Here is a 130574-nt window from a genome sequence, read left to right on the forward strand (position 1 = left end):
ATCCCGGGGATAGAAGACGGCATTGTTCGTGCGGTGTGCCGGTCCATTTAATTGTTATTTAATTAGTCATTGTTGCGGCCGTCTGGTCCCGACCGATGGATCCACGGTTCAAGCTATCGAGATCAAGGCGTTCTCGACCTCCCGGGCCGCGCAAACCGTGTAAGAGCTTCGGGAACTTCTTGCAGATCGATCTCGATCCTCGATCGAGAATCGATCATTCGTGATGGACACGAGCGATCCACGGATCGTGAACAACCGCGTGGGGGGGGGGGGTCGATTCTTTTTTATGGGAATCATTCTGTGATATCGCTTTAGGTTGGTGAAACAATCGCGATCGAGACACGTTTGTGAGAAAAGTGAACGCTGATAAACGAATGGGAAATCAATTTTCAAATGATGAAATTGACATTTTTACGAAAACATCGACTAACTCAGCGGTTCCCAACTTGGGGTACGTGCTGGGTGCTTTAAAAAGACGCGAAAGACATAGAAATACAGTAAAGGCTCCATGAGAGTTAAATAGGAAGTTCCTCGTGAGAGTTTCGACTTCATCCCCACCAGTGAGGTGGGGGGAGCCCGTGGAACCTGTCAAGCTCTTAATTTATTGCCTCTCCCACTTTTGTTACCAAGGCTCAGGCTTCAACAATAATTATCACAAGGGACGTGTTCTCATCTTCGACTACCACGCGGTTTTTTTTCACCCTAAACCACACAGAGAAAGGGAGAGAGCAGTTTTTATTACAGTCTTTTGTCCTCCTAAACTTTCCTTATAAGGAACTTCCCTCCCATCCACGATAACTGTTCCTGCCGAGCATTTCGTGTGAAGCTTTTCACGGAGCACCACACACACGGGAACAAAAGACGGCTGTAGGAAATAAAATACAAACGCAAACACATAGAAGACACACAGATATATGTACATGGAAACAAGAATTCTCATCGTGTTCGATCGTCCGCGAGGGCGGTCTGCCGCGAGTGTGTTGCGATACCCTCTCCTCCTCAGAGCCCCAAAGAGGAATTCCCGTGGAAGATATGTGTGTAACTATTTCGCTGGAGGGTTCGGGTGTGGTCGATCGTAGGATAATGGCCGAGCGCGAGGAGACGAAACAGAGGAGATACGTACAACGAGAGGGAAGCAGCTCGGTGTGGTTCTTCGTTCTCGAGATCGATTGCCCAAAGGCGAGACGAGTTCGCGGAGTTCCTATATTCCGCAACGGATAGCGAAGCGGGAAGAACCGGACGGAATTGTATCTTATAGTGGCAAGGCATCTCTCGACGGTATTTTTCTGTCTTTTCGCCGAGGCCAGAAAGATCGAGTTCGCCACCCACGGTGGGCCCCTAAATCCACCATTCATTTTCAATAGTACTATATTGTACAGTAAACTGGCGATAATTGTCTGTATTTGGGCTCCAGAGGTGAACAGTTGTAGGAACGGGTAATTACACTGTTCAAGAAATTTTAACTTTTTTCGCCGCCGCGTGTTTTGCTGAACTATTTCAGCAGAGTTGAACAGTATTATCGATAGATATACGATATTATTCGACCAATTATTATCTACAGAAGGCGACAGAGAGCGCGTCTGTATTAATGCGTGTGAGCAGATGGTATTCCTATCGGTATTTACCCAGCGCGCAGTTATCGCGACTCTATTCTATCTTCGAATTCTGTGACCTAATAAATTAGTGAAGTTAATAACTGGGGAGTTCTGAAGAACACAAGCATAAGTTTAAGGATTTTTTTATTTAAACAAACGGTATTACTACTATTTACTATTTTCTTGCGACAACACGAGGAACGCTGACTTCAAGCAATCGAATGCAGACATACTACATAGTACAAAGGGTTCAACTTCGAGCTCGCTGTTCCATTACGGCTTTCTATTATGGCAACGTTCGCTCTCCAAGTGCACATCTTGGAACAATATGTCTGTACTTCTGCTCAGCGTCTAGCATCCATTCACTGTGAAGTTTCAGAACAAACAATCCAATCTGCCGGTAGAATTAATCCCTCGGGGTACGGGCACGGGGTCACTGAAAACCCTACGGGCACTAAAACGAGAACCATGGAACGATTCACGAAAAATCTTTGTCTTCGTATTTCCATTTTCCAACTTCCGCTGTCATGTATACACGCGTGAAGTAAAGCATTCCCTCATGCTGTTGAAATAATTCTAAAGGATAGAAAATAATATATTTTCACATATTTAAATCTGTTAAAGTTCAAATAAGATTACAATAATTTTAAAAAAATTTGCTGTGTTATTTGTACAAAAAAAAGTAGTGTGCATAATTATGCACATCCTTTTTCGATAGCTATATACTGACATATGAAATAAATGATGCAAGTGGCTAATTCCATTCTTTCTTAATATTATATAGACACCAAAAATACGATTTTCAAAATATTTGTAGTAATTACGTTAAATTCGGAAAAACCCTATACCATATAAACTTCTCCATATACTGACTTAATCATTGTGTTAGTGTGTTATTTGTCCCAGGACCCAATTTCTTAGATTATGTTGAGAAATGTTCTCAGCATTAAAAATGCAACACCAAGTAAAAACAAATCGATTGTACGTAGTCTTAAAAATATATATAAAGCATACATACATAATAATGCACACACGAAGTTTCAAGGAGTCAGATTTTTTTCAACTGAATCTCTCCGTTTCTTCAAATATTAAATCATCCACATGTAATTGCGTCGCCTAGTATCTAGGGCAGCGATTACAGAAAGCGATATTATTACAGTTATTACTAAGAACTTCGTAGATACGTGATCGGTCGCTTATGTCTTACCAATCGAGACGTCATCGTCAAAATAAAACCTACTCTAGAAATTGCCCCAGTATCGTTCCCCTATTACCCGAGCGCAGCACACGCGCCAATTAGTCGAAGAGGGCTGGACAGGAGGGGGATTAATAAACCACACACACGAGACGCAGAAAAGTCGAGCTTAGGGAACGGTTACACTTTCATATCGCGAGAGAGAAAGTAATTAACAGTCCAGAGGATAATCGAATCGGACGTGATATGACTGATACCATTTACAACGGTGTCCGTTGGTATTCACGTCCGTTTTTTGCCGTTCTTGTATAAACCAGACGTGGACGATATGGAACGCCCAAGGAAAAGCTACATAATACTCTGGTCCCGGCTACCGTTATCCCTTTATTTCAATGCCGTGGCCCCGTAACGTTCCGTTTCGACGCTTTGCGATCCTTCGTCTAACACGCGGCCTCGCGTGACGTTCATCCACGCAACCACTGTGAACACACAGGCATACGCAGACACCAATCTTCTTCTTCCCTTCGACTCCTTCTTGCACAAGTTCTCAGGACCATTATCCTATGATCAACCACCGCATCGTCAGGCCCCTACGGCGATACAATATCTATCCACGTGTATATCCACCTTTAGGATTTTTCTGGCGAATACTGTGGTTTCAAATCACAGAGAAACATGGTATCAACTCTAGAGTGTATATGTGACCTGGACTACGAAAAGATGTGGTTAACCCTCCAGTGAGAGTACTGGAAGGGAAAAAACAGTATCATCGTGGGTCCCACGGACCCAACACGTACCCTCAAACAATTTAAAAATGGTTTCAGAGCCTTAAATATATTTTTATAAATGTGGAAAATTTAAAGCAACATTGTAACAAGTTCTAATATTAATTATATATTTATTAACACTAGAACTATCTTAGAAGAAAAAACTTTTGAGAATTTATAAATTGATTAATTTCTTCACTTTCATATATTAATAAAAGGTGCAGAAGATATGAGACAATGTATTATCATGACAGTTTAATCGTCGTTGTAAGAGCGTATTGACAAATCATTTCTGCTTGGTAGTTCCAGTGTTAAATGAAGAAAAAATCACAGAAAAATTGCTCTCGTTGATTGTATTTTGGGGAAAAGTGGCGTAGGAGAAGGGCTTCTTACCACTTGGTAAACTTACTTCAAACACTGAAATAAAGGTTAAATCGAATGTTAATTTAACGGATACACAGTTTCCCAAGTATTGCCGTCGTCGAAGCAGAAGAATAATCAGACATTTCCACTTGCTCTTGGAAGCAAATGGTTTAGACACACGCGCTGATAGCCTACAAGGCAAAAAGCCGATTCCGCGGCGGTGCAAAAGTCAGCAAAACGATCGTCGAGTCGGCGCCTGTAGCCGGGCAAGAACGCAAAGAGAGCTCGTTATCTTTTCTTCGAAACGGCTCCGTGCTAAACACCCGGCTCTACATAATTGAATGGCCGGCTCTATTCAGGACTCAACGATCGGGATATCATCGGCGTGTTGTGTGGCTCTGTGGTATGTTTTTTGCACCGTTCGTTTGCATTTCCCCTCCAATTCTCGACGATGGTGCCAGATATACTTATAGTACTTATATTATACACACGACATCTTGTAGGCTAAAAAAAAATAGGTCAATTACCATTTTTCCCAGGGAAGTACAGTTTTTGTACTTCAAATTCAATTTCTTGCAACCTGCATTCAACCTTTTGCAGATGAAATTCACCCTTTTGCAAATCAAATTCAATCTTCTCTAGATGAAATCCCCCCCTTTGAAAATCAAATTCAACCTACTGCGATAAAAAGGGGAAATTTCATTTGCAGGAAATTGAACTTTATTTGCAAAAGGATAAATTTTGTCTTGAGAAAGTTGAATTTGATTTGTGCAAAGGTGAATTTCATCTGCAAAAGGATAAATATCTATCATCTGCACAAGGTTGAGCTTGACTAGCAAAAGTGTGAATTTCATCTGCAAAAGGGTAAATTTCTTTTGCGAATGGACGAATGTAGGTTGCAAAAAAATTGAATTTGGAGTGCAAAAACTGTACTTCCTTGGGAAAAATTTCTCCTAAATACATTTTTGAAGAAATTTCTTTCTTCATTGGCTTTCTCTTTATTTCAATTAGTATAAACAACTGCTAAATTGAACTGATTGAAGTTCTTGAGAAACTCTGATCATAATGACCCAATCGTCGTCGTCCGAGGGTTCATCCGTGGCGAAAGGAACGCGCATTTCGTACAGCTCGGTATTCGCGCTGCCTCGAAGAAGCAATAACGCCGTCCGTTTGTGTGCTCAGCTGCCTCCGCCGTAACGGCAACTGCGTAGGTGGATATAATGAATGGACGTATCAGATTTGTAAACATTTGACATGCGCCCGAGCGATCCGTATCGCGGCTCGCCGCGTCCAGTTAAACGAATGAATTGATCCGCTGTGGTTGCAACAGAGACGAAGCCGCCATGTGTTGCGAAATATACGAAAGTTTCCACTTCCTTTCCTTAATTTTTTGGCGGGAAATCGAAGAGTATAACTATGATTTGGTTTCCTGGGGCAAAATTATTCTATGAGAACTACCCATATGCTTCGAACAGTGGTCCAAAATCAAAATTTAGTAGCTCAAATGGTGGAAGAAAAATTTCTTTGATCTTCTAAAAAAAGCTTCCATTGACTTATTGTTAAGCATGGAAAATTTCTTCCATTCGTTTCGAGTCATATAGACCCGAGGAAAACAGCTGAGTTAAATAAAATGAAACGAATAGGACCAGAACTCGTGAAACAGTCGAAGAAACCGCCTCTCAAGTAGAATACAACTCGTCGCGCATCAGACGTATTTCAAGCGTATTTCGCCCATATTTTCGACAATTAATATCGCAATTTCGTCAATTTTTATTCTCGTCTTAGTTTCACATCCTGCACAAGTGTCTCACTAAAGAACGAATTTCCGATAATGGAACGTTGGATTAACCATTACAAGACAGGCAAGTTTTCTCACGACTTCTTGAGAATTCTTTCATGAATTATTTCCATAATAATATTTTCCAGTTAGAACTATTAGAAATTTGTTGCTGTCATGCTACGAAAAATAGGCGACCCCTCAGGACCCTAGAATTAAACTTCCCATCCTCTAAAGATTAAGCGACATTTAGATAAATTGTGTGTAAACCATTCGAATTTTACCGTATTTAATAATAGATACAGCAAGCGAACGAGGATTATTTTCCGGGCGACGGAACACGAGGCGGTAACTCGATCTATAAATTTTCAGCAGGGAAACTAGAATCCACGATAAATCATTTTCTAGCGGCAGGGAACAACTAACGGTAATTGGGTCTAGTCGCTGCATAAGCACTACTTGGTCCAGAGAGGCGGTGATATTAATGATCGACGTATAACAAAGACCCACGGTTGTACATTTTGTAGTATCGTACAGGTAGTCGAGTGTACATTATGTACCTATATACATACCTCGAGCCCGTTTTCCTCCTACGGACACTTTCTTCTTCTGCCTGAAAACTGGCCAGGCGAGAGGGAAACATACCTGTCCGGGATATCTCTTTAAGCCCGTTTACACGTTCGAATAATTCGCTGAAACTGACTTGTGCATTCACATTTGCGCGAAACACAAATCGTTGCGTCTAAACGGAAGCTTAGATGTTCAAATAACACTGTTCAACAAATTGTACCTATTTTTCCTACTTACATTTTTTATAATATAATTTTTCCTATATAATTATAGGCGTTTGTAATAGATCTAGAAATCTAACGCCCCTGGTAAAAACTTACAATTAATTCTTTATATGTATAATAGAGTAACTGTGCAAAGTAGATTGTCAGTTTGCGGAAATTATTCGACACGTGTAAATGGGCCTTTACGTGGACATACAATGGTCCCTAACACTAGAACTACCAAAGCAGTTAAAAGGACTAATTAATACATTCTTATATTGATGAATTAGTGTTACAACAATGCATTTTCTCAGATCATTCGAAACTTTTATTGTATATTACTAAAAGTTTGTCATCTTTATCGATCCGATAGAAATAGTCGTACGTTTGTTGTCGGTCGTTCTGATGTTAATAGCCGGTGATTTTGCTCGAACCGAGACAAATTTCGTAATTACAACTGGCCGATGTAATCAAGTTCATTATTTGCTCTAGAATCCAAGTCAATTCCAGTACAGTAGAACTTCGATTTACGCCGGTGATTATGAAAGTGGTGTGAGTCGTGATCCTTTCGTTTTGAACATTTTTTAATAATATTGAAATATACGATCGATGTAACGTGAAATAAAAGAAAAGCTGGGATTTTGTTTGGCTTTTTGATTTACAAACCACTTTCATAATCACCAGGACATATTGATCTAAACTCGATTTATTGGAAATGAAATTTTAAGTTTATGTCCGATACACTGAACTCCTGCTGAGCTCCTGTTATCTGAACTACTGCCGAGCGCCACTCCAGGTTATACGAACATGACGTTACATGAACATACTGACTCGTTCTGTACATTAAATACAGCCATTAAATGGTACGAAGCACGACCAGTGATCAAATACATCTGATTCGGAATGTGTAAAATATGTCGAAGGAACTATCATTTATAAAGTCTTTAAATTGAGTATACTTAATTCTTTTTATGATCAATTAGAAATAAAATCATGTTTAGCGTTCATCAACATATGAGGTAATATTAACTGTTTTATAACAAAATGTATCAATCTATAAGAAATATTTTAAAGTAAGAAAATAATCGAATTATGCATCTCATAAGAGTGTCACCTTCTTTATGGGATGTAATTTCCCGAGTTGATTAGACATGTCTTATTAGGTAGGAGCAGTGCCTTGCATTGAAATAAAAAAAAAATGCATCGTCCACTGCAGAAATCGGACATTACTTCTTTGCCAACACAATACTCGATCCCATTCACTAATTACGACTGTTAGTTCCAGACGATGCACTTACGTGCGTGCGTGTGTTTTGTCCGCGAGGCGCGATTAATAATTTCACCTGTAATTCCCCACGGAATGACTTTCGTTGCCGCGTCTGGCCGCGTGTCTGCGATCTCAGACCACGTGGAACGAATAGAATTGTGGGAAAAAAATGCGGCAGAAATTCTTCGGACACGCGGGGCGTTTAGGGATTGGGTTCCGCGTGAGATATGATCGGTAATTATAAAATCGTTCGAGGAATACTGGGAATTCGTGTTCCGCGAGATTAAAAGGACTGTTCGTTCCGTCGGTGAATTTTTTTCCGTGTTTATAACAGGGTTGGGCATATTTTGTTTGAAATAAGATAACAAATAATCGTTTCAAGTAATACATTATTTCAAATAATTTACTATTTTCATTTTCAAATAACATAAAGGAAATTAATTTTATTTTGTGTTTAATTTGAAAGTGTTTAAATTGAAGTTAAATAAAATAACAAATAGTTTGACATAAGAGGTAATTGAACTGAATTAATCATTGAATTTACAATATGTAGATTTTTATAATCCTGGTGAAACATAATCTAAGAATCCACAAGATTATTTTATTAGAAAAAAATTGGGCATGTATCGATACCTTGTCAACTTAATGGCGTCCAGGCGTTCAAAGTCAGAAGTACAAAAGAGTTTTTCGTCGATCATCTGAGGACACTCTAACGGAGTAAAATTGTAAAATGTTGACACTTTTGGTACGATAGTGCACACAAATGTACGCTCGTGGTAAATGGAGCGGTGAAGTGATTATATAACGCGTTAGTTATGCATTGTGCGTTATGAACAGTGGAGTAATTTTATTTTTTTTTGGGGAGGAAGAGTAGAGGACAGAGATTGATTGGCAGAAGCGTCGTTAAAGACAACTGAAGGCACCGCGAGTGCGTGGGATAGGTCTGAACCCATGAGAATGAGGGCGGCGTTGGATCTGCTTTACCTCATTTTTGAGGTTAGTCGCGTCTCGAGAACGAGCTCTGTGCACGAGATGAGACGATGGAATATAACGGAAGTCATCATCGTGCATGGAGAAATTGGAACAGGGTTAGAGGTCCGGAATACGAATTTCATGGTATCGGATCGAGTCATAAATAAATTCCTATTCCCCTCCATCAAGAACAACAATTCGAAAAGTTGTCATTTTAAAATGATTCGCCACCATTCGAATCGTACTGCTAAGATTTTCGAAATTCGAACTGTCTAACTGAAACAAAATCACAGACTAGAGTATTCAAGAATAAAATGAAACGAAATATGAAATAAAAAATGGAATCGCTGAAATTTAAGAAATCGTCGTATCCAATAAACGCGGCAAAAATTCAAATTTCAGACAAATGCTTTTTCTAACCATCTTTATAGGCGTCGATAAAATATTAGAAAACTAGGTTCCAATAGAAAGAAAATATTTTCGCCAACCTCGTGAAATAAGTAGTACAAAGATAATTGTATTATTTCACTACTTTGTTCTTAACCTCTTAGCTGTGAATGACGAGTATACTCGTTCATGAAGAAACGACCATTTTTGTTATATAAAATTTCTGTAAAAACTAAAACATATTTGTAAATTTTAGACATTTTAGGGATAACTAATTACCACGTTGATTATACATTTGTCATCTTGATCATTACCAATTCACCGTTATTATCGTTGTTGCACGTTAAACAAATTAAGTACAAGCAACGAGAACGCGCATAGTCGCGCAACAATACGGAAGGCCCAGCAAGCATCGTCTGATGGAAAGTGAAAACGTTACCGACTCCCGTTTTCGCTGGATCGCTTGTCATAGGCGCGTATGGGAACCATGACAAGTACGACACATCGATAATGATCCACGGCGCCTATAATTAGCCTCCGTGGTCGCGGGCACGTCGATTAATCGCAGCCGGCGTCGAAGAAATGATCGTAGAACCGACACGACGCGCTGCCGTGGCCCGAACCGATGCGCCTGGCGCGCGTAAAGCCAGATCCAGACACGTGCAACGCGTATTGCAGAACACTCTTGAAAGTAGTGATGTATAAAACTCGAATCTTCGAAGCTATAAAGCAGAAATGGGTAAATTCATAATCTAGATAAAAAGTTTCGAATAACGAATAAAAGATGAAAAAAATATTTCGTCATTTTTCATTGATCGAACGTGGCAATTCCAATTTTTATAATAAAATATTTCTTCTTGAAAGAGTAGACACTTCGTAAATAATTATTTAATCTCATGAACTGTTTAATGGTCAGCATGACGATCTTAAATATTGCTGTTTCTGATCTTGTATTATTCGAATAAAATTGTGCCCATCTCTGCTATAAAGCTTAGCCTTAACATTTTAATCGTCGTTGTAAGAGTGTATTAACAAGTCAAGGCTCGAGACTTTTATGTTTAACACGTCACTGTCGACCGTGTTCTGCTGGTTTTGTTCTCAGCGCCAAAGAGTGATTGCCTATTATGATTGCCAATATGATTATATATATGTATATTGTGAAAAATTATCATGCGTAATACATTAATCTTGCTGCCGGTCATCTATAAACTTCAGCAATGTTTTATTTCGTCTATCATTCAATGGTTATTTTGTTTCATTTTTCATTTCCCTTTCTTAGTGTCAGTCTCTCAGGAATTTTGCTATGGCACAATTTGTATAATGATTTGAACCAATGATTTTATTAAAATTACCCATACAATAAATAATATGATATCAGAAAAAGAAAATTCTACAAAAAGTGTCAAGATTTTGTGAATTTACAAAAACCACGCTTTTCTAGACATTTTTGTATTATTCCCCCTTACAGCTTTAAAAAACTTGAGTTTCGTGTAATATTAATTGGTTATCAGTAAGTTGAAAACACAATGAAATATGCGACTCACACTGATTCTCATCGTTCTTTCCCCCTGACGTTTGGCATTTCATTAGTGCATCGAGCAGACAACAGACTGCGGTTAATGCCTGAAAATTTATAAAAACTGGACTCTTATCGTTTTTCCCCTGGACACCTCACATAGAATCATTCGGTCGATTGTACCAAAATTTTCGGGAGAAAATTCTTGAGTGTCTCAAATGAAAATTCTATTTTGTTCGTGCTCGTTGTTGCACGTGTCTGGACCTGGCTTAATGATCGTCGTGCACGCGCGCCTTCGGCTCCCTGCAATTAATAATGCACGCGGTGGCCCCGCGTGTTCACGATTCCCGTGATATTTTAAAGATCTCTCGCCGCCGATGAACTCCGACCCTCGCGCAAAAGTGCAAGCTTTCTTCTTCTTCCTTCCGTGACACTTATTATTCTCCCGACGGTGCACGATGATAAACTAATGACTCCCCTCGTTTCCGTGTTCGACGGCTCCTCTCTCCACTACCGGTTTCCGTGCCACCGTCGTTGATAGAAGAAAAAAGGGAGAAGAAATAGAAGCTTCTTTAACTTCTTGGAATCGCGTCCTTGTCATCTCGGTACCGCCTGAACTGACAAGGACTCGTGCGTGTCGTCCGTTGCACCTTAGCTTCCGTCCTGGGTAGGGGAGGATTGGTTGACTAATTTTGAATATGTCTGATTATAACAAATGAACCATTCATATTTTGTTGATTTGTTTTTATCGAATGAATAATGATTGTAGGGGATAATTCTGATGATTCTAAACGATGGAATCCTTGAGATTACCGAACGTTGCACCATATCCTCATTTTGGTCCCTCTCGTCACGTCCGATACGCAACATATCCTGGCTGGTGTTAGCTCTGCTTCACAACCGGTAGTCACACTCGACTGCAGTTGACATCCTTTGCCTCGTGGACACGTGTGTTTCCACTGGATATTCCTCGATTTTACTGTTTTGCTCGTCGACGACTCACCGAGACCTGGTCCCAAGCACCGATGACATTTTCTATCCTAGAATCGGCTGCGCGAAACCGTTTCATTTCGCGGACCATTTCTCTCGCTAACGACTTGGGGTCTCTGCACGATACACGGCCGATCGATCATATCCGTGTATTCTTTTCGTTTTTTTTTTTTTGAGAAACTCTCGGCCTTATAGTTTTCTGATTAGAATCCTGGGACGCAGGACGAACAGGTATTCCAGCAGCCTCGACCTTCGCGTGAGCCAACGATATAAAGTTCATCGCGTTTTTCTACCATTGAAAACAAAAAAATCTCTCCCGAGCAACAGCAGCAGCACAATGTCGGACGAAGTCAATTTTATGGTAATACCCGGGCAATTAGTGGCTAACATCGTGGCGTGTATTACCAGACGATTTATAATACGCGCGGCCGCGGTACCGCTACGTTTGCCTATCGCCGATCAAAAGACCCAGTTCCATAACTCAACAAGCAGTAACGACCGAATTGAGGCTGGCTCACACGCGATCCTTCGCTCTCTACCGTGTATGTACGCCTCCCTCTCGCAGGATTGATACGACGATTCTTCTTGGCCGATTTATAGGCGTGAGAATCGATCGACGTCGTCGGCACTGGACGAACAATAAACGAGTTCGCGACCCTCGGAGTTGTTGTTTAATACGACCGAACAGGTGGCTGCGTGTGACAACAACTCGGTGTGTAATTTTGTTTTTCTTTTTCGTTCTTGATGTATTGTAACGTCTTATCAACATGAATTATATATACGGTTTCGTTATTGTTTATGCTCTTTGACGAGTTTCCAGTGAACGAGTCTGATAGGTTTCGATGTAGAATTGAATAGAAGTGTTTGTACCAGATAAGCTGGGATTCAGTGCCATACTGAATCGTTGGTTCTGGATAACGAGTTAAATACTATTAGAGGTGATGGTTTAGACATGGACTAGCACTTGAGGACTTATTGTCAAACCTGTTGAAGATTGTTAAGATGTAACACAGCGGTGTATTTTAAACATGTTTGCTTTATGATATAGAGTTAACACAAGCTTCTTTTATTTTTGAGTTGTAGGTTCACACTGTTCCCGATATGGTGAAGCACTACTTACACATAACTAGCACATATTTAGACCCTAACCTGTATTTGGACCACTACATCTGATCTAATTCAAATAAACTTATTCAGGATGATCCATCATATACATGTCCCTTTGTGAAATGACAAACACTCTATTATTATTTCACCGTAACAGTCGAGACACCATTCTTAGCTCCCTGAAAACGATGTCATCTCCTTTACAGACTCAGTCCTCGATCTATTCAAGAGAATCGGCTCCAATAAACTAGATTTCTATAAGTAGGTACCTGGTAGCTAACTTGACATGTTATATACAACACCTAGTAAACCTAAAGGCAATAATAGGTAAATTTTCAATTTTTAATTTTCAAAGAAACACCGTTCTTAGCTCCCCGAAAACGATGTCACCTCCTTTTCAGTCCTCGATCTATTCAAGGGGATCGGCTCCAATAAACGAGACTTCTAGAAGTACCTGGTACCTAAATTAAGATGTTACACACAACACCCTGTAGGCCTAAAAACAAAAATAAATAAATTTGAAATATTTAATTTCATTTTTCTAAGCCTACAAAATAGTGTATACACCCCCAATTCACATCTCTAGAGCCATTGTTATCAGCAGTGTGCTTCACACAATCCCTTAGACAAAACATTGACGCAGTTTCCCCTGGGTCCTTCAAAACAGGCTTCGATCGACCCCATCGAACTACCCTCTATCTCTATCTCTCTATCTCGTTATTTCAATAATGTTCACGTACGATGCAATTTATACTGTCGAGCGGCATTATCCCCGACGGTGACCCGAGCCCGCTAGCGGGTTCGGGCGCAATTGACATCCTTTAGTCGAGAATGCATCGCGGCGTCATCCTCGTCATCGTCCGCCGTTTTACCGTTGCTTGTCATTATGGAGATACAAAGAGGGCCCCGGGTATACATATAACCGTGCGCTGGTATCCCCCCTTGTGACCTCGGACACACAGGCTGCCTTCCAGAATTTTTTCGACGCGCCATAGACACATGTGTACGAACACACAGACACGGAGGTTCAGCCAGCCAGAACCTGGATTCGCACGTTCCTCTCGTCTCGGGACGAACCGAACAGGTTTCTAAGCTGTGGAAGTATCGATGATGCTGCGAAAATCGTATACGATCCGAAACGTGAAAACCTTTTCTCTCTCCTGGGTATAACGACTGTTTCCGTCTGAGATTGATGGGTAAAGGGGGTGACTGCACATGTCCCTGGTTTAACCGGGTTAGCATCGTCAGTTCGCCGAACTTGTTCGTCGTTTTTGCGGTGGGAATAGGATTTAACACGATTTTCTGTATTTTAACCATCGGATGACCACAGTCTCTAGGTCGATTTTTCATCCAGAAGTTCCGAAACATCACGTGCCTATTTCAGTTTACAGAGGTTAATTGATAAGGGGAATGCAAGACATTCGAGTCCACCGATTTAGTTCAGAGTTTGAATGAACTATTTTTATGAAAATACTCCAGTATGTATTTTCGATACTCGATGTATATTTTGAGATATTCATGATTGTATACAATATAACTAATTGTATTACAAATATATTTTCACGAAAGGTCTTTATTTGCTCCTAAGGATTTCCATTTATTTATGACATACAAGGTCTGGCCGAATAATATGCAAAAGTGTGCGCCACGTGATTTCTTATAAAAAAAATACGAAAAAAACATCGTATAAAATTTTGTCATTCTCAGCTTAGCTTTCGAGAAATTCGAATTTGAATATTAATTAGAAACGCGTGTATCGTCACGGTAGTAAGTAGAAACAGAATGCAGTAACCAGACACGCCAGCGAAGTCCTATTCAACTAAACATCATATCCAGAAAATATTCAAAGTCGATTTTCTCGAAACTAAGCCAATAATGAGAAAATTTTATTCTATATTTTTTTCTTATTTTTTTCATAAGTATCTTTTTTCAGAAGGAAAGTTTCAAAAGACATATTACTCGACCAGATTCTGTATAGGATATATACATTATATATTACATATAATTGTATAGAAATACAAAAATGATACTTGTCACTATATACAAGAATGGTGTTTAATATAAAAACAGGAAGAACCCAGTACAGAAAAACATGTATTTCCTAGTTGTAGAATATAAATCCTTACGATCGAAGATCCATTTCCTTTTTACAGTACATCGTTCACTTTCACTTCTTCGAGTGTTCTTGCACTTGATTTCGCGTAACACGTAAATTAACAGCATGATTTCCTTGACTTTAGTAATCCAGCTTATCGTTAACTATACTCAATTGTCTACCTGCTTGATCCTACTGATTACGTAACAGACATTCCGCGACACGAACTGAAGGTCAAGCAAACCTTGACCATTCAATCTCCAGCATCGACGCCATCGAAACGAAAATTATTTCCCCTTTTTTTTTTAAATTCAATAAGTTCGAATTTCGAATCACGAGAACTGAGGCATCATTTTTTCACGTACGTTTTCTTTTTCTTTTTACGCAACAGACTTCTTGTCCTTGTTTTTTCTCACCTTTAGTGTCGTTGGAAACGTGAAAATCCAGAGGATCGTCGATTCCCATTAGCGAACAGACGCAAACGACGTTCGAACGAGCTAGTTTGCGCTAATCGTTCGCGGTTGTTCGTGAATTAGGGACAATTTTACAACTATCCGGTCGAACCTGTAAATTTTCCTGCTAAACGATCGCCGCCACGGGATCGTTTCTGTCGTAGACGTGTATCTATCCACAGTGAATAAAATTTTGTTGGTCCAATTTTACTATAAATGGTACCAACTCCTAAAATTTAGTTAAAAGGTATTAAAAAATACTTTCTAAAATCCTACCTTTTTAAGTCCTCATAAAAACTACCCTAAGATGCGAATTAATAATTCGACAACGAAGACCGGTATTTTACAATTATCGACTTCATAGATTTAATGGCTGCTTTCCCGTTGTGTGGGTATCGTTAACGAGGGGAGGGTCCAGTCGGCGTGGCACTGTTGCCCGCAAAAGCGTTAAGGATAAATAAAACGGCACATGAAATGAAAGTAAATGCATAATGCATGTAGTAAGAGTAACGATAACTCCGCGTGCGCGCGCTCTATTTCACCGACGAGGACGATTATTTTAAACGCAATCAGAGGCAATTTCGCGTCGGGAAGAGGAAAAGTGGAGAATTTTGCCCGTTGGAAAACGAGTCCACGAGGTTCTGGGCCCTTTTTCACGATTGGTTTGATATTGTTTGGGACATTTTACAAGTCACAAGCTACATGTTGAAAAATTGTCGATTGTGACTTAACCCATTGAGGGATACTGACACATATGTGTACGTTTAGTTTTTCTTTCGTTCAAAATACAATAAATATTATTATGAATAAATACTTACTTGGAATTTCCGTAAGAAAAAAAAGCATAACCAACCAATTTATTGTCATTAATATTCATATTATAGATTCAGTAACATCAAAGAGTAGAACTGCAAAAACTTAAGGATGGTGGGTGTAAATTTGGATAAAAATGGACTTTTTTCAAAAAAAAATTCTTCATCGCCACACTACAAGACGTCAAAAACCATACAACTTTCTTTCCATATCTTGTACAATTTCGTAAATATTCACGATAATATGGAAACATTATTTTTGAGGAGTGTGTTCTCACCCCTAAAAAAAGAAAAACTAATTTTGTTACTAACGTTGCTTGACTTACATTTCTGCAAAGTTTACAAATCCCTGTACGGTCGCTAATCATGCTGATGTGATAATAAATAAACTAATCTAAAAAAATTTTCTTCGATTTTTCGACTCGCTAAACGTCCTCCTTGTTAGTCAAATCGTCCAAGGAGAACACGTATGGTAAGACGGGGTGTCGGTTAGTGAAAAAGCAAAACCCAAGGTTGAATTTTACTGTCGTGTAGAAGATGCAACACCGGAAAGCAGTAAATCCGCATTAATTGAAAAGTTCCTGGAAGGATGGTGGCAGATAGCACCCGACAAGTGCAAATTAGTCCGCGAGAAGGCCGCCGCGTAATAAATAGGAATTCCTCTGGCAGTTTCTCTCGCGGCGATGCTAAACGACGGCCGATAGGTGCGAAATATATTTTCATGGACCAAGGTGCGAGACGTGTCGTTTTACGACGGTCTCGGGCGTTGTCCCGGAAACGAGAGTACGATGACACCTGTCATTAAATTATTTTAAATTATTAGAACTATTAGAAATTGATTTGTGCCTCCTGGTTTGAAGAAGTAATCGATGCAAATATTCTTTACGGGATAGACTCGATGTCGATATTATTATTATCAGTTTCACTTAATGGAGAATTTACTCGACCTAAAAAAAAACAACAATTACACAAGACAGGCGATTATTTAATGTAACGTCAGTAGTATCCTTAATTCAAATCAGAGATGGGCAAATTCGTTATCTAAATAAAAAATTTCGAATAACGAATAAAAGATAAAAAAAAAAATACTTCGCTATTTTTAATAGCATCACCGTGAAAATTTCAATGTTTACAATAACATAATACTTTCTTCTCTAATGAGTAGACACTTGGCAAACAATTATTTCACTTCATTAACCCCTTGCCCTATGATTCCCTTGATGTCTGTAGTCTCCAGAATTACTTTATCATCAACAATTTCCTAGAAACAAAAGGAATTCCTGTACCCATTGCAATTGTACATTTACTCTAAGACATTTGTCCGGTATTGTATACACCTGCCTGTGTTCGCCGCGGTGTCATCGAGAATAGGGAAAAAGAAAGGTCGGTTTCGATCGAAGACAAGAGATCGAGGTAGTGTGTATACCATAAGGGGGTGTCCATAAGGAAGCGAAGGAACGAGGTGGGAGCCTCGTGTTCTCCGCGGCTGTTCTCTCGTATATGTACGACCGGTAATGGACGAATGGGCAGCTGCTGGCAAGGGTTTAACGCGCTGGCCTGGGTGGTCCACCGATGGATACGTATTCACGAGAGTTATATGTGCTCGCGGGCCCCGGTCTACGTATTCATAACCTTATCCACGCTCTCCGCAGAAAATAATCCCGCGCCGTGCGCTATTCATTATGTATACACGGTATACGGGGTGGACCAAACAGGAATTACCGCCACACCTTCCCTATCCCTCCAGAACCATGTGAGTAAGGAACAAAATTTTCGATACGAAACGGGCAATTATATAGTGATAACTAGGCTGCGGATTTTTATGCAAAATAACATTTTCTAACGTAATTTATAAAGACAGGAGCAAACGTGGAAATTTATTTTTCGTCCTAAGTATCTTATTGGGTTCAAAGTAAAATAGAAAAATCATTGGATCCGATGAAAGCTTTGTTTTTTTATTGCATTTCACAAGGCTCTATGAACTATAAATGCAGAAAATCCGCAGTCTACAACACGAAGTACAATAAATCGCATTGTTCATAGGTCCCTTTATACCGAAAAAACATTTTCCTTTCAAATACATTTCTTTCTCATTTTCATGGTTCTCTTTCATTTTCACGGTAAATATTCAAGGCGGTAATTCTTATTCGATCCACCGTGTATATTCCTGGCGGTGCATCGAAGCACGGGACCGCATGCGGTGCGCAAAACTTTTACCCCCGTTCAACCGTCACGTCGAAAAGGAACGCGTACTTCGTGTCTTCTCTTCGACTTCGCAATAACAAACGTTCCCGCCGGGTGAATCGATGAATGCCAGATAGAAGACCGTGAGAAGCCGTTGATTTAATAAATCACGAACGATTTTTTCCATCCCCCTCCCACCCCTCCTAAGTAAGACAAACAGGGACGCGTCTTTCACGAGTAAACTACTGCACAAATTTACACCAAGAGGATATCTCGGAGTTCTTTTACTTTTTTTTCTATTTACTCTGTTACTGGAGCACAGACTGTGTTTCGTGCGAGAAAGTGAAGTAAAAGAGAGAGAGAGAGATCGGGAATTCGAACGTGTGGAGGCTTCTTGTTTGGAAGTCCCCGCGAGTGTTGTGATTCTGTTGCAGAGTTGGACAGCATTTTATTCGAATAATACGGTAGTTGAGAAGCAGCTGTATCTAAGGGCGTGAGCCTAAGCTTTAACAGTTTATGAGATTAATTAATTGTTCGCCAAATGTCGAATCATTCGAGAAGTATTATTTTATTATAAAAATTGGAATTTTAACATTTACAGGATTAAAAATGACGAAATACTTTTTTTTATCTTTTTTTTTATTCCTGCCTTTCCTTATGTCAATTCGACACATTTTTCTCCTAAAAAATTTCGGATCGAAACTTCGAGGGGTGGTTTCATCCCTTAAAGTCGCCTCTCAGCCGATAAAAAAAAATACGTGTTCTTTATTTTTTACTGCTTAACAAACATACGAAGTTTCATGAAAATCGGAGGTGGACACTTTCGTGCCTCCCCTTGTAAGTCTTGCAGTCTCCTTGTTAGCTGATATACCCCTGTGTTACAATACATCAGGGCGAACAGAATTGGGTCACAGAGGGTAGCTTTATAACGTTATTGTTGGAACAGATGCATATTTAAACCGTGGCCGCCGTGTTGTCGTGATTTATTAAATCGAACATGATAACGTACGTACGACACGCCAGTTTATACCGCATTCATCGATTCAACGTGACTTCATTGTAAGCACCACGGGGGCCTACAATGACGTCGAAATCGTCGCGGAACCAATGTATCCCACCGCGTTCCCGTGAAAAAGTTGCACGCCGCGTGCTGATCGTGCCAGCCGAGTTGCATGGGAATAGCAACCGAGCTCGGTTGTATCAACTTGAATGTAAAGTTTTCTCGTTTTTATTTTTCTTTGTTGTTAGATACGATGGTAATAAGGCGTATGAATTGAATCATCAGCATCTATTGCTATTGGCTGCCCAAAAATATTATTGATGCATCATGTATACCAAAATTTATAACTACTGTCTATAACTTATAACGTAACTCTGTTAGCAACGACTATCGGCAACAGACGAGATGAAAATTTTGTGGAACACAGCTGTTGTTAATAAACGATTTTAATATTTTAAATGGTAAAATTAATATCGCAATATAATTTAAAACACGGTGAAAAGCCTTAACACGTTGACTTCCACAGTGGAAAAGGCAGTACCTAGCCAGACACACTTTATTTCGTATTTTAAGTCATAAATCTTTGAAAATATATGCGATTGATTAATAGAGATTGCTCGTCTTGTTTTAAATTATACTGTGATATTAATCTTATGTCAAAATTTTTTAGAGGTATTTAAATGATCCAGCATGTTTGCAATGTTTCAACTACGAGTTATCTCGTAGCTGGCAGTCAACGTGTTAAAAAATTAAATTAAATGTGTCCGACTACGTATGGCCTTTTCCACTGTGACAGCCAACAGCCTCAGTTTCCCAGCTTAGTTTGTGCCTCTCGGTGTCAAATCGACATAGTGGGTAAAGAATTAATGTAACGAAGAGATAAACAGTGAAATTCTCAAATTTTTCCGGCATTTTTCTGAATCCAAGATGACGGAAAAACCTGCAAGTTTGTATCAATCGTGCAAATAGGCCTCTGGAAGGATCACATGAATGCTTCTGCAATCGATCGATCGATCGACAGATCTAGATGGTCAATGGTCAGGGACGCGCGAAGTTCGAGACGGAGAGTCGGGCATGACTGACGGCAAGTTAATGAGGATCCGTCATGATGTAAAGACACGCCGGTGACTCACGCCGCAGGAAGTCTACCCGGCCGCCGCGAACCGAGAGACCGGATGTCTTCCGTTCTTTAAATTGGCACGAGGTGAAACGGTGTCAGTGACATCAGCGACACCGCCGCCACGTCCTCTTGCGCTGCGTTAAATTTTAGCGGCCGCGGAACAATCAACGACGCGACGAAAACTCAGGACTAGGGTAGAAATCCCAATTACTGCCACCTTAAGATGGTAGCGTAACTTTATTTAATCATTTATGGGTTGTTTAAGGGAAAAATCATCTTAGTTTGCAACATAATATTATTTAACATTTTTTTCTCCAAAATCAAATAGTTTTATACTTTAGAAAACAACAAATATTCCTTTAAATCGTAACTCCGAAATTTTTAACGTTTTCTTTCTTCATGGTTGTATCTCCAAATACTAACGACAATTAAAAATTTATGTCGATAATAAGATAAAATTTTGTTAAAAATTGTATTATATTGTCTCTGATTATTTCACTACTTTCTGCTTCTATAATATATTCTTAAACTTCGTAAACTTTAAACTCAATTTTCTCAGTTTAAAACTAGTGGAGATAAAACAATTACTGTTAATAACTTCGTTTTTATGTAATTCCAAATTAATAGTAAAATTTTTCCTAAACAATTCTTTATATGTTACGTTTTTATTAAGTAAAATAAATAATGTGGTAGTAATTGTAACATTTACCCTACCCAATTTATTATGTTGGACTTGGTTGAGTAATGTCGCTTAACAATCTCGTAATAGAGCCTAATAGAGTCACGACACGCGAGAGTCGGATTTCGAAGCTTTTTTAACCCACGTTTCGTAAATCAATCGTCGCCTTGAATTCGCGTGGGCGCCAAGACAACCGGTCGACGATCACCTGAACAATGTGTTTTTACCGTCACCGATTACCCGGTTTCGTGAGACAAATTCGATCGGTCATAGTTCCCCCCAACGCCCTTCAATTCACGCGTTCAGCACGTAACTCGCGCGAGATCCGATCGGCCGATTATCACGTGCGTGCGTAAAGGAAGAATATGCAGAAAACAATCTAGTGTCATGATAAATTTTAAATTTTAAAGGACGGAACGAGATCGGCGGAACAGCGTTATACGCGCCAGGAAAACGCGGACGCACCGCGATGAATCACCGCCGAAGGAAGTCCTTTGAGCTCTGTTTTTTTCCCTCCTCTCCCCCTTCTTTGGTTCCGTGATTTTTTCATCGAACAGCCGCGGCGAACTGGCACAAGGTGAAACGACGGGAATTAAACGACCGTACGAGCAAAAAAAAAAAAATGAAACATAACGGAACAATATTGCTCGGCACGGATCGCGTGTGTGTCCCCCTACGATGTGTATACACGGATCCATGTTTTTCTACCCATTCACGATCGGTACCAGGGCGGTTACGACGTCGGAGAAAAGTTTCGATCGTTTTCTCGAGATCGCCGCAGCGCGATAATGAAATATGATGAACGACTCCTCCTTAATTGAATAGTGAGAAAGTTACCATTATTGTTCTGTTTAAGAACACACCTGTAACACTACTGTTCTTCTCGACTCGTGTCCACGGAGAAATTGAAACTGAACGAGGTATTATTGGACATGTTTCAAGATCAAGATGAGTGTTTAGCTGTAGGAAGGATTCGTGTTGGGAGAGTTGCCTGACAATAAACTCGCTTAAGTAAAAAATAATAAGACATTGCATCGATGTTATATAAACTTTTGCCTTTAATTTAGGCAAAAAGGAAAGGGAAAGATTTATATATTATTGTATGGAATATCTTATTATTTTTAATAAGACATTAGATAGAAGTATGCATATATACATTAAAATTATATACATATATATGTATAAATTTAAGCCTTCTAATTCTACGTTTATCTCGAGAAATTTGGAAAATTATGGGTAGCCCTAAGTTTTTGGCCAGGAATTATAGAAATTAGTGTTATTCCGTTAACAGTAACTGTATAGATCACCGAGGTTAATCGATCGAAAATCATTCATATCCGTTCTTTAAAATGAACTTGAATATTTTACAGACTCTACAATAATCAAGCAACTTTTCCACCAACGAAACGAAATTCCTCTTCTGTAAAAAGAACCTAAACTTGTTCGACGAAAAGTTTGTCCAACATCCAGAATAATACTGAAATATCTCTAATACTGAAATGTATCACTGAATTCCAACCAACTGGATAGAAACAACAGAGGAAAAGTCCTCCTCACCCCTCAGTTGGAGAAGAAAATTTCCAGTTCTCTTTCCGAAAACACTCCAGTTTTCTTCAGACGGAACTGTAACGCTATATTATAGGAATCGTCTGGGATCGACCTGTGTCTTGGTACGCAGCCAAAGGAGCGGGATTTACCTCGTTGATTCCTTCCAGGCTCCCGCAATTCGATTGCGACCGTAATTGCCGTGGCTTTCGTGCCAAATTTACGGGCCAGCTCCGTTTTTCGCGAAACCGGGGCGTCACGGAAGGTTTAGGACTGATGTATGTGAACCCTGGCACGTTTGGAAGGAACCGATGCAATATTCAACGGCCGCCCCGATCCTCACGCGATCACAATATTTCGCATGATAGGTTATGGGGCGATGCTAATGTGACGGCTATGTAATAAAGCAATTTTTGGGAATTTTTTAAAGAAAAACTATTTAACTTATCAATTTGTATATGTGTGGCTATAGCCCGTACCAGAATAATTTAAAAAATTTGAGAAATAAAAAAATGCCTTCCCAAACAGAAGGTTTAATTTATTTGCATAAAAATGGCTGGTTTTTTAACCCGCAACACTTATGAAAACTTATGCAAACGCGGACCTTTATGCAAAATAATGTTTCTCGAAGCGATTCATAAAGGCAGTTGTGAAGGTTGGATTTTCTTCAGTGTCTTATAGATTTTATCATGATTAAGACAGAAAATATATTAGATCCAACGTTAAATTTACCATTTAAAATCTCCTCTCACAACGATCCAGGTTTCTCAAATTTTCAAGAACGACGCAGAAACACCCGTCACTGTCGAGACACACCAATTATACACACACGTTCCGAATGACCATCCCGCGTGTGTCGGTTCGTTCCTCATTTCCTGCGGCTCATACTGTGCGTCACGTTTCACTTTATTGTATCAACAACTACCGTGTCTGGTCGCCTAATTGATTTACACCCTCCCCTTCCCTTGGTCATCAGCGGCCTCGAGGATTCTCATCCACGAAAATCCACGTGGCCGCTGGGGATACGTCCCGAGAAAGGGCCGCAGAGGTGAAAGTGGGCGGGAGACAAGACGTGTTGTCAGAAAGAATTATGTTAGGAGGGAACGCTTGATTGCATCAAGCTTTGGATCACAAATTGGCGAAAGAAGTTTCTCCCTCGTAGAGACAGCTTCTTCTGGCCTGGGTCGTCATTTTGTCGGAATTTCGCCGTCGAGTTTCACACATTTGATATAGACAGTCGAATCCGAAAAAAAAAAAAGAAGGCATCGAGAAAGACTAATTTTTATACAGTGTGTTAACAAAAATATATGACACTTTCATAGAGTGGATTCTACACACTGAACATTAAATATTTCACAATCTAATGCTGTCTGAAACAAATATCATTACTTCAGAATTCCTCGTTCTCTAGATTTCTATCACTGTGGTAAACCTCATTAAAAAGTTAGTGTTACCTACACCTGGAGGTCTCTCCTAGCCTTCGAACAGTCATCGAGGATTTACTGAACACCACATTCAGAATGAACAACTCGAACGAGAACAACAGAAGGGAAAGTAGATGACGCCAGAAATGTAACGTATTCTCTTGTTCTTTCCAGGACCCGTGATGCCACCGACGTCGCCGCCCCCGACTCGTCGGAATCGTTAGCAGCAGGCCGAAAAAAATGGCCTCGATCTTGGGAGACGGAACGGGCCCCGGGGGCACGGGACCCTCCCGATGCCTTTTGCTTCTACAAAGGTCCCTGGCGATTCAGCTGACCAGGGGCCCGCCCCCTCAAGTTCTGAACGCCAGCCAACGGGAGAGCCCCAAGGAGCATCCGGCAGACGAGATGTGGATGTACGATAAAGGTTACAATTTGTTTCAGGTGAGTCAAGATTAGTAGAATTATATAGGTTAGCGCCAGAGGTACCTCGTGTACCTGCTTCCCCTTCTAATTTTTATTTCGCACTGTGTGCCTTCGTAACGACAAAGAAGCTCAGACTTTTGTCTCTGAATGAATTGAAGAAAAATGTCGGATGATGGTGGGGGGAAAATGGTATAGACTTCAGAATTCCAAGCTCTATCACTGTGCTAAACCTCGTTAAAAAGTCAGCGTTACAGCTGGGGACCTGTCACTGCCGAGGAGCCTTCGAACGCTCATCGAGGATTTACTGTTCTTCCTCGACGGAGAGTCGTGATGATACTTTTCCATTTAAAACATTACCGTTTTGGAATCAGAAAACCTTAGTGGATCATTTATCGGTACACCTACTCTTTTAAATGTACCATGATTTTACTGGGATATCTTAACAGAAAGCAGTTTCATACACGTTCCCGTATACCAAATTCATTGACGATTGACTATCGCGATTTCGATCGCGAAAAAAGTTTAATTACAACGCATGCCCATTGCCGTAACTAGGTAGGGGCCAGGGTGGGCCTGCCCCCCTCCCTTCAGAAATTATTGAAATATGTAAAAGAAAACAGTTGGTAAAATCTTATGTTATAAAAAGTAAATACCTGAGAAGAAATGCGCCAATGCACATCCCCGTATCATTGTCTCGCATATTATCCGATGGGGGACAAGGGTAATATTGAACGTAATTCTTGGAAACGGACAGTAGACGACACGGTGAACAACGCCGAAGCGATGGAACGTGTCCCTTCGTCGAGGCGCTCGCTCGTTTTTACAACTCAGCGTTTTTGATGTACAAGATTGGCGTTGATTGGATGCACCGTTACACACCAGAATGAGACAATATGAATTACGAGCAATTTTGCGAGGCAACCTTGTTCCCCCCGCGGGAAGGGGGAGGGGAGTTAGGACGAAGTAACGAGTTAAGTGGCGGATGTTCCACGGTCGACGACGGCTCTTCGACGTGTCGCCGATCCTTTCTTCCTTCCGTTAGGTTTTTTTCCCCCGTTCCGCGAGAGTCGTTGGTTTGACGCACAGACGAGTATGGTTTAATGTGTTTCACGTCGAAAATCGCGATTCATCGTTAGAAGGCTCTCATTAGTGAACTGTAATTGTTTTACTAACCAGAAGGAAGTAATTAATTTTAAACGTACCTTTTGGTATTCACGATTATCTACAGCTTTGAAAGTCCGTGGGTTTATAGAGTGATACGAGACAGGAATGACCGTATGTTTCATTCGTGTCCTATCGCTCTTTAAGGGTGTAAAAACGAACCTCGAAGTCGAAGGGTCTCTTAAAATACAAACGACAGGAAGAAGTATTTCCAATAAATGTTTAATGGCAGAGTAAGCGTTATAAACTTGTACTAAGAAGATCTTAAAAAATTGTTTAAAAAATGTTTTCATCGTGCATGTTAAGTGGGTGATAGCCCTCGAAGCTGAGGGATGAAATATGGGCCACTACGAACGCTATGGACAATAATATTGTGGTTAGAACCTTACAATCTAATCCATCTTATCCATTATCACTCACAATCTTGTTTCTAAAGCTTTCCACGCGTAACACTGCTTACACTAATCTTAAATTTAACAAACCCTAGAAAATGAACAAAAGGAAAAAACAATAAGTCATAGTGCCATAAACACTAAAGTATTCCACGCATACACAACCTGTTCGTAAAAAGTATGCAAGTTGTTCAATGTTTCCTTGTGAGTAGTAAATGTCAAGTTTTTCATTTCCAAAGAATATCCAAAATTGCTGTCCACTAGAAAATTATCGATCTAGTGTACCAAAGGCTTTCCTCACTTTTCCCAATGAATCAGTTCCTTGAGTTAGCCAGCTCACACTTTCCGTCAAAGGAAATAGAATTGGAGCACGTCTTTCAACGAGACAGAGTGCCCTTCAGTTTCAATAAACTCTCTCTCTCTCTTTCATTTGGGGCGTGTAGCACCCTCCGGGGAAGGGAAAGTTAACAACCAGGGTTCACGACGGCCACCGGCTCGCCGAAAAAGACACGAGTGGCAAGTGTAGCTTCCACCACCGAGATAGGGCGTCAGCCGAATCGCAAACAATGGCGTTCTCGTGGAACCGGAAACTCTGATAGCCACTTTTATTATACCTGTGATCCTCTGACTTCTCTTTAACACCTGCCCCTTGGAGATCAATCTCTCGACCGGGTCGAGGAACCTCGGTGTTGTGTCCCATCATTGATTTCAGGAATTTGGGGTCGAGGGAACATAAGTAGAGGAACAATGGGTGGCCCTGGACACTTTTAAATGAAACCCAAAAACAATTATTCAGGATGTCTCATTTCAGAGATATTCGAGTGGGTCGATTTAAATGGAATGCATCAAATAGATACAATTTGATTTCTTTATATCTTATTTCTTTTGAAGTACAACGTGGTATTGAAATAAAACATGCAATGACCTTGAAAAAATTCTTGACTTGAAAATAAGATATAAATTATCCATCCGATACGTCCTATAAAATGCTACATAATTCATTAAAACGTTTTCTGATACAACCAACAGGTAACGACTTCTTTTGGATAATAGTTCTTGATGACTCATCCTATATAACAAGGCGAATTCTTTTATCATACAAAAATTTAGTATTGTACTGACAGCGAAGGTGTGCTGACCATTGAATAGTCCGCTTGGCGCAGAACCTCTATCCGTCCGTTGTCCCTAATTTTAATTCAGAAACACACGAGGCCAAAAGTCATAAAGATTCCGTTATGTGCCGAGTGGAGTGGCAAATTCCGAATTGATATTCAAGAAATGACCACACACGGTAATTGCCAAATCGGCTCTCGTGAAGGATAATACAACCGTCAAGGACCATCGGTCTGACGCAACACTCCAAAGGACCCAATTTCTCTGCACGCTAACTCGGTCAAGGATATACCGTCGCGAACTTCCACGAAACAGGTACACCTAATGTAATCTTGTTCGATCTAAAATCCTTCGAATTACAAACAGGTCAACCACAGTTCACACCGAGTGACGTCACGCGAAAAGATTTGCATGTTCTTACGGTTGAGAAAGAAATTGCAAAAGACACGAAAAGATATTCTCGGAGAGAATTAATGAATCGTACGAACGAAAAGATTGTTTAGAAGAATGTAAGGAAACCTGTGGATTCACGCTATTTAAACCATCGGGGACAATAAAGACTATAGAGATGTATTATGGATTTTACTTTCTTATCACTATTTATCATTAGTTTTTACTTTCTTAACTCTAGTTATCACCAGTTTCACTTTCTTATCACTAGTTATCACTAGTTTTTACTTTCTTAACTCTAGTTATCACTAGTTTTTACTTTCTTATCACTAGTCTTACTTCGTGATCACTAGTTAATAATGCGCGGTGTCTTCATGTCAGGCATTGAACCGGCCAAGAACTTTGTCGGAATCGTACGTTTCACCGGCCCACGGTTCAACAGGGCTGATTTCATATGCGACTCGTACACCGGAATGCGATCCAAAGCGCGTCTCGCATGTATAATGGACCGTTGCGGCGCTGTTACGTAACGTTCGTGTACCATAGGTTTGTTCTTCACGCGAATGGTACATCGTCGGTAGCTAGAAATCGTCCATACACCCGTTAGAATTTTGATATTTACGAGCCGTGACAATAAAGTTTCGAGAATAATTAATCTAAAATCCCTTCGTTTCCCAAATTCACAAACTCGTTTCAGCTGATGAAAAGATCGAGAGAAACGTGGCAGAAATTCAAATTTCGCAGATGAATGCTTTTTCGAAAAATCTTGACGAGTTCCTATTTCACCGAACGAACCACCGGTTAACGGATCTATTATATCGGGAAAATCCGTAAACAACACAACGGTACGTCCCAATGATCTGGGCGTTTTATCGTTCGACTGTTCGTGTTTTCTTACCGGAAGTGCGGGATTGCAGATATCCGATGAATTTGCATAGATCGATAACGAACGAACGCGCGCACATGTCCCGTAATTAAGTCGCCAGGACCGCTGAACACGTTGTTACGCCATTCCTTTTTTGCGACTAGATCACTGATTTCGAAACCCACGGTCCCATGAAGACATTGCGGGCTGATTTCCAAGCGTTTCCACGATTTCTACCCGCGACCGACGACAAGTAAAATGGATTCAATAAATTCACTGGTGAGATCGGAGGGGGAAAAACTATCGCCTGGAAAATAGGTAATTGGAAAAACGGTAACCAATTAACGGACCGTGTCTATTTCGGACGTCTGATCTTTATTAGAATTTATAACGATTTGCACGAAGCGTCGAGAAATTTTGCCGTAGAATCGCAGTCGGTTGGATAGTCGTCACAACGAGTTTCGAATAATCCTTTTGCGTCGACTTAAAAGAGTCCTTAATGGACGAAGAGGAATTCGCAATTTATGGTACTTAGTAGCTTTACGATATCTCCGAACTGATCGTGAAGAAAATAAAAGAACAAAATATTCGTTCGTTTACAGAAGAGAAAATGAATTAATTTCTAATGTATCGATCATTTCCTGCAACAATAACGTAATTCATAATTTGCAGTTTTTGAGACGTTATCATAAGCGTCACACTAGCATAGCCCCTTAAAGGGTTAAGGCTACGTTTCGAAGAGGACACTTTATCCCCCCTCCATCGTTCCCCACCGACCGCAATATTTATATTAATCGAAGATTTTATCTCTTATTTACGATCCATTTCCGCGTAAGGCTGACCGGTAACGCCGGGGGTAACACGATTCCGCGGTGCATCCAGCGATGCGCACCAGGCCACGGTGCCCACTCCCGAGATCGTGTTTCACGTTGAAGAGGAAAATGTATCGCGAATATGGCGCGCTCCTGGCATAATATCCGCAATAAAACGATCCGAGGTTTCACTCCCAGAACCCAGCCGGAATGGAGTCGAGTACGCGCGTTGTTTATGCGCCCCGGAAATACAATGTGTTTGTAATCTGTGTTGAGAAACACGTACACGCAATGTTTATTTTGAATCTTTATGCACTGAGAGGAACAATTACGTCGCGGTGAAAACTTTCACAGTGCACCACCGTGAATTGTTTCAACACCTCACAAATCTATTTTTTGCCCGAAGCCTCGGCAACAAAACTAGGGAACAACAAAGTTTGCGTTTGACAGGTTCCACGCCCCTTCCCCCCTCCAGTGATAGGGATGAAGTAGAAACTCTCACGAGGAACTTCCTATTCGACTCTCATGGAACCTTTACTATATTTAGAAATAAGGACAATTATAACTTTGCCCCTCCATATTACAGTAAATCCTCGATGAGTGTTCGAAAGCTCCTCGGCATTAAGAAGGAAAAGGCCTCAGGTGTAACGCTGACGTTTTAATGAGGTTCATCACAGTGATAGAGCCTATAATTTTGAAGCCAATGGTATTTGTTTCAATCGAATATGCCCATTAATTTATGAAATATTTAATGTTCAGTGATGCCCTCGAACATTTATCGCGGATTTACTGTAATATCTTCTCCACAAAATATTCAAAACTTCGATACAACAATGAAATACAATAACAAAAGAATTCACCATAAACAGTTTTCAATCTATTTCACGTTTCCAGTGCCTCTCGGTACGGTTCGCCAAGCAGAGTCGCGTTTTAGTAAAATGTACGTATCGGAGACCGCGGGCGAGGGGGCAACGCTGTGTGTCGGCGCTTTCACTCCGCCTGGACAGGTTTAATTTCATACCCGATCATTTCGCAGATATTGCTAATTATAATACGCTCCCGTTTTGTTTTCGTTTTAATAAGCATTTCGAACGGGGTACCCGGTGAATTCGTCTCTTTACGAAACGGAAACTGCTTTCCTTTCGCATATGTACAAATCCGTTTCGTACGATTGTCCCCCTCCCGAAATGTTCGGCGGCCAGGTGCGGCAATTAAGCAGAATTTACGAGCAAAACCGTAATTAGTTTCGTGGACCGTATATGTGTCTATGTGTACAGGAGCGCGTCCGACAAACTGTCGATAATATTCTGAAGAGAACGGGGAGGGGAGGGAAGGCTTTTAATCGGGGAATGGAAGTCGAGGAACGAGTTCGGAGCCGCCGCTAGACGGCTTGATCTCTCTGGTTCGATCACGATGGTATCTTGAAGTCAATTGTGGCGAACGACAATTAACCGTGGCAATAAATAAACTGGCTGGCCGCCGCTGTATTGCGAAACGATAACGGCTGCGCGAGTAACAGCGGTTTTCCTACGACGTTTCTAATTAGCCTGACGTTTATAGCGCGTTGATCCGATCCACCGACACTGTGCCCCCCCCCCTTCATAGATTACGCTACTCAATCGAGCAAACGGGACACACGTTCCACGGAATTTTCACGTGGGTTCCAGCAGTGAGCAATCACAAATTGATTACCTGGATAAAGAGTTTTCAATAACGAGTACAAGATAAAAGTGTACTTTGTATATTTTTAAACGATTGAACGTGGAAATTTGATTTTTTATAATAGGAGGGATCAGGGACAGACGTAAGAATTTTTCTTTTTGAGTCTGTAAGTAGATGATTATTTCCACAAATGTAACGGAAAATAACGTTCAGTTTGGTTATTAAGAGTGTCGCGAAGTAATCAGTCCCGGATCATTCATCTATAAGAGGATGAATGATCTGCAGATTAAAGGGTTAAGAGCACGAATTGATTGCCCGGTGAAATACCGGAGATTGGAATTCTCGGATCATTTTAATGGACCTACGGGTATTGAAGACGGTGGGATATTCTTTGGATATATTAACTATCTGTCGTGATTCGTTTAAAATATTGATACTTTCGTAATCCGAACGTTCTCATTAAGCGTGCTTTGTATGTTGGCAGTATATAATGTTTACGGAGGTAGAATTCATTAATTCTCGTGTACCATTAAAGTAATTTAATAATGTATGTTCGTCCTCGAATAAACCGAAGCTAAAATTAATATTACGATAGAGAAACATTTACAGTTAGACAAATCACATTGAATTCGGTAATCACGGTTGATTATAAACTATCCGAATAATCATTAATCGCACATGAATACAACCTCATACTTCCGCGCCACACTGGTGTAATTCTCCCTCTCCATCGTCCCTCTGCATTCATAACCTCACTCGAACAGGTCCCCCCTCGAACAGGTTGCAACAATCAAAAGCGTAACCAGAGGAACATCTTGATAAACCGATAATTTCCCCAAGAATGGAGCTCGTTAGGATCGGAACACACAACCGTACCCTACCCCGGTTCCCGGCGACGATCGCGGAAATACTTATTCCTTGTAACCGGTGGAACAAGCTATTCGCCCGGCGAAACGCGTGTATGACGTCCCGCCGGTTGTTAAAAACACGAAGGATGCGCGCGCACGCGCACGTGCACGCCACCTAGCCGGAACGCGGCAGTTGCCCCCTCCCCTCCACCTAGCGGGCAAAGTCGTAAAGATGAGCCGTAGTGTACCACACATATACACGAGTTCCTCGTTTTCCGCGCGCGGAGAACATTCGTGCGGACGCGAAACGCCGTGAAATATGCATGAAGATAAGGGGGACGCCCGTTCCGAAGGAACTCCTTCGGCCGTTTACGGTGGATTACCGAGGAGAGAACGACTCGCCGGCGGCGGTTTAGGATCCGTTCAGGCTGATACGCCGTGAACTCCCCCCTCCTATAACCTCTTCGGGACCGGTACCGTCAGTTTGAGCAACAATGCCCTACCTCCTTCTCGCTGCTTCGGGTAATATAATGGTGCATATGTACGCGGCCGACGGTTTCCGCGCTCTTTGTGTGCTGGTAAGAAAATATCGGGTGGAAAAGATTAAGGAGAGAATAATAAGGCTTCGATTTTCGTTAGGATGGAACCTAACCTTTACAGACTCCTCTCGATTATCGTCTGGCTTGTTCTACGCGATTATTGTCCAGGCGTCATCCCCACCACTGAGGAAGGGGGCGGACAGTTCGCTTTCGTTGGCGAGGCTAGGGCTTTGGACACAAAACGAATTCACGGGAGTCTAAAGCATTTCTCCCTGTACGATTATTGTCTTGGCGCGGACCTGACTTCGGGACGATAATCAAGAGCTGTCTGTATCTCGATGTGTTACGGTACCATATTCAAATTGATTCGACTGTTTTATGAAAAAAGCGTTAGATACCTAGTGATTTGACAGGGTATAATGAAAAGTTGGAATAACCATTCGCGTATTGATTGTTCCACTTGTTATAAATGTAACAAAACTCTTGGATGAAGGAAGTAAATTTCTGCATCAATCCCCGTTTCTATGAGTTATCCTCCACGGATATGGATTTGCTTAATCGTCAGTTAGTCTCCGTCGCTTATACGATCCAACGTCTCGTAAAGTATTAATTAGCAATGACGCGGGACAGGAAGACTAATGGCAAGGTCGTTATCAAGCTTCTATTTAAACGGCAGACAGCCAATGAAAAACGCCTTTTATGAAATTAAGTGGACACATGTGGATACGTCGCGAAACCAGCAGTCATTTGCAAAACGAGGTCAAATAGAACCTGCACACTTGTATCCGTTTATGATGTTGTATCTAAGTGTTAAATTCATTCCATCGAGCTACTTCACGCGCACGTAGGAGATACAATACGTGTAATATTTATCAATAATAGTTCCACAAGAAGAAAATCACATATCCGGAAAGACGAAAAATCAACGCAAAACGGATAAGGAAGTACCACAGTTAGCTTTTATGCTCGGTTCGCGTCGGTTGGTCGGAAAAAAGAAGGAAACGTTACCAGGTATCGAACGGAATATTCTAGGAGGCGACGATAATAAACGCATATCCCGACACTTCCTAAGCCCCGGACAGCCAGCGGGCCTGAAAGAAATGCAAATTGCCACGTTCCCATCGAGTTACCGTTATTACGCTTCGTCGTATTGCCGCGGAGACACAACTGGCGCCCCCCGCAGACGTCGAATATAGATACAGGGAGAAATACGGGACAGTTAAAATGGAGATATTTACGACAGAACTTTTGCTAATGAAACGAATGATTAACAATTAAATAAGCAGAGTCTTTTTCACAAAAACAAAAAAATAGAGACACAAATGCACTTCACACTTTCTGCACTGAATTCTTGAGCGGCCAGGACATTTTAGGAACTTGCAGCGACTTGGAGGTCCAACATTACGCGAAGGCAAAAATGGTCAATGGAATCGTACTGTATTTCTTGAGCAGGTTCGAAATATCAGCGTAGAAACTTCATGTACACAAATGTGACCACCAGGTCTGAAAGGGTTAAGTGGTTAATTCGGGCATTGAAAGGGTTAAACGAACCCGTTATTACGATACGTTGACCACGTCACCTTGAGGATGGCCGATGCAGCAATCGGGCCTGCACGGACACTTTCCATCCGCATCGCGATTTCTGCCTACCGCCGCGGCGTGGCGCGGCCGCAAAAACACCATGCTTTGCGGCCGCGGCCTTCTCCCGTCCCATAACCGCAGTGTAAACCAAGGCTATATACCAGTTTGTTGCGTTCACTTCTTTGGAACGGAAAACCGGCCGAGACCGATATTTGATTACAAGCATTTTCTATCGGGCATGCCCGTCGAGCCGTTTAGAACACGATACTTCACCGCGACGTAGATGACAGGGGATCGTCCGGATTCACTTGGAAATCTCGATGGAAACTGCGTGGTTACCGTCAACTGTATTTCGAGTGGAATCTGAAGGCGATATTTTCTCTTCGAAGGATTTATCATAGGGACTTCATCGTGAAGAAGACACAATTAGGAGGTAGCTGCATTCGGACATTAACCGTGATTGGAAAAAATGTTCTAGTCAACTGCTCGAATAGGTCGACTGGCTATGAGCTTGTTAGCCTCAATGTATATTTTGAGTGGAATCTGAAAGTGGATGGTCTGGCGATATTTTGCTTTCGAAGGATTTATCATAAGGATTTTACCATGAAGAAGACACAATTATGTAAGTGGTAACTGCATTCGGACATTAACCGTGATTGGAAAAAATGTTCTAGTCAACTGGTGGATAGTCTGGCGCTATTTTGCCTTCGAAGGATTTACGATAAGGACGTAGGTTGTGTGCGGTCCTGAAAGGGGGGAGACTAAACAGCCCTGATCTCATGCGATGGCTCAGGACCACGTTTGATCCTTCAGCTATCGGCTGTCGTAGGTTTGCTTAAGAACAGATGAGAGAAAGTGCGAAACGGCAAGTAGCCCCCTGTTGGGTTACCTTAAAAATAAAGACACAGTTCCTGAAGGATGCTGACCACAAAATAGGGAAGGCAAGAGGGTGTATTCTAGTGAGAAGACTGTGATAAACCGTACGACACTTACCCCAGAATCTCAGAGGAATACAGGTTCTTACTAAAAATCGAAGCATCGGTAGAAAGTTTCCAACATGCGCGAGCAGAACATGAGGAAACACGACTATATGTACGTTCTCAATGAGAAAATACATATCTGTCGATGGAACGTCTGCTGGGAACTCCGTGAAAGTAGTATCGAATAGTGGTTTCAGTATTTGTGGTGATTATCATGTAGTATTACACCGTGGGTATAACGACACGCAGTGTTGACGATCGAAAAATGAAGACACGTTAACGGACTGTTGTTTTAAATGTCGGGTGGGTATCGATTGGACGATGGAAACCGGAAACTGCGAAGTGAAAAATAGTTCGTGAGAACTCTAGGCACTAGAAAAGGTTGGCTGACTTCAGCTGCTTTGGAGCAAAGATAGATCACGTACACATTGTGCAGTCGTTATGCATCGAAGACCTTTCTCAGCTTGCAAATGTGGTGATATCGATGATTTTGGTTCGAGATGTTTGGAAATGATCGTCAACTGTATGGATTTCCACTGTTGTTAAAGAGTTTAAATAATCGAAAAACATCAGTTGAGCAAGATTTAGGGTAAATGTGTGTAAGGGTGTCCAAGAACATTCGAGTAGAAGAATTGATGGATTGGTAGACCCCAGAAGAGCGTAGGTTTGAATAATTTCGTCAGCCCATTGGCTACACCACGCATACGTGTCCAAAAAATGCTGGCCCCGAAAACTTACTCGATCGAAGGTGGTTAGATAATTCTACAGACAGAGGCTGCCCCACCCACGTACACCTTTCAGAGAAACGAAATCCGTAGGGAAACTGTTATTGAACCACCCAACGACGTTTCAACCAGCAAGCCGATTTTTGGGCCCGATATTTGAAAGAATCACCCGGCATCCTATAGTGGGAACGATTATTTCGTTGTGGATTAGATCTCATACATCCTAGATAACGGTGTGCATCATTCCAAAGATCAAGGATTAGACCCATCCAACAACGGAATAAAAAGCGCAGCTTCCCCTGTGTAAGTGGCAGCAAATCTCTTCGTCAAACATCCAATTCCCGAGCACATTAATCACCTCGCTCGCCCGTTCCGAGTGCGCGGTTGTTAATACGACGCGTTTCGTGCTCGTAATTCACTGCTCTAGAATGCTACGTATACAAGGTGAGCCATTTGAAATGATACACGCAATAGTCTCCTAAATTATTTGCCATAGATGAAAGTTTCAGGGAAAGCTTACTTGGATTCGAGAGGGGCATCTTGTGCTGGTCACAAATTTTATCTAGGTGGACGTATCCTCAAGATTTCAAGGTGACCTTCCTTTTTTTTAAATGACCTTAAATGACCTTGGAACACTAACGATATGAAAGAGTCGATTTATTCGTCATGAAACGAGCTACACGTCCATCTGAATAAAAACATATAGTTCTATTAAAAAAAGCACACAAAGGTCACCTTGAAATCTCGAAGGCACGTCCACCTACATAAGATTTGTGACCACCACAAAATCTCCCCCATGAAATTAAGTAACCTTTACTTCAAACATTATTTTCCCATAACAAATAGTTTAGGGGGTCACTGCATCACTTCAAATGGGTCACCCTCTATAACATACACACACATCGGCGTAACATCCGTTGGCAAAGACTCGACATCTCCGATGGCCCGACCCGTTACACAGTCCAAGTGAAAGAACGAGAAGAAACAGGAAGAGAAGGAGAGACCTCTCCGCATAATCAGATATTAATTAGGAAAAAAGGCGGTCGCGGAGGGACTGTTAAGCGATCAGGTGTATTACATTGAAGCGCGGTTTCCTATTAAGATTGCGCACGCCTGTGCGCCAACGGGGCCGCGCGGCGTATCGGTCCATCGAACGATCTGCCCTGCCCGGTTCTATCCGTGGCGCGCGCGCGGCCGCGTAAAGCAAACTCCTCGTGTTTCTCGGCCCTGTTTATTTCAATAACCGGCCGCGAGAGCGATCCGGCGGAACGCTCGTGAAAAAAAAAAGACACATCGACGAGTTCCTACGGTATGTATATGTGTATCAGTGGTGGTGGGTGATCAAACCTTTCAAAACATGTTCAAACATCGGTTGTAAAACTGTTCAGACTGAGTGAGATTCGTCGCAAAACTGTTCAGACTGACAAGGGAAGGCACGGAAGTGTCCCTCCGATTTTTATGAAACTTCGTATGTCTGTTGAGCAGTCAAAAATAAGGGATACGTATTTTTTTTTATCCACTGAGACGCGAGTTTAAAGGGTGAAACCACCCCTTGAAGTTTCGACCCGAAAGTACTACTTCGAAAACTAGAAGAGGTACATGAAAACTTCTAATGGACGAGGTTTGCGGATTTTTGTGTAGAATAATATGGTGCTAACAAGTTGTCCTAAATATAATTTGTTTCTAACAAAAAAATTTTGGATCTCGAACTGAACATTAAATATTTCATAAACTAATGGCCATATGCTTCTAAACCTCGTTAAAAAATCAGCGTTACTCCTGGGGGCCGAAGAGTCTTCGAACACTCATCGAAGATTTACTGTAATGGCTCGAGAGTTTGGAGTTTGCTTACGTACTCAGGACTGTTTGCAAACTTCAAAGGAGCTTCAGTTCAAACATCTCGATCTGAACTGTGTTGAGACTCCTCTTTGAATCTTTGAAACAGTCCATGTTCGCGAACCCACAGTAAATTATATACGATTATTAAAGGAGATCCCCCCACGACCCCCCTCGTTCACTTCGTAAATCAGCGGTTACGCAGCCTGGCACACATCGCGAACGACCAGGACTTTTATCCTGGTCGCGAGAGAGGGCTCGTTTATCCAGGGGGATGCCCATTCACCGTCGCGTCTTTCTTTATTTGTTTGCCAATTTAATTGGAAAAAAGTCGACCAACCATCGCCTCCTCCCCTTCATCCCCCGTTCACTCTATACCCTCGACTCGGCCCCCACTCGCCAGCTTCGAGGTCCCTTGGTTTCAAGTTTTACGATGCGCATAGAACGACGGTGGCCGGGAACCTCATTGGCGTCCTATATCGGGGTGCACTCTTTATTGCACAGAGCTTGGTAATTCGAATTTATTATTCAGGTCGAAAGTCGATTGATGGAGCTTGACCGAAGAGTCGAATAGAGATTATTAATGTTCTTGCACGGATATTTATGAATTCTTTTTTAACACTAAACTTACCACGACCGGTCAAAATGACCGGTTTTGGCGTACTAATTCCTACCTCTCTAAATGGTTCGGTAGGTTTTGTGTTAAAAAACCTTATCCAGGTGTAAATGATGTAAATTTCGAACACGTATAGCACAGATCGAAATAAACAAATGAATGTTAGGCTGAACTTCACTTTCCTGGGCCAAAAATGATTGACTTTTTTTTATGAAGTTTTGAACTTACATAAACTTTCGTAGTCTGTTAATGAATTATCGATCATATGAGAATGACGACTACTTCTGCCAGACCTGATCGACGAAACGACAGAAATTGCAGCAACAGTCGACGCCTATGTTGGACACCCGGGCACGTAGTTACACTCGGTTAGATCCCCCGACCCTGTGTTGCGCGTGCGGGCGCGCTGCGCACTCGCGGTATTAGCATATAAATTATGTTATCGTGATTTATGTTCGCAAGCCGCGTGCCTACACTGGCATCGTGGGGGGGTGCGCTGATTAAAATTCGAGCGAACGAGATCCAGATCTGGAAGTCTATTGGACGGCGACAATACGCCGGTAAATGGATCAATTTTCCGTTCGAGTTTCCCTTTTTTCCTTCCCCCAAAGAAAAACTGGCCGACCTTGGTCGATCGAGTGGGGAAAACCTGCATACTTCCACGTCGATCTTAATAACTCTGATCTGTGTTCTTGCATGTCTCCCTATACCTCATCGGCTCCATTCATAGCTCCCTGCACTGAGAGTGATCGATAAACGAAGATCCTCGATTCTCAGTGAATTTCAGACCATTAACTTTTAAAAAAAAAAACTTTATAAAGTTTTTAAGCAGACCCAATTTTTATTGTAATAATATTGCTGATATACGTATATTATATAATAATAAATAATGTAAGGAAACTACCATATGTATTCAATCTGTCTGTAGTCGCTAAATAAATAAATAATAAACAAATATAAAATTCGTAACTTTGCACTTTTTTCGTGATCTGACACCTTCGAAACCCAGGTAAGAACGTGTGCAAAGTTTTGAAATTCGAAACTTTCTTGGGTTTCGAGAAACCCATCCCTAGTGTCGATACTCCGGGTATTAATAGGTACATATCGATACCGAGTATCGATACAATTCAAATATGTCTCCATCACTTCGGCCGGCCGTGTGTGCCTCAATGCCTCGAGAGCGCCGTGAGACTCTAAAAAGGATAAGCATGCCCGCCGAGACAGAGAGTAAGAGCACGGCTAAGCATATTGCATAATAATTAGCGGGCAGCCAACGACCGTACATACCCTGCAAAGAGCGAATTGCCGCAAGTTCATTGCCAGCAACGATACAGCAATATGAACGTTAAACGTGCTCCAAGAACAGCGGACCTGATTAGCAACGCTATTGCAAAGTTATCCACCTCCACCAACCATCTCCCTTTTTCTCTGTCTCCCTCCCACCCGACCACATTTAACTGACTCGAACGATCCAGAGTGTAATTTCTACGACTCCCCATCCCCCTCCCCGTTTTTCCTGTTTTTTTTTCTCTTTGTTTTCTTTACTCTTGTTGCCTCTCGAACCCGGTGTTATCGTAAGTAATGGTTGCCCAGGAGGAACGGACCGATCGACTTTACGTACTGTTTACACGATCCCCGACCGCGTCGTTTTATGCGCCGCCGCCATTCCACCAACACGTTTTTGCCCCTTGATGAATTTACGCGACAGCCGTTCAACGTTTTTTACGACTGTTTATACCTGTTCTTTCTCGAGCTATTTCGGGTATTATACGGTGTGTATATTGATGAAGACAAGAATGTCTGCTAATGTAGGGATAAAGAGGAGCGAGAGGAATCTTTAGGATAGAAGAATTTAGATGAACCGTGGGAAAACTAACGGTAATAGAGTTCTTAATGTTGAGGGTTTTGCGTGTAAACCGTGTGAAATTATTTTATTATTATTTCAGCTAGCCTCGTCAGGGAGTCTAATGACTCACTGACGCCGGCCAGTGAAAGCCTCGAATCTCCAGTGCAGTGGACTCTCGATAACTTGCCGCTCGATAACTTTCCTCAGAGGCCTACAGTAAATCCTCGATGAGTGTTTACTAATATGCTACATACAGAAACACTAATGTTAAAAAAAATTGAATAACACTTCGAATGTAATAACGGTAAACGTGTGTCATGGAGAATTTTGCATGAATTTTCGATCTAGTCGATTGAAAACTGTGCAGCAGTGTTCGTAGAACTTACGAGAGTGAATGAAAATCGTGTTCGGTTCAATTTCAAGAACAAACTTTCCGCGCTGAAGATCAAACCGAGACGTTTCTATCCCAGCATTCCCGCCCAGTTCTTTCCACTCTCCAGACACTTCCCTTTCGATTAAGCGAACATAACAGTCCCTCGAGATTTCGATTTCATTGTGTTTCGCGGTTTTGGCGCCGTCTGAAAAGAAAAGAAAAAACAAAATACCAAAGGCGTAGAAAGTGTTTCTACGCTCCGATGGTGGTCCCGTTAACCGCAGGAATACGTTGACGTTCGAGCTGCAATGATCGTATTTAAGGTTGTTCGTACCCGAGTCTCTAGTCGATAAAGCATTATATTAATAATTGGTATTAAACACCCGTTAATGCATTTTGATAATAACCATCCAATAACCTACATATCCTAGACTTTATTGTCGAATATTTTTCTGGAATGTTCGGCATGGTACAAGATTTAGTTCATTATCAGAAATCTCAGGATTTATACTTTCAGTATCTAGTTTTTAGAAAATATTATACTTCCGATAAGAAATCGTAAGACTACCATAAGAGCTGTGTTGAAAATTCGATTTTCGACAAGCTCTTTCTTATTTACTCCATCGGTGACCGAGTCTCAAACTTTTTTTGTGTGTGTATCTCGTTCTAATAAACAATCTGTATGAATTTTATTTAATTATCTGGGCTTTCGAATTTGGCACGAACCACCTTAAACAACAAAGTCGCTTTCTTCCGCGGTGCGCAGTGAAGCAAGAAAAATGAGGTTTTGCCGGAGGATCGGATGATGCCTTGCCACGAGCGAAAGGGATCCAGAAATGAAACGATCGCGCGAAATCGATCTTGGCGCGGTCCGTTGGCTATTCACCCGCTGTAGACACGAGCCAACAATCGAGGGAAAAAAATGTTTCGCGTGATCGAAGAAGCTTTATGCGTCGGAAACTACAATATTGCTTCACTACATGGTAGTTTGACATCAATTAGACTTCTTAAAAGCTCGAATTTGAATCGATATTCTGGTCTCTACTGTACCGAGAAAGTAGTTCTACCACACACACAATTATTAATACTTAACTCTTCGATACACGATTTAATTTAATCTCGCCAACAGATCCCTAATTTCTAAACAAATTTTCCGTTCACACAAGCTTAACTAGGTTTACGGATATTTTTTATACTCGTATTTCCAGGGACACACAACGAAAACGTACATTGTTTTTAAAAAAATATCTTCTTTCTTTTAATACTCAATTTACGATCGCGTCAATTGACGCGTATCCGTAAAGATAGGTATATCACATAGAGAATTTCGAGGTTAGAAGGCATTCGAAATGCATCAGAATGACGCGTCCCATGAACCTAGTGTTAATAATTAACTTGAAATTAAAATATTCGAAACTCCATTCAAGATCGCGAAAAACCTTGTAACCTAACGAACGTTACTTTTCAATACCCAGGCATACCGACACTTTCTTCACTAATTCCAGTGAACCTTTTGGAAAATCACTTATCGGACACGATAACGTCTATACCCTACTATCGCTCTAAGCGTAATTCATCCTAACAGCCAGCTTGGCACAGATAAATCTGTTAAATCATCGCGTTAAGTAACGTCTTAATGAAAGGTGAAATGCAGTGAGGGAAGGGGTACGCTCGTACGGATTTTGTAACGACTCCCGACCAAGTGTTATCGAAGTGTCGATTTCCTTTATTTACAATCGATCGACATCGAGCCGTAGTGGAAAGCGAACTGTATCAGAAAATCGACGACGGAACCGTCGCGTAAATCTACAGATAAAAGGTTCGTTGGCCGTTTAACGATAAAACGGGCGTCTCTGGGTAGTTTCACCGATTGAAAATCCACGGGAGCGTGTGTACAACCGCTTTTATTTCCGATCGACGGAACCGAGTTCGCGGGAAATCGTATCAACGATTCGAGCCAACGACTCTCTCGTTTTGTGTCGGTGCACTCGACCAGCGAAAAAATCCCCTAGCCACGGCGGCGTTTGCATTACGAATCGGGGGAACGTTCATTGGACCGAGGAGCAGAAACATATTTTAAAGTCCCGTCGAACCTCGTACAAATGACAACTGCTTGTATACGTGCATGGATTTCGTGATCAAAGGCTGGACGAGAAGTGTTTCCTGTGTCTACGCGAGGAATGGCAGGAAACGATTGACCCCCACCCCCCTGGTGGCGTTTTGGCAAGCATGAAACTCGTGGACGTAAAAATTTCATGTCGGTTAGTCGGGAATAGTTCTGTTAACCCTTCCGATACGGCCATGTCTGCCGAAACGGACGATGCAATAGAATTCTTGATGAATCTTTCGATTTCTTTCAACTATTATTGAGCACATTTCTGCATAAATTGTTAACTAGTCTGAAATAATTGTTATATTTTTTACTATAATTGTATTATTTTCTTTGTTAAAGAAATAGACAATATGTATTCGTGTGTTAATAAAAGATAAACTGTGAACCTGTATCTAAGCGGTTCTTCTACGAATAAAAATAAAACACCTAATCGAATTATTCTGAAGGCAACTATGTAGATCGTTGATTATGGGCGGATAATTTTGATAAACTGTGATTCGAAATTTTAGCCTTGAGTACATTTGTTTGAACGTTTTTTCATCACTTTTTATTCTAGAAATTGCAAGAGGTTGAATGTGATTTTCAAAAGAGTGACTTTCATCTGCAAAAGGATGAATTTCATCTGCAAAAGGGTGAATTTCATTTACAAACAGTTGAACTTGGAGTGCGAAAACTGTATAATCATATAAGTAGAAAAAGTTTACTAAATAATGAAACATATTTTAAAACGAGAATAATAAGAAAGTAATAAAAAAACACAGAATAGGTACAGCACAAGAAGAACTATAATTTGGATCAAATTCAACCCAGGTCTTACCACTAGGAAGTTAATTGCACGTTGTAGTTTATAAGATAATTTCACCGGTTGTGAAATAACGCAATCGTGGTTCGGAATAAACGCTCGTGAAAACAAGGTGAATCAGTATTACGTTAAATCATCATAATTACAGGTAGTTGATTTCATTAACGTGAAAATTATCGTTATTACACATCTGTAATTACTTGCATTCAATGAACCGCGAAGGCATACGAATCGGTAATTCCTTTCTGTACAAGGTGAAGGATCGTGGTGTTGTTATTGCTCGATCTATAGTATTCGAGCTACCAAAGCAGAGAATTTTCATTCTTTGTTCGTGGCTTTCGGACTATTCTCCGTTCAACTGGACGAGTCAGTAGAAATAACCAAAAGACTCGCGTGCTAAGCTCAACTTTTGACTGGTAACTGTCTCTAGATCTTTATGCAAATTCAAGTTTTTGTAAACCAATTTATAGACCTGAAATTAAACCAGAGCTTTGTTTCTTTCATTAATGGCTTCTTTGACCGCTTTTACCCCATGTCCCTTGATAATCTTTTTGACCGTGATTTCCTGCTTACGATGCAACTGACTTCCACGATACATTAGGGACCACACGATAACGATTAGTAATCTTCGATGACCTTCGATGACATTCCCAAGTCAACGAAGGATCCTGGGCTTAACTGTTCCATCAAGTTAGATTTGTAGCGGACCCTTACCCTTTGCCTTGACTTTTGACCCCAGCACTAACAGCTGTATGGCAAAAGTCCAGGCTGGTTTTGTAGTACATCGCCCTAATTCGAACGATTATTATTTTAATAATAATTTAAATAATTTGTCGAATAGCTAGTTTATTATTTAACTTTTTACATGAAATAAAAAATATACGTAGTAATCAGGACGTAATTAGAAATAGGGACATTGATCTTAATTCTCGATGAAAATCAGAGGACTAATATTTCAACCAGGCAAGAATCGATCGAGAAGTCGATAGTGTGTAATTTTATGATCTTCCTAACTCGAAGCCTTTATCTCGCTTTCCTACATAATACATTGCGTAACGCGCCGTGCCTTTCTATAGGGTTACATAAAACGCGTGATAACTGTTTGTCCATAAATCGGCAACGATTAATTCCTGATTCCGGTAAATCATCCGAGCAGATGGGGAGGCGGATCAGAAATCGCATGATTTACGACTGAACGTGTGGAGGCTTCTCCTCTTATCTCGAGTGCAGAGACGGACATCATGAACCGAACAAAAGGCATAATGCACTGTTCGATCTGCACAAAGGCCGCAATGAATCACAGTGGTTGGGCTCGTATCGACCAATCGGTACGGACACTTCTCTAATTTCATGGTTTACCGTGAAGATATTGGGGGGAAGGTTCGTGGAAGGCGAAAACGGCCAAGAGAATCGTTGCAGAAGAGGGAATGGACCAATAGTCGGTGAAAATCCTGCGGGGACATTCGTTTATGAGCACTGTCTGGCTCATTCTGTCCCCATCCTGTGGCCTATCTACCGGGTGTCCCGCGTAAGTAGTGCCACAAAATTTCAGGACGTCATTTCGTACCTCACAAAAAATTCTGTTAACCCTTTAATTATGGTTATACATATGTTGATGGTACTGGCCGGGCATTGCCTTTTTTCTTTTGAACTTTTCAGTTCTAAACTTCGTTACTTATGTACACTAGGTACTTGTGTAAGTTTTCAACAGTAATAAATGACATTGAACGCTGAACATAATATAGACCAATGAATTCGTCATAGAATATACTACAGGACTACCTAAATGAAAACGTGTAGGTCTATTTAAAAATAACAAAGGTCACCTTGAAATCTTAGAAGCATGTCCACGTAGATAAGATTTGTGACAAACGTAAGATGTCCCCTTCAAAACCAAATAAATTCTACTTCAAACGTTGTTTGAAATAACGGAATAATTCAGGAGATAATTGCCTGTGAAGGTTCGAATGGGACACCCAGTATATACGGGCCCGTAACTGCTTCGGGGGGAACCGTGATAAAACTACGAGGGTGGCACAGTTTCGCTTCGAGTTATACGAGAAGGGTGAATCCTAACCCCCGCTCCTCCAGCCCTGTGGCAGTAAACACTTAGCGGCTCGGCCGTATTTTCAGAGGATGAATCCTCCTCATGGCCGAAGATTTCTATCTACGTTACGACCCTCATCCCGATAATGGAAGATCTATCACCGTTACGACGTTGTAGAACGACAATTTGTGGAATTTTTCCTGCGTGGGTGTACAGCCCATATGTTACGCAACAGAAGAACGAAAGATGGAGTATACGATTTGGGGTACTTCTGGGAGATAATTTAGGAGTCGATCTAGCAAGGGACAACGTTGATAGGACGGTGGATTGTAGATCCATAAGAATCCTCTATGTATTCCTGACAGAATAAGAGTTGAACAATTCATAGTACAGGAAAGGTGTCTAAAACGATCCCTCGGGGTAAAATGATAAGCTATAAAAAAGATGCACACGGTAATAAGGTGAAAGATTGCATAAGTAGGTACAGGATGTAAATGATCTAAAAACCTAATCCTAATTGATGATCAAAAGGATCGAATCCAAGGTTCAATGTAACGAGATAATATTTCCAATAGAAGCATTAATTTATAAATTTGTTTCAGAGCTTCTTGGAGGCGAACTCCAAATGCTGGTGGAACGCAGCCTTGGTGGACGCGACCCGACAGCTCAGGTACAAGGGTCACGTGTCACCCGGTGTGCTGATGGTCGGAGGACCACCCTGTGCCCTCGAGGTCTTGAGGGCAGCCTGGGCTCGAAATGTCCTACGACCGCCGGCCGATCATGCGATCACCTGTCTCGGTGAGTAGCCCCATTCAATTGGGAACCTTCTTGTGATTCAAAAACATAATTGGGCGGTAGCTGCATTCAGATATTAACCGTTTGAAAAAGTATTCGAGTTGATCGGAAAACGTATTCTAGTCAACTGCCCGAATAGGTTAACTGGCTATGAGTTTGTTAGCGTCAATATATATTTCGAGTAGAATCTGAAGGTGGATGGCCTGGCGATATTTTGCCTTCGAATGATTTATCATAGAGACTCTATCATGAAGAAGACACAATTAGGCGATAGTTGCATTCGGACATTAACCGTCATTGAAAAAAGTATTCGTTATTAAAAGAATTGTTTATGAAAAATTAATGAGGAAGTTAAAAATGGCAAGCAATAATTCGTTGGTGTATAAAGACTCCCATAGACGATACGATTCGTCGTACGACAAGTTGCACAGGGAGTTGGACAGACGGTTGGAAGGACCAATTTTTAGCCTGCTGTATTGTCTATAAATCGTACGACCATAAACATTGCAACTGTCGTTCAGACGGTGCAAGTGACCTGGATTATGGAATCCTATGGAATCCTTCAAGACTGTGTCGTATCAAATGGATCAGTCTTCGACGAAAGATTTTCCATTCAAGATAAGCTATAATCGTTCGATCACTGTGATTCAAAACTAACAATTTATCACGCAACAACCTAAACGATTCAAACAAACCGATCATAAAAAGGAGATCGATCACTTGGCAGTCTGATTTTGATCTAAACAAAAAAGAATCTCTGCAGTCGCGATTACAGAGCCCGATGCTCCAGCATATATCCTACACACGTAAACGGACGCGTGCGCTCAGCGAGGGGAATTGTTATGCCACGCGGCTCAGTATCGCGGGTATCGTTAAGGAAGGAAGTCGAGGATAATGCAAATTGGACATGGCGTTAAGTTCTCGCGCGGACGAATGCTCGCGTCGGTACGTATGTCGAGGAGCGGACCGTATCAGCCCAGTTTATCTTTACGCAACCACGGTTCTCGGCTTTATCGCCGCTGCCTATTACACCGCCGTTGCCTTATAGAAGCATTCCGAGTTCCAGCGGCATTAGTTCAAGCGTTTTCCATGTACCGTACGTGCGCCGCCTCTGTGCGCTACCAAATGGAGGACGGTGGTCCGCGACCAAACAGGTCCAAACATTCGTTGGACATTTTACGCCTGGTGAAAGGTGTCCAAACTGAGGGTCATGAGGAAAGTATGTAAGGTCATGAACGTATCAGACGATTGAAGTCTTACGTTAGAAATATGTATTACGTTTGGACGTGGTGGGAAGAGTCCAAACTTAAGATCGTAACTGGACTATGAAGTCCAACCATATCAAACGATTTAAGTCTTCAGAAGGTGGAAGTCTTACGTTAGACATATTAAGTTTGGACACTTTGGACGTGGTGGGAAGAGTCCAAACTTAAGGTCGCAACTGGGCTATAAAGTCCAACTATATCAAACGATTTGAGTCTTCAGAAGGTGGAAGTCTTGCGTTAGACATATTAAGTTTGGACATTTTGGACGTGGTGGGAAGAGTCCAAACATAAGGTCGTAACTGGACTATGAAGTCCAACCATATCAAACGATTTGAGTCTTCGAAAGGTGAAAGTCTTACGTTAGACATATTAAGTTTGGACATTTTGGACGTGGTGGGAAGAGTCCAAACTTAAAGTCGTAACTGATTATGAAGTCCAACCATATCAAACGAGTTAAGTCTTCAGAAGGTGGAAGTCTTACGTTAGACATAATAAGTTTGAACATTTTGGACCTGGTGAGTGGAGTCCAACCACTAATCTATCTAATAACGCTATCGAAACGAACCATCTTTCAAATATAAAAAAGAACTAACGTATAACAACAAGATCCTAACGTATTCCCCCCCAAAATCACGTTCACCAGTTCTCTCAGCCCTTCAGTCCTTCAAGTTCACACGCCCCAGGAGTGGTGTTATACAATCCATCCGCCTCCTACCCCTCGCTCACGGCTTCAACGCCAACTTTAAATAATCCCGCATTAACCGCCTTGCCAGACGCCGCCGGCGCCGAGGCAACCTTGGGATTCTCCTTGCACCGACGCATAAAAACACCAATGGTCGTCCAGAAACGGTTGTAAAATAGTCGCGCGCGTGGTTTTATAGCTTGTCTGACGGCGTGAACAGTTATTAAAACACTTATAAAATACACTGCTTTCGGTTCTCCCCACCCTGGTCCAAACGATTGAAACTCAAGCCTATCGTAACGGTAATACTTAAGGACAGACGCTTGCGTATAGTCATCGAATTCCACGCTTTATCCCCGACGATGCTCGGTTGGCTAAGATTTCCTGCTTTATCAGCAGGATTGTAGCCACGTCGCGACTGATAAACGCGCTCGAACGCCCAGCGGGGGGCGCCTCGGTCGAGTCCTGCACACAGCATTTATGCGACGACTCTTCGTCTTCCTGTTCCATTCATTGAGCTCTACAGGGTGTTCAAAAAAACCATTTAATATTTATATGGTACATGGGACACTTTACTGAGTAAAAAACCTTAGCAAACATACGGCAAATGATCGACCATTTCTGAGATATAAATATTTTTATATGTTGGCATCACGATTGGCTTACTACTAGCTTTTAGTACATGCCTGCAAAGGGTCGGGCTTTTTAATGGTCTAAGGGAAATGTTTCTAAAAAATTATGGAACAACTTATATATTACCAAATGGTACAGATAGAGAAGATACAGTAAATCCTGGATGAATGTCCGAAGGCTCCTCGACACTCACAAGGAGAAGACCCCAGATGTAGATAACGCTGACTTTGTGTTGTGGTTTAGCACAGTGTTAGAGCTTGGAATTCTACACAAAGGCCCCAGATGTAGATAACGCTGACTTTGTGTTGTGGTTTAGCACAGTGTTAGAGCTTGGAATTCTGCCCTCTACGATATTTGTTTCAAACGCATATGGCTCTCAGTTTATGAAATATTTAATGTTCAGTCTCGAGGAGCCTTCACTCATCGAGAATTACCTGTAACATGAAGAAGATGGATAGGTTCACATTATATCTTAATTTTCCCTCGGACCTTCGTCATCACTTCATCCCACAGAGTTTGCACTCTAGTTAGTATAGAGCTCAATGATTCCACCTGTGTTGCCAAGAGAAGGAGGATGAAAGAAAAAAGAAAACGTAACGATAACACGGTGTGGCGCGTTCTACATCGTTTGTCCGCTGGGATTATAGAGGATCCTTAGCATATGTATATCCTGCAGGCCACTCTCCTTATATGCTCGCTATTCTTTCTCTCTCTATCGATCTCCTCGACACTATTCCCCCCTCCCTCGGTTTACCTCGTTTTCGTTTCCCCTTTTTTCTTCCCTCTAAAACCACACGGCCGGCTTTACACGTTAGACGGGCTTGTATACACCTACACGCGACTATCTCGCGTATCGGGGCTTATGCTAATGTATATGCATTCCAACATGCCCCGGACACGGGCATATAATTAATGATACCTTGTTCTCGCGAGGAGGGAGAGGAGAGGAGTGCACTTCTTTTTAAAGACGGGCTTTAGAAAATTATTCGTACATTGTTCGCGGCCTCGTTCGTTACCGCGTTTCCCGACGTCGAATATTGCCGAGGATAGAGTCAGGGGGGTATCCCCTCCCCTACTGCCCTTCTAATAAAAATGTCAATTCCGCTCGCTGGCCACCGATAAGCCTGAAATTGATCGCGTGTCGCGTGCTCTCCAAGTTACTCGAGCATGTAATAAGGTTCCTATCCCTCGTCGGCCATCGATTGGCCGGCTGATCTTCCGTATAAAATTCTTCTGCTTAGCGCGCCCCCACCCTCTCTGCCACCATCTACGCCGCTTTAAAACTATCGAGTCGAATGGGGAGTAGGTGCGTTAAGGGCTGATCCTCGTTGATCGGTGAATTTAGTTGAACGGAAACTATAGATCCCTTTAGGAGCAAGACGGAACCTTGTTTAGCACTTGACCTGTTCAATAATCCCTATGGAAAACACAATTGTTCACACCCTGCTCTTGTGGAACGGAGTTTAGAAACAATCTATTTGCTATAATTCTATTTTTTAAAAAAAACTGTATATCTCCCAGCCAATCTTTATTAAAGACTTTGTTGGGAACACCCTAACGCCCTCTGGGGAGGACGGAATTATCGGATAAGTAATCGAGAAAAGGGGGGGAGTACGGATCAGCGTGTCGTTGTCGTGCATCATTGAAGATAGGAATGTAAATGGGGCAGGGCGTTATATTCCCGTCTTTGAAGAGATCCGTGGCTAACGGGCAGCCGGTTGGGAGTGTTTAAATCGCGCGGCGTTAACCTTATCTCGCGCACCTTATCTTCACGCGGGACTCCGGTTCTCGAGTTTATCCGTCCAGTTTAACCGCGTAAGACGATCGAGCTTTTGCGTCCTCGACGAAGGGGAGGGGCGGGGGCGTTCTGCGCTGGCATTCTTAACAACCACCCGTGTCGTTTAATACTGATGAACATCGGAAGACTCAGCGTTCCGCGACGCTTCGGTTCGTACAGGAACCGATACAGCGAGTTTCGTGAAACCGGTCGGGAGTCAAAGTTTACATGCTCTTAACTGCAATTAGGGAGGGGAGGGGGTACGGTGCTATCGAAAGCCTCGTTCATGGCCGTGTATCGATGAAAAATATAGGCATTCCAATCCTTAACCTCTTCAGACACAGGTTCGGATAGTAGAACGTTCGAATATTAAGGTATTCGAAAAAAGGTGGGAACGGGTGTTCCGATACGAGAGGCTCTACTGTATTAATTTTTGAAGAGACGGATATACAGTAAATCCTCGATGAGTGTTCGAAGATTCCTGAACAATTTTATCTTTCTTAATTTTATCTTTCTTAATGTTAATGAAAAAACACTGTTGTTAGAACGGAAAATCTCTTTAAATTTGAATCAGAGCGTACAACTTCTAAAAAACACAATTCAAAAATCAAGTTTCCGGTGGTTGAAGTTTCTCCAATTTTTTTATGATTTTTCAGAAACATGCGACAGCGCGTATCTTTCGCCAATGGGAGAGGGGGCAAGGTAGACTTATCGCAGCTGTTCGTTTCTTCGCGCGCAATTTTTTCTAGCCCCTCCACTCCCCCTCTTCCCCCTCTCCAGCATTCCATCCGTTCACTGTCCCGCCCCGCCGCCAGAGCTCGCTCTCGTCGGCGTTCTTTTTTTTTCACTCTCTTTCCACATTTTTACGCCCCGTCCGCCTCTCGGTATCTATACACCGCCTACGCGTCCGCTATCTCACATACCAGGCTTATGCTAATGCAACACGCGGCGCATATCCAACGGGCTCGCCACGGCGTAGGAGCCCCGCTTAATATTACCCCAGGCCTCGTGTGACCTTATTTTTACGAGACAGTTTCACAAAACTTACGACCCCCGGTCGTTATCCGCGTGTCTCCACTATCCTGTGAACGCTCTTGCTCTGTCTGTCGTGTGTAAACTTCCACTGTTTTCGTGCTGTTCGTGGAAAAAAATAAGGGAATTCCGTTTGGACGAGAGCCAACCGCGCGAACGGATCTTTCAAGCGATCAGACGGTTATCCATGGGACCGTGATATTGGTCCGTGGAAAGTATTCTGCGGTGGATGATTTGGGAATAGGTACGTAGAAACTTCGGAGATGTCAAAGGCGAAAATACCATTCTATGGTCGTCGAGACTAATATCTTTGATATTCGCACGTTTATTGGCGAGTTGTTAGCTCGAGGGGAAATGATTCGTTGACGTGGACAGATTAATTTGAATCCATAATTTCGCTCAAAATGTTCGGAACGTCGGAACTGTCCAAATGTCCAAACTGTCCGAAACATCCGAAATGTTTGACACGTCCTAACACTGTTCAAGATGTTCGAACGATCCAAACTGTCCACACTGTCTGAAACATCTGAATTTTTTTGAATGTCCTAACACTCTTCAAACTGTCCAAATTGTCCAAATTGCCTGAACCGTTCAAACTCGGTTCAAATTGTCCGAAACGTTTATACCGACCAAACTGTCTGAAATGTCCCAATTGTCTGAAACGTCCAAATTATCTGAAACGTCCAAATTGTCTGAAACGTCCAAACACTATTCGAACTGTTCGAACCACAGTACGTTCGATAGTGTCCAAACATATTCGATCTATGTGTTCACAAAGCCCCGTCGCTAATTCTGTGTCGAAAATATTTTCTCGCAGCTTCCGTCAAAACAGAAGCGTGTATTATGGTAATCTCTCGATATAATTTCCGATTTCACCAACGCACGGTGAATACACACAGACAGGTCGTGGCGGATCGAACCGAGTTTCACGCCGGCAACATAATTGGACTGTCGTCTACCCTGGTGGACAGGCCGCCGCTTATCCGATCTCTCTATTTCCCTTCTTCCAACGTCGTACGCGTTCGCGCACTCGTGTCTTCGTCACGAGGCGGCTCGCGAGGAGCCATAAACGTAGCGGTAGTCGCATGCCATCGTCTTTCTCCGTCTCTCCTTCCACGATAATCATCATCCCCGCGGAGCTTCCTCAAAGATACGCATTAGACACGCATTACGCGCCAATACTAACTATGGACGTCTCTACTCGGGATAATAAACCGAAATCGGGGGTCATCGTTGTGTTGGCAGACCTGGACACTGCGTTAGTTCGTTACGAGCAATCATAATTCATAGAAACATCGGGTTGTTATTGTTCCACGCGGTGGTGAGATTTATTATGATGGTATAATACGATAATTCGTCCAATTAAGCCCCTTTCATCGATGAAAGTCCATCGTCCAGAATATACAAGGGTGTTAGTAAAAATGTTTAGGATATTTCCCACACGAGGTAGATTGTACATGTCAGAATAAACGTTCGAGCTTTCGTTTTCGAGTTATTGATCGTTGAAAATACGGGCGAAATACGCGTGAAATACGGATTGGTAATTCTACTTATGGTGAATTATAGGTAAAATACCTTTGACGCGAAATACACGTGAAATACGCCTGACGCGGATGGGATATTCTATTCGTGATGAAATGTGTCTGACGCGGACGGATTATTCTACTTGAAGCGAAATATGCCTAACGCGGGTGAGTTATTCTACTTGTGACGAAATTTGTCTGACGCGGACGGATTATTCTACTTGAGGTGAAATACGCCTGACGCGGATGAGTTATTCTACTTGTGGTGAGATAGACGTGAAATACGTCTGACGCGGATGGGTTTTACTACTCAAACAGCCGCTTTTCAACTGATACACGTTCTAAATATCAATGACCCCGTGAAACTGATGAATTAAATGAAAATGAAATAAAAATGAAATGAAATAAAAATTAAATGAAAATGAAACGCACAAAACCAACTCGGTTAAACAGTCGAAGTACGCGCCCCTCAAGTAGAATAATCAATAACTGGGAAACGAAGCTTCAAACGTAATTTCGTCACTCTTGGTTTTCGCCCTAGATTAGAATATAGAATCCACCCTGCGAAATTATCCCACATTTTCATGAATATCCTGTACATTTATATCGATAAAGTGTTAAATCGTTACAATTCACGATTACTATTTTATCCAACAGTAGAACACACCAATTGCCTCCCCGGCGATCCACTGCAATATTTCTGGTAGCTCGAAACAGATTCGACCTGTTCGACCACCCTCCGTGTGGTATCTTGATCGTTCGAGCATCTCGGTAAAAATCGAGCGTCGCCGTCGCTGCCGCCGCATTGTCTCGATTCATTCGACTTGCTCCATAGCCTCTAGTTCAGTCTCCGGCTTCATAGCTTGGCTCATTTTTCCGTCGCGCCGCCGGTCGGGAGACAGCTCTATCAGCCCGTTGAACGGCTGGCAAGGCAAACTTCTTTCCCCCGGTCCGGTGACTTCGTAACGTTTCGTGCCAACCCCCGCAAAGGCCGTTTAATCATAGAAACGCTTAACACTGGCGTGGTTCGATCGGTCGCGAGGCCGCAGACACGAGCGTTCCGATAAACTCGGCGATAAATATCCCCATGAACCTGTCCGTTCCCCTGTCTGGGAGGGGTACGGCGGGTCGAACGAGGCAATTGTAGCCCACACGTTTTCGAACCGGCCTCTGTACCCTCTTGTATCGTGTTTCATACAGAACAGCGAAAGGGACACGTCGCCATTGATACCTGGCTACGAGGTGCGTTGAAAAAGTAGTTGGATTAGCTACGAATCATTAGCAAATGAAATGCAAAACAACATTATCCCCTTCAAAATAGTCCCTTGGAAAGCCTCACGACGCTAGAAATATTGGCAAAAATGTACTATTTCCAACTGTTCCGAATTCTCCGTGAGGAATTATTTTCCCCATCAAGTTGTAACTGTTTGACCGATGAATGTCGATTTTTGGCCTTTTTCATTCATTCTAACAGGATATACGGAAATCTACATATCCGAATATAATTTTTCTAAACAATTGGACCGTTTCATAAGTTATTACTAGCCCGCGGAGCTTTATGCAAAATAACATTTCTTGAAGTAATTTGTATCAACAAATGTGAAGATTGAATTTTCTTCCATTTCTTAAGAATTTTATTACAACAAAAATAAGATTGAAAATGTATTGGAACTGGCATTAGCTTTACCATTGATCATATTACTCTATAAATGCATATAATACGCAGTCAAATTATTACCAAAGACCATCGTAACATCGTGCACAACGAGCGTCCTGCTTCCAAGTGGTTCACAGAAACTAAAGCCTTATCGCTCCTATCTGTGTATGTGTGCGTTCGCTGGATGGTTTCATCATCGTTACGATAAATAAACTCTTCGCGTGCGTAAACTATCCCTGTGGCATGCTAACTCACTCAAGGTATACGTTATGCGTCAGAAAGATGACGGGCTCATGCGGAGAAAGTATCCACGGGAACGTCTTCTTTAAGGAAACAAGAGGTTCCAGTAAATAGCAGGGGTTGCCGTGGCCGCGAGAGCGTAGCCTGTGTTTTCCGTGTGCGTGGATAATCTTGTATAACCGTCGATGGTTATATTTCGATCGAGTGAGAGGAAGGACCATGGACCCCTAGAAGCGTGAGAGGCTGACCTTATGATTGCACGTGGATAATTTGCTGATGGCCCCAAGGGCCTTGACACAAAGTTTCAACAGTCTTCGTCACCCTCGACGACTGGTCGACGACTCTGTGTTAGTCCTGAATCAATAGATCGCCAGAGCCTGATAACTTTTACCCGGCTGGTGTTCCCCAAATATTGTCACTCTCATCATTGCTTCGATTTCCAATTTCAGTTCTATATTATTTCAAAGACCCCTAGACTTTGTACGAAGTCCCAGTTCTCCGATTATTTAGTCATCAAAGGGCCTAAGGTTATTGTACTGCCTAGGTTACTGTCCTTGTTAAATGCTATGTACTTTATGTTGTAGAGAATGTCGAACCGCATCAAGCTATTTGTGTCGAAAAACCACATGTGTAGCAGATATTTTAATTTCAAAATTACGCATAATACTACGCGCGACATTCTAACGTGTAAAATTTAACATCAACTTTAAAAAGAATAAATATCGTATTACTAGTATTACGTCTCTCGAAATCACTCCCAGTCGCAGCGACCACCCTCATCTTAATTTCTCGACGCTTCTTTCACGCGACCGGCCTTCCACGACCAGATTACCGTAATCATCTCGCCGTAATACTTCTGCCAGCCGAGAACAAGGAAGGGAATCGAACCCCCCCTTACTCTCCGGTCGGATTAAAGGAGACGAATGGACAGAGGCAGGGTCGAGAGAATCGAGGCGAAAGCAATCCGGTGGAGTGGAGGTAACGTCGATCGAATTGGGGTTAGGCCTGCGTTTGGGCTCCTTGACGAAAGGACTGTACGAGGAGGGACGTAAAGTGGAATCTTGTTATACCCCAGGCATAATTATCAGTGAGTGAAAAAAATTAAAAAGTCAATTTTTTGTTTAATGGGGTGAGGTTATTTATAAATTCTGCAAATCTACAGGCAGTGTAGAGTACACGGAGGAAATATCATTTCTTAATATCAAAGGTGAAAGGAGCAGTACTCGTCACAAAAATGTAAGCATTTGTCTGTTACATACAATTAGAATAAATGCTTTATTAAATGAAATCATCGGAACATATTGGACAACCTAATATCATCAAGCTTGTTAGAGGCCAAAGATGATCCGACAGTAGCCCAAATGCTAAGAAAGAATCCACACACATTTGCCCATCCCCACCTTGGTCGGTTCAATTATCACTGTCCCGGGTGGAGATGGTGAGAAAGCAGCTGTCACTCGACAGGAAGTTGTCACTCGGGGAACACGTTGGACCAGGGGGCCCCATAAACATTTACACCACCACCGGCAAATAGATAGCTGTTCACGTTGCCCGTGTGTGGTTCTGTTATTTTATTCGTGGTACCGCCGGTGCAACGTGCGCGCTGAAGAATCAAACAGAGGGGGGAACCGTGGGACTTGTTTCAGCCTTTGTGTTTGTGTATGTATATATACGGACACGAGAGAGTCTTATGGGTAACCAGCGCGCCTCTCGGCGAACTAATGGCAATTTACATGACCGTCCCACGGGGCCCCGTTCGAGAGTGGCAGAACAAATAAATATACGCGCGGTTAGAAACGATTTGATACACACTGATCGGCCGAGTGATCCACGGCCTTCCTATCCGCCATAACTCCGCGTATATCGTGCACAACACCACTGTTTCCACGGAAGCCCTTGTTCGCCGCGGAAAATCGCGACTGATCTATGTCTGACGCGCTATGTTACGCGCGTCAGGCGCGCGCTAGCAAAATTGTTTTGCGTATCGTTGCACGTTACGTTTTACAGTACTCATAGAATGAAATAAAAAGAAACAAATACGACCAACTCGTGAAACAGGTGTAGAATATAACACGTTGCGTCAGGTGTATGTCGTCAATCGATAACTCGGCAACAAAGCCTCGAACGCAATTTCGTCATTCCTAATTTTCGTCTTAGTTTCACATGTAAAATCTACCCTATGAGAAAGTGTCCTACGTTTGATTTAACACCCTGTATATTTCACTTAGAAAAGCTTTGACAAAAAGGTATTGGGATGGAAAAGGAACACGCGCTTGTCACGTAAATGAAGCTAGCTAAAGTACGAAACAAAAGATAAAAATCGATCTGTATTCTGGATCGAATATAGAAATATATCAACCAACGTCGTTTATTTCAATTATTTCCAAAACCTTTGTCAGTCACACGTCCCGAACTTCTTTCACCAGACAGAGAAGTGTTTCCAAACGGACCACCAAATTTGTGTGTCTCCCCCTGACGCAGGTGAAAGCTGGAGAGAGGATGCCTTAAATACCGGATATCAGAAACAAATTATCGAAACAACGGACCCGTGGCAACCAGGTGTGTACTTTTCTCTCGGAGACTGGATAATCCTGGACCGATCTAATTGCAACGTGCGGGCGCCCATCACCCGTTAATCCGAGGGGGGAGCTAGAAATGAACCGTGCGTGTTACACAAGCGTAACTAGCGGCGACTGGGTTGTTGTTCTTTCCGGCACGACATAAGAGGTTATCTCACTGGTCTAACGAGCGGCCCCTACCCCCCTTATATAGCTGAAGGTATTAACTTGTCCGCATTAACATCCGGAATTCCTATTCTAGGGATCCACATGCTCGGGACCTCAAAACAAGTACCTGATCGGCAAATAATGCATGGATGGTTGCATACTTTTATGTCGTTACACAGGGTATTAATAAAAAGTGTGGGAAATTTTCACACAAAATTGGGTTCTACGTGTCAAATTGAAATAAAAATTAACAATGTCGAAATTGGGTTCGAAGCTTCGTTTCCGAATTATTGATCGTTGAAAATACACGTGGAATACGTCTGACGCAACCGATTATTCTACTTGAGGAGCGCGTTCTTCGACTGTTTCACCGAGTTGGTTTTATTCGTTCCATTTTTCATTTCATTCATTAGTTTCACTGGGTCATTGAGATCCAGCACGTGTATTATTTGCAAATCAACTATTCGAGTACTAAAACCCATCTGCGTCAGGCGTCTTTCACGCCTATTTCAAAACAAGTAGAATAATCCGTCCGCGTCAGGCATATTTCATCACAAATAGAATAACTCATCTGCGTCAGACGTATTTCAGCCTATTTCACTACAAGTAGAATACCCCGCCCGCGTCAGACGTATTTCCTGTCTATTTCACCTCAAATAGAATAACCCATCCTTGTCAGACACACTTTGTCCTAAGTAGTATAACCCATCCGCGTCAGACATATGTGACGCGTATTTCACCCACATTTTCAACACTCAATAACTCTAAAACGAAACCTCGAACGCAATTTCGTCATTCTTAACGTTCATCTCAGTCGAGCATATAGAATCCACCTTATATGAAAGTGTCACACATGTTTTTTACGAACACCCTGTCTGTATCTCGCATAGGAATGCGCCAATTCCGGCGATTGGTGAAGCGGAGCGAATCACGTTCGCGCTATCTCAGGAGGGCCAATCGGTGATATATCGCGGACATAAAGAGAGAGGAGGCGGCTCATAAACCACTTTCCAAGTCGTGCGCTCATTGTTGCAGCCGATAACAGGAGAGACCTCTTTTCCAGGTGTCCAAGACGGCCGTATGCTAATACCGCGTACCTGTCCACTTCTCCTCCCCCCTCTCTCTGTCCCCCTCTCGTCTGGTTGAATTTATAGCGAATTAGACTTTTCTTCACGTGAAGGTACAAGGTGCGTTTGTCGCGCTGTGTTCCATTGTACCCGTGCTCAACCGTGGATACGGAAAAGCTGGTGTGTCGTAACTATACGCCATTATAACACACCGTCGGACGAGATAAAAGTGATAATTGATCGTTTTCGATAGGCGGAATAACAACCTTGGGCGAGCACGACGAAAGGGAAATTGGAGCGAAAGACGTGTAACTGATCGACCACCGTCGAGCAGAACGATTATTTTGGTGTGTTTTACGTTTACTACTGGTGTGGTTCGTGAACAGAATGCTTCAAACATGTTCAGTCGAGATGTTCGACAAAAGATTCTGAACAAGGCTTAGACAGTAAATATGTTAACACTTGATTAATCGGTAGCCTATTAATAAATTTTTTTATTTTAATGCTTATAAATATCAGGCCTATTAATGTACTCTTTGATCAGGCTTAGAAAGAAATTGTTATGTCACTCTATTTAGTGTTCTTGATAGTTTTCGTAAATGTAATTTGCTAGTGTAATTAAACTGTTTAACCGTATGAGAGCTGAAGAATTTTCTTGAATATAGAATGAATTGCGTATTTTTATTGTTCGGAAAAATAATGGGAACGGTAATTATTTACTTTAATTAGTTATGTATTATATAAAAAGTAGTTTTTAAAAGCAAAAACAATTGAAATAAAAATAATAAGTAAATACTTCCATAGTCACTACTAAACAATAAATCACTTCTTATGTCATAGTCACTACTTGATATTGTACCTATCGGTATTTAAAATAGTTATCTCATGAAAAAAGGAATTTTTAATTTTCATATTATATGTATATAACTGTCATAAAACTGAAAAATTCGGTATTAGACGATTTCAGACCATTAAAATGTTCTTGCAAATCATTTATACGCAAAAATTCAAGAAAATATTTCTTTGGTAATTTTTAAATAATTTGGCAATAAAACAGTTAAGTACCTAAAAGCCATCAGAGAAACGATTCTTCGAACAGTGAATGTACTTCATCGATGAACGCGTCCAGACATAAATTTCCCGTACAGCCACACATGGGCCCCACCCTCGGCCACATGTTATTCGCCAGAGCCAAATTGGATGATATATAACGGTGGAGATGGTAGGGGAGGATGGGAATATTATACGTCCACGGGACAAGAGACGATACCCGGCAGACGTTCACGCATCGATACGTGACTCTGCCGTAACGCTGATACAGCGGATCGGTTGCTCGTGAAGCGACACAGAGGGTGTTCAGTGTCGGTAACGAGACGCTGGGAATTAGATTCCGTGATGAAGACCGCTCGAGGATTCACACCAAGTTCCGTAAAAAAAAAAAAAGAAGAAACGTATCGGTCCGATAGGAGGTTGCGTAAAAGTAGGGCCTCCTTGAACTCGGTCGATCCGACACGGATATTCTCCATTAGGAACAGAACGTGATCTCGAGACGTCTCTATTAATCAATTCAGTTTATCTGTCAGTCGCTTATCAATGAATAATAGCTATTGACGGGGTGACCTTTAACAGGTTGATTGCCACAGTGAAAAAGGCAGTGTGTAACCAGACATAATTTATTTCGTTTCTTTTTTCAGGTTGTACACATTATGGAATATACACTTGGTGGTATAGGTATAAAACCATAAATGTTCAAATCTAAACAAAATTTTCTAGGGAATATATAATCCATCCTTTTCTGTAGAAACATTATTTCTCAGGGCGATTTCAGACATCGCATACTTGGTTCGTTTTGATTTTAAACAAAATATAGAAGAATTGAAAATTGTATGGTGCATTGTTGGGTGGAAAATTATGCATGGAAAGGCGGGGAACGGTTGTCGCGCGCACGCGTCCATTAATCCAGCGCCGTGTACCGGCTTAATCAATTGGCCCGGAATGTACAGTCTACGTCGACCGCTCCTGGCTGATTTATCGGCCTCGAGATGTTATGTCCACCGTGTATGTGTGTGTATTTGTGTGAATTTCGCAGCAGTATATACCAGGCCCGCGGAAAGGGGAGAAGAAGATGGCGTTTCTAGCTAAACTCTGCGGAAACGTCCCTTTCCCTTTTGCTATAGGAAACAACAGGGCAGGATTTGGCAGAATTGATGACAATTTACTTGAACGGAGATTCGAATGAAATGTCGAAAAAAAAACTTTGGGTTTGAAGACATCATTCGAATAATATAAAAATTTTTTCTTTTTTTTTTTTGCCTTTAACCGTAGCATGAACACTTTTGATTTTGTCCCTTTCTATTGCCCGATATTTATTAATAACCCCGTATAAATTAATAATATATATATATAATGAAAATACTTTACGCTTTTATTGTTCCAAAATGAAATAAAATGCATACTATTTTCTGTTATATTAGAGTAATTAGAGAATACCTTTTTTATTTAGTTTGTACTTTTTATGCTCTGACACGAAATTTGTATAACATGGAACGTATCGTGCTCGTTACAGGGGGGGAGGTGATACTGTACAGTACTTTATTTAAGACAGATTCTTCTTTTCCTTATTTACTACTTAGTAATACGAATTCAACGACCCCCTGTACTACGACCTTTTGAAATAACGTTAAAACAATTTTGGCCAGGAAAATCAGGTTCCTGAATCACTATGCCCTGTGGAGTGCCCACCGACACCTTAACCCGAACGATCGATCGTCGACGTACCTATTAAAGGATCAGAGTTGGATCCAAATTTAATCTAATTACAAAATCCAAATCACAATTACAATGTAATTGTCTCGCAATTACAATTACAATTACATTGTAATTAACTATACTAAATTTACAATAAAAATTACAATGAAATTGTAAAATTACAACGTTATTTACATTGTAATTGCAATTTAGAATTTGTAATTAGATTACATACGTTTCGCCCAACTTTATAGAGGATTAGACGATACCATTCAGACGACGAAGAGAGAGCGTACATACTTCCCTACCCTTCCCGTGGGCGTGTTCTAAGGCGATCCAGGATTGATTTACTGGCCGATGCGCAATTATCCGTTGCTCAATGAAGCGGCGGCCTTCGCGCGCAAATCACGCATAAAGCGCTGCGCAACGCGCGCGGCGTGTCCCACAGCGCGCGCTCGCGGGTTCCCCCTAATGGGGAGAGATGTTGATTTAAGGCGGTTAAGTTCCAACGATCTAGACGAAAGGCGTCTGGCTACCGGTCTTAAATAATCGTTTAATTGCGAACCTTATTAAACGTTGTATACTCCGGCTTGCCGGTGGTTCTTGCTTGCGTGCAATGCTAATCGATCGACGATTGACGGGACGCTCGTCGATTTAGACCGAGGAGATCGAAAGAGAACAACATTTCTCACCGATGGCAAATGGTGGAAATATTACCGTCTTCTGGGATTAGTACCGTATTAAGAATTCAAGTATACGGGCTGTAGAGTATTTAGAGTACTGTAGAGAATTTATTACTGGTAGAGAATTATTGGGTTCGCGTGCGGAATTTCGTATTTCTGGGTCTCATCAAGATACAGTAAATCCTCTATTAATGTTCGAAGACTCCTCGACAATGACAAGGAGAGGTCCACAGTTGTAAGGCTGACTTTTTAATGAGGTTTAGCACAGCGATAGAGGTTCGAATTCTGAAGCCAGTGATATTTTTTTCAACGGCATATAGCTATTAATTTATATGAAATATTTAATGTTCCGTGCCGAGGAATCTTCGAACACTCATCGAGGATTCACTGTACACTTGTTTCGTTTAGTTCTCCTATCTAAAGTGTGTGTAACTTTGTTTTAAACTTGATTTATGCAGACAATATACAAAAATACTGCAGTAGTTTTTTGGAGGTATAGAAATATAAAGGGTGTCACAATGAAATTTCAAAAAACATTTTTTGGATCCATACTGAAGAGGTCGCTGGACGGGAGAGAAAGAAGACAAACGCACGCGTTTTATCGTTGAAATATTCATTTGTTTCTCGACGATTTGTATGCGTGCAACACGCTCCGCTACGTGGTTTCGTGTCTCGCGAGGCAGACACGGGGTAGCCTTTTATTGCCACAATCTAATTTAACGGCCAGCCCCCCAGAGTTTCTCACCCTGCAATTTGGATTAATAATATAATTGTAAATCAGACTGTGTACAACACGCGTCCTCACGAGACAGAGCTGTTTCTCACGCGAGTTTGCTTGATTGTTATTGGCCTTGGGCTGTGATATGTTGATTATCATAAGAACAGTTGTAGGCCCTCGTCGGATATGAATTTAGGGATTAGAAGACATCGGAGGTTTAAAATAAAAAATTTTAATTTAACCCTTTCAGACCACATTTGTGTACATGAAGTTTTTTACAATTTCACTCAAAGCCTTAGGTACAATATGTTGCAGATCCATATATTTCCTATAACTTTGAATTCTTTCATGTTCTGAATGTTTTTAGTAGGTCTAATGAATTCAGAATTGAATAACATTGTTATAAATATTTGTTTCAAACAAAATATCATCTAAACAGTCTACTGAATTGAAATGTGTAATCAAATATTTTGTTTACTGTCAAAAGAAAATTCAGATCTGAAAGGGTTAAGAGCCTGAAGTCACAAGTTATTCGATAATAGAAAGTACAGTTTCGCCCCCGCATACTAATTCCTGCAAAAAAGGGTGAATAATCGTTCCAAAAACAATAATCTCTAGAATCCACGTCTTTCGTAGTACATTCGAAAAAATTTGCAACCATTTCTCCAAGCACACTGGACTACATAAATCAATAAATTTGAATACCTCAGGTACAACTTCCGTCTCACGATACACACTTGTCAAGAGACTATATAACATTCTTCTTTTCTTTTTCGGTGCGACCGTGCACGGGTACATACGTTCCAGTCAATTAAACTCGCGGTCGTAACTCCTGCAACCACCCACTGTGTCACTCTTAACGAAGAGTAACAACGCCCGGGCGACAAGCAACAATGCAGCTTATTTTCCACCTTGTCAGTCGCGAAATTTCCGGCTCGGGAAATATTAGAAATTCCGTTTGGCCACGGTTGCCCATGTCGACGACCGATCGACTCGATAGCTCGATATACAGGGTGTTGTGTTTCAGTCATCTCCTCGAATATCTCCAAAATTATTCGTTATTCCGGAAAATGTTTCCAACAAAAGTTGTATGGTTTCGAGGGGAGCATAATTTGATGTCAATAGCTTTGTTGTTGGTGAGGGCGTAGAGGACATATGAAGGTCAATATTATTTTTATTAATGGAATCATATATTTTTTAATACATTGATCAATGCAACTCGTAATTTCTTTTAGAAAATTATTAACCTATTTATATCGCGAAACCGTTAGTTTAGGAGATATTTTAATTTCAATATGGCGAAGTGGTACAGTAAAGGCTCCATGAGAGTTGGATAGTCTTCATATGTCCTATACGCCCTCACCGACAAAAAAACTATTGACGACAAATTACGCCCTCCTCGGAACCTATCGACTTTTGCATAAAACATTTTCCGGTATCACCAATCATTTCGGAGATATTCAAGGGAATCCACTGAAACGCGACACCCTGTATGTAAAAGGATCGACAGCACGAAATTTCCATCGTGTGGGCATAAATCGCAATCAGCGACCTTCGAACGTCACGAAACTCGATCTTCGCGCGGCGAGAGGATTTAGCCGATCGTCATCGAACTTTCTTGCTGAAATAGATCCCCTTGTGTCGTCGTCGTCGTGAAATTAAGATTCACGGGAATCTCGAGAATCCAGTTTCGATCGAATGCGCGCGATCGACACAACGGGATAATGATCGCCGCGTGGTACGGAGAAAACGAGTGGAAAATTACAGGTGAAGACGGTCTCGGTGAAAAAAAGGAACACCATCGGGGGTGGGGGGCATTCTGTCCGCGAAAGGGAAACTCTCGATTATCGAGAGGAATATCGACAACACGGTTCGAGCCATCGAATTTGAATAAATATACGTGCTGCGCGCTTCTGCGATGGGATGTACACTGCCCTGTTCATCGGCCAGTGACTCTGTGCCCCCTTGTACAATTGGAAACTGATATTATTAACGAGATTTTGGTTAAACATTACTTTCCTAGACCAGAAATTATTGACCTTTATTAATATTTTCGGATAGTATTCGACAAGTGGAATAAACAAATCTAAGTTTTAAGTTAAAAATGCCATGATTAAAAAATTGTTACGTATAAAGTCTTCGAGTACAGTAAATCATCGATAAGTGTTTTTACATTTTTCACAATTTCTTTGAACCTGTTTCAAATTCTCCCAAGCTTTGGGTTTGCTTCAAACTTTCGAAAACTTATGGGACAAGAATGTATCTGCGTAACCAATTTCCGCAAACACGCGAAGAAACTAGAAACCTCGTCAGTTTTTTTTCTTCCCGTCGATCTATATCGAAGCGAGGCTAGACGAATAAGGGAAGGAAAGGATAATTTGTTCGCGAGGAAAGGATTCCAGTAAAACGGTTTTATCTCTCGGAATCTCGCGACAGCTCGCGCACCGTCAATTATTCCCCCCCTCTGGAGCAAGGGGGGGAGGGTTCTAGAGTTTTCACCCGATTGTTTATCGTTCCACTCGCGAAACAGATTTGTAATAAATGGGCCTTTTACTTTTACCCGTGTTAGGCGCATAAATAGCAGGGGCCGAGCCGGACAGAAATCTGGGCACGTCGTTCCAATGTGCCCCGCGCGCGGTGTTAATAAGAAGAGGAAGGATAAAGTCTCTCTAGTTTGTCGTGGAACATGATGCAAAGAGCGAAGCCAAGGGGGTTTATCTTACCGTTGGTATAACAACCGTCCGTTCACTTTCGAGAGCCACGGCACGCTGTGTTATCGTTGCATCTTAACGAGGAATCGGCGATCTTCACAGAGAGTTGTCGGGCGCATAGACACACGGCCTTGCGGACAACACGGAGCAGCGCCGGACTTGCACAGGGTGTCTCGAGGGAATTTTCACCGTTCCTGGCTGTGTGTTCTTCCGGGAATTTTCAACGATCTCCGACACCGCGTCAGGTGTCGAGTAGAGTATTGGCGGAACCAATACGGAACCAATATGGAACCAATATTGAACCAATACGGAACAAATATAGAAATATAGAGCCCATATAGAAGAAATATAGAGCCAATATAGAACTAATAAAGCATGATGCAATGGAAGCATTGATAACCTTGAAAACTTTGAGAAATAACAACGTCTGCAGAATACTGACCATTTAATATTCAAATTGCGTATAAAATATTCTTTGTATATTCTCAATTAAAAAAGATATTCGTAGGATCACCTTAAATGATACACCAATTTACAATTCTGTCCCATTTTAATTTTCAGACACAGGTCTCGAAAATTGTGAATTGTGAATATACAGAGTGGAACCTTTTTCATCCGCAACAGTAATAACAACCGAACGGATATAATTAACCTCTTCGTGTACAATCACACGATTGTTAAAATGAATAACATCGGAAAATCGAACGATCTACCATTGCCAAACGGGACGTCGTGAATAGAATCGGCCGAAACCGTGTCCGTAACCTGGATTAATTTCGAAGTCGTAAAAAACGCCACCCGGTATACCACCGACCAGACGGGAAACGGTTTGTGTATTTAAGCGAAAACGGACTGGATGAAAACCGAAGATCTATGCGCTCGATTCAGGTTTCCAAGCGGATTCGTAATTGGAGAGAGTGAAAGTCCACTTTCAAAAGACACCCGGGGGACTCCCGATGTTTGTCTATGTATTCATACAAATTTTCCGAAACAGCGTGGTGTACCCCTCGTTAACCGGTGCTCTGATTGTCGGGCAATCACGTCGCCGTGTATCGTGGAGCCGTGCGCGCGACTATGAGAGAGAACAAGGAAGAAAATACGAGCAAGACCCGGCTAGAAACAACCGGCTGCTTTCCTCCGGCTCGAATCGGACCAATTATTCGTGATGCAACACGGACAGCCCCAAGTGTAGGCACATTATTTCGATGGGTATGTATCGAAATTTTCGCGGAGTCTTTCGATGAAATATCAGGGTTATTAATACAAATGTGGGAGATTTTTATGCACAGGGGGATTTTACATGCTAAACTAAGACGAAAATCAAGAATGCAGAAATTGCGTTCGAGACTTCGTTTACGAGTTATTGATCGGCGAAATACGCGTCAGATACGTCTGACGCATCGGGTTTATTCTACTTGAGAGACGTATTCTTCAACTGTTTGACGAGTTACTTTCAGTCGTTTCATTTTATTTCATTCCTTAGTTTCACTGGGTCATCAATCAAGTTTATCATCTGGTAGTATAACTGATCGCGTCAGGCGTATTTCACGCGTGTTTTATCTCAAGTAGAGTAACCCGTCGCGTCAGGCGTATTTTTAAGGCGCACTTCAAATAGTATAACCTATCGCGTCAGCCGTATGTCACACGTATGCATTTCGTCTTAAATAGTATAACCTGTCGCGTCAGGCGTATTTTACGCGTCACTCTCCCTATTTTCAACGATCGATAACTGAAAAACGAAGTTTCGAACAAAACTCCGTAATTCTTCATTTTCGTCGTAGTTTCGCATCTAAAATCCACTCTGCGTAAAAATGTCCCGAATTGTCATTAACATCCAGCATAACACTCAATATCGAACAATTCCATTTCACAATAAACGTTAGGAATTGTATGCCCAGGCGACGAATTCACTATTTAGGCTCGTATTTCAGGTCCTTGTATACAAAATAATTTCCCATCGATGATATTTTCACGCGAACAACCCTCGAACCGATAAGTGCTTGCCAGGAAATCAAATTTACAGTCGCGCGAGATCCCCAAATGGGTCGATAATGGAATCTCGTTGAAGTACCCAACCCAGAAGGAAGAAACAGGCATTTCTCGAGAATCCACATGGAGAAAGACCTCGTTGTACAGCTGGAACGACGATCCAGTTCCCATGGATAACTCTCGGAACGTGAGCGCGCGCGCGCACACGTATGAAATACGTGGTGCACACAATTCTGCACGACTCCGCAATGGATATTTGTTATTCATAAGCCTGCCAAGTATAACTTCTGGCCGGCTCCTCGGTTCGCCGATACACACCGTGGGGCCTGTGCACCACCCGAGGCGCTGTGTACCTACACACGCTTGCGCGTACCCCCGTTTAAGACCGTGGATCCTCGGCTGAGATCCCTGTAGATCTTCCCGTCGACCCGATGAGTTTCTAAATCTCGTTACACGTCGCGTGTGAAACGTGAACTCGACGAGAAAAACCGTTTCTCCCCGATAATCGTTGTTTTGCACACTCACGACCATCGATCGTCTCTGAAGACGTATTTGGGCCTGTCGAAGCCTTGAAGACTCGAGGGACTAATCGGGACTCAACGTTCGAGACTTATCGGGACTTTCGATTCGGGGTTGAAACCAGGGTTTGAAGACTATTATGATTTCGGTTTAGGTTCTTGGAACAGTTATGAAGAACTTTTTGCCAGATATTTGTTAATATTATTATCATTTAGAATACGATTTTAATAGCTACAAAATCTCTCAAGAGTTCATTGATTGGTGCGTTTAGAACCTTTTTCACCCATAACAGATATAGCATCATTTCGGTTATTTGTAACTGTATCGTGAATCGATTTCTTAACAGTTTTCAATCCCTGCTTACAATAATTCTCAAGTATCGGATGATGTTCAAAAGTGATTCGAATATTTCACGCAAAAAAAATATTGTTCAGTTGCGAGCAGCACGCTAGTAGGCCCAGAGAGCCGTTCGTTTTAATCTGGGGCTCTGGCAGGTTGGCGACGATCCAAACGTGAAAATCGTGGTCAAACGCGTTTGGATTTTCATCGGTCCCGGTGTCTCCCTTTTCCAATGGACGCTTTCGTGTGACCGAACCGGATAATTGCGCTCCAGTCTCCCCCACCCCTTTTGGAATCCTTTTGTACTCATTCTGTAATTCAGATCGCGGGCACGAATCGGCCGAGTGTCGCGCGGTGTTCAACGGCCGTGCACATCTGGTGGCACGATACTGAATTCGATACTAATTTTATTCCTCCATCGTAGGATGTATTTTTGCATTTTCATTAAAAAAAAATGGAGGTTATTCTATGTATTAATATAGAAATAGTGAAAAACAATGGTTAATTTCAACTTTGCTTACGTAAAAAGCGAATAACTTTATAGAAATTACGCAGTTTCTTTTCTGTTGAATTATATTTTTGTTCCTTTTTTTTTTAACACGTTGACTGCCAACTACGAGATAACTCGTAGTTGAAAAAGAGGCTGGATTATTTAAATACCGTTACAATACTTTTTGTGAAATTAATATCACAGTATAATTAAAAACAAGACAATCTACCTCCATTGACTAAACGCATACATTTTCGACTATTTATGACATAAAAAACGAAATAAAGTGTGTCTGCATACGGAATTTTTCACTGTGCCAGTCAACGTGTTAAATAAATGTTACATTTATTTTTTGAAAGCGATACGTACGCTCTCTTTAATTAATCAAAAAAAGCCAGCAAACACAAATTTTTCATTGGTATGGAATAATTACAATTCATCAAAAAACATGGTGACTTTATAGAAATTTCGGTCAGTCTAGGGTTAAATATACTGTACTCGGTAACGTATACGAGCGGTTATTTCCGACGAGCCCTGTCGAAAACAGTTTAATCTCTATTACCGATCCACACGTGTCCCAAAACGATATCCACTTCCCCGGCGCGAATCTTTAATGTAACTTTCATTGTTTTCCCGAGGCGAATCTCTAGCCTCGCTATCAGATACTTGTCATCCGGTGCACGGAAACAATGTCCGATCGGTTACGAAGATTTAATCGCGAATTCACAATTGCCTTTGCGCTCGCGTCCCCTCCACCTCTTCCCGCCACCATCGTCGCGTCATCTATTCACGGCTGGCCGTAGATCACCACCAGGAAGAATCTTGCTTCGTGGATCTTCCGACGATCTTCACTCGTCTCCGTGGATTTTATTGCCTTAAACGCCTCTGTGCACGTTATTGTCGATAAACTATCTGCATTTCACTCGGTGATACACGATAATTTATGATTTTCTCCTCGCATTGTCCGCATACACGGCCGCTTTCATCGTACCGATACCAAGTATATACGATAATCCCCGATCGCATCGAACGGGGGAGGAAATTTTAGAAAATTACACGGTGAACATCGCCGTGAGGGGATTTTCGGGGAATTTCTCGATTCGACGAGCCCCTTGTCGATCTCTTCGAGGATCGTTCGGCAATTCGAAGGATGACACAGATTATGGAAACCACGACGAGACACCGAACGTTTTCTCGAACGGTTGTATACAGGGTGTCCCATTTAAATTGATCCACCATCCATAGCTCTTATTGACTCACCCAGTATACAACTGTGATGAAAGTAAAGAAGTTGCCAAATGGCAACGAATGAAAAACGGCATTAGAATGTTACAAAATGTTCAAATGTTCTCGTAAATCATTTATATATCATGCAATATATCCAAAAATAATTCTTGAGTAATTTTTTAATAATTTAAAAATTATCCGGTAATTTTCGGTAATAATTCGGTAATGAAAGGGTTATAATAGAATATGGAGATTTCGAGTAAGAAATTCGAAAGTTCTACGCGCGCGCGCTCACAGGAAACCCTTCTAGCTTTCTTCCTTTCTAGCTTGCTTGACGAAAACTCCAACAACAATCCGCAAGGTCGTGTAATAAAAGACTTTCCTTATTTTATCGTCGCGAACCGCGCGCACCTGTTTGCATAGTCCGCGTCCTTGAATGTCTGAAGAAGCATTCTCGGATACGGGCGGCACTCGTGTGAAGCGCGCACAGAAGGCACACCACACACCGAGTGGATTTCCATGTCTCCCTCGCTTTCACCGATGTCCTTTAAATCGAGTGGCCTGTGTTTCCGAAGTGAACACCAGGAAAGAGAGGAAGACAAAGAGAGAGAAATAAAAACAATCGTACCTCGCGACACAAAAGGTACTTTTAACCGATTTCAAAGACAAATTATTAGGACGTCTATTTCAACTGTATCTATTAAAATATATTTATGAATATTAATGACAATCAATTTGTAGGTTATCCTTTTTTGTTTGTTAAGGAATTTTCGAGTAAGTGTTTATTCACAATAGTATTCATTGTGTCTTTGGAACAGGCCTTGAAAACTGTTATGACGTCGATTTAGGTTCTCGAAACAGTAATGTGTTGTAATTTCATTTACTGTAGAAGTCTGTAGAATCATTTCGAAACTAGATTCTATAACAGTTGTAGAACTTATATAGAACCTGAAAAATAATAATTATAGAACTGATATGGGAACTGATATAAGAGCCTTGACTGAAACTGAGATAGTTTGAAATTTAAGTTTTCATACCAGTTATACAGAATAAAGGTTCTTCGTAACTGTTTCGAAAACTTAAATCGATATCATAACAGTTTTCAAGCCCTGTTCAGAGTAAAGGTTCTTTATAACTACATATTTCAATCGAAACATTTATATAACAGTTGGAAACAATTATTTTCGGAACCGTTGTAAGCCCTGCTTTCGAATAATGATTAAATGAAAGGGAAAGTAAACGTACACATATGTGCCAGTATCCCTCAAGATGTTAACCCTGTGTTACGTAGAGGAAAAACAGAAGTGAAGTCGTGTTTGCATAACAGACGTAACGAAATTCGTGCAATTTCCACGGCGCACCTTTGGGCTCCGGTTTAATTTCACGCGAGAAAAGCATATCGAAAGGGCAACTTTCGTTTAAGCACATTCGGGGGCCAATAAAAATGTCGAACGAGAGACCCACGTCACGGCTGCACCGTAAATCAACGCGATATGGGCTCCTTATCCTCCAGTAGGAGACTCGAGGATATCGAAATTCGAGGAATTTTGAACCGTGGAGAATGAAGATCGACAGGCTCGTAAATGGTCACGAATTCTCTCCTAAATAATTCGCGAGAAAAGAATATTTTTTAGTCGTTATATTCTTTGGGAGTGAATATATTCTTGGGAAAAAAGAAGAATAATAGCCTCTCGATGACTTCAACGTTCGCGAGAAAAGAATATTTTTTAGTCGTTATATTCTTTGGGAATAAATATATTCTTGGAAAAAAAAAGAGAAATAATGACAAAAGTGAGGATTTTATGCAGTTGTAATCTATAGGGCTCTGTGAAATTTACTAAAAGACAGCTCAATATACTGATAAACTTATTACACACGGTAAATTAACCACTAATTAATTATGTAATAGGTTTGATTCGACGTACTCACAATTCGCTACTGCTCGTTGGAAGACGGTGTATGGTGATGTGGTGGTGATGTGAACAATTTAACACTACTTTAGAACACACTTAACTTTATGTATTAGTTGTGTATATACTGATTGAGGGATGTATCCTCGTCCACGGTTGAACGTGTTCTGACTGAAGGTTGTACGCATAGAGGCTTGTTTCAGTGGATCGATTTGTAATAGGTGAAAAATGCAGAAATTTGGTTGGCTAACAATTTTCATTATCAATAGTACACACTGTTTCATATTTATAACCCACTACCTAACCCCTATACCTTAACCCTCATCCGCCCCCTGTGTTTAACTACAACCGAACGAAAATATTGTTTATAACTTTGAAAATATTCATTTGTCGACTCATGTTGACTAGAACTTTTTCTCGTCATTTAGCTAGTACTATCTACCCGTAGAGGGTACGACCCCTTTTTTTCCTTTCGCCCTGTATATATTATTAAACGAAACGCCCCGACGCGAATAATTCCTTAGGCGTGACCACAACAAGGGACGTAATTACATTGGGTGTGTACACCAACCTGTTCATAGAGGCGAGAGACACGAAGAGAGAAAGAGAGGGAGCGAGGCGTGGCGAGAAAAGGTTGGTAAAACGGGTCGTTCGTGGCCGTCGGAGAGCCCCGTCAGTCCCATTAATGCCATATGTAGGCTAATGTCAAGAAAGCATGACAGCCGCGTGAACGTTGGCTTGCGCGCGCGCAAACGCAGGATGTGATTGATGACGCGCATCATCGCCCGCTCTATAATGTCCAATTTACTACGTGAGACCGATTCACGATGGGGGATTGGCTTGTTTAATGGTGTAATCCACCATTTCGATCGCGCATCTCTGATTTGCCCCACCCTTCTTGTGTGTACACACATTGAAGAACGACATCAATGAGCATTTTGCCATACGTTGCCGTGAGCGGAGAAAGTTCGCAAAAATTCATGGCCGAAATCATTCGAATCGCCTAACGAGAATTGGTTAATTTTTTGTTGTTGCCGATACTTTCTAGCTGTTACAGGCGTAATAACGGTGACACCGCCGATATCGTCTGCACGGAGTTGCGTTTCGTCGCGTTATGGCGGATTTACGGTTTTACACACTTTGTGCACCGCGACTGATTTATCCACAATTTATTCAATTTGTCGAAAGTAGAGACTTTTGGCTCTACTTTGTTCACTGGTCACTTTGGATGTTCATTTTGAATGAAATGCAAATGAGAACAATTATTAAGCTAAATTTAACCCTTTCAGACCTGGTGGTCTGATTTGTGTACCTGAGATTTTTTGCCATTTCACAGAAAATGTTAGGTACAGTATGTTGCAGACCCATATTTTTCTTATAAATTAATTTTTGTTCATGTTCTCAATGTTTTCGGTGGGTTTAGTGAATTCAGAATTGAATAACAAACTTTTGAATCTAAAAATTAAAAAATCTTGTTTAAAATAAAATACATCTAATTTTTACGACGACAGAAGTCATAAAATTTCAGAGCTAGGATCTCTCATTCGATCCAAGCAGTATCGATGATCGTGTATAAAAAGATCGTAGAAGGAAGAAAAAACAAATGGACATTCGAAAAGGAAACATTGTTCAATCTGATTTCTGATGTAATTCGAAATAACGAGATGTAAACAGAGTACGATTCTTGTTTGTTTAAATCATTTTAATTAATAATGTTTAAGTTATTTCTATCATGCGCAGATATAGAGCGTACGGTGATCCATCAATCGTGCATACAGAAACTCGAACCTGCCCCACATGTCGATTTCACTTTCCGTCGATCGACCACGGATCGAATTGTATAATGAGAAAAATTATTTTTCTCCGAGTGTATTGGGTTCTAGTTAATGGTTAGTGTCGTTTTGTGTCGCGACGTGATCGGCAGCTTCGATAATGTCGGTTCGCGTGTGCCATGCGAAATCACTTACATTCGAACGACGTCGTTAAGAACGCGCACGTTCGCGAAATTCTCCATTAGAGCTTCGATACGCGGCTCGGATGTATCTACGATAAATTCTAAAGTGTGGTCATTTCGAAAAAGGAAAAAATCTCGATGATTCTAGAGGGGAAATTTCACCGTGTTGCTGGGCTCCGTGGCATTAAAAATGAGGAATGCAAATTTTACATCGAACCAACACGTCTGGGCCCCTGCAATCAAATCCCTCATGCTCGAAGGTGACTCGTAACAAAGTTAACTACAAAGTTGAATTGAGGTACGTCTGATAAATTTTAAAATATAAACTCAGTGATTATGGGAAGGGAAATTTCATCGTGGTGATGGGCTCTGAGAAACTTAAAACGAATAATGCGACTTTTCCCATCCCAACCGACACGTCTGTGATCCCCACGATCAAATTACTGATCTTAGCCGCCTCGAAGGTAACTCGTGACAAAGTTGATTACAAAGTTCACTTGAGGAACCTTTGCTGAATTCTGAAATGTGACCTTAATAACTCATTCTAGACGCCTCAAAGATGACTCATGACAAAGTTGAATCCAGGTGCCTTTAATAATTTCTAAAGTGTGACCCCCAGTGATTATAAGTGAGAAAATTTCACCGTGTTACTGGGCTCCAACACTCACTCAAAACAGGTAATGCAATTTTAGTCGATCGAACCAACACGTCTGCCCCCCCCCCCCCCCCCAAAATTGAAATCGCGACGGAAAGATATACACATATCGTTAAACACAGTCGTTTATACGGAGATGCCGGACGGGATATTAATATCCGGCCAGAATTCTGTCGTTGCTCACGTTATCCGGTTGATACATTAACGGCAATAACCGGGGCATAAATTTCAGCGAATATCGGCGAGCATGTAGCAGCGGAAACCCCGGTCGCGCGATTGCAAATGAGAAATTCCGCGCGTCTTGGAGCGAACACGAGGCAGTGAGACCCGTATAACGTCTCTACTTCGCGGGTTTGTACATAATTTACCTTATATAATGCACACCGTCGCCGCGTTTGACCTTTTCCGTGGGGGTGATTTACGGAAATATCTACACACGGAGAAACATTTTCCTAAAATGGATTAACACCGCGACGAACAGGTGAATCCGAACGGGGAGAATGAAAAATCATTCTTCGTTCGTCGCAGTCGTGGAGAACCGTAATCGTTTCGAATTGATAAATTAACTGTCGTATAAGTTGATAATTTTGTTTCCATTTTTTTGAACTCCATTTGAATCGTTAACTGCAGAAATGGGAGACATGTAAAAATCTTATAATTTTTAGGTGATGAAAATTTTCACCTGGACATGTCCCATTTCTGTGGTAAACGGAAATTATTTATTTCCATAGCTCACTAGATAAGGTCTAGATATGATCATTTTCTGCAGTAAACGAGGCATACGCTGCCTACAAAAAATTATACTTTGCCAAGACGGGAATTTCTTAGAAAAATTTAGATATCCTCTTTTCTTACAGTTGACAATAGTTAAAAATTTATTTGGTACTCGACTTACTGAACTGTTGCCGACCTCCTATTATCCGAACCACTACCGAGCCGTTACTGCAGTCACACGAACGTCTGGAACACCTGTAACATAAACGATATACATAACGCCATACATAAACAAATAAAAAGGAGAGCACAGTGATGGTTTATTAAGATCTATTAAAATCACTTCACCACGCATTACGAGAATTGTTATTTTTGCAGATTCATTTAAAAATTTATAATATTTGAAACGTGACTAGTATAAGCAGATTAGTTCAGGTTAATTATACCTAATGTATGTTTTACAAGCTACACTTTAAGTACTGTACAAAGTTAACATACATAATACTACGTTACAAGTGGTTGCTTGTTGATACAATGTACATGACCTTTCTTATTGACTTCTGTTATACGACTGACGACGTCTTAAGAAGAACACGGTGTTTACTAGATGTCGTTATTACTGCAATTTATAATTACCTTCTTAACACAGACGAGCCACAGGGACCACCGGACCAATTCACCTGGATACAAATGCTATACTGGAATTTATCGTTACTTATCGCAAAGGAATATTCGATCCCTTTTTCGCTCTCGATACGGTTCCACCGGCATTATCGTAAAACGATCGATCGTGATCGACTGACCACAACGCCGGCGAGGCCAACAAAGGCGCCCAGACCTGTTAATCGGCCGCCCTTTTTGCATGGATACCGGCGAAGAGAAGTTGCACGTCGATCTCGTTTCCTGTATCGCCCGGAGCCGATTCGCGTAATCGGCACAGTGCAGGAAACTGGGATCTCGACTGTGAAACAGAATTTCTCCTGTGTGTTGCGTTATTATTGTCTTGTAAACGACAAGATCTGGCTTGGATGCAAGTTATTATACGGGGTGATAATGAAACTTGGAAGGCATTTTTATACGGATCGATTCTACGTGCAAAATTATGACGAAAATCAAGAATGACGAAATTGCGTTCGATGCTTCATTTCCAAGTTATTAATTGTTGAAGGTATAGGAAAATTCGCGAGAAATACATACGTCTGACGCGATTAGTTATACTACTCAAACAGCTGATTCGTCGTTCTTGAATTTTGTCTTAGTTTTACATGTAGAATCCACCCAGTCTAAAAGAGTGCCTACATTTTTTATTAAAATCCTGTATATCCCATTCCATAAGGCGTACTTTACTCGTACTTTCAACGATCAATAACTCGTAAACGAAGCCGCGAACAGAATTTCACCATTCTTGATTTTCGTCTTAATTTGTCATGTAGAATCCGCTGTGTCAATGTGTCCCACATTTTTACGAACACCCTGTGTAACCGATCGCGTCAGGCGTATTTCACCCATATCTTCGATAATTAATAACTCGAAAACGAAGCCTCGAACGCAATTTCCTTATTCTCGATTTGTTCCTTAATTTTACATGTAGAATCCACCCTGTGTGAAAGTGTCCCACATTTTTGTTATCACCCTGTATATCCGCCTCGCCCCGCTAATAAACGTATTTGGTGAAACGAGGGGACGCCATTTCCAGCTTGCGAACCGCATCAGATATACATAGGAACCGGGGCGGCCTACGCCCTTATCGGAACGAGCTAATGGTACCGGTACACGCGGCGCGACCTCAGACGGCGGAATCCAGGCTAGGAGCCGATTCTCATGGCCTCTCCTCCTCCTCCTTCTCCCGTGTGTATCCTCGTTCCAGCTGACGAAAAATCACGCGAATCGGACGGCTCGTTTTAATTAAATTTTACCGTGTATACACACACACTCTCGATCGGCCTGAGCCACCTATCACACGGGGTCGAGTTCAGTCTTTTTTTTTTTTTTCTTCTCATCGACGTGCCTCATCCCGTAAGCGGATGCTTTGTCGAAGCGTTAATTTTCAACCATGGTAATATGAATATTTATGATTACTTGTAGTCAGACTACGGATATGTTTATGCAAATGCAAGATTTTAATGGGCTCATTTTACAGAGAACTGTATTAATCGAACAGAAATTGGTTCGTTCTGTTAACAGTAGAACTGCCGTAGGTGAGTATGTTTCTATTGGTTTGACCGAGAAAATCGTACGATTCTTGGCTGTAGTTGTCTTCTGGCGGTTCGAGACGCAACTAACTTTACTTTGAAAAAATGTAACAGCTGAGGAAGATAATACAATGCAGTCGATTAATCGATCAAATCTTGAAAGAAAATGGTTATTCGATTAGTTAACAATTTAATCCGACCAGCAAGTTTTGAAGATTCTGTTTTACAATTGTGGCATAATTTTAAAGATGAACATCCAACCCCCCCTCCAAAAAAAATGATGATTCTACATGTAAAAGAAAAGTAACATTTTTTTCCGCATCTAACTTCGTGTTTTGTCGAGAAAATCAACTTCTGAAATTTATTATATAATTCGGCTTTGATATTTACGTGGAGGCTTCACAGAAGTATCTCTTTTTCAGTTGTACCACCAAATTTCACCTCGTATAACGAATGAAAAAAAAGAAAAAAGGAACTATCATCGAAAGGTAGAGGAGACGCAAAGCTTCGAACGAACGCACACACCGTGGGTCGCTCTGATCCCACGCAACCGGTTCAGAACATTTCACAGTGGAGAACCTATGCAGCCAGTTCGGTAATTCCGTTGAACTTTACAAAATTTTAATCCAGTCGAAATGAATTGCATCAAATGAACATAACATTATATTTTCATCGGTGCACGCGATCGGTTGCGCGCGCCCGCGCTCTATTACTCGGTCAAAGGGGGATCGCACCAGCCCGAGGTTGTACATAAATTCGTTAACTCGAGGCAACACCAGAGTTGTGGACTGAATTTTATTCGAATAATACATAAGTGAAAAGCAGCAGTACATCTAATTGCTTGGTGCTGACCTTTAAACAGTTAATGAGATTAAATAATACTTTTGCCAAGTGTCTATCCGTAGAAAACGTATTGTTTTATTATGAAAATCGGAATTTTCACGTTTAATCGAGAAAAATATGACGAAGTACTTTTGATTTCATTTAATTCGTCGTTAAAATAAAAAACCGTCTCGAAAGAGTTAAGTGGATCGTTGGACGTCGTTCGAGAGCCAAACACAAGCGCACATTGTTTACACCATCTATTTTTCTCACGTGTTCTCCGCTCGTGCTGCTTCTAGAAATCGACCGTATCGCGAAGAACATTCGAAGACGACGAAGAAAGCCATGTGCGACGAAAAAAAAACTTCTCCAAGACCAACTTAATAGAAATTTTTTATAAGCGACGACAGACCTCGTTACTTTCGGAAATCAGCTGGCGGCGCTGGATCCTTTGAAGTGTGGTATACCTTCGATCTCTCGTGACCGATTCACGCGACAAGCAGATCGAATTTCGATGGGGACGGAACAAAAATGGTTCTCCGTGAAATTCTAATTTCTCCGTTCTCGCCACGGAAGAAGACAGCAGCGGTAACGACTGTCTTCCTCTTTCGTGATGAACATAACCTAATAATAATACCTGGAACCGGTACGGAACTTTGCGAAAACCTTAAGGGGACAGATTAAAAAAAATCATTAGAACATCCATTTATGGTTTTTCCAAATTTTAATCAAAGTGGAAGTCTTGCTGAACATTTCAAGGCCAATTTCAACAATTTCTTAACGAGTGGAGCAATTTCGATCTATTCTACTAATTAATCGATCGTAAATAGTTATTTTAGATAGTATTTAGATCCTGTATTTATCCAAACCAGAGAAAAGTATACCTAAAGTCGAATTGTTTTTTCTGATAATTTTTTACGGAGAGAATATTTTTTACCCTACCCTTTTAACCGACGATCATTAGGGACGCGACGATCGTCCTCGCCGCCAGTTGGACGGCCAACCACGTATTGTCGCGACCCGGATCCGATCGCAGAATTCTCGTGGAGCACATCACGACTTCCCATCACTCCTCGTGACTGTCGTTACTCAAAGGTCACCTACCTTCCCAGTACTCGGGGATGCCGCACGACCCATTTGCATCTTGCGATGATGTCGGTCAGTAGTTCCTTCCGAATATTCAATCGAGCACCTAAATCCGGGAGAACATACATCGCACATGGTCACACGAGAAAAGTGTTTATATACAAGTAACCGAATTTAAGTTAGGTTGATAGGGAGTTAGAATAATAGGGTAATAGGAATTTAGGTCAAGTAGGGCAAGTCGTTGAAAAATAGGAACGTATGCAAAGGTGTGGAAGAATGTGGGAAGATTAGAGAATTGTGAACTCAAGTCAAGTTAAGTAACAGAATTTAACCAATTTTTCACCTGAAATAAATTGAGAAAAATTGCGCCAGAGCATTACTTTATTTAATCTTAAATTACAAAATCTAGCAACTCTAGATTCATTCAAGAGTTAATATATATATACATATATTCCTCCGGTTTCGTAAATGTTAAATCCTTTAAAAAGTGTCACAAGTTACGTGACACTTCATGTATATACTCACGTAACTTGTGACACTTTTAAAAGGATTTAACGTTTACGAAGCCGGAGGAAGATAATGCACAAGGATTTCGAGGAAGATTCTGCTGAATCATTCCCGGATACACGTCTCTCCCCCAAATGTCCCAGGCGACTCGACTACACAGATCAAACGTTTCCGCCGCTCTAGCCCATTCTTCGTCGTGCTGAATAATACGAAACTTTCGTGTCATGCCCGTTAACAAGAAATTTCAGCGTATATAACCAGAGAGAAAGAGAGAGAGCACTTATACCTGACCCCGAGGATCATCGAAAAATGATCGGACTAACGGTTCTAATGCCGAAGGGACCGATTACTTTCTTATACTCACGACTCGGAGAACTATTTACTTGGAAACGAGTCCCGTAAACCACTGAATACCGGAAGGATATACACTACCGCTCATAAATATTCAGACATCCGATCCGTGTGAACAAAATCTGATGTTACGTGAAAATTATACAGGGTGATGAAAAAAAAGGGTTCGTAACTTCTAGGGTAAATAGTACTCGCCAAATTATGAACAAAAAGTCTTATAAAGATTTTAATAAACATGGATCGAAGAATTGATATTTTTAAAGTTATAAACAATTTTTTGTTTCTGTAGCTATCATACCGTATGGAAACAATGAACTACCTTATCATTGCTACCTTTTCTGTTCACAGAAGGTTTTTCTACAATATTCATTACAATTTTCTTCATCGTTTCTATAAGGTACCGGTTCGTGTATATACTTTATTAATTAAGAACAGTGCTCTGTATTGAAATCAAACTATCTTCATCTACCGCAAAAATACGAGACTACATTTTAACCAACGCACTAATATCAAATAATGTATTATGTCCCAGACACTTATGGACGTCAATGCACATAGAGTCCGGTGCCCAAGATGTAATACGGTTTCATAAAATCCCAATAGAAGGCAGCTGCCGTATGTGTATGTGTGTATATATCCCCCGCCATTGTGTTCCTCCCGTGCCGATCGCGAGTTTCACAAAACACCCGGGTGAAAGTTGACGAGGGAATTCACGGAAAGTCAAGATTTGCATGAAATTTACAGCTACAGCCTGTTTTTGTCCCTGTGTACGTGTGTGTAGATGCACGTGTATGGGGGGACCATACGGTCTTCTGTGCGGCGCGATTTTATTCTGTAAAGGTCGTGGGTACCTCGATATGTTTCACCCGAGATACCATCTTTTTCCGTGACCGTCCACGCAGGAAGGCACCAACGACGACAAGAGACGACGATACGGGCACGAAGATACATATTACATAGATCGTCTGCAATCAGACAATTCCACCAGAACGAAAGAGGGAGAGAGAGCAAGTGCCAATCATCTCTGCAAACCGGCGCCGTTCAACGAGCCATTGTTCTCGAATCAATATCGTATTTGCACAAGCCACCGGCGAGCGCGCACCTATATTCATTGGCAAACGAATTTTCGACAGCACTGTGGGAAAATCGCGCCCGGCTTCATTGTTACCGGTCAGAGATCCCTGTAATCTTGTTGCGTCAAACGAGACTTTCAATTATTAAGTAATAAGTCCTTCGGATCATTTCGAGATATCATAAACCATCGACGGATCAGGCACAACCTGTGGACTCCTGGCCGTAAGAGACTTAGGGATAAACCGATACCGTCAAGGTATCGATACTTTTACTCGTAACTTGTATCGAAAATGGAGTATCGATATCTACTTAGTATCGCAGCAAAAGTATCGATAGCTACTTGTGTCTAGGAATGAACCGAACCAAGTAAATACAAATAAATAATTGATACTTTCGTTTCGAGACCGAGTATTTTTTAGTACCGATACTTTCGGTTGCGATATATACTTACTATCGAAAAAAAGTACTCATATCGAATGGAGCGAGTAATCGATATATGAAAGCTAATAAATGGAAATATTCGGTAATAAATATTCATTAATAAATTATATCATTACCATCATTATCGTTATATATTTCGATACCGAGTGTAAATTAATTACCGAGTATAAAATAAACTTAACTATAATAAAGTTTATACACTCGGAGCAATTCTAAACGATCGACAGCACCGAACAAACCGTTGCAGATACGCGGTTATTACACGCCGCCGGACAAACACGTGCTTCTGTCGGCGGATTGACTTGTGGAGACTCTTACGCAATACGCCTGTATTTGCATTCCCTCGGATAACAAAACGGTCCGGCTGTTAACTCGACGGTGTATTGATCGCCAACAGGAATACATAAATCGAACAGCAATGAGCAACGGGGGAGACCAAGGTGTCACCAGCCGCGCCTTTCTCGAGAGAATTGTCCATAAAAGCACCTGAAGAAAAACGGGCAAGGGATTGAAATACCCGTGGCTGATCAGCCTCCCACCTTGCATTCCTCTTCGACTTTTATTCTATTCCATCCTGTTCACGCTGCTTCCGTCTTCATCCTTTGGATCCTTGATCGAGCAATCGAGCTGTACGTATGCTTCCTCGAGAATTCGAAGAATTGGCGTTCTTTGAATGTCGACGATGCATTTATTGGAGAATGAACTGAAATCCTCTGGATTGCATGAGGATACTTCATAAAAGCACCTGGAGTAACGCACCTCTGCATTCCTCTCGACTTTACTTCTGTCTCGATCCTCTTCACATTACTTCTATCTTCGATCGTTCGATACTCGATCGAGAAATGGTCGCCGTGTATATATACACACACGCTTTCTTATTTAAGAATTCCAATATGCCGTTCTTTTTGATACTAGGAACCACCAAAGCAGTCAAAATGACTGCAACTATGTGCATCTTCTCAAATCTTTTCCAAACTTTCGCTGCACTATGTTAGCGAAGAAATTATTTAATTTATAAATTTATACCTTGATCACAGAGCCAGAGTATATTAGATCACTCTTGTGACTTAGAATAGATACAGTAAATCTTCAATGAGTGTTCGAAGGCTCCTCAGCACTGATAGAGCTTAGAATTCTGAAGCCAATAATATTTGTTTCAGCCGCATATAACCATCAGTTTATTAAATATTTAATCTTCAATGCCGAGGAGCCTTCGAACTCTCAACGAGGATTTACTGAACACTCTTTATGATTGGTGGTTCTGGTGTTAAAGATCGATAATTCTAATCGAGTTATTACAGATTGGTACACAACAGACACGAGCTTCAGTTCGTTCATAGCGCATCTCCAAGAACACCTTGTACTTGAAGTAACATATACAAGCACTGTTCGATACGATTTGTTTCCAATCGCAGGCTTCGATGTATCTCTGGAAGGATCGTGCTCGTCTACAGGATTTTATTAACCCTCTACATAGCCAACCGCTGGATCGCATATCACATTTAAATCCCAACCAGCTCCCCCCAAAAGGCTAACCATTCTCCAGATCCCATAAGTCTCACCCGACCAGACAGCAGGCTCCATAAAGACATTATTTACTCGCGGGCCAGAAGTGAAAGGTAAAGCGTTTTCCTAATGAACACGGCAGACAGCCCCCGACCACGCGTGTATATACGCGAGTCGAATCATGCGGTCCATCAGCCTCGAAAGGTGAAACATATCACGCGTACCCTTCGTTCCGGGAGCATTAGGGCGGTTATCCAAGGCACTAAACCTCTTTTCCACGTTTTTAACGATGGAACTACCTTAAACTAATCAAAATAACTTGGTCTGCACATTTTTTATAACGATAATTAACACGTTCGTTACCTGCGACAGGCATCGAAAAATGTAAGAATTTTTAGATTTATTACAGTTGTCGGCTAACAGTTGCGAAAAACTGCGATTTTCAACATTTATAACCGTTTGTATCTTATAGCAACGTTAAACGATTTTAATAAAAGTTTCAGTATGCATATAAGTAACGTAAATCTTCGGAATGTATTTATTAAATTTTCATTACAGTGTCAAATAAAAATGTAATACTACTTTCTTCTAGTTTCAGACCAATGGGAAATTTCTAAAAATTCTTTTTACACATGATTTACTAAACTGGTCCTTCTAACTTTACCAAAAAACTCCACTCGCTTGATTCAATTTTAAAGAAGCTGTTCTGTTTAAAGTTTGTGCGAATACTTTTTTTTACCCACTGTATTTCACGCGTAATTGACCTCAAGTAGAATAATCCGTCTGTGTCAGCCGTATTTCATACGTATTTCGCGTCAAGTAGAATGACCCATCATCGCCAGGCTCATTTCGCCTTAAGTAGAATAACCCATCAGCGTCAGACGTATTTCGCCTCGAGTAGAATAACCTATCCACGCCGGGCGTACTTCGCCTGAAGTAGAATGACCCATCCGCGTCAGACGTATTTCGCCTCGAGTAGAATTATTCATAATATATAACATATTTTCAACGATCAATAACTTGGAAACAAAGTCTCAAACGGAATTTCTACATTCTTCATTTTCGTCTTGCTTTGGCATGTAGAATCTACCCAGTGTGAAAGTGTCCCACATTTTTCTTAACCACCCCATATCCCTGACGCGTACACACACCACTGGAATTTTATCATTCAATTTCACTACAAAGTCGTTTGTCTAACCATTTTCCTTTACTCAAAAGCCCATCAATACCCCTAAACTCGGTCAACCATCAAAATACAGTACTTCCAACACTAGTTCTCCCAAATTCTATCCGCTCCATCATTCAGGAACTATAACAAACTCCTTATCCGTATGAAATCAATGTCCACCGGAGCGAGTCCTAGGGGCGACGAAATTGGAAAGGGCGAACATCACGGAAGACAGACAGAGAAAGGAGGGCGGTTGGCCCAGAGGGGAGGTGGAGGAGGGATGAAACAGCCATATCCTTTGGATTTGCATAGAACAGCGTCGCCGGCTGGTAGAGAGGTATAGGCCGGCTGGAGTAGGAGACTCCAAAGGTCGTCTTGTTACGAGGTGATTCCTTGCAAGTGGTCTTTGCCATTTCCCATCGGGCAGACCCATAAAACCCCGACGGAGGTCGGCCGGCCGACACGATGGATCACGGCGATAAGGATATATGCATCGTGTTCTGCACCGTGTGTACCCGCCGGTACACACCGGAAGTGATCCCTGGGTGTCTCGATGTTGCCCCTCTCGATCCCGTTCCTCCAAGGCGTTCGTCGGTCGTTCGTCCTCTTCTTTCATCGCGCTCGCCACCGCGATACGGGGGTGTATGTATGTGTCTCTCTCTATCTTTTCCACCCGTTGATACTCTGTCGACGATGTCTCGCGTGGGCGCGCGAATCGACCGAATACCGGGTCTCTGAGCCGTCTTATTCTCGGGAGTGAGAGAAAGAAAGAAAGACCGTGCTCTATCTACGTGGGACGTTGCGCGATATTATAATAAAGGCCTCTCTCGTGGAATGATAGAAAGGTACGAGAGAGGGCCGGGTAATAATAGCCAGGTCTCGACGAGACCCACCGGATTGGCAGGTGTTCATCCCGCCGGTCTACCTAGATAGAGAGAGAAAGAGAGACCTGGGGACTCTGGATTTTGTCGTAACAACGAAACCAATAAACTTTACACGAAGAGTTAGTAGATAGAGGGTGTTCAAGAAAAACTATTCAATATTTATGTGGTAGGACATAGTGTACTGAGTAAAAAAGCCTTAGTAAACATTGGTCGAAAGGTCAACCATTTCTGAGATACAGTAAATACTGGGTGAGAGTTGGATGAGATGTTCCTCGTGAGAGTTTGTACTTTATCCCTGCCAAGCACATAATTTAATGCCCCCCTCTCCCCTCCAAATATGATTTTAGAACTCACATTACCATTTGAGGGTTAAAATCGATTATTTCCGAAACCGATGGCAGCACCTACGCTCTTGGATAAGTGTCTACCTCTGGTACTGCAGTAAATCCTCGATTATTGTTCGAAAACTCGTAGGCACTGACAAGAAGAAATTCCCAGATCTAACGCTGGCTTTTTAATGAGGATTAGTATATTGATAGTGCTTGTAATAATAACTTAACGCAGTTCCCTTTGCTAAAGAGAAAACTATATACACCTTTCAGTGATGATAAATTTCACGTTTACATAAAAAAGAGAGACCCCGTTTCTTTTCCAACAGGGACCTTCCCCTCCTTTCGTCCGCACCTTGTTTCTCCGTTTGTACCAGAGATCTGTCGACGTGTACCGCGGAACCGAGGGGAACCACGCGGGGCTACATTACGTAGACAATATAGGGCGGAGAGCGCATTCAAAACGCGTCCGGGACAAGATTCTCATGAGGAACACGATGTTCCACGCCCCAGAAACTTGACGGTGGGATATCGAGTTGCCACGATCCAACTAGAGCCAGGGCGGCAACTACTCTATCTCTCTTTCTCTGTCTCGTCCAACGTCCTCAGCCTGAGCATGTCGAAAATTGTGCAACGTTTCTCGGTTTCTTTCGTGATATCCCCCATCGTGGCCGTGTTCTCTCTCTCTCTCTCCCTCTCTCTTTCTTTAGCTGGCAACCGCCTCGCCGGTGTAACGACACGGTATTATCGCCTGGGCTGTTCTTTTCCCCGAGCGTGGCTCTCGGTCCGCCTGGATAAGATCTCGTAAACGAGATCGAAACTGGCCTCTCTCCCACGCGGGGCATTATGCGATCTTAGTTGGGCCATTTACTGCCCCGTACACGCTTGTATACACACCGTTGCTTCCACGCACGAAACACTTGTGTTTTCCGCGGCGCTCGCGAATAAATTTCATGTAAGAAGAGGGGAGGTGGTGCACTGAACGCGTCCGCCTCTCGGAACAACCAAATAAATTCGAACCGGCCGTATTTAACCGCGCCCGCGACTTTATAACTAACTTCCTCGGCCCTTTGTTCGCTGGCAAGTGGACATTTTCGAGTTTCTCTGGTCCCTGTGGGACAACCAGAAAGAGATTTCGACTAATACAGTAAATCTTCGGTGAGTGATCGAAAGCTCCTCGGCAGTGAACATGAAATATTTATGATACAAATATAAAAAGTCAACGTTACACCTGGGTACCTCTCCTTGTCAGTGTCAAGAAACCTTCGAACACTCGTCAAGAATTTACTATACAGAATTTTGACCCCACGAGAATATCCTAAATTTTCATCGACACCCCGTATATCGAGATGAACCGTAAAGACGGTGGGGTGGGGGGTTTCGCGCGCACCTGTCGGTTACTGTTTTCCCAGCCGTACACCTCTTCGTCCGCGCGCCTCGTCGCGCGTCTCGGCCTGGTTCCTTAAATGGCGCTGCGTGGGCGCTGCCACCTCGTCGCATATAGTTACGTATGCAACGCCATTCCGTGGGCCGTGGAGAGAAATTCCAGGGAAGTGGGCAACTGGACCTCGCGTAACGACCTTTTTCCAGAGTTTTCCACGGCGGACAGTCCGTCCATGGGCGAAAGTCGCGGGAACGCGACCGTGTCGTAATCGTTCGAACACCACCTCGACAGATACGAGGGAGTGATTTCATGTTAACCCTTTAACACCCAGACCCTTAAACCGTTATTTCAAAATTAGGAGACTGATATATATGTTGTGTCTTGTTATTTTGATGTAAAAAATATCAACATTAAACAGACTTATAATTTTTAATTTTTTGAATTTTTTATTTACTTTTGGAGGGAATACTTGAATTTCTTAACAGAAAAATTGGAGATCTACTTTATTTTAGCGAAACTACGGATCCTTGCTGAGAATAGTTAGATATTAACCAGCGACATAATTGGATGCACTTTTAAAATGATTGCTGCACCGGTGGAACACTAGGCGTTAAAGGGTTAACATCCCTCCCAAGTCATTATAACACTATGCTTAGGTTCCCAAGAATTACCGTGTTATGCGGATCACAGTTATACGAGAACGAAGAACTGGTATATAATTATACATGTACACATGGAAAGTGAGTTAACGTTCATTCGAATTCTTTTCATTCAGAAATAATGATGAACGTCATATTGCTACGAGACGTAACATTCTTGTGTTTTTATCTTTCGACATTTATTGCAGTTTCACTAACATGTTCGGCATTAATTCTAGCGAAATTTTAACGAAATTTTATATTGTCCCGAATGTACCGTCATGCTATTATACAGGGTGTTCCATTTAAATCGACCCACTCGAATATCTCCGAAACTATCGACAATATTAAAAAATGTTAAAACAAAATATAGTAAAATGTTTTACCGTTTAATTAGTTCAATAAATACTAACAAGCTGCATTTAATTACGTATTCTATTTACTAAGGAAAAAATCCTTAAAGATAGCTTAACGTTTTTGGTCGTCAAATTAGAATGACCCCTTACCCAATTTTTCCTTTGATTGAAAAAGTTTCGTTGCTTCGACGATACAACCCTTTCATACAACGTTCGCTGGATATTTTCCGAATGTGATGATCGATATCTGTCAAGGGTCAAACGCAATATCTCGGGTGGCACAGACCCTCGAAATTCACATATGGCGCCCAGGGATTGGGGTGAGACATATATTAAAACGGGATTCGTCGCGGGGTGAACGAATGAAAGTATTCAACCTCACGTTTATTGTGTCACGAGGGTGTTCAGGGGGCGATAGTTAACTTTCATGGAATACCATCTCGACGAGATGAGATTCACGTGTGCCATCTGGCAATCGGTTGATCCACCAGCGTAAAAAATTTACACTAGGCCATTTGTATGGGGATATATCGTGCGTACAATTGTATTGTGTCGTTACCTAACCCTGTAATTGTTGCGTTATCCGCACCCTATTTGACTGTTACTCTCCTTTCATTATCATCGGACACGAAACTCTATTCGAAACTAAATAACATATAATTTGGCTGAATTCCAGGTGCCTGGCCACCATACTAACGCGCCTAGAGAATTCGATTTTAATTGCACGGGAGCATCGTTAGCGGCGCATTACGCCGGAATAAAACCACGCTGTGGAGCCGAAGGAGGCTGCTATTAATAATCGCTAATTAGATAACGTTAATATACAGCGCCAGGATAATTATAATGAAATTAGGCATAAATGAAATGTACTTCTAGTATACACTGAGTCGAAAAAGTCTTCACAAACCTTTTCAAACGGAAAAACTTTTTTGAAAATTCGACCAAGCGACTTGGGTTTTGTTGTGAAGTTAGAAGAATTAGTTTACCAAATGATGTGACTATTAATGTCACCAAATAGTCAACCAGTATTTGTTTGGGTGGTTATAATTGGGATATCAGTAATTCAATAGAACATGTTTTACGAGTGTCAGTAGTAACTTTCAAGATATATTTTTAAAACTAATAAATTTATACACAAAAGTAGAGGTCCAGAAAATTCCAACAAATTTACCCTTCAATTAAACATATTAAATAATAATAAATACAAATAAAAACTTATGTTTTTGGTCAGTTAATACAAAAATTATACAATAATGTCCGTGTCATTTCTTAAAGTGTTAGTAATTGGATTTTTCGTTAATATCTCGTTAACAAAGCCTCGGATAACATTTTTGCTAAGGAAAAACTTGTTCCAAATCACCTCACAAGTGACCCACTTCAGGGAACTACAACACTTTTATTACACCCTGTATATGTACTTCTTTACCTCGAATATTTGTCTTTTTCACAACGAATGACAGTTCATTAAGCATCGATCTCCACCGCTTCGTGTCCATAATTGATGAATTGTCATTTCGTAATTGGAAGCCTCCAATTAAACCACAGCGTTAAAACAACGCGACCGTTCCTCCTGCGATGTTAAGCAAAATTAGAGACCGTCACAATCATTTCTAATTACAGACCGCGTCTCCGCTAATATGTAATTTCCATATATTTTGTTTTTCTCTCCGTTCTTTCGCGAAACACTTTGCATTCCGCGCGGTGGCGTGTTCCCACGCGTAAAAGCTGGAGCAGGTACGGTTTCACCGCTACCGAGGATGCAAAACTAGCACACCAGAACAAATCTCTGCTTCCCCCTGATGCCAGTTAACAATGCTTAATTAACGTTTTAAACGTTCGACGGTGCGATGATCCGTAATCACGCTAGCAGAGAGAGAGATAGAGATATGTAATTTCGAGTCGGATGAAAACAGAAAATTTCGACGAACCACAGAACGAAGGAGGAGGGGACGTCGTCTTTACGGCGAAATTGAAGTCTTTGATGCTTCCGATCACGTTTTAAGGTGACTTTCCAACCCCCAAGTAGAACCCACCGTTCTCATACATATATCTGGTCCACCCCACGAAAAAGACTATGGATTATTCTAAGCTCACGACAATACTCCGTGGGACTCCGAAATTCCTCGTGGTATCCGCGTGCTCGGAATATTTAATGATCACGGGGACGCACAATGTCCTAACGACACACCGTCTTTGTCGTCGGGGAGGATGTCCCGAAAGTATAAGGCAATATTATCTGTTGCAACCTAACCACAGATAAGCTACGTACTAAGTAATAAGGATTAAGCTGCGTATACACTGTATAGCATAACACGTTATACAGGGTGCAGCATTTGAGTTGACACATGAAAATGTAAAATAAAGCATTTCATAGGAAAGTATTTTAGACAGAAGTTGTTTGGTTTTGAGGGGGAAGAGAAAAATCCAAACCAACTCCAATCCAATCCAACCAGTTTCGCTCGTATTTTCAACAATTAATATCTCATAAACGAAGCTACAAATGTAATTTCGTCATTTTTGATTTTCGTTTTAGTTTGACGTGTATAATAATTAGACTGTAGCTGTTTATGCATTTATAGCATCTTTTAACTTGAGAAATGCAGTAAAAGATTTTAATAAAGTTTAAATCTACTTTGTATTACTATTGCCGAAGTAAAGCCTCTAACAGAGAATTAAAAATTCTGCTCCATTTTAATTTTTAGATTTTAGTATCTGGAATTGTGAATTCCAAGTGTCCTATTTTATAAAAATATTTTTATTATAATCCTGTACACTGATCTGTATCCCTTCGAGCCTGAAAATGGAGTTCGATGTGGGACTCGACCACGTTAAAGCCTTCAATCCCGTGAATACGTTTCGGTGGTTCAACTGTCTTGGGATTATACAGAACAATCTCCGTTACAAAGGGCTCGGCTGAATTTCCACCGACCGATCTTCTGTCCCTCTCTCACACTCTCGATAGCCTTGCAATTGGGTAGTACCATTGAAATTTGAAATTAAAATTCATTGGGATATAGCCGTCCGAGACGATAGTGTCTGAATCGTTCATTTCCATAGATATTGAAAGCTCGACTATCTGTGACCCAACGAAAATGACTCTATCCTGACTAATATTACCCTAGATGTCAAGTCAATTTTCAATATTCCGCTTCATCGATCCAATTGAATCACCAAGAAGTCATTTGTGACTAATAATTATCGCACATCAGGGACAAGTCCCAGACATGTCCAAAAGTGATCCGCTTAGCGTGGAATGAGTCACCCAAGCGTCTGGTTTCAACCCTACTGGTTCAACCAGGTAAAACCATACCGCGTTGCAATCTCCAATCCCAGTCGCGAGTAGCAAACAGTAGAATGCAAAAGCTACCGCCCATTCAATTTCTTCTATTCCCACAATCTGAATCGTGGGGCATTAGCTCGAGAAGGGGTCTGTCCCTCCTTATAATTTCCAACTCGTCACACTGACGTTCGTTCTATCCAGCTACAATTCTCTTATTCCTATTTTCTTTCATTTTTCCAGGGGACATCGAGGATTGCCTGGTCGCCCCGGTCGCCCAGGGACAATTCACGCCGCTCCCGGAAGCCCTTTGTTGGGCGATCCTCGAGCTAACGTCGCAGAGACAAGCGGCGACTCTGGACACGCTCAGGTCCGCTCTACGTAACGCTTTCCCGGCGATGCAACGGCCGAGCCGTGAGCTCGTCTACGACGCCCTCGCGAAGCTGATGCAGGAACGGAAGATTTATCATACGTCACAGGGCTATTTCGTCGTCACGCCCGAGACCAGGAGGCTCAGACGGGACTCGAGTAACTCCAGACGATGCTCCAGGGAGGTGAACGGCACGAGGGGTCAGGGGGGTATGCTGATGACCAACGACGAGGCGATGGCGCTCGTGCACGGGGAGATGCTGACCCTGAGGGACGGCGATGTCACGCATCAGGCCGTTCAGACGAACCTCGCGGACGTGATTTGTGGAGGTGAACGACCGAACGTTTCGTCCCGGTGCCTTTTTTTCATAGACAATACTGCCCTCCTTAGCTAAAATTTTCCTATAATTTGTCGTTTTTCAAGATTTTTTTTCAAGATTTTTCGAAATATTTCGGATGTACTTTTCACTTTGCAATTTAAAGTGGCTCATACAAGTGGTCAATTCAAAGGGTTAAAGCTTCGATGAGACTCGAGCTTTATAGATCACTGTACAAAACTAGTTGAGCACGTGGTTGCGCATATTCGTTGCACGAGTATCCCAGGAGTAGCAGTTCGCTAAGCTCTCAGCGCACACGCTTCGGGACCCTTTTCTCTCTTTTGGACTCGATGGACGAGTCCGGTGGTTGGTGGTGCCGTTTATGTTGTCGTCGTCCTTGGCTCCCAGGCAGCAGAACCCGCCGGAAGACCACGCGCGAGCGCATTCCATCGATGCGCGAGGCTCGAAAAATTGTCGCGATTCGATTTAAATTACCCGCCCCGGCGACGACGTTATCTCTCGGTATTTAGAGTGGCTGTCGTTCTTCTCCACGGCCCGCCAATTTATGCCCCTCTTCTTTCGGCGTTCGCTAACGGAATTAGAAATTCAAATGGGACCTGGCCTATCGCCGCGAGGAAAACTCGATTTCTTTATCGAACAGCGTCCCTCCCCTTCTTCGGGAACCGGATATGGTAAACGATGATTTCAACACTGTACGATAATACGTGTCCTCCACGGTGGATCTTTACGCGATATCAGCTTCGCCTTAGGTATGGATGTTACCTTGTTGTTCCTGCCATTTGCTCGCATATACAGGGTGAACCACGAATCGTGAACAGTAGATATCGTTCGAAGGCGATTCGTTCGGGAGTTTGTTCGCGTTCCAACCAAGAATTGAATCGCTGTTCAACCAAAAAGTGGAACACCCTCGTTCCTGATTTTCAACAAATGTGTGTACACACAGCCAGAGGCGGTGCGCGACGACCGCGAGTGGGTTACTAGCGTGAGAATCCACTCGAGAAACGGAATAAGAGAAAAGTAGGAAGATTATATGTATACGTGTGGCGTCCCCATCCCCCCCCATACATACCCCAATGATATTCCCCTCGAGTAACGTGTGTAACGGTAGACAATGTCGTGACCAATAGCTAATATATCGGCTTTGCTAAACGCTTTCCAGGGATTGCTGTGGAGTTGTTGGCACGGTATCTCTCTTTCTGTTCCTCTCAACTATACTACAGTCCCTGGCCATGAACGTAGCCAAGATATCAGTCGGGGGGGGGGGGGGTTAATTTCGATTAATTTGGATTAATAATCCAAAAATATTAACACATCGACTGCCACAGTGAAATAGGCTGTACGTAGCCAGACACAATTTATTTTGTTTTTAAAGTCATAAATCGTTGAAAATGCTTTTGTTTTAATTGAATTTTTGAAAGAAAATTGAAGGTGACCTGGAAATAATCACGTTAAAGCTCTCTCGAAACCATGCTATACCTGATAAAAACATTTGTGATCGGACTGCTAATAACAGAGTAATCTCTACTGATCATCGTGGTTCACCCTGTATATAAACTTACGATACAAATTCCACCAAGGATGTGTAAATTGTCCAAAGAACATTTTTTATTTTGTCCACGTTATACTATGACCATGAAACTAATTTTTTCTTTTTTCCAGGTAACCCGAACGACAAGGTCCTGTTCGCGAGGTGTCGATCGATGCCGGGCCGCCTCGAGAGGCGACACTCGCTACGGCTCTGGGGATCCGCCAGGCGTTTGCACAGAAGCGGAAGTTCGCGGTCGCTGCCGCGAAGGCCGGACAGAAGCGACACATCGTCGAGCGCTGAATACGCGAGCACCGACAGCGCGCCTCATAGCCCAACCAGTGAGTCGAGTCGGGGAAGGGATTGTTTTGGTGATGGGTGATCGCTTGAATTATCAGCCTTTCCTTTCGGATCCACAATATGCGCCCCAGGCGTAGACCACACACGCGTAATTGCTCTTCGATTAAATGCAAAGCCATTCGCGAAAAAGAAAATATTTTTTTTATGGAAAAAAGAGGGAATTTTTTTGCCATATGTTATAAAGAGACAGAACAGTATGGGAACTAGGGGATTCGTGAAGAACTGAGACAAATGGAATATAAACAAGAAAATCGTGTTTCAACCCAAAAATTCCGACTGAAGAATTATGACGAACATTTATTCTGAATCACTGTTATGAAGAACCTAAATTTTAGACTGTATCAGTTTTAGTTAAGGTTTATATCAGCACCCATATCGGTTCTATAACTTGTTTGTAGGTTCCATATGAGTTCCAAAACGGTTATGGAACCGATTCACATAAGTATTGTACAGAATTTTACAGTAAATGAAATCTCTAATATGAATTTTGTATGTAAACACGTTAGAGGTCGTATGAAGGTAAACCTTGTATCTTTTTAAATGGTATCCTATAATTTTTAATGCACTACTAGATGCTACTCGTTATTCCCTACATAAACTACTAAGTCACTTATGGCGAATTAGTGGATTCAAAATTATACGATTCCATTTGGAAAAACAAAGTTGACCTTCTATAACCTCTACGCATCCACATATAATTAAGTTACTCACATCCGAAAGTGTGAGCCCTGATACAATATAACTTTTCTTTGAAACATTATTTAATATAGTCAACAGTTTCAGAAATATTCGAGTGTGTCCATTTAAATGAGGCACCCTGTATATCAATCTCCTAATTTACAAATAACGATTTAATAATCTGAGAGTTAAACAGTTAAACTGAGCACACCACTTTCATTTCAATCGCGAAGACATCTTCATACGCGACAAGTGAATTATTTAACCGGTACTTTCTCCGATGTCTCTACCATTTGTCAGAATAAAAAGTAAAAACACCTCCAGTCTGAAAGTTCTTTCGAATATTCCCTGTGTTTCCACCTCTCGTTCGCTGTAGAGGAGGAGAAACACAAAAAACCTTGCGACAACTTAACTTTCAAACATCCAGAATCGAAGCTTCTTTAGTCACCCTTAGCTGGCAAGCCCTTCCTCGATCCCCCGATATCTATCTTTCGTAAACGAACCGCGACATCCGGATCCCTCGTTTTTCTCAAGGTTTCTCCGGGATATTTTCAGAGAAAATCGGTCTGCTCTCCAGGCTGTTCCGACGCAGCACACGGAGAAAGGGCGCGCCGTTAATGGGCACGTTCAGCGCACAGTATCCCCCGACCGAGTGGTTTAACCCACGTGTCGTTCACCTACACAGCGTGGCCACGCAAACCAGAGCCGCCAGCCCTTCGGTGAGTGTGTTTTTTTTCTACCAACTTCTGGTAGTTTTCTCGAACCACATACGTGTGTATTTTTACTACCAACAGTTGGGAAATGAAAGCAAACGGGGGAGGACGATTAAATTGGATCCGTCCCAACTGTGCTTCGAGAAGATACAGTAAATCCTCGATAAGTGTTCGAAGGCTCCAACAAGGAGAGATCACCAGGTGTAACACTGACTTTTTAATGACAGTCAGCACAGTGATAGAGTTTGGAATTCTGAAGCCAATAATATTTGTTTCGGCCGCATGTGGTCATTAGCAGGAATCGAAATAAACAGTTATCTGGAATGTTACCTTTAGGAATTTCTTTAAAAAGTGTTCTCATGGAACGAACAAGTTATTTTAGAACGTCTATTATAAAAGGTCCTGTTACAGACAAATTTTTATTTTTATATCTCATCAGTAGTTTTATATCTATTCAAATTAAAACGTTGATTTTTAAGACCTTTGTTTACCTGTTCTAAAAGGAACTTACAACGAGAGCTCGTTTTTTAAAAAAGTTCCACGATCCATGTTTTAAATAGAACCTGTTAAAAAGTTCCATAACTCTTTCAATCCCTGGCCATTAGTTTATAAAATATTTAATATTCAATGCCGAGAAGGCATCGAACACTCATCGAGTATTTACTGTATAAATTTGATCAATCGAGTCTTCGACAAACCATGCAATAAAAAATAACACACACTCACGGTTTCCAGATGATGGAGGGTCTGGACCAGTCGCAGGCCAGTTTCCAAGTTTGGGACGACTCGAGCTCCGTGCGATCCGCCACATTGCCCAGGCGGCATCGACGCCAAGCCAGCGGCGATTCGTCCAGTTTACTGGCGAACTCGACCCCCAGAAGCTCCAGACGACATCGATCACCGTGCTCCACCCTGCCCCGATCGAAATGCTCCAGTTTAAGCAGATGCACGTCCAGAGCCTCTGTTCTACCGTCAACGGGCAATCAGGAATCGTATCAGCCCCGTAATCAAACGCAAAACGGCAAGAACTCGGCGAACTCGTCGCCGAGCAGAAGCGGCGGCAGTTCCGGTTCCGTTCGTACGGCGAACGCGAGTCCCGCGAAAACAGCGACCCTCGGCCGATCGAACGCTAGACAATCGAACTCACGGCGACCGAGCCACGATTCGACCGGCAGCGGTACTAAGTCGAATGGATCGCCCCAACACAAGGTAACGGAATAATCGAACACCAAATTGATAGGGCGTTTGTTGCGCATAAAAGAACATGAGGTCATTTCCCACAAAATCGATCAATTTTGGCGATCGATGTCAGGGATTTAGTTCAAAACGAAGTATGATCTAGGCCATAAAACTACTGTAAATTCTCTATGTTAGGCAAGTGGTGTTTAAATTTTAAGAAATGCATGGTCATATTTCTTGAATTCTTACCTACAATATGAGCCTTTTGGAAGGATGGAGCAATAAAAATTAGCCTCCCAAAAAGCTGTAAACCTGCATCATTTTAATCGGGAAACTCTCTCCAAGATGTTAACAAAATATTCAGTAACAGAGAACCGAAAAATAAAGTTTCATTGTTGCATCAAGACCATTCCATCAGCCTACGATGTATTATGCGCTGAAATCGTATCCTACGATTACTACTACTTCAAACATTCCCCCTCAAATTTCAAGTATTAATCGCAGATTTCCACTGCCTTGGTTCCCACGAAAGGGTATACTATTCGCTCAAGTGTAAAAAAAAAAGACTTCGAACAATTTTCTTTATGCGCAACAATTCAATCTCGTAGCCCAGAACGATTTCCACTTAAACTTCCTTAATAAAAATAAAACTAATATAATGTTTAACTCTTAAATGAAACAACCATCGATCATCGACAGATACTGCAAAAGACATCGTCCGGCCACTCGTCCCACTCCAGCGGGAAATCGATCTCCAGTGGAAAACTATCATCATCCCCGTTGAAAACGTCCACGCTACCAGTGAAGTCATCCCCGTTGAAGGTGGTCCAACAGGGTTCCCTGACACCTCTACAAGAAGCACAAAATTCCATCACGCTGCAAGTGTCCACGAACCTAACCCCAGTCAGTCCGACGCAGGAGCAACGCGCGATCCAAAACAGCGTGACACTGGCGTCGAATGCTACCAGCACCACCACGATATCCGGTTCACCTGGTACGAAGATCTACGTGCAACAGAACAACTCACCGATGAGATCGGTGATCACGTTCGAGAACGGCACGGTAAAAACAAAACTGGCCGAGAAAGAAGATTGTCGAGAGAAACAGGACCGTGAATTGCTAGGCGAGAAGATCTACAAGACCCATCGGATAGACGACGAGAAACTGTACAAAACGTCGAAGCTCGACGACGAGAAGCTGAACAAACCGGTGAAAATCGAGCGTCCGTCCTCGTTGTACGGGTCCAAAGAAACGAAACCGAGCCACATCCTCCAATCGGAGTCGGACAAAGAGAATAAACCGAAGGTCGACGAGGAGACGACGAAACTGAAGCTCACCAATCGTCTGAACAACAGTCAGGCCCATCTGATCGACGGTTCGACAAACAACATCGACAAGAATTCATTGGTGAACGATCATCCGGGCCAAACCAACACGAAGAACACCAACGACGCGATGAACAATTCCCGGAAATTGAGCCTGTCGTTGTCGAAGGACGCGTTGAGCTATCGTAATTTGCTTCGTCCCGGTTCGAAGAACAATATCGCCTCGAATCCACCGTCACCGACGAAATCGTACGACGGTTTCGGCGGTTCGTTCAACAACGTTTACATAGAAAATCTCGAGACAATGAAGCAAAGGGCGCCCCAGGGCTCCGAGCCGAATCTCGAGAAAACGGTCAGTCGAGGGGATCTGTACACGTATCCGAGTCTGAGCGACATGCAGGTACAGTTCACCAGTCTGGCCGCCCAGAAGATACTGAAGGGTTGCCCGATCAACAGCGTGGACACGTTGGTCGAGGTGAACACCGCCGCGGCCGAGAAACCGAACAATTGCGACGTCACCGTACACACCGATTTCGGACTCGTTTAACAACACAGTTCTGTGTATGGTTTTTTTTCTTTTCCTTTTTTTTTTTGTCTTTTTCGTTCGTTTTTTTTTTTTTTTTTTTTCCTTTTCTTTTAATCCGCCGCGCACGTGTCTCGTACAGTGAAAGGTTGAACTTTAGCACGAATGAACTTTGACGTAGTTGCGTGGTAGACGCGTCGAATAGCAACGGATCGAACGCTAACGAATACAGTAAGTCATCGATGAATGCTCGAAGGCTCCTTGGCACTGAATGTTCAGACGTCATCCCCACTATTTTGGGGAGGTGGTGGGGATGACGTCTGAACACTTAATAGGGATGTTCGATTCACTTCGAAAAATCGATTCCCGAATTAATTGTCGGGTCGAATCTTGAGAATCTATAAGAATTGATTAAAAAATCATAAAGAAACATATATTGCCTAGTAAATAGAGTTAAATTGGAATTAGAGGTGAAGTTAGTGTAAATTTGAAGGTTTCACGTCAGTTAGAAATTCTGTTGAAAGATACATTTAATAATTATAAATTAATTAATGATGTGTTTAAAGATTCGAAATTTACCTTCTTCCCTTTCCCAAAAAAGTTGAAAAAAGAAAAAACGATTCTCAATTCTCGGAGTAAAGAATTAATTCTCAAAAAATCGTACAGCACAGAATCGTTTCAAAAGATCGATTTTTTAACCAAACGAGTCGATTTTTTGAAGAATCGAATCAGAATCGAACATTCCTAACACTCAGTGCTGCGGGAGCCCTTGAACACTCATCGGTAATCTACTGTACTGCTTAAGCATATAGAGAGCAATTTTGTGAACCAGTTACCAGTATATATATGTATAAAATATACACACGTTCGTTGGATTTTTCACCGTTTTCCTTTCCTCAGCTGTGTGCTGTCACGCGTCTTCTGTGTGTTACCCGACAGTAGTATATTTCTTTACAATTTGGAACGATTCGCGATCATCGTATCCGTCTCGTGCTACTTTCGATCAATCGATCTATATGCTTACGCGTGCTAAAACATTCGATATAATGTTTTTTTTTTTTTGTATAAACGAAGAAGACAGCCATTCCACAGAAAGTATTCGTTTAAGCTTATTTCTAGTTGTTTAGAGAGCATATTTCAAGAATAATCCCGGTGACACACACAAGTATTCTCGGCCAGGAACCAACGCCAGTTTCCGTACATATTTTCATTTTGCGAACGAAATCTGAGACGCTCGTTGCATTTTCATTTGTTCATTTTTCCGTATCCTAGACCCCAAGGTCTTGGAAGAATTCTATGGGTATCTTTACGCTGCTCGGAACAATTAGGAGATAAGGAGAATTCTTAAGTGAACTTCCGAAAAACATTGGAAACATTGACACCTTGACATATGAAATCAAGGATTTTCAAAATTGTTCCGTAAAATCAAGTGACTAAACCTATATATTTCAAAAGCAACAAGAAAAAAGTGAAATGAAACAGATAAATATTAAAAATTAAAAATACACAACTTAAACTTTTATTTCGAGTTAAACAGATATTGTTTCAACAATTTCATTTGTGTTTACGTATCTCAAATTATTAGTCGAATAAATATAATAAGATAAATATACAATTGAATAATTCTCCAATTATTTCGAGCAGTATTCTCGTTTTACAAAAGTCTGTCGAAATTATTCCACCTTTTAACACAGATTACTCTTTGGTCATTAGACGGAAAGAAAAAACAATGCATCAAGCGAGTCAGATTTCATCGCGTCTCCGTTCGTCTTTCTTTCGTGTAATTTATCATTAATAGAATCGTCTATATAAACGGGTACCACAGCGTCGTAACGTAGGCACAGTTTTGCATCGCTTTACGAAGTTAAAGTGATTTGCTAAAGCAATATTTTCACGTACGATAGCCTGACAATTGCCTTACTCGAACGAGAGAGAGGGAGAGAAAGGGAGAGAGAGCGAACGAGCAAGCGAGCGAGAGAGAGAAAGAAAGAAAGAAACAAAAGAGATGATACATATTTTGCGCGAATCCAAATACTGCCAATTTTCTAGCGTCGACGTAGATTAACGAAAAACGTTATGGAAGACCCCCTCGAGGTCTTCGATGGATGTTGTGTAAAAAAAAAAACAGTGGTAATTTAAAGAGCACAATTCTTTCTTCTCGAATTACCCTCGTTCCCAGTCGGGACGAGCGCGTCTATAAATGGATTAGACGACATTTTTTGTTTCGGTCGATATGCCAAAGTAGAAAGGAAGCGTAGCGCAGTCAACTTTATAATAGGAATTTAAGCATAGTAATCGACTACGCGTACGCAACGGGATAGACTACGATATTAACATACAAGCGTACCACGATATTAAAATAACAAAAAGCGTACACCGCAAACACAATTATTGTATTCGCAATCAGACTACTCCCATTTTGGAAACGGGTACAATTTTTTATAAAGCGAAATTCCGCCGTCGATTCGATCACACTTTCGAGTGTAAATTTTATACGTAAATTACGCGTTCAATATACCTCTGACGACACACGGTCAAAGAAATTGTGTCGAAAAGAAGAAGATGAAAAAAGCAAAAGAAAAGTTCGATTGACGTCGTTGCTTGTAACGGGAAAGACGATCGCGGCGCTATTTTAAACGCGCGTTCCAATTCCGCGCATGCGCGATACACGTTATCATGGCGCGGAAATACGAACACGGCCTTTTTTTCGTTCGTTACACGATAGCGAGAAGATCATTGTGCCCGAGATACGAAACAGAGAAGAGGTGCATTCCCCATTCCGGAATATAAGCGGTACCATTTTATAATTAGTGCAATGGTAAATCTAAGTGCCAAAACTGTTCTCACGAGGGAAGAACCGAACTCGTACCACTCCGATTTCGGACGTACTTTTGCAGAATGGTGGTACAACGACCATTAGTTGTGGTATATAATTTCATTTACTTACATGTTTAAAATTATCGAATGTCCATGCCTAATGTTTTAAGTGTTAGCAACATGGAAGTTTCGACGTTAACGTTCTGCGAAAATACATGAAAATCGAGAGGTGTACAAATTGGGTGCTTGCCTTTATTAGTACTTAAATCGCCTTAAACCGCTCGCAACGCGACCTTGTAGCGACTCAAAGCGAACCCATCGTCGCGTTGCGAACGAATTCTTCGTTTAACGTTCGAATCACAATTATTAACCTTAAACGTAAAAACACGTAGTCGTAAGACGGCAGGTACATAAAAATAATTGAACGCCGCACTGTCGTGGGCCTGCTTTGTACATTTCATACACTGTATTGCCGATTAACCGTTAGCAATCTCGATACACCCTCAACGTCTTCCACTTTTCACGGAAATGGAAGGACACGAGCCTTTTATGCCCTTATTTCTTATGGAAAACTAACTTGTAGAGTATCAATTGTGTAATCTTGCTCTATTATAATTATAACAACGAAAGCGCATGATAATAAAAACATTAAAAAGATGTCTGTTTTGTCATTTAAACCCGTCGTCGAACAGCAAGAAATACAGAGAAACAGTTTCGTACAGTGTCATGTTTATAGCTTGGAAGAAATGAAATAGAAGACTCACCTAAAATGTAAGGTGTCAACCAGCTCGCTGCCCGTTGAGACGCTGACAATTTCATATATCTCTTACGAAATATTTCATGTCACTCCGCGTAAAGTTTACGCCGACAACTAATACCACTGATTCACTACATTTCCAGATTAAAGTTTAACACATGGCACATTAAAGCAAGGAATCAATAAAACGATAATTAGAAAAAAATAGCTTCACATGTTTCTACGACGTTGTTACCGCGAGACCAACGATTTAAAACTGACGGTTGGGCTACGAGCAGCGCCACCTACAACCGAATGGCGCGAATCCGAGATCAATTTTAACTGTAATCATCTGTAATGAAAACTTTATTATCATAATAATCGATATCTATTAAAATTAATTTTAACTTGACATTTCTATATCCAGGCCTCTTGGAAGAATTAATATTTATTTGCACAAATGCTCCTTCGTGTACTTAAATATACAAATGTTTTGATAGCTACATGTCACGTGTCAAGCCTAAATCACGTCACATTTACGCATATTATTTTTAAATTAACTTACATTTCAAAAACCCACATTTTGAGTGAAAAATCTGTTGAAATATCCTACATATTTTCACCGACTAGGTACATATAGAATAATTCTATCATACAATGCTTTTTTCTGTCTCACGATCCAGGGGCTACGTAGCCCCCTTACCAATTCAATGTCAATACCCGACGTTACCGATACAGCATGAACTCTGAGTATTCTTAAAATTAGCACAAATAGAGATCGAAGAATAGTTGGCGCGGAATATTAGTATTTCTTAACAATTTTCATCTTAAAAAATTGCTCCCAATTTGCTCCCTCCTCATCTATCCTGGATGATACAATGCTGAACATCTCCCACCGAATGTGTGATTGTTATAAACATTGCACTGCCGAGAATATTAAATTTATTGCTTAATAATTTCACACGAATTGAGTAAAACCAAAAATACTGTTCTTAAAACTGTAACAGTTATTGTCAAGGACAATATCAATCAAACGTCGATCAAAGAATTCCTACTGTTCTACAAATTTTTATGAATTCCTTGTTTAAAACGCTATCAAGGCACATTTTCATTAAATTATATTTAGTTAACAATCGTCATAAACATTAAGACATAGTCATTGTTTAATAGTTTGCAATAAAGTAAAATTTATTACATGTAAGAGTTCATTACACGGTTCATATCTTGAAAGTTTCTGTATATTTCGATTTATATTTGTTATAAACAATAACAATTTGCATTATAAGACAGCTGACAAAATGTTTAACAATATTCCTCAGAGAGGTAATTGTTACAACAATTACCTTATTAGAAATAATAAATTAATCGAGAAATAATTTTTGGCGCGCTCGAGTTTCCAGTGCACTCAATGTTCGCGCACCTGTCCGCGCACTTGGCCGCGCACCAGTGCGCGCAAGTTCACGATCACCGCGAGTCCGTAAATACGAGCGCGCAATGAAAAATCCTCAGTTCTATCGCGTCCGCGGACCTCGTCGAGGTCTTCCCACGATTGCTGACCACTGGTGGACACTGGCCAAGGGGGTTCAAGGGGTCCTCTCTATTATTCGAACTCGACTCAGGGGTTCGTTTTTTTTTATTTTTTTTTTATTGTGATTTATTTTAATTAATTGGGTTTTATTTTAATTTATTTTAATTAGGTACTTGTGTTTCATTATAATTTATTATAATTAGGTAATTGTGTTTTATTTGGATTTATTTTGACTTATTTTAATTATATGTGTTTTATTTTGATTTATTTTAATCAATTGTGTTTTACTTTAATTTATTTTAATTTATTTTAATTAACTGTGTTTTATTTTGATCTATTTTAATTACTTGAGTTTTATTGTGATTTGTTTTAATTAACTATGTTTTATTTTGATTTATTCTAATTAATTGTGTTTAATATAATTTATTTTAATTCCTTGTGTTTTATTTTAATTTAATTTATTTTAATTAACTGTGTTTCATTTCGATTTATTTTAATTAACTGTGTTTTATTTTGATCTATTTTAATTACTTGAGTTTTATTGTGATTTGTTTTAATTAACTATGTTTTATTTTGATTTATTCTAATTAATTGTGTTTTATTTTGATTTATTTTAATTGTGTTTTACTTTAATTTATTTTAATTAACTGTGTTTCATTTTGATTTATTTTAATTAACTGTGTTTTATTTTGATCTATTTTAATTACTTGAGTTTTATTATGATTTGTTTTAATTAACTATGTTTTATTTTGATTTATTCTAATTAATTGTGCTTTATTTTGATTTATTTTAATTCAATAAACTCAAGAAAGAAGCCATCCGCCGAGGGATTTCAATATTTATAGTATAAGCGTATTTAGATATCTAAGTTAGTTGTAAGATTATTGTGAAAGGTGGATAGATGGAACTTGTGTTTCCATCTATCTTCCTTGGGTCTCCACTTGCAGCAACCTCCACGTGGTGAGACCTGGTAATCGGTGTTATCCTCGATAGTTTTGTAAATCGAGGATAATACCGAGCCAATGGCTGCAAACCCATTGTAAAATAATTGTAATGTATACCGAGTACTTATTATTTTTCTCGCGTAATCCGCTATTTCCGGTCACTCTGCAATGTGCAGGTGATCGGCCGTGTTGTAGGCCCCGAAAATCGGATTCCCTAACTAGCTATCCTAATCATGGGTCTATGTCTCGCACCGCGAGGCGGTGTCAGTGCTTGCACGGCCGTCTCGCGGCATGCCTCCGTACCGGGTCCCTCTCTTTGTCATCCGTACGGAGTCTCCTCGACTGGCCCGGCAGTCGCCTGGAGGCAGTACGTTGGGAGAAATGGGGACCCGTACGGAGGAGCGCGAGATACGACCCCTCTGACAGGGGGTAGCTGGTGACGGGGCCGACCACTAGGGGCTTTACTCACGGTACGCGTCGATTCGAGTCACACTTTGCTTCAGAGAGAATCGGTGCTCTCCTTCCGAGAGCATCGACTCTCTGAAACATATTCTCCTTCAGAGAATATGCACTCCTTTTTGTCTGTAATAATTGTTCGGTATACAGCTAAATTTATTAGTTGTAAGTTAAATTAAGTCGATCGTAAGACTAGTATAAGTTGAAGAAAGAAGACATCGATCATCCGCCGTGGGATCTTCATTTTATTTTCAGGTAGACTCAAGAAAGAAGCCATCCGCCGAGGGAAAACAACATTAAAGCATCTAAGTTTAAGTTACTTTTAAGTTCATTGTTAGTCTTTGTAAAAAGGGAGGTAGATGAATCTAATGATTTCATCTAGCTTCCTTTGGGTCTCCACTTGCAGCAACCTCCTCGTGGTGAGACCCGGGCAATCGGTATTATATTCGGTAGAGTATTGTAAACCGAATATAATACCGAGCTAATGGCTGCGAACTCGCGAATGAATTACTCTAGTTATAAGAATGAATGTAAGATCGAATATTTTTGGTGAATATTCTATCGTACATGGAATTTAGAATATATTAAGGCTAAATGTAAGATAGAAAATCTTTGTTAATTATATGTATACGTGAAACTGAATAATAAAGTGCAAGAAATCACACATATATTGGGCTATTTTAATAAATTCATTGCCTTCCTTCATTCCCTACGATTGAAATAAAGATATATGAAACTGAAGATTACTTCCCCTCTTTGATTTCTGTTACTCTAAATCAGCAAACAAATTTATATTATTTATTTAAGAATTCGATATGCAGTGTTTGCTTCTGTATCTATAATACATATACATTGTTTTAAACAGTTATCGTGCAAAAGAAATATTTTTTCATTTTTATTTGTATGTGTGTAAGGCATAATAGTTGCTCCTTATATATCCTCTCTCTCGGACCTACTCCCATCCGACAGTTCACACTCCAGTTAGTATATGTGTAACTCAATGCGTGTATCTAACATGATTTAGCGGAAACAAACGTATGCCCTGCTTCAGTTTAAAGAATGAATATAACACTTATGAAACATATAACGTCAAAAATGTACATGTAGTTTGTCACTTATCTAGAAGATAATTAAGTGTCCGTTAACATGTTTATAGAGAATACCAAATTTATTTAGACTATACTTGATGGGAAGCATGATCTAGGAAACTGTAACATATTTCTCGTTCTCCTAGACGAAGCCAATGTCAAGGTTCACAAAGATCAAACGACGATCGAAAAATTCTCATTTTCATAAAAATCAATTTCAAACGATGTACATACTGGTTAGATTAATTTTTTTACGAACGGACACGTGCTCTTTTTGTTGACCGCTACGAGCTCTCTGTTATCGATTTAGTTTACAACCAGACACGCGTAAAACTTAAGGCGTCATATATTTCATACAACTGACTGGAAGTTATCTTGACATGTACGAATCACCTATCATATAGTTACCCTTGCCTATACCTGTACCCAATATATACATGCCTAGCTCTATCTCATAAATAATCACACGTTCCAAACAGAACGATGCGTTTTTATAACATTTAATTCACCACGACTTTTACTTTATAAACGTTCAGAGCAAAATATCCGTTTCATGGATTTCGTACCGGGAACAATGGAATTAATCACGAAACACAAACACTAAGAACGTTAATTTAGACAAAAGTCAAACATACTTTCCACCTAATGGGCTGCTTACAAATGTAGACGTGTCCGCGATAAAAGTGCGAACGAACAGTCCAATATTCCACTACCTAGTTCGCAAAAAACACGGTTCTCGAGGCTATATAATAATTTCGTCATCGAGACTCGACGATTCAGCTTTGAACGTCGCGGCCGCCACGTTCCAAGCATGTGGACGTCGTTTCTAGTTATCGTCGCCTTCTTCCTCAGCAAGGGTAAAGAAAAAAAGCACCTATTCGATATCTACGTACTCGCCAAGATACGTTCTACACAGTTGTATCGTTTCTTTTAAACGTTTTATTTAAGATATCGTGACTATAACAATTACAATTTAAATTCTTGAACTATACGACTCATTCAACTCCCGTTCACACCCCTTCTCCCCCAACACACATTTTTCTTTCACACACCTAAAAGCTCTCTTATTATCTATATCTACATTTCTCTATATACAGGGTGTAACAAAAATGTTGGAGAACCTAAAAATGGGAGACTCGTGAGGTGATTTTAAACAAGTTTTTCCTTAGCAAAAATGTTATCCGAGGCTTTGTTAACGAGATATTAACGAAAAACCCCGACCAATCAGAGCGCGAATGTGCCGGCCGAGTTCCCGCGGTAACGTAATGGCTACGGGCTGCGATTGGTAGTTAACCTAAAGCCTTGGATAACATTTTTGCTAAGGAAAAACTTGTCTCAAATTACCTCACGAGTCTCCCATTTTCGGGTCCTCCAACATTTTTGTTACACCCTGTATATATGTATATATACAACAACAGCAACATCTGTGAGTTACAGGTAGCACGAACGAGTGCATACCTTATTACAACGGTAAAGATTTGATCGCGTGCATTTGCAACGCGACCTATTGCGACGATATACCGAACGACGATCAACCGAAACTCGCGGAACATGGAACCTTCTACTGGTATGTATCGAACCTGGACGGACTCAGGATGAATGTGTCGACAGCGAAAATCGACGAGCACGAGTCCCACGATACATCGACCACCTTGGTGATAGACACAGAGACGAGATATCAAAGAGTTTTCGGATTCGGCGCAGGTATAACCGATTCCGTCGGTATAAATTTGAAGAAGCTCAGCGAGGACACGCAGAATCAAGTGATACGGTAACCGTTCCATTCGAACATATACTTTGGAGTCTATCATCCAGAATTTCGTTACGATTCACAGGACATGTTACGATCCAAAAGTAGGAAGCGGGTACAACATAGCTCGAATCCCAATCGCCGGTACCGATTTCTCGAAGGAACCCTACACGTACGACGATGTCGATGGGGACACGTCGCTGGAGCATTTTGCTCTCGCGCAAGCCGATTACGATTACAAAATGCCGTTCCTGAAAAAGGCTCTTGCGATGAATCCTACAACAAAAATAATCTCGGCCCCGTGGTCAGCGCCCGGCTGGATGAAAACCTCCGGACAGTACGAAGAATTTGGTAAGATTTCCATTCAAAATCGATCCGAGGCATCGGAATACAGTAAATCCTTTATGAATATTCGAAGGTTCATCGTCACTGAATATTCAGACGTTATCCCCACCGCTTGACTAGTTCCAAGGGAGACCCTCCCACCCCCCCCAGTTTTGGGGATGACGTCTGAACACTCAGTGGCGATGAGCCTTCGAACACTCATCAAGAATTCACTGTATGGAAATGATCGACATTCGAATTCTAGGTTATTTGAAGGAGGAGTACTATCAAATTTACGCTAATTATCTGGTGAAGTTTCTGGAGGAATATCAGAAAAACGGCCTGGAGATGTGGGCCATGGCGACAAGTAACGAGCCCACCGTTCATTTGGAGATCCATCTGCCGAATATCATTTCTATGGGATGGACACCCGAGGGCTTGAGCAAATGGGTCGCAAACAATTTAGGACCGACCATGGCATCGTCGAAGAGCAACAACACCCATATATTGGCCCTCGGCGATTATCTCACATCGTTACCGTGGTTCGTCGAGCCGATGCTCAGCAATGAAAACGCGTCGAAATACATTGTCGGAACCAGCGTGCATTGGTATTTCGAGAACAGATCCCATATAACCGTCCTGGACGGACTCCACGACGAGTTCCCGGATAAAATCATATTGATGACCGAAGCGTCGCAGAGTGAGTCCTTTTCTCTACGTTCAGAGTTACCGTGTGTGTACACAGGGTGAGTCATACAAATCGATCCCCAAAAATATCCGCGAAACCGTTCATGATACTGAAAAATGAATGAAAGTTGAATGGTTTCGAGAGGGAAATTATTTGATGTGAGCAGTTTTTGGTAGATCGACGCATAGAGGATATATATAAAGATCAAATTTGTCTTTTTTGTAATAGAACGATAATATTTTTAATGTATCAGTCGATACTACTCGTCATTCCACATGAAGAAGGTACTAAGCTATTTTTCACACTTGCGCGCGACATCTAGGGGCGTACATTTGAACGGCAATTTTTAAGAAGTTGAACATCGTATTGCCACTTCGCAATTTTGAAATTAAATATCTCCTAAACTTGAATATTCGAGGGAATCGATTTAAATGACTCATCGCGTATATATAGGCACACGATGATTTCACTAACAAGTTTCAATCGTTTCAATTTTGTACGTGTGTAGTACCGCAATTTTGGGGAACACCGGACGCTTTGCCGCAATATTGGGATCTCGCGCAAGATTATATATTAAGCATAATAGAGGTAAACCCGACTTTCATCTTGGTGTGCAATAACGCGAAATGCGAAAATGAATTTTGAACGTGAATAATTTTCAGTATTTCAATCACTGGGCATCCGGTTGGATGGACTGGAATATGGCACTGAACGAAGAAGGCGGACCAGACTATCCCGGGAGAAGCTTGAACGCAGCTATTCTTGTGAATCCAGAGAAGGATGAATTTTATAAAACGCCCCTGTTTTATGCCATTAAACATTTCAGTAGATTCGTGTGCCGTGATTCGATCAGAGTCTCTATCACCGATACAGAAACGATCAAGACTACGGCCTTTGTAACACCCTCGAAGGAGGTTGTCGTTGTACTTTACAATAAGTAAGAAAATTCCACTTTAATTGTCTCGTTGAGAAAACGATTCGTCCCTTTAAACCCTATACTATGTATAGACCCTTTGTCGTGAAAACTTATTCAAAATAATCGTTTATTCCATGTTTCCAGTCAATCTACGTCGGACTCCGTGACTCTAAAGGATCCACTTAAAGGTACAATTCAGCTGAACTTAACGCCACGTTCTATGAACACCATCACGTATAAATTGTAATTATACTTTATATGCTGTCCTGTTATTTATAATTGCATATAGCACTGTAACAATATAAATATCTATGCACCCGGTAATATGTAGTTGTTGATTTTCATTATGTGTACCCGAAATTAGCATAGCGGGCAATGACTGTCATGAAACGACAAAATAGAAGCACAAGAACGATTTCGCAGAAATTTAATTTCACAGAAGTTCCTTAGTTGGAATCAACTTTAAAGCCATATGTTCCGTGTCTCTAGTTGATCAATTTTCGAAACCTCGCATTCCAATTTTCCTTACGATTAATAAAGAAATTCAACTGGTCACATACCTTAGTCTGTCCCTGAAAATTTGTTGCTCCAATCCGTTTTAGATGGAAACCATTTAATATACGATGCCTCATGGTATTTTTGCTGCCCTTTTTTCGAAGCGATGCTTTCCTGAACGCCATCTGTAGTAAACATTTCCCGTCGATTCGACCGTCCAGTAGTCGCCGTAACTGCACGGAACCGGGGACCGTATGCGAGCAATAAGGACGGACAGTAGCCATTTCAACCCTCTCGTAAATTTCAAGCCGTGCCTCGGTAGCTCAACTTTGTATTTTGCCGACAGCAACAGTGAAAAAGGAAGAGAAACTGCTTATAAATTTATTCTTATACACGTAAAATATGCAAATCTTAGTCCAACGTGTAATATGTTCTGCACTTATGCTTATTCATAGAGATCACAGGGAATCCTTAGTTTACAAAGGGAGAGCAGTAAACTACAGATGTACAGCGGGTGATCTATCCCCTATAACATAATAATTTAACGCAAGGCCACTTTATATTAAGTCTCATCTTACAAAAAACATAGCTTGTATATTAAAATAAAAGTATTTTCTGAATATCTGTTGTATATACATAAACGTATATAATATGTATCATAATGTATAGGAACGTGTTACAGAGTTTGAATTAATTCTAAGCTTATTCTATTACGGTTAATATCAACTGTCTGCACTTTTACTTCTACACGCTGACCTATAGAGAGTGTGCAATTTTTCATCCATTGTTTTGGTATGAGTCCGTCCCTACCAACACCTACATCCACGAATGCCCCAAAATGAGTAACGTTCCTCACTGCACCCGTTAACGATGTCCCATTGCTTATATCCTTAATACTAAGCATACTATTTCGGAACAAAGGATAATTGGTCTTCAATCTTATATCTTCGTCTTTTTTCATAGATAATCCTTGAACGATTATTGCCATCGTCGTCGCATCTGTGTGGAATTTTTCTGCCAAAACGTCACACCCTCTACGCGCGCAAGACTTTACATTTTCAATGAATGCTGTAGTACCGAGGTTTTCCAACTTACAACCACAAAATTCCACAAATTGCATAGCTAATTCATATGACTCAGGATGGATCCAGGTTTGATCCAGCAAATTGGGAGTGTGTTTTTTAGAATTCTTAGCACCTGCAGCTTTCACTAAGTTATCAGTCATTGATGTTTCTGGTAATATTCTGATGAATCCAGCGCACTGTTCGAAAGTTTTATTTCCAATGCCCTTCACGTCCAATAGCTGTTGCCTGTTTTTAAATGGACCAAATTCAGTTCTCCAATTTATGATATTGTTTGCTCTAGTCGCATTCAAACCAGCAACCCTTCTCATAAGGCACTGAGATGCAGTGTTCACATCCACTCCTACAAAACTCACAGCCTCGGAAACTACCTAAAACAGTTTGAGTAATTTTCATTATTATTAGTAATTATATGAGTTAATTACTTTATTAACACAAAATGAACAAAACTTCATACTCACTTCGTTTAATGCCTCTGATAATTGTTTCTCCGGAAGATCGTGCTGATACATTCCTACACCTAAATGCTTAGGTTCTACTTTTACTAATTCAGCAAGTGGGTCTTGTAAACGCCTTGCTATCGAAACTGCAGAGACTAGATTGATGTCAAGATCTGGGAACTCAGATTTTGCTTCTGGACTGCAACTGTAAATTGATGCTCCCGCTTCATCAACTATTGCATAGAAAATATCCATTGAACCAAATGCTTTTGACTTTATCAGTCTATTCAAAAAAGACTCTGTTTCTCTACATGCTGTTGCATTACCCAATGCTAAAATTGTACATTTATGTTTGGTCACTAACTTTATCACAGTATTCTCAGATTCTTCTATAGCTGTCTTCCACTTTTTATGCGGATAAATTACAGCTGTTTCGAGAACATTACCATGTTCAGAAATTACTGCAAGCTTACAGCCATGAGAAAATCCAGGATCTATACCAAGGATAATTTTCCCTCTAACAGGAGGAGTTAGAAGTAACTGCTTGACATTAGTTACAAAAACTTCAATGGATGCGGTCTCTGCTTTCTGCTTCATTTCATTCCTAACTCGGCGAACTATTAATGGTTTAATGAATTTCGTGTAGGCACAGTCAATACTGTCATTCATTACAATCTTATGAAATTGGGTTGCTGTCCTAGCTTCTTTGTACTGTTTGCAACACTGTGTTTTAAATGCACGTTGAAGAAAGTCAGGCACTATAATTTTCACATTCAGAATTTTTTGTGCCTCTCCCCTGTTAATAGCTAATATTTGGTGAGGTTTAATATTTCTTGTGGTGGTATTAAAGTCATAATACGTCTCGTACTTTCTATTCACATCCTTTTCTTTACTATTAGATTTATTGGTTTTGCATTCCACGGTTTGTATTTGTATGGAACATGTATCTTGAAGCTCTTTGACCTTATCAAACACTGCTTTATCCTTGTTTATTGTGTCTGCAATTATGTGCATAATTCCTTCTTTGATCTGTTCCTCTGTTTTCAAACCTTCCTTTTCAGAATCAATAAGTGTTGATATATGAGGCAGTGGCTGACCCTGTAGCACAGCATTACTGATAGGTCCCAAGCCTAATTCGATAGCTCTTGCTGCTAGAGATCGTTTGGACGCAGGCTTGTAAAAGGAATATATGTGATCTAAGTCCTCTAAGGATTTGCTGGATGTAATGATAGAGTGTAAATTAGGTGTCCATTGTCCTGATTTATCAATAACCTTCAGAATTGTGGCAGCACGATGTTTGATTGTTTTAGCATGATCAAAAGTCTCTTTCAATGCTCTCAGTTCATCTGGTTCCATACCCTCAGTCATGTTCTTTCTATACCTTGCAATAAATGGTATTGTGTTGTCTGCTTTAAAAAGCTCTATGACATTTTCTGCTATATGCCTACTAACATTATTTATTTCACTTATAAACTCTACATCTGTCCATTCTTTACATTCTATAGAATTAGACTGCAATCTCATTTTGTCTTTCAGCCTTTCTTTAAGGTTCTCTTCATCAGAAGTTTCTACTTCTTCTTTCTTAGTTTTCTTTGTTACTTCTGTTTTGAAATCTATTGATTCTTTTATATTTATATTTGTAACATCTCCTGTTTTTACTGTTTCAATCTTTGGCTTTGCTATTTTCCTTGTCCTCTTTACAGGTGACACAGAAGTTCTAGCTTTTCTTTTTTTATTATTGGCATTAGCGTCATTGCCTGAAGATTCTGTCTTTTTCTTTCTTTGACTTGTTTTGGCCACTTTTTTTTCAGGAACATAATTATCATCGCTTGAAACATTTGCTGCTTCATCTTCAGAATCACTTAATTCAATTATTGCTATTGGTTGAGATGTTTTACGTAAGACTCTTTTCATTTTATTAGTTTACCGAAATACTATAATAAAATAGTAAGTAAATTATAAATACTGAAATTTTTGGAAAGACTTATGTTTTGCGACAGATATGTAACAGTTTTTTTCAAATGGTACAAAGCGAATGAAATGGAGAGTGTTTTTATATTTTTTTATTAATTTATCGGAAGTATGTTTTTTGTCATTTTTATATTAATAAGCACATGGAAAGATAGATCCAACACACTTTAATGACGCGCAATTAAATAAATTAAGAACATTGTGTCCTCGCAAATGTTTTGTTTCTATTTTTATTTGGACACCTTCCGCATTCAAACGTAAAACATCTGGTCACTTTAGTTATTAACAACTGTAACATTTATATCTATAATATTAAAAAAATATTGTCACTGTGTCACAATTATCTGTAAATAAGACTGCTGGCATTTGCTTGCACGATGAACACCACGGATTAATAATCATCCGTGATGAACACTGACGTGACAACTTCTGTAACTGATGAACACTATTTTGAATTTAAAGATGGCACAGATAGCAGATGGCAATAACGGCAATAACCACCTAACCAAACCTGACCAAATCACGTGGGTATCATTGTAAACGTACCCAAACGTACCTTTAACTAACTTTAGAGAACGTACTTGTAATAATATATTTTTGCAAGTCTGGAAAATAATGGTGTTACAAATATATTACAAAGAAATTTTGAGATGTGAATTTCAAATTTAATATATTCCGTTTGCAGTTTACATACATACTTCGAATTTTTTCCATTAACTATAAACTTCATTCACCGGGCCATACTATCAATACTTATTGATACTTATCTATTCTTAATGTATCTTGTATTTATCGGCGATACCTCTTAAGAAGTATATTAATTCCCTTATATAGAATTAAATATGCGCTAGTTAACATGTACGTTAACAACATGCAATATGAGTTAATTAAAATCAGTCATCCTCACGTCGTTAGTTGTAATATGTACAAAATACACATATAATGGCAGAAAAATTTCGGTGGTTGCTGAAAGGTGTAGCTAGTGAAGTGAATAAACACCGATTGTTTAATAATGCAAAGACAACAGTCAATAATGCCACTGAGAAAGCACAAGAAAAATTGAATACCATACAGAATGCTGTTGCTACAAGATATGATGTTATTGCAAAGGTAGTGTACTCTTGCTTAATTTACAAAAATCTAATCATTAAAATATGTAACAAAATTTCTATTTAACACATTTACATCTAACTGTATATAAAATAAATTGCAACAAGTGTTACATAAACATTGTTTCGTTTATTTCAGCAAGTCAATAATGATATAACATTAATTCAAAATTTAAATGCAGCGAAATTAGAACCAAGTCCTTTACCAAAGGGAGTCGTGAAATGGTTGCAGTGGTATCAGCAGTTAACAGGTCTAGACACAGTTGAGGTAGCCAAACAACAAGTAATTGCAGCTCAAGATAAATTATTTAAATGCCAAGATGAGAGGAGAACTCTTAATCGGCAAGCAACTCTAGTAACTGATAAATTGAAAGAAGTATACTCAGAGCTTATACAAACTAGAAGAGATGATCCAAAGTATGTGCAATTAACAATAATAGAAAATAAAAGTCTTCAAGATCAAGCAAGAATTATATCAGAGCTTAATTTATTAGAGAAGGAAGAAAAGGATCACTTTACACAATTAACAACAGCTATTAAGGAATATCATGATAGCCAAACAATGAATGCTCAGAAGTACAAGTACTTGTCTGTTCTTGCATCTGCCATATTAGCAGTTATATCGTTAACGGGTTCTATGATATATAATAATAAGAGAATTGCAAATGTTCGAAATGTTATAGAAGAGGCACAGGTAAAGAATGAGAGTGCTTTACGCAATAGTCTTCAATCTTTAGAGGATAATATCAATACAAAATTTACTGAGGTACTTGAAAAATTGGAAAACGAAAACAGTAAACCAAGTACAACTCTAGTCAGTCATATGGAAGACACAAATGAGTTGAGAAATACTTATATTTTAGTGGGATTATCTGTTGTTGGTTTATACATTCTCAGAGGATTGATAGGTTGAAGGTACAATATTAACATTGATGTATAATAAATGTTATTGATGGGTTAGCTCCTCCCAAGTGATTTATAGCTGTGTTATTGGAGATAATTTTTTGCTTTTAACGCAACATTAGGAAAACTTATATACGTGACAGAAAATATTCCATAATGAATTTAGTTGTATTTATTGTGTGTAATCTTTTATATTTTGTGTAAAGAACCAAGATTATACACTGTGAGAAAAATATGCCAATGTATTTAATAAACTACACAAATACAACATGGTTACTACCTAGGAATAACTATTCAATTTTGTGATACGTAACACATCTGTGGAATAGACAATATAAGGAAATACATTTTAGTATTTTAAATATTTATGAAGTAGTTTTATTAAAAATAAAATGAAAGTATTTTTTAAATAGTAAGCAATTTAAATATTAGTTATGTCGACCATTTTACGTATTCCAAGGTTTCCACTCCATGCCATCTGGAGGTTTCCTTTCAACTTTTCCTTTTCCTACTTCCGACCAATTAGTACTCAGGACTGTACCACCAGACTCTTGCTGTTTAAAAAATTAATAATATCGATACTTTATATTAAATATTTACATTTTTGCACATCCTTTTTGGAGTAAAAACACTTACAAACGATTTATTCATCGCACGTCTAACTTCATCAGAGCCACTACCATATATCTGTTGGAACAAAGCATTCAAAGCAGCTTCACCAGTAGGCTTTTCCTCTGCCTCCTGTTTCTCGATTTCTTTCTCTACCTTATTCCAATCCGGTGACTTCTTACTAGAACTAGGATACTTTGGTGGATGATTACCAGCTTGTAGAATTTCTTGAAGTATAACATTTTTATTTCAATACTAGTTTATAGTTTATAGTAACCATTCTATCATTAACAATTGTAAAGTTTGTTTCAACTCTATTGATTAAATTAAATCAACTACTAGTAAACATTATTGTACCATTTAGACAAGTTAGGAAGAATGATGTCAAAAGTAATTAATAATAATAGCAAATATTCATAGCATAACATTATATCCCATGTATCTGTAAAGATCTAAGACCAGACTCAAGCCCTTACATAAGTCATTACGACAGACTACTCTGAACAATTTCTGACCTGGCAATTGAGTTCAAATAAATCTTACTAAAAACAAACTTGTTTACCTTGTGGTATAGGCTGAACTATATTCTGTACAACTGGATTTCCTTCTAAGGCAGTCCATCTGATGCCATCTTGTTTTTTCAACTTGATTTCTATTTTGGATGGAAACACTTTATGCGAACTCTGATCTGGTACTATGGAATGAGCTAAATCTAACTCCAAACTATAATCGTTTCCTGACGGCAATAAAGCTGACACGCTTAACTAGAAAGAGTGAAGGATTATAAGTTACATTCACTGAAACAATTACTAAGAGATTAATAAAATATACTTCAGATAAAGATACACATGTCGTCAAATAACATATTTACCGTGTTTTTGTCGTAGATAATTTTAACATTCTGAGTATTCTTCGCGAGAATCGTAACTATAACATGAGTCTCCGTCTGATACCAGTCGTACCTTGTTTTTGGAACTGGCATCTGTAAAAATCCAAAATTTTTATTCGATAATAGTACACTGTCAAATCATTGTCTTTTCTAGATCACTGCAAAACTCACTACGTTATTCTCTATTTCTGTAGAAGTTTCTTCACTAGCCATTGTACTGTTTTTCCTAGAATTAACAAAGACTCAGATCATTCGATAAGATTTGACACAAAATTATTCGCGTATACCCGCACTTCTCGAAAGTTCACACCAGTTCACACAGATATCATACGCCAGGAGCGTAACAATTGACACTGGCGGCGAGATAGTAGGAACATCAAATTCTCCGCTCTTCTACTGCATAAAATTTTGTTTTGTTAAATAATTATAGGATAAACCATATCCTATATAATTATAGGATATCATACAATCATGCTTTGAAATAAATTCATTTACATCAATGGTCAAAATGTATAGTCCCCAATCGTTTCCAGAATCTGAAAATTATCAACCGAAATGATAGTTTACTCTTGTGTAATATTATTCAGGAGCATATAATGCTTCTTGTAATTACATATTTTGATCATCGGTTTTGCTTCTAATTACTTGGAAATTCAACCAAAATTATTCTACTTCCGCCATGGCGATTGAGCGGTTGAACGCTCGCTAATTTCCGGGAATGCTTGAATCACCGACTATGTATGTCTTCCTTGGTCTTCCTGTCTGTTCTTCAATGTTTTGAAAGGGTATTTTGAAATGTGGATTTAGTACGTTTTGAATGAAAAAGTGAAGTACGAAAAATTTTGATGAAAAATGAAACAACGAATTGAAGCGATTATTGAAGACGTAATTGTGGAGCCAGATAAAATTCAACCGATCATAGGTACCCAGCGTGTATTCATTTAAATAGCAGTGTAACGTTTCAGGCAACTCGTGTTCTGTATCCGTTTGTAGTAAAATAATATACTCAGATGCCGAAACAATATAATTTTCGAATGATCCATATGAATTTTTTTTATTGGCGTTAGTTAATTGTTTCTGTGAAGTCAAGTAGAAATTAAAAGGAACACTTCGTGAATTCGTCAGTGTCACACGTAATTCACGTTTTCTGTCTTAAAACTTTTACAAGTAATTCTTTCGTAGTTAACTTCCAAAATGGAGAGCTCAAAGACGAAGAGGCCAAAAAGATGTCATGCAATCTGTTCTACGACCAGCAGAAAAATAAGACAATGTTGGCTCTGTCAAATGGGCAGATTGTTTACAGAGGTTACAGACCCGACACGAGCCAAGACCTCATGCGTACTATGCTCGTTTTTCACAACAGAAAAACGGGAAAAGTTAGATTAGTTCAAGCGGAACGATGGCAGGTAGCACCAATACTAGATAAGCCAACAGAGGAGAATAATAAAATCACAACTGATGAAAGGATTGCTATATTGAACAAACAGTTTGGTTCGAAGAGGGTAAAGCGTAGAACGGAACAGTTTGAGAAAATGAAAGTGAATGTGGACTCCATTAAGGAACAGTTAGAACAAACAGTATCAAGTAAGAACTTCCTTGGAATTTTGTTTTTGAAATAAAAATACCAACGCAGCATCCATTAAGCTTTTCTGTTGGTGTGCATGTAACTTCAATGAAAGAATGAAGCATAATCGTGCTACCTATAATTTTTTACACGGGAAAGTAAAACAAAGCAATTTCATTGTTTTGATACTTTTGAACTGCATACCCAAAAGCACCAATGGAACTCAACAGTCATGTTACAAGATTTTAAACTTGTTTTCTTTTATAGATGTCGAAATTGATAGAATGGATTTATCAACACAGTTACCAGACAATGATTACATTACAAATACTGCTTTACCAGAATGTAACAGAGATGCTACTAATGTTAAAGATGTTTACAATGTATACGATATTATACCACAGAATATGTTAGAAACCCTTTATGACAAAGCGACAGAAATTTTAAACAAGGATTCAAGTAGTTTAGAAGGGTATGTTTGTTTTTTTTTTAAAGTAATATATTTTTTTTCCTTATTACTGGCAGTGGGTGTATCATGTATGAGTTATATTTGCATGTTACATTTTTAGAAAAACGAAGTTCTTCAGTAGGACACTAAAATTTATAAAGACAGACCCAGACAATGTTAAAAAGACAGCATTATTGCATTATATGCAGGCAGTTGCCACATGGTTAAATATGCCAATAAAAGATGCTAAGAAACGGGGTATTGAAGTTTGTCCAACCTCCCAAGAGGTGAATTCGTATATAATAGAAACATATAGTGTACAGAGTTCTCATGGAAGGTATATATGTGTATATCAAAGAATATAGCAGATATTTAAAACATAAAAAACGAATATATAATGTAAAATAATTTATAGGATGAGACCAAACAGTGTCAAAGACAAAGGAGTGATACACTGCATGATTTTGGCTCTAGTAATCTGTAACTTTACGTTAGATGTAGAAATATTTTCAACAATATTTAATCATAGGATGGGTCTGAAGAAATTAAAGAGTCTTGCTAGAGTCATCGGTGCTTTATCAGGGAAAGATGACAAGAACATTGTTACTTTAAAAGTTCCATTACCACCAGCGGCACCTCTTATAAAAAAGGGCAAGAAGAAATAGTTAAAAGAGGAGTACAATATTCAATAAAATATTATCTTATAAATTAAAGCTAAGTCCACTTTTAACGTATTTTATTATGGTATAAGAAGATGTTATAATGAATTTGTTTATTATGTTTGTGTCATTTTTTACAATTTATACAATACTGATAGTATAGATAGTACAGTAAATCATCGATGAGTGTTCGGTGGCCCCTCGGCACTGAGTGTTCAGACATCTCCACCAGGGGGAGATCTCCGTGGAACCACTTAAGCGCCCAGTAGCGAGGTGACGTGTAAACACTCATTGTTGATTTACTGTATTGCATTCTATTGGTTTGAGTTGTAATTACTAAATCCCATTTCAAGATTGGCTATTAAAAAAGTGGGAACACATTAATAATAATCAGCAATACGTAACTTTTAATTGTATAAATTGTGTTAAATTAAGAATACCAGACATTATGATTCAAGTTAAGATTACTTAACAATTTTATATGTACAAATATTAAATATCGGTCAGACATATTTTGTATCATACCATTTTTCTAATAATTACATATTTAACAATTTAATACATATTAACAAATACATAAATAATTTACATATATTCTACCTTACATTCTCTCGTAAAATATACTTTCAAACTTCACCATAGAGATAAACCAAAACAATGTCCTATTAGAAGTATCTTTGAAAAAAATGTAAAAAATCCTGATTCTTTAATAATGTATTTACCGAAAAAAAAAGATTTAAATGTAAATTTCCATTCCAAGCGACGAGTCAGTTTAGAGATGAAAAGAGCAAGTAGCTTTTAGTGTAAGAAGGAATACACCATGTGAATAATAATGGGACCACGAAGAGAAAGCAACACAGAGACAATAATTATATTCAGATAACGCCTGGGAAGCTCGAAGAGCGTAGACACAAAGGGGGGGGGGCGAGAAGGTTAGGAATCGATGATGATTAAACGATTTTAGACTGATTCTAGAGCCGTCTCTCGTGGTTAACGGAGGGTAAGGTCGAGGAAACTGGCACGTTGGCCGGCCCTGAGCGATTCCCCGCAATGTGGGTCGTCGTCTAACTGTTCCACGTACCGTTCCGTCGACTCAGTGCTGTCCATTAGTCAGATCCAACTCCTTCTCTTTCTCACCTCCGCCCCGTCGATAGCTGAGGAACAGCGAAGCATCTCGCCGTTCCTCTTTCTTCCTCATTCTATCGACAGCCACCGCGTACAGAGGAATCTTTCTCTAATCGATACACCGTGAAAACCTTAGAAAGTTTGTCCCTGTTCCTTTTGCGCGGTTTAACAGGAAGAAATTAGAGTCCCGTAACAAATAATCATGACATCGTGAAGATGTCTTCATAGAAATGTTAAAATGTGCGCAACGACGGTTCATTGTAGAGAAAGATTCTCGGAAGAGGTCAAAAGATTATTTTCATCTCTGAACACTGTTTCGGGAGAATTGTTTTTCTAGCTTTATTTTTCAATATACTGTATATAGTTTGACTGAAAAATGACTGAATGCTTTTAGAGGTTTATTAATTAATTGCTGAGGTACTAAAACAAATGGGGACTCTTTAGACCAATTAACCCTTGTGTAGGCAACCGGGTACCCGGGTACCCATTTCTACATTTCCTTTCATAATTTTTTATGTTCTTGTCTAAAACAGCACTTGGTATATTATTGGAAGGGAAAACTAACAGTTTCAGAAAAGTATGAAAGTAAAATTATGTATGTTTATTCAGATTGTTAAAAAACCGTGAATATTTCAGTTGCCTACACAAGAGTTAATTGAAGAGTTACTCTAAGCGTTCTATGTATTAGTGCAGAGTCAACTTAAATATGTGAAAGCTATTTGTCCAAGAGTAATTTCATAAATCAAGAAAAGTGTAATATTGGTGGAGGTTACACAATGTAATGGATATAATGTACAATGAACAATTTCCACTGTGTATAGAAGAATAAATGAAGTATTAATGCATTTAGAATTCAAGCACAACCCTCCCTTTAGTATTAAAGTAAATTATAAATAGATAGTCGATGTGTCCATGCTTTTAAAACCCAGAGTTTCATATGTATACCAGTTCACAAGACGACTAATTTATTTCTTGCATTCAAGATTCTGTTGGGCTTAAAATAAAATGGAAACTTTGTCTTCATTCTCTGTATCCACAAGCGAATCAGAACAAACTCCACTGAAGCACAATTTCACTATAAAACTGCTGCTGTTGTAAAATTTGAAAGATTCAATGTCCCCCCACGGTCCCTCTGGTCCCGTTGGCGTCCAACCGCGTGGATGGTTACTGACGTAAAATGGTATCGAAAGTTTTTCCTAATGCAACGTCCGTTTCACGAAATTGAGCCGATTAAAATTCACGGGGCCGTACTTTCATTCGGTGCAGAGTGACGTCGTTGACAGGAGAATCTTCCCGGCGTGTCTTTTTCTTTCGACGGAATTTCCTCTTGCTCTTGTAACCATTTCGTTCGACGGGCCTTCCACCTCCTCGTCCTCTGGTCGTCGCATCCGTCGTCTTCCTGCTGCCACCTGGTCGTCGAGGCACTTCAGTCGACGTGTGACCTTCTACCAGGGCTACGGGGCACCGTGGGACACGTCACACACGTTTTAATCGTCCTTCGTCGCCGCGGTTCCGATTGTCCACCTTTCCTTCGTCTCGTCGCGAAGAAAACTACCAAAGGGGTCGAAGGGTTTGCACATGGGGCTGTGAGTGATTCCGGGGTTCCTCCGAGACCACGTCGTGTCTTCAACGACTGGGAGAATCCTTCTTAGACTTTATTTTCATCTGTGAAACAAGGTACAGTCTCTAATAATTAATTTACTCTAGAAAATGTATTGCTTATTGCTGTAACGTTTAAAAAACCGTGTAGGTTCACCACTTTGACCTAAATTTCTTTTATCGTTCGGTCATTGTTTCACTGGTTCATATATTATACACTCATATAGGTGAGTATGATATAATATATCATTTGTATAAAAATACAATAGTCCGTAAGGCATTTTCCATCGAAAGAGTGAATCTTTCGAATTATCACCAGGAATCCATAAAAAGCAATAATAATGTATAATTTTGATTTATTATAATGATCAGCTTGAAATGAAATAATATGTACTTCGTAAGCGCTAAGAGTTTCTCATACACGTTCGAATGTTTTGCATTTTGTCCCTCGTGAATACACTATCGATGAGCATAACCGCTTTCCCAGAGCAACGTGCGATTAGAATATTCTGCAATCGTTGTACCGTTATAATTAGGCCGAGTTTGCGCTGTGTTAAAAGTCTCAAACCGTTCCACGAACCGGCGTAAAAATTGAATCTGAAACCGGTTGGTTTGCTCTGATTTGCATCGGTCCAACAAGCATCCCTTCATTTAAGAAAAGAAAACAAAGATGGACGCGCCTCGTCTTCCTGATAAAATGGCTTTTTTTTTCATTAAAACGGAAACTAGAAGCATAATTGCTATTTTCTTCACTTCCTTCTTTCTAGACAAAAAGAAACGCACATACTTCATCTTCTTTCCTATCCCATCATGTCCAAGTAAAATGAGACTTCTAACCTGCAGGGATTAACTCATACTTTGAGTTTTAGACACTTGAATGTTGTATCGAAAGACCAGAAAAGAGGAAACCTGTCCTAATGATAATAACAGTAATTATTCTTTCCTAAACATTCTTGTGAATAAGACCAAATATCGTTATTTTTATTACACTTAAAAATAGATGCTTAAGTTTCCATTATTCACCTAAGAGAATCTTTACAATTACTATCGTTGTTCCAAGGATATTAACCAGACACCAAAAGGAAAAAAAAAACCGTGGGTCTATGGATTCTTATGCAAAGTAACATTTTTGCATCGAATACCGACATTCACTTAAGTATTCCGTCGAGTTAAAGACAACTTAAGAATACTTTCAAATTTTTAGGACAGTTCGGTTCAATGTGTACAGTAGTATATTCCATAAATGCGCGGAACCCACAGTTTATCACGTGACAGATGCCAGAGGCTGGACGGTAAAATACGAATATAAAAATGCAATTTCGCGAAGGTGATTGAACATGATGTCGTACCGAAGAAGCAGGTCGAGAGAATTCCTGAGCCGGTGAGGATTCCTTTCCGTGGCGGTTTGGTCACGGAAAAGCGGATGATTCATGACCCTGTACCCGAAACAACTCTCGAGGAAGAAACCCCGAAACCGAACCGGCAAAAGTGGGTCATCGACGGGCAGTTAATACACACTGATATACACACGATACGTTTCTGTTTCGTGTACCAGTCACCGAGTTAGGAATCGGCGAGGCGGTCACGGTCACGACGCATCTCAGCCCACGAATATTATGGTCACGGACCGCGAAAGGCCTTGGCCGGTGTCAGAGCCCGCCAAATTCGTATTGTCGGGTCGATGCACGTGCCCTCTGCCTGCCCACCCATGTAAACACTGCCCGTTGGCGCTGTTTGGCTTTGTTTGTCAAGGACCATGGATGGGACCGCAGATTCGATGTTCCATTTCGTTGGGCCGTGCAATCTAGATTTGGTGAAATATTTAACAATAACCGAACCCTTCGAAAAGGTAGAAATTAGAACGACAAAACCAGTCATGGGAGGTGTAGTGTGAATAAAGTTTAACACGCAACCACGGTTTCTTTTGTAAACATTCGTCACAGACCACTCTGAGTTTCCATTGTTCTATTCAGTGGAATGCCCTTAACTTCTTGATTAGGTATTAAAGAGACATAAAATACAAGAATATAACTTTTATTCTAATATAGTATGATGACCTATAAATTGACGTTGGTAACGAACGTGTTAATCAAGTTAGTTTTACTTTGCTTGAATCTAAGTCCATGATATTAGACTGAAACTAGGCAAGGATATAGTAAGCTCATAAAATATGATCCTCTCAAAGAAAGACCTTGCTACCGAGTTTCAGTGAACCACCATTCTGTCAGGTACACATTATTATAGAAATCAATTGCATTAGGACCAAGAAGAGTAAATAACAGGAAGATGCTAGAAATAAAAATAACAGGAAGGAGGAAAGAGGGATAACTTTTACAGTTATCTGTAACATAGGATGTGTGTGACACAATCTATGAATCATGTATGTATTATACTTGCAAAGAATTACCAGTTTTCTAATAGTAGATCAGAAGAGAATTGCTTGTTACAGAATCTTCTAATGCAGTACAGATTATGAGAATTAGACTTTCATTTACAATGATCTTACTATTAACACTTTCATTGCCAACTGTTTTAACACATATACAATTACCATTCCCAAAATCAATAGGTATCATTTCAAGCATCAAGAGAAGTGGAGAGATGCTTTCCAAAATTTAAGTAGTTACAACTAAGCATAAGTTAACAAAGTGCTGAAATACATTCAAACAAAGAACATTCAAATCATCCTTTAAATGATTAATTTCAGACAAGAAAAGCACTCCATACACAACATTGGTTCAATGAAAAACCATAATAAAGTATATCTAACAAAATCAAACTTATATACAGACCGTGTCACCACAGAAGTGTCATTTAAAAAGCAAAATTAAAACCAAACAAATGAGTTTGTAGACAGCAGTACAAGTTCGCAGTAAGTTACACATCTCCTGATTCTCAGCCTTGAACCAAAACCTACTTATAAGCATTCACCAGGGACCATCATCGAAATGGGCTGTTCACATTGGAACCGTCTCGGTGAAACTCTTCCTGGTGACAGAGCGGAATTACCTCCCAGACGTTGTCACGTCTTGTCTCCGGCCGTGACAACGAAAGCTCCCACGAAAGTGCGAGTAACGAAATGCTAATGCCAAATACAGCGATCGAGATCGCAGCCGAGGCCTCGACAAAAGCTGCAGGAATGCCACGTGAAAGAGACGAGAAAGAAAGAAAGAAAGAGATGGGGGCAGGGGGAGCATCGGTGAACGAGAGGAAGAGGTAGGAGAACGCGAAAGACCCGTTACGCGTTGGAACGCAATTCCGCTTGATGAAAGATGTAGCAGCTTGTCCCTGTTTATCATTTCATTGTGGAGTGTGCTCCTGCCGTCGCCACGGTCAAGGGGGCCCGTTAATTACAGGCAGTGGCTGAACACGCTTTACAGGCCCGCAATTACCATCAGCCGAGCGGACAATGAACGGTAATTGCGGGGAACCGACGATTTCAGTTTTACACATGGCGATCGACGCGCTGCTGGAGATTCTCATCCCGCTAATTGGATCAATTTGCATTCACGAGAAGTGTTTATGAAGAAGTGTTCGAGAGAACGTTTCGTGGTCCGCGGAATAGAGAGTTAACGCTTAATAGAGATCGAGTGGAATGCGTTCCGGAAACGAAGATTACAAATGAACACGACATGTCAAACTGACCCAATTGTAATTTATAAAGACTGGAGGAAATGTAGAAAATTTATTTGTCCTGTTAAGTATCTTATTGGGTTCAAACTAAAATAGAATAATCATTGGATCCGATGAAAGTTTTGTCTTTTATTGCATTTCATAGAACCGTATGGGCTATAAATGCATAATTCGCAGTTTACTTATTGTATTCTGGCTTTTAGATTACGATCGTAGATAAAACTTTGATGGCATACTGAATCAACTGTAAAACGGAGACTACGATAAAAATTACATTGGTGGCTGTTTTACATAGGATAGAAACTTCTTGGGCCTTTCTCGTGGTAATGTCGTTGACGCTGATTATCAATATGACAGCCATTCTGTCAAATGGATGCAAGCTTATGGAAAATAGGAGAATACGTTCAAGAGTTTCTATGTTTTCTAGACACTGGGAAAAAAATACTTGGCTATAACAATTCAGTGTTGAGACAATGAACGTGATCTTCGTCTTTTTGTTCATAGGAAGAAGAATATAGTGTTTAAGACATTTCGGTATACAGGCCCAGCCACGCAACTGGGACAAGACATCTCTTTTGTTTGGTTGATAAAATGACAGGGGAAACGGTTGAATGATACAACCAGGGTAACTACTTTCCTGTAACCTCACTGCTTCGTTACTATAATGACGCGTATGTAAATTATAATTGTATCTTTTTTAAGCACAGTGTTTCTTTAGGCAGTTCCGTTTTCTTCTTCATAATTACACCTATGTAATTCTCGTCGAAAAAGCACAGAATACAACTAGAAAATTTTCGAACAGTCGATCTTTGCTTCGGCTCGAAAGCGCCTTTACGCAAAGGCTGGGTGTGTGACGCGTTTACAGTAATTTCACGCCCATGGTACATGTGGACAAATCCGGTGGGCGTATATACCGTGAACTGTGTGCACGTATCCCGCATATGCACGTTCGTGACCATGTCCAGATACATTAAATGTAGGACACAAGGGAAGACACGGGTACTCCTTTCCGGCCCCTTTTACTTCGCCGCGGTGATAAACTCGTAGCCCAGAAAAACGAGCCAACGTGAATGCTGAATACATACAGAGTTGAATAATAATATTCAATCCCCTTGGAAATCATTGATGGCTCGTAAAAATCTACTAATGTACTGAATTTAACTGTAATACTTACATAAAAACTACGAAAGTAAGCTTTTAAGGAAAAATAAAATTAGGACACATGTGTTACAATGATGTAAGTAACAAGATGATAGTCCCTCAAGGTATTCTAAGGTCAGCCATATTTCATTAAACAAAGAAGAAATTACTTTTATTAGACGATAAGATCCAGTAATCCCTGGTAAGATGACCTACGAGTGACTTTCAAGTTGAAAATATTAAAAATAAATGATACTCGGTATTTAAACAAATATTGCAAAAAAAAAAAAGAATAGCAACTCACTGCTCTTTGTTGATGTCTGTATTCGTTTCCACAATATTTTCTTTGTCTCGGACTCTCGATCCAAAGTAGCAAGAAGTCTTGCGGTTGTTCTCTTTACGAGTGAAGTTCTGTTCTAGATATGGCGCGAACGATGCAGTTCCGTTCATGGACACTGGTGGTCGCGCTGGCCTGCGTGTCGGGTGGTGCATCCTCGGAGTACTTGATGGGCGGTCACGTGGACAACAGTCCGCCGAAGTCCCTGTTGGAAGAGATCGAATCGTCGCCGGCTTTGGCGAGGACGTCGCAGCTGGACGACCTTGACCTGGATCTCGACGCGGAGGAGAGCACCGTTGCCCTTTCGACGTCGAACGACGAGGACGCGTTGCGTTATCACGTCCCGTATCCTTTCGCCTTCAACGGTGGCAGACCGTTCTCGCTGGAAAAGGATCCGATCACCGGGCAGATCGACTTCGAGAAAGCGCCGCCCGTGAAGGCGTTGAACTACACCACGCGCTACCAAGACCGTCAACCAAACGACGACAAACAGACCAACAACGGTGCAGCGGACAATTTATCGAAGGAGGTCGCAGTAGCTGTTACCTACTCGAAGAAAAAGACCGAGAACAAAGAGACAGTGGACGTCAGCCCTAATGAGATCAATCCCTATTCGCCGAACTTCCATGACTTTCTCAATCTTCCTGTACGGTATTCTTCCGTCAAGGACAAATATCCGTTGATATCTAGTTCCTACGCGAACACCAAGGTTCAAAGTGGCTCGAACAGCTACAGCACCTACAATCACAAACCGTATCACGGGGAAACCGTTCTATATTATCCAACCAGGAAGCCGTACGTGCCAAAAACGACCGTGTCGACGGCCACAACAATGGCTCCTAGAACCACACCGTCGTCCACTACTACCACTACCACCACCACAACGACTCCTAGACCTACAACAACTACAACAACCACTACCACCACAACTACAACAACACCTCCTCCACGAACCACTGCCTCCACCACCACAAAAGCACCTGTTGTAACTACTTGGAAACCTCCGATTACTACTCCTAAGCGATATATCGATCATTTGGACGATTATGAAGATATTCTGCCGATAGAAAAGCTACAAGCTTCTATGTATAACAATAATAATAATCATCATCATCAGGGACCAAATAATATAGTTCACAACAGGGACCCACAGCTGAAACCGCCTATACACCATGATGAGTACATTGACACTTACGAAGATTATGAAATTGCCGAAGAGGATATGAAGGATTACGGTCCAGTGAAGGAATCGACAAACGAAATCGTTAAAACAAGCACCTTACCTACTACAATCCCCACTGTTCAGAACATAACGACTACTGCCGGAACACCAGAGACTACTGTAACCGTTACAACAAGTACGCTTGCTCCATCATCACAAACACCATCTTCGGTCTTCACAGGTTCTTCGCCGATGCCTCAGGACAGCACGTACCATAGTAATTCGTTAGCGTTCCAAGTGTCACCACAACGTCCAGTGACTTCAATGCCCTTGGACAATGATCCGAGGGTCCCGATTACATTCGAGAATGACAATAGAAGGCAAGGTGTAGCAGACAATGTCATAATTAATCACGGTTACAGACCGAATCCAATGGTCAATCAAAGACCAAGTGGCTTAGGCGGAATGCTGGTGGAAAGCACCAGTAACATTGTCATACCGCCTGATCAGGACACAGTCTCCTTTGTCCTTGGTAACAGACAGAACGTCGAAGGAGGATATTATTCACTGGGCACAGCCATTGGAGAGAATCTTTACGGTGGTTCGACTGGAATCGATTCCTCTTTCAGACCTCTACACAGTGCGCAATCCGATAAAGGTAACTACGAGCCGCAAGTACATCCGGGAACCGTTGGTCTGTCTTCGGTGTCCGTGCTCGATAATAATCCTATTTACGCCGCACAAACCTGGAGACAACCGAATCCTTCTGCTGCGCAAAAAACAACCAACGAGATAGAACCGTCCAGACCCCAAAACACATTCGTTAAGGGTACAGTGCTCATGGAACAAGTGGACGACAAAAAAAACGACAAAGATGTGAACTTCGTTGTGTTTCCTAAGGATGAACCGAAGCAACCCGTAGAGGAGCATATCGTGGTCATAAACGAAGCTGACGGATCTATACACGAGATCGTGCCTTCTTCGACCACAAGTAAACCCGTCAGGGTAGATTCATCCGTATCGAACGACGAACATTTGCCACAGCTCTCAGAGGACCTGACTCCACCGGCGGAAAGACCAAGGCCTCCGCAACAATTTTATTACCATTATCACCACGGCGGGACGGCGAGACCTGATCATCCAAGGCCTCAACGGCTACCGCTACCACCACCTCGTGGAAAGCAACCACTGCAACCTCCTCTTCCTCCATCTCCTCCCTCAGACCTAGGAATAAGGAGACGTCCCTATCCTGATTCCAATCTGCCCAACATTCTGCCACAGTTCAGACCTAACGCGAAAACATCTCACGGACACCGTGGTTCAGAGGCTATCGGAACTATTCCGGCTGGTCAGTCTTATCCCCCAAGAATGAGGCAACCCATACAGATTCATCCGCCTACGAGAAGACCACTACCACCTCCACCGCCGTCTTATCTGCAAAGACTGAATCCTCCACCGCCGCCAATCCACGCGCTCCGAGTCGCCGGTGCAGCCTCCACGAAGACCGAGAACGTTGTTCCACCCAGAGATTCGGAATCAACGGTCAAGAGGTTTCGTGTCCCGTCGGTACCAGCCACCTCCAGAGGCGACGAGGATATCAAATCGCTTCAGAGATTGTCCAGTCAAAAACTGCGCTTAGAAGAGGAGGAGGGGTCGGATCGTTACTCGGAAAAACGAAGAACAGCCGAATCACCGCATGTGGCCACCCTTCAAATGATCCAACAACACGGGGAATTCGAAGAGGATAACACGGAGTCAAGCCTGCAATCTGGCGGGCCAAACGTGAACGACGAATCAGAAGAGATTGTGACTGATCAGGAGGCAGATAGGCGAAAATTTGATAACAGAGAGACCATGGCCGAGCCGCCGGTCTACGTAGTCTATCCAGTTAACACCGCGGTGAACATACATCCTGACGATTCCCGAGAAAAAGACGAGA

The 130574-nt window shown here is 40.9% G+C and overlaps 6 protein-coding genes across 7 annotated transcripts in view; 4 read left to right on the forward strand and 2 right to left on the reverse strand.

Annotated features, from left to right (window-relative positions):
- Positions 1 to 24260: 24260 nt before the first annotated feature.
- Positions 24261 to 98247, forward strand: LOC107188866. Its single transcript, XM_015577246.1, has 7 exons — positions 24261 to 24461; positions 45747 to 45942; positions 91457 to 91912; positions 93580 to 93786; positions 95018 to 95202; positions 95932 to 96405; positions 97075 to 98247. Exons 1-7 carry the CDS (start codon positions 24261 to 24263, stop codon positions 98245 to 98247), a joined length of 2892 nt encoding a protein of 963 aa, XP_015432732.1.
- Positions 98248 to 110583: 12336 nt separating this feature from the next.
- Positions 110584 to 113401, reverse strand: LOC107188802 (S1 RNA-binding domain-containing protein 1). Its single transcript, XM_015577165.1, has 2 exons — positions 111509 to 113401; positions 110584 to 111418 (listed from the first exon to the last, which is right to left on the reverse strand). Exons 1-2 carry the CDS (start codon positions 113399 to 113401, stop codon positions 110642 to 110644), a joined length of 2670 nt encoding a protein of 889 aa, XP_015432651.1. The 3' UTR covers positions 110584 to 110641.
- Positions 113402 to 114400: 999 nt separating this feature from the next.
- Positions 114401 to 115480, forward strand: LOC107188888. Its single transcript, XM_015577273.1, has 2 exons — positions 114401 to 114568; positions 114707 to 115480. Exons 1-2 carry the CDS (start codon positions 114401 to 114403, stop codon positions 115478 to 115480), a joined length of 942 nt encoding a protein of 313 aa, XP_015432759.1.
- Positions 115481 to 115860: 380 nt separating this feature from the next.
- LOC107188872 (protein SGT1 homolog) lies at positions 115861 to 117436 on the reverse strand. 2 transcript variants are annotated; one of them, XM_015577254.1, is made up of 6 exons: positions 117256 to 117436; positions 117140 to 117194; positions 116951 to 117061; positions 116642 to 116843; positions 116107 to 116306; positions 115861 to 116024 (listed from the first exon to the last, which is right to left on the reverse strand). In XM_015577254.1, the coding sequence occupies exons 2-6, from the start codon at positions 117179 to 117181 to the stop codon at positions 115917 to 115919; spliced, it is 663 nt and encodes a 220-aa protein (XP_015432740.1). In that variant the 5' UTR covers positions 117182 to 117194; positions 117256 to 117436; the 3' UTR covers positions 115861 to 115916. The 2 variants fall into 2 exon arrangements, with proteins under 2 accessions (XP_015432740.1, XP_015432739.1); XM_015577253.1 differs by having other exon boundaries at positions 117140 to 117436.
- A 268-nt stretch (positions 117437 to 117704) lies between these two features.
- Positions 117705 to 119645, forward strand: LOC107188879 (DNA-directed RNA polymerase I subunit RPA49-like). Its single transcript, XM_015577264.1, has 5 exons — positions 117705 to 117890; positions 118151 to 118552; positions 118800 to 119004; positions 119102 to 119317; positions 119396 to 119645. The coding sequence occupies exons 1-5, from the start codon at positions 117821 to 117823 to the stop codon at positions 119643 to 119645; spliced, it is 1143 nt and encodes a 380-aa protein (XP_015432750.1). The 5' UTR covers positions 117705 to 117820.
- Positions 119646 to 127558: 7913 nt separating this feature from the next.
- Positions 127559 to 130574, forward strand: part of LOC107188803 — a 3974-nt gene continuing 958 nt past the window's right edge. The window contains exon 1 of the mRNA XM_015577166.1: positions 127559 to 130574. Within this exon, the coding sequence (XP_015432652.1) occupies positions 127559 to 130574 (3016 nt within the window).

The sequence above is a fragment of the Dufourea novaeangliae genome, unplaced genomic scaffold (assembly GCF_001272555.1).
Source record: "Dufourea novaeangliae isolate 0120121106 unplaced genomic scaffold, ASM127255v1 scaffold141, whole genome shotgun sequence".
Taxonomy (NCBI): Eukaryota; Metazoa; Arthropoda; class Insecta; order Hymenoptera; family Halictidae; genus Dufourea; species Dufourea novaeangliae.

What these genes read in the sequence shown, in the direction of transcription:
- LOC107188888 (XM_015577273.1), top strand. Translation starts at nt 114,401, where the DNA reads ATGGCAGAAAAATTTCGGTGGTTGCTGAAAGGTGTAGCTAGTGAAGTG. An exon ending in GATATGATGTTATTGCAAAG is followed by an intron (nt 114,569 to 114,706) that starts GTAGTGTACTCT and finishes CGTTTATTTCAG; the next exon opens with CAAGTCAATAATGATATAAC.
- LOC107188866 (XM_015577246.1), top strand. Translation starts at nt 24,261, where the DNA reads ATGGCCTCGATCTTGGGAGACGGAACGGGCCCCGGGGGCACGGGACCC. An exon ending in CGCGGACGTGATTTGTGGAG is followed by an intron (nt 91,913 to 93,579) that starts GTGAACGACCGA and finishes TCTTTTTTCCAG; the next exon opens with GTAACCCGAACGACAAGGTC. An exon ending in CGCGCCTCATAGCCCAACCA is followed by an intron (nt 93,787 to 95,017) that starts GTGAGTCGAGTC and finishes GTTTTTCTCAAG; the next exon opens with GTTTCTCCGGGATATTTTCA.
- LOC107188879 (XM_015577264.1), top strand. Translation starts at nt 117,821, where the DNA reads ATGAAACAACGAATTGAAGCGATTATTGAAGACGTAATTGTGGAGCCA. An exon ending in GATTCAAGTAGTTTAGAAGG is followed by an intron (nt 119,005 to 119,101) that starts GTATGTTTGTTT and finishes TTACATTTTTAG; the next exon opens with AAAAACGAAGTTCTTCAGTA. An exon ending in GTACAGAGTTCTCATGGAAG is followed by an intron (nt 119,318 to 119,395) that starts GTATATATGTGT and finishes AATAATTTATAG; the next exon opens with GATGAGACCAAACAGTGTCA.
- LOC107188802 (XM_015577165.1), bottom strand. Translation starts at nt 113,401, where the DNA reads ATGAAAAGAGTCTTACGTAAAACATCTCAACCAATAGCAATAATTGAA. An exon ending in TATCAGAGGCATTAAACGAA is followed by an intron (nt 111,419 to 111,508) that starts GTGAGTATGAAG and finishes AAACTGTTTTAG; the next exon opens with GTAGTTTCCGAGGCTGTGAG.
- LOC107188872 (XM_015577254.1), bottom strand. Translation starts at nt 117,181, where the DNA reads ATGGCTAGTGAAGAAACTTCTACAGAAATAGAGAATAACGTA. An exon ending in TTATCTACGACAAAAACACG is followed by an intron (nt 116,844 to 116,950) that starts GTAAATATGTTA and finishes CACTCTTTCTAG; the next exon opens with TTAAGCGTGTCAGCTTTATT. An exon ending in AGTTCAGCCTATACCACAAG is followed by an intron (nt 116,307 to 116,641) that starts GTAAACAAGTTT and finishes TTATACTTCAAG; the next exon opens with AAATTCTACAAGCTGGTAAT.